Below are 144,179 nucleotides of genomic sequence, written 5' to 3'. Positions count from 1 at the left end.
TGAGCAGTGATTGGTGTGGGATCAAACTGTGGGCGCTGCCCAGTCATTAGCCCTGAGGAAACTTAAGTAACGCCTCAGCTAGTAACCAGTAGTAAACCATTAATCCATTTAGATAGGAAGTCATATAAAGTTTCTTTAATTCATAAGGGGAGTTGGATTGGTCAACAGTAGCATCCAACAAAATATAAGCAGTGCTTCGGTCGTTCTGTACTAAGTAAATTGAATCCCATTGTCTTCACATGATTCCTGGTGACTTCCTATTGTTTCGCATGTATAGCAAAATCTAGGCTTCCAGAGATAATTTCTATACTTCGTAACAGAATATGGTATTTGAGGTCATTTTATCTTGCTTATAGTAGATATTAGCTTAATTCTTCTCTGCATGGGAAGTGAGCAGATTGAATGTAGACTCAGTGATTTACTGAAAATATTTCTGGCTAGTGGGAAAATCGTTTCAAGCAAGAATGAAACTGTGTTAAGTTTCCCAGTGGCCTTTTTGTCTCTACCTGACAAAACATTTATTTCAAACCCAGTTTTTTAGTTTTGTTGAGGGAAAGGTTTTGTTCAAATCTGTGAGGTGCTGATTATTAAGACAGCACAAACATTTCCTCTGTGCAGGTTCTGTCATTGGTTTTCGATCGGGATGACTGAATGAATCCTCCTTGTCTTTTTTTTTTTTTTAAATGGATCTCCAATCTTTTATTATTTTGCAAGCACACCCATATGCACACATGCAGACACATATATACACACATACATACCCACACACAAGCAAGATGCAAGGGGCCCAACCCATGATTATGGGTGATGGGAGGAGGGGGGAGGTCTGGGAGAGGGGAAGATAGGGAATGGACAGATGGCCCTGTTCAGCTCAGTTCAGCTCAGCACCTCCTTCCAAAGGCCAGGATGCTCCCTGAAGCTCAGGAATTTTTGCTCCAGACATAATATCACCTCTGTTCCTCTTCGTGCTTGACAGCAATGCCTAAATTCCATGACTATACCAAACAGAGACGGGAGGTAGGGGAAGGTTGGGAGCCAAATATCCAGAGATTGGGAGAGGGGCAGCTTAGGGATCCAGACAGGGCAGGAGGGCAGAACTACTGCTACTGCTCATTGGGGTTGGGGTTGGCATCTGGGTACTTGGTGAGGTCGAAGGTCAGGACTTTGCTGATCACACAGTCCCCTTGCTCGGGGTAGACGCCAATGAGGCTCTCAGCCTTGGTGTAGAACTCCTCCTTGAGAGAGATGACGATGGCCTGGAAGTTGCAAGTCGACTGCTCCTTGATGTAATTTGCCACCTTGCCAATGTTGGTGTTATCCAGGGCAGCATCGATCTCATCCAGGACGAAGAAGGGGGCTGGCTTGTAGCTGTGGATGGCAAAGAGCAAAGCCAGAGCCACCACTGTTTTCTCCCCCCCTGACAAGTTATCCATAGGTCGGAAGCGTTTGCCAGGAGCCACACAGTTATAGTTGATGCCATCCAGGTAGGGCTCCTCAGGGTTCTCGGGGCCCAGGAATGCCTGGGCACTGCTGTTGCGGGATAGGGCCTTGTAGATCTCATCGATGTTGGTGGCCACAGATTCAAAACAAGCATTGAAGCGGTCAAAGCGCTCCTTCTTGATCTGTTCGAATGCCTGCTTGGCTTTCTTGGCTCGCTTTCGGGCTGCCTCAAACTCATCTGAAGTCTCCTGGAACTTGTCTCGGACACTTTCCAGCTTCTCCATGGCTTTCATGTTGGGGGCAGCAATACGCTGGAGTACACTTTGCTGCTCATTCAGCTTCTGCTGCAGTATATTCATCTCCTGTTTGATCTCCTCCTCATCCTGGGCATCCTTCAGATCTTCACACAGGTCACCGTAGTCAATCTCAATCAGGGCCTCTCGTGCATAGATGCTGGAAGTTCGCTGGGAACCACTTACAGAATCCTCCCCTTGGGAGCTACCCTCCTCCTGACTAATGTCATCCATGGTGCCCTTAGACAGTGGCAACTTGATATCCTGCATCTTGCAAGCCTGCAGCAGGTTGTGGCGGTCACTACGTTTCTGTTCCAGCTTGGTCTCAATGGCTGTTACCTCCTTCTGTAAATGGGTCATTTCCTTGTTGGCGCCCCCCAGTTTCTTACGAATCTCCTCCATCTCATGATTCTTGTCATTCACCTCCGATTTCTTGGCCAGGTGCTGATTCTTCAGGTCTTGTAGCTGGGCCATGGTCTCATCTATGATCTTCATGTGCCTTTGTTCCTCCTTCTTGAGCTTTTCTATCTCATTTTCATCCTTTTTCACTGTCTGCTCCCACATGTGTACTTTATCCTGGTCCTCTTTCAGTTGGTTCTTTTCAAAATCCAACTGGATGCCCAAGCGAGTCTTCTGATTCTCAAATTCCAAACGCTTCTTGGCAATTTCATTCTGCCGCTTCACCTTCTCTTCCTCGAACTCCCGGATGTTGCGCACACCAATCTCCCGACAAAACTCTTCAAACACCTCATCCTCTACCTGGTTCATCTTCTCCTTCAAGTCTTTCATTTCTCTCTCACGACTCTGGATGATCCTCTTGATATCATTAATGCGAGGCCCAAAGTTGGCTAGCTCACTCTCCAGTTTGGACTTCTCCTGTAGATTCAGGGCTAGATGTCGTGTCTTGGTCTGTTCCAGGTCACTCTGCGAGTACTTGAGTCGCATCTGCAGTCCGTGGGCCTGAGACTGCACCTGACGTAACTCTGCCTCTTTCCGCTTTGCCTTTATCTGCTCTTTCAGCTCGTCTGTCAACCGCTCCTTCTTCTCTTTTAATTTATCCACTGCTTTCTCATCCCAGCGCCGAGCCTTGGCCTTCAAGTCACTGGCCCCACCAGAGATCACCCCTGACTTCTGGAATAGGGTCCCATCCAGTGCTACCGTCTTGTGACGCTGGTGGCCTCCAAAGGCAATGCGGCGAGCATCCTCCACATTGTCACAGACGAGGGCATTGCCACAAGCATACTGCAGGGCCTTTTTGATGTGGGGTGGCTCATAACGAATCACATCGATCACCAGCTTGGCCCCCTTCAGTTCCCGGAGCTTCTCATCTGTAGGTTTCACCTCCAGGTAATCAAGAGGCAAGAAGGTCTCAGGCTCCCCACGTTGTTCCTTGATGTACTGAATACAGTCCCGGCCTGTCTTCTCAGAGTCCACAATAATGGCATCCATGTTCTTGCCCAAAACTTTGGTTACAGCAATCTGATACTTCTTTTGTGTGGGTTGACAGAGGTCAATGAGGCGGCCATACACAGAGCCAGGGTACAGGCGCTTGATGCTTTCCATAATCTCTGCCTTTCGCTGTTGGCGGCTGCTCTCCTGTCGGTCAATACGGGCATCCCCCAGCTGTTCCATCACCTGGTTCAGCTCTTTATTGATCTCATCAATACGCTGCTTGGCCATCTCCACCTCCTCTGTCAGCTCCCCCTCTAACTTCTTCTGCTCCTCTAGGGACTGCTTGCTAGTGGTGATGTATTCCTCTAGTTTCTCAATCCGTTTCTGATTCTCTTCAATCTCCCTCAGCTTTTGCTTAATCTTTGCCTCTGTCTCTACTTTCTTCCGCTCTTCCAGATCCAGCCGGTCCTGGTCAGCCTTCTGATCTCTATTGAACTTCTCCAGCTCCTGGGCCAAGGTAGCTGCTCTCTTGCTGGCTTCTTCTTTTAATCGGTGGTATTTCTTCACCTGATTCTCCTCCAAGGTCAAGTCTCTGCCCTGACTCTGACTCTCCTCTTCCATCCGTTCCTCAAACTCCTGCCGGGCTTTCTCTACTGACAGCATCTCCTTTTCCAGCTCATCCATGTCACCTTTACGCTTCTTATAATGCTTCTGAGCATTCTGCAGGGACTTCTTGGCTGCTTCCAGCTTCTTGATTTTGTGGGAGGTATTCTCCTTAGCTTTGATGTACTGAGGCCGCTTCTGGTTCAGCTCTGAGTCCTTCTCCTTGATCTCCTTCTCAATCTGTTGCTGCTCCCGCATCATTTTGCCCAGCTCCTTCTTCTTCTCCTTCAGCTCATCCTCTACCTTGTCCATTCGCTTCTTGTCCTTCTCGATCTCCTTGTTCTTAGAGGCCAATTCCTTATTGAGCTTCTCAATTTCCACTTCATTGTGATAGAGCTTAAAGAGCTGCAGCTGCACCTGAGCTCGCACCACCTCATCCTTCAGGCGCTGGTAGCGGTCAGCCTCTTCTTTCTCCTGTTTGGCCTCCTTGCGTTCAGCCGCAATGTTTTTTTTGCGATGGTAATTAAACTGTGTGTCCTCTTCGGCCTTCACCATTTCCTTCTTTCGCTTATCATATTCCTGGGCCAGCTCCCCAGAGCGACTGATCTCTTCAAATAGAGCTGTCCTCTCTTTGGGGTTCTTCATGGCAATAGATTCCACAGCACCCTGGAAGACAAGGAAGTTACGAGCTTTGATGAGAATGCCCAACTTCTCTAATTCCTCACTGTATTCGTGTAGCTGGACCACTTTGTTGTTGATCTTGTACTCAGAGGAACCCCCAACAATGACACGGGCAAAGGTGCGATCCTCAGCACCCTCCTCAGAGTAGACCATGCTGACAAAGGCCCGGTTGGCAGCTGGCTTGCCCACAGGAGCTCCGTGGATCAGGTCCCTCAGTGTCTTTACTCGCAGGTTGCTTGTTTTCTCACCTAACACAAAGCTGATCGCATCCATGAGATTTGACTTACCAGAGCCATTGGGTCCAATGATGGCGGTGAACCTTTGAAAGGGTCCAATAATCTGCCGACCCTTGTACGACTTAAAGTTCTCGATCTCAATCAGTTTCAGGAAACCCATGACGGCGACGGCGCCGGCGGCGGTACAAAAGGCGGTACAAAAGGCAGCGGTACAAAAGGCGGTACAAAAGGCTCCTCCTTGTCTTTTATAAGAAGCTGTCCAAGTGATTTCCAGCTATTTGAGCAGCATGATTGTAGCTTGACACAGTGGCTGGGAGCAAGACTCTGAAGTCTGTATATTCAACTCTCATCCAGCTTTGCCACTTCCTGTGTGAGCTCTGGCAAATTTGTCGATCTCTCTGTGCCTTGACTTTCTCATCTGTAAAATGCAGTTGTGAATAATAATGTTACCCACCTTGCTGTAAAGTTATCAAGGGGATAAAATGAGTTACTTTGTGCTGGATTTAGACCAGTCCTCCTTTGTACTTAAGCACTTTAACTGTTTTGGAAATATTTACAATTGACTGATGATTTTACTTAGTCACATCAAAGATTCCAGGGTGAATCATTAGAGACTGAGAGAGGTACTATGCCCATTACAGTAGGGGAAAAGGTAGGTCAGTGAACCGATGCTGGATTGTAGAAAAGGGTCTGCAGATACCTAAGTAAAACCGCTTAGATGCTCTTAGGCAAATGTCATGCGAATTAATCAAGCTAATGTCATGAGGCTGTTTCAGAAATAGAGACAGAATTACCACTGCGTACCACTAACTCACTCTGCTCTTAAGTACAAGGCATTTATCTGTTCAACAAAAGGTTCTGAGTCTCCACATAGAAGGCACAGATTCAAATTCATTTCAGATTATTCCGGCTCTTGCTATTATTTAAACAGCTAAGATGGGGCTGGGGCTCAAAACAAGCCCTCATCACTGGCCCTGGATGGAAGCTGTGAACTTGCTGGCAGTTACTTCTGCTACCTCTAGTCCCCTTTTCCTTCAACCATTCCCTCAACCCCCTCCCCTCCCTCTTTCAGGAGCCCACCTATTTATACCTTAATCTTTGTCCTCTGCCAAAGATTGGGAATGTGTCCTATAGTGGTCAATTTCCTTTTTCCTTGCTGCTTGTCTGCCTGACTACAGTGTCGTGTGAGTTAGTTTTAGTCTTGCTCTTATATCAATCAGACATTTTCATTCTAAGCCTTTTATCTGTAACTGTGAAATGAAAGTCTTTGTTCTCTATGAAGGGGATTTAGACGTTCTGGAGCAGATGGGAGATGGTTTGGGGGATATGGATGAAATTACACCATCTATAAAGCCAACCTTGAAAGGTAAACCCAATTTAGGCTTTTCAGACATGTGAGTAAGGTAACAGGAGGAAACTGTCTGGAGGTATGCTCCTCTATTTTTTCTCTTGTCTTTTCTGATGGGGCTCTAGGGAAGGGGCAGCTAGAGGATCATCTGACTGTAACATTGGACATTCCTAGAAGAACTAGCATCTCATGAAGTTTTCATGATGTATCCATACTGTTACCATTCTCCATATTTTTTATATTGTTTCTGGCTCTGGAAAAAAGACACTGATGATTCTTTCCCTGGCTGCTACCCCCCAAAAGTCTAAGGTAAACAACAGATCATGAATAAAAGCTATGGATAAAAGATTTTCTGTTTAGTGGGACTGAAAATAATACTATGGTGGAATTGATGATATCTGAAAAGCTTCTGAGTGTTGAACTTTCAGAAACAAGGCTCATATGTCATAAACTTTTCTTGTGTTTTGGGTTTTATGGTCTTTCTTCTTTTTGAAGAAAAAATCTGTCCTTGTTATGTTCTAGTCACCAAAATGGAGGGTCTTGCTGGGTGTCTTCCTTGGGGGACAAATGGTGCATCTCATACTTGGATATATATCTTAACAAATACTTTAGAAGCCTGGGTCACAAAGGTGATGCCTAGTGTCCTGGGCACACATAATTTTCAGTACATCCAGCTGACTTGGCTCAATGAGATGTTCTTGGACAAAACTACTAACTGGCTGTAAGGTGTCCCAGGCCCACACTCCTGTACCTACTGGGGTTCAAAGAGCTCCTTGAGGTGTGGGTTTGGTCCAGAAGATTAACAACCAACACTGATGTGTTCTAAGTCTACTAGGAGATAGAAAGTATCAGGAATGAGACAGCTTGTTTTGGAATGCCATAGACTAGAGCAATAACCATATTTGTAAGGTATACAGAAATGCTGAGGATAGTGTCTTGGAGTACAGCATGGTCTTTATAAACAAGGCATCTTACATTAGACTGCCCATATTCAATTCCTTAATCCACTGAGCCACCCAGTCGCCCACCCATGTTCAATTCCTAACACAACCACTCTCTTGCTTGATGACCTTGGAAAGTTATTTAATCTCTCTCAGCTTTAGTTCCTCATCTGTGGCATTAATATAATAAAATAGAAATAGTAGTATTGAACTCAAAGGATTCATAAATGTATCAAATCACATAATAAGTGGAAAGCACTCAATTTAGTGCTAACTCTTAGTAAATGTTAGCCTTTTTTAAAATTTTTAAATTTTTTTTAGTGTGTTTGGCAGTTTTGTGTTCTGGTGACACAAATATTTTTGTATTTATTTATCTCCTACTATATTCTTCCATTTGTTAATCAGAAAGAGTCAGCATTTCATAGTTGGAAAGAATTTTAGAATAATATAATTCTATCCTTTCATACATCAAATGAAGAGAATGAAGATTGAAGAGGAACAACTTACACTAAACCATTGCTTCTTGAGGTTTGAGAATCTCTATTTCTATTGCCAATGAGGATAATAAATAATGATTGCAAGGTATGTTCCAACAATATTTTATGATTTTCAAGTTGCTTTCACATTCATTACACATCACTTGGTCCTGTCAACATCCCTGTAAATTATGCAGGATAGGTTTCTTTATCCTTGTTCTGCAGATCTGGAAAAGTGCCCCTTAGTCATAAGGCTAGTTCTTGACTAAGTCAACATTAGAATTCAAATCACAAGAGATTAGACTCCTATACTGAAAAACATCTAATGACATCTTAAATCTTCATTCATCTCAGGTCTCTGGCTTCCAGATACATTCACTGGGTTCATAGGGTGCTAGAATTGAAAGGGACATTAAAAATGCTTTGATTAGCCTCCTCCTTGAAGTCCATACAGGTTAGATGACTTGTCCAACCACATGTGTTTATTGAGTTTACTGAATGAAATGAGCTTCTTCCAGCATGCTCAAGGAAATTACAATTGTATCTTCCATGTGTCATAGTGGCACAGCCCTAAAAGCCTTAATGGCGGAACTCTCACGCAAGTGCATATTCAAATGTCCCTTTATCAAACTCTTCAACTTCATCTTCCCATGTAGAGGAAGGCATGCTACTATATGGGTCTAAGAGGATTTTGAAGCATCTGATAATAAGAAGTCCCAAGAAGATACACAAAATCCCAACAAAAGCAAAGCCAGTTTTTTGCTCCAGGGTCAATGAAAAAGCTGATACGTCGTTGACACTCATCTTAGCTGAAGAGTTGCCACAATAGGTACTACTCATTATTCACTGTCACAGCATTATGGCTCTTCAGAAGTGCTGCTGGAGTCACCTCTGGACCTAGACACAAAATTGGACTCAGTTTAGTGTTATTCACGTATGGTATTGAGCAGGTAACTGTTTTCTAAAATCAGGCAGTTTTCAAACTCTCTTGACTTAGCTCACAAAAGACGTGTGAAAACATCAGATATGGATCAGGATCAAATTGGCACTGGAGATGCTACTTCTCTTGTACTCATTACGGAATTGCCTTTGGGGACACCTGAAACTACCCATATGCACTAAATATAAAATCAGGTATGGAAGTGAATATTCAAATAATTAACCCCAGAAGCTTTTGGTTCAGTGTAAGATGGTTAAGTCATGGCTTCCTTGACCTGAATTGTCATCTAATATTTACTTTGATTTTTGCATGTGTAGATAACACCGTAAATAATCATAGGGTATTGGCTGGTCACACCCTCTAAGGTCCATATTTTAAGGTCTCTCTCCAGTGCCATTTTGTCTGATACAGATTTTGATCCTTTTAAATAGGTGCAATGTCTTCTCTTTTTCATTCTCTTAGCTTTTAGACTTATATACCTGTGTTTTCTTTCCCACTACCACTCCATATGCTAAATATTAATTTCTTAAAGAGATAGTGTTTATAAAATTATTTTAGTAAGAGCAGTATCCACTATAGCATCTTGTAAGTAGTAAGCAGCAGTAGCTGTGGATCATTAACCGTCTCCCCACCAGCCCCATTAGCTTTCAGCACCCTAAATAAACATAAAACCAAGTGAAACAGCATTATTTGCTATAAACATTCAGCTTCAAGATGAGCTCCCCAGTTCTCTTCCCAAACAGATTCCCAGTCCTTAGCTCTTTCTGTACTGAGATTTTAAAACTACAGCGAAAGTATTCACAAAGTATGTGTTGGATTGAAGCAAAACAGATTTTCCCATTTGATGTCTTAATGTTAATTAAATTAATTAACTAAATTAAGATTAGTAATTAAATCAAATGGTTACTAACCCATAGCCACCCTTCTTGAGGGGACTTCTAGCAAGTAACTTGTCATCCAATAACAAAGAATAATAGATTTTTCATGTTTGCATTTTTATTATTGCTTTTTCTAATAATTTTTAAAAATTACTTATTAAAATGGCTGACCTTTCAAATTTTTTTGGATTCGATTTTCAGAAAACAACTGATACAGAAGAGGTATGGGATGTAAAGAGTAAAGAAAGGAAGTAATTAATGAGAACAAACTTGGAGCTTTCATAGTTATTCACTAATGAATAAGCCAGTTAATATTAAGCAATATTTTACTTTATAACAGTTTGGATTACTAAACAGCTTTATCTTCAAACCATAAGTGTCAGGAATATTTAATACATTGTGCAGTATGCTTTAAATGGAAAAATATTGTTTCAAACTTCTCTGTTGCACTTCTTCCCATCAAATCATTTTTTTCTTCCGTAATATGTATAGTATAGTGACTATACTTTAATTTTTTTTTAAGATTTTATTTATTTATTTGACAGAGAGAAATCACAAGAGAGGCAGGCAGAGAGAGAGGAAGGGAAGCAGGCTCTCCGCTGAGCAGAGAGCCCAATGCGGGACTCGATCCCAGGACCCTGAGATCATGACCCGAGCCGAAGGCAGTGGCTCAACCCACTGAGCCACCCAGGCGCCCCTATATTTTAATTTTTTTAAAACTTAGTATCACTTAGATGGATCAGAGTGATTTTTCTGATTGAGGTCTTATACTATTTATCCTGTAGAAGACATGAGACTGGACTGAATATCGAATGACCTTAGGACTTAACAAGAACTTTTTACCCTGAGGAAATCTCCACTTTTATTGCTTTTTTCAGTAAAAGTCTTTTGTTGAGATCCATACATTCTCCGGTTCATTTGTTTAACAAGTGAAAACACCGAAAAGCAGGATGTTTCTACATGGACATGCTGAACCAAACCTTTGTTGTGAACTGACTGATTCAGCCAAGTAGCTAGTTTGAACTATTTTTTTCATTAGAGTCATGACTTTGCTAGGCTATATCACTTGACTATTTCAGAGGACATGCGGATAAGAGGAGGCAATAAACCTGCTTTACTGGTGGATGTGTGTGGCGTGTCTAACAGGCTCCCTTCAATGGAGGACTTCTTGCCCAGAAGCTGGGAGTGCTGCCACTAGATAGTCTTCAGCTGTATGTAGCCCCTTTTGTGGGGAGCTGCCTGCCTCACGCAAGGTCACAGTCTGTTCCCAGGGCAGGCCATTTCTAATGACTGATTGATGCAAGATTAAAAGGCCTGGTCATTTCAACTCAAAAGAGCACAACTCTGAAAGACCATTCTAGATCTAGAGTTGAACATACAGCAAACGAAGACTGCACTGGTTCCACATTATAGATTTACTTCTGCACACTCCTGCCTATTCCCCACTCTTTCACAAGTGTTGGGCCCAAGGGCACCACTTAATAAACGTCCTCACACTGAACTCTGCCTCAGAGACCGGTTTCTGAGGAACACACTTGCAACAATTGCTAGTGCAAAAGTTAAAACATCTGGGCAGTTTTAATAATAATCTGTACATTTTTCAGCTGGTCCATATTGACATTATGTAGAAACAACCTAAACTATGTATAATTATGATATTAGTTCAATTTATTTATGTTTTTAAAAATCATACTGCAGACAGAAACAAAGGGCTGTAGCTAAGCATTAGAAGAGTTAAGTCAGTTAGCTCTTAATGAGTAATCCTCTAGTCTCTGTTATTTATAGTCAGACCCATCAATTAACCAATCAAACAGACAAACAAAAAGAGGCATTTTCTAGCTGTAGCAATAAAACACTCTTCTCATTTGTCACTATTAAAATTAAAACACAGTATCTTCCAAGTTTGAGATACAAAATCCCTTATTAAATTACCTAACACACCAGATAATGCCTAGTCCTGAGAGTCTCAGACAATCTGAATTACTTTCCTTTTTAATGCAAAAATAACTAGTTTTCAAGTACTAATTATAGTTCTCAGCTTCTATCATAGTTATCCAAAAAATATCTGAACTGAATCAAAGTAAATTTATTGAAAAATACAATTTTTGATGAATAACGTTCTGGTTTCTGAAAATCTGATTTTTAGGCATCCAGAAAACATGTCAAAAAATATTTAACATTTAGTTGAAATGAATAAGAAAACTTTTGTTTGATTAAAAAAAATTGGCCCTGGAGATAAATATCAAATTTCAGCAGCTCAGAGTTCAGTGTTTCTTGTTCATTTTTATCAGATTGATTAATGATAGTATTCCTAGAAAGATTCGCATGATTTGTACTCTAGGTGATTCCAACCCGTAAGGATGAGGGTCCATGCTCAAACAGGAAGAAAACAGCATAGATTTCTACAAAGGCAATAGAAGGGAAGAGGGAATAAACTTGTATTTAGTATATACCACCACCAAACATTGCTTTACATCTATTATTTTATTTAATCCCTATAATAACCATACAAAGTTAATATTATTATCTTTAATATCCTGATGACAGAAGAGACGCAAAGCTAACAAATTTAGAGGAAATAGAGATTTCACTCATTTAGGGATCAGGAAAGAGATTGAAAGATATTGTATTTGAGCTTAGTCTTGAAAAACAGAAGATTTATGTATGTGCAGAAGGAAACAGCATGACAATAAACATGAAGGTAGAAAAGTGCTGAATTTGTTCACAGTTTGGCACAAGTAAAGCGGAGTATGGGAAACAGAACATTGGAAAGGTAGGTTGAGCCAAGATGTGAAATTCCTTGACTGTCAGGCTGAGTTTGCAATTTATTTGCCTAAAGGTTGAGTTGCTTGATGAAGAGGCCAAAATGACAAAGATTTCAGGGAAGGAGCATCATGGGAAAGAAATGGTCCAGGTGAGAAGCAATGAGGGCTTGGACTAACAAAATAGATATGTGGGAGAGGAAATGGGTTTTAAAGATATTTATAAAGATATTGGGGAAGTTCTGGCAAATGATGGAAGGTAGAGGGCCATGGAGAGAGAGGTATCAAAGATGACTCCACTCTATTAAGCCTGGACAAGTGTAAAGACAGTGTTTTCATTAGCCAAAATTAAGAAAATATGTACAAAGTGTCAATTTAGAAAGTAAATGAAGAGTTTAGTTCTGTGCTTAGTGAAGTTATGGTGTCCATACCTAGGACATAGTAGATACTCAATAGGCAGTTTTAAAAAATTAACCTAGATCATGTTGTCCAGCATAAAATTACTGGTGGGAAGAATATCTTAAGAATATTACTGACAAATAAAATTTGTGTGGAAGAATATCTCCAGGATGAAGATAGTTTAATACATAGAAGAATTTACAGATCAAAACTTAAGAGAAAGGAAGAGTTGCTGAGTTTTGCAGAAAAGGAAGACCAAGGAGGGTGCCAACTACATTCAGATATTTGAAATGTTACTGTAGGAAGCCAGATATATTGTTCTGGATTGATCCAGAAAGCAATTTTTATGTCATCCCATTGAGGTTCTATTTGCAGTCACCAAAAAGGATTGAAGATGAAAGAAGCCTAGCAATGAATCTCAGAGAATCCTTCTCTTACAAGAATAAAGCAGGATCTGCTAGTGGAGTTGTATTAGGAATGATCAGATCATAAGTGAATCTGTAGTAGGAAGTTCACTTAGAACGAAGGAAGCTAGAGTTTCTACAGGTATTGGTAAACAGTGTCAAATTCTGCAATGGTGATAGAAACTATGTGCTGAAAAACAGGGCCTTGGGTTTGGCCTTCAGACTTTTTTCATCACTGTAAAAATTTTGGTGGAATGTCCAGGAGGGACACTAAATTGAAGAGGGTTTTAAAACCAAATGATAAAAGAAACTTGACAAAAAAGAGGTTTTGCACAAAAATTTAAGTGCAAAAGTTTAGATCTAAAAACCAATTATTTCTAATAATAAGGACATGATTATATATTCAACTTTTAAAAGTAGAACCAAATAAATTCAGTTGCGGTTCAAAGAACTAGGAAATTTCTATTTTTAGCCAAAAATTGGGAAGATAAAGAACAGAGGTTTTATTAATATCTTAAAAGAATTTGGACTTTTAAATTCATTTTAAAATTCTACCTACACTAAAGATGAAAACAAGATACAAGTCAAGGTAAACAATTTAAGGGTAGTATTTAAGATTGGAAAAAAAGCTAACCATTGCTGCAGGCTGTCTCCATAAGCAAATAAATAAAAAGTTAAGCAGTTGTCTAACAATATGTTCAGCAAATAGATGCTCTTGGTAATTTAACCTATTGGTGTAGCAATTGAAATACCAATATTTTCAGGCCTGAGTTTTTCAAACATTTGCCCAAACTTTCCATTCTACTGGCTGTGTGAAATGAACAACTTGTCTCATTTCAACAGCAAGTCTAAAGTTTTTGAGAATATATTGTAAGTACAATGAGCTTTGTACTTTTCTATTGATATAGAGCATAATTTGATGAAAGAAAGTATTGCTAGTAGCAAAATACTGTTAAAAATAAATAGAACTCTCCACTTACAATACTGACTTCTTCATAATCAATAAGATATCTGAAATTACTCAATGAATGTGGATAAAAGATACATTTTCACTTTCTCTAGTCTGTGACAGAGATGGAAAAGCAAAATAAATCATTAGTTTCTGTAAAACAGACATTTTAATGCCTACCTCAGAAGGAAAACATCATCTTAATATCTTGTTTACTGGGAAATAGAAAAATGAGAGACATTTAGACCATGAAGTTATAAAACCAGGATAAATAAACCCTGTTGAGAAAAAAGAAATGAATTTTCAAAAAAAAAGAGTAGATGTAAAATTGTGTAGTAGAAGTTATTTTAAATATTCTACACCACAAAAAATGAACAAGATCAACATACAGGTACTTTAGAAATGAGCAATCGAGTTGAAAGTACATCATTTCCTTCATGACAATTGTCAGGAACTGAGATTTTTAAGTCCTGATGAGTCATAGGATTGGGCCAACAGTATAGCTGTAGATCAAAAGGCCAAAATCTCACTCAATAGCTTTGTAATTAATAACCAATAAACAAAGTCTTTCTATGATCAGTCATACAAATCATACCATTGTGAGTAGTCAAAGATACCAGTATTTTTATACCATATATATGTGTGTGTATATGTATATAATATGTATATACGTATACACACACACACACATATATATATATATATACACATACGACATGGATGTTGTATGTGATTTTTTTCTTCTGTGAATAAGTTTACTGATTAGAAATATAAAATTTCACTTTTCAGAAACCTATAGTTCGTTTGCATGCCACAATGTGCAACTGTAGAAACCAATATTGAAAAGTATATGCCCATTTTAAAAAAAAGAGAGAGAACCTCTTGTATTTTATTTTAATCAACAGGTTTTTTTCCTCTGGTATATTTATCTAGTATTGATAGTCCAAACAGTGTATCTGAAATGACAACTATTATAGTGGAATATGGTATTCTCAGTAAAAAGTATTTTAATACTGGATATCAGATATAGTGATCTTTAATGCTAATAATATGAACACACATGATTTCATAAAATGAGACATGTAAGAAAACCCAGGGTAAAAAAATAATGACTCCTCCCATATCACATATACACATCCCCCACCAAATATCAAGGTTATTAAATCCCATTCAAAGTAAACAGGGAAATGAAGCATTGTTCAGGCCATTTCTGCACAGATTAGTTAATCATTAGGAATGGAATGTGTTGGAATTAAAGAAAAACCTTAAATTACAAACCCAGATGTCGTCATAATAGTGAAGTACATACATTTCAGGCCTTGCCAGAGATCCAAAACCCTGGGATCTGCCAGAACCAATACCCCCCAACCAACCTTTCAGATTTCAACCTTTAGAGAATCTCCGTATGACTCCCCAAGGACTCTGACATTGGATCTTTTCAAATACTGGATATCTGGTCTGAAATTTTTCAAAATGTCTCACTAGAGAAACCCAGACTGTCATTATCATTCTGCTTTGTCTCCAGATCTCTTTGGACATATTAAACTAAAGAAGCGTAGAAACCTCCTACAAAACATGGGAGAAGCATCATAAAGCTAACTGCAAACACAAAACACATTTTATTTTTTCTTTTTGACAGCAGCAGCAGCAGCAGCAGCGGAAACATCAGGGCTCTTTTCTCCTTTAGAATTTGAACTGACCAGACCTGCAGGCTGTATTCCCCACCCCCCTCCCCTTTCCGGCTCCCTAGCTTCAGAAATACCAGAGAATGAGGACAGGCTTCTCCTCTAGACCTTCACTGGAACCCTGTCAGTTAATGCGGAGGGTAGGGGGAGAAAGTTACTTCGCAGGCAGCGATGTCTCACCTTCCATGTTTGTTGCCATGGAGATGAAATCCAGCGAGTAGACTTAAGTGTTGGCAGGTTTGTCTGTGTTCGCTGATCGGTTCAATAACAATGTAAAAGGCGTGTCCTGGGAACCTGCGTGGAGTCACAGGACCGTGGTTAGCGCTCTCCTGGCCTAGGTGTGTAAATGTCTGTATCTGTCAGTGAGAGACAGAGGACGTGGGCGCCCGCGAAGTACGTGTGCGCGCGCTAGTGTATTTGCAGGAAAATGTGCCTGGATTTATTCGATGTGGCAGAGTGTAAATATTTGCGCGCGCTCGTGTGTATGTGAAGGCGTCTGTGTTTGTGAGACAGAGAAGAGTTGGGAAATGAGAGGGGGCGGGGAATGGGCCACCGCAGCAACAGGCTCTATTCCTCAGTTTTTCTAAAAAGAAAAAAAAAAAATGGTGCTCATTTTCACTATCACACTGCAGGTTAGCAATCGGAGTTCATCATTCATCTGTCTTCCTAAGGCAGTGGAGGTTTAATTAATTTATTCTTAAAATCCGTGTTTTCCTCTCCTCTGCATCCGTAGCTGTGCCCCGGGCATTTTGTTGTACTGGTTGACCGTAGTCTCAGCCGGGGAGTTGACGCTAAATACGTCTTCTTTCTCGTCTGATAAGAGGAAGACGAGAGTGAAAGTGTTTTGGTTTAACTGGGGACCGCATGCGTCATTTGGAGTTTATTTTTCCTATTCTTCACCTTTTCTATTCTGCGCAAACCCAACCGGATCCTGCGCTCTTTCCCCGCCCCTGCTTTTTAGGGATTGGCGTCCAGGCGCTGTCCGTAGTGCTGAAAAATTGCGTAGTAAGACCTACCAATGAGCTAGAATACACCAAGACAGGAATGTTCCATAAAAGCCCATATGTGGTTGCATGGCACGTTTTCTAAACAGTGTTCAGTACATAGACTCTAAACTTAAACGGCATTGAAAGCAAAACAAAAACAAAACAAAAGAAAACAACAACAATACAACCTTTTCCTGCATTCTTACTTGGGGGTCTTGTCTAACTCAATTATAAGGGTCCAATTCTATTATGTTTGCACACTATATTCAGAACCTTCAAATTGCAAACACCTGTAGATTCCCTAAAAATTTAATTATTAGTCCTGTAAGTTATTAAGTTGTCAGCAATTGGGGAAAATGTAGATGCAGAATTGGGTCATTGTTAGTGTAAAAAATGCTGAAAGCCCATGATGTAAAGATGAGTTAGAGTTCAATAATAAAGTGAAGACAATGTACTTAGAGTATTCACTAATTTAGGAAATTTCATGGTCTTACAAGAAATGGGTAATGTATAAATGGGAGTTCATACAAGACTATACTGAAAAATACTTACTCTTTTTCATTTAAAACTTTTAAACACCCTGGGGATACACAGGTGGTTCAATCGTTTAAGTGCCCAACTCTTGATTTCTGCTCAGGTCACGATCTCAGGTTGGTGAGATTGAGCCCCACAGTGGGCTCAGCACTTAGCCTGGAGCCTGCTTGGAAATCTCTCTCACCTACTCCCCTCTCTCAAATAAATAAATAAATAAATCTTTAAAAAAAAACAAAAACAAACTATTAAACACTCTATAATATAGGTGCACTGCCCACCAATGAAGAAAGTGGAAGAAGTTCTTCCAGTAACATGTTCCTAGCCATGTCTTTATTGACTCTTTTTAAAACTTACTAAGGGGGGCACCTGGGTGGCTCAGTGGGTTAAAGCCTCTGCCTTCAGCTCAGGTCATGATCCCAGGGTCCTGGGATGGAGCCCCGCATCGGGCTCTCTGCTCAGTGGGGAGCCTGCTTCCTCCTCTCTCTCCCTCTACCTGCCTCTCTGCTTACTTGTGATCTCTCTCTCCGTGTCAAATAAATAAATAAAATCTTAAAAATAAAATAAAATAAAACTTGCTAAGGGCCCCCATCCTATTTTGGTAGTATATGCTAGAGCAGTGCCTCCTGAAATTAGTGTGCATATAAAACCCCTCAGGATCTTGAAAAAATGCAGGTTTTCATTCAGTAAGAATGAGTTTGGGTCTCAGATTCTGCATTTCTTTTTTTTTAAGATTTTATTTATTTATTTGATAGGAAGAGAACACAAGTAGGCAGAGAGGCAGGCAGAGAGAGAGAGAGAGAGAAGCAGGCTCCCTGCTGAGCAGAGAGCCCGATGTGGGACTTGACCCCAGGACCCTGAGATCATGACCTGAGCCAAATGCAGCGGCTTAACCCACTGAGCCACCCAAACACCCCTCAGATTCTGCATTTCTGACAATATCCCACGTGATGCCAGAGGTTGCTGGTTCAGGACCACACTTCAAGCAACAAGTTCCAGAAATATTGTATTTTGGCAATACAGTCACTCATAGAGTATGGGAAAGGAGGTCATTTTCTTCCATCTATTATTCTATGTATGTTTCTAGACTGTTGCAAGAATGTTCTATTCAAATAAGTTCAGAAGTTAACCATTTAATTTACACAATATTAACCAACTGTTTGTACCTCAAACTGCTTTTAAATTTGTTCATTTGGTTTTGATTTTGACACTGTCTAGACACATACTGCAGTTTACATCACCCTATATTTTCATACTATAACTGGCAATTACTCATTCTCTTTGCAATCCAAACTCAAGGAGAAAAAAAACCCAAGTAACATGATTTTACTGTTCATGTATGGGCCCCACACCAAGGATTTGTTGTCATGACTGGAGATTTTGACTTGTCATTTTATGACTTTAAGTATGGCTTCATACTAAATGCTCATTATACTGACTTTACAAATCTGAATGTTACAATCTAATTCTCATCCAACTTAGAAAGTGAGATAGGGCTATTGTTTCATAGATCATTTGAGTAAATGCTGATCTCTCATGTCACTGACATAGAGTATAGTTAGATTTTGAAGATTCTTCTGGATGGTTTCCTCCTCCTCCTTCTCCTTCTTCTTAAATTCATACATATATCAGTTGATACTCTGTTTTTAGTCAATGTTTTTGAATTGATGCGAAAGATAAGTTTTGACTATATATTAAGTTCCTTGGTGTTAGTTTGTGCATGATCTTGACCTTTCTCAAGCCATATGAAAGGTAATGATGTTCTGGAAAGTCTGCAAAGTGGCTCACTTAGGAAAATGTAATGAATTAAAAATCCATATGTTCTACTTCCTTTGCTAGTGGCTGGGATACAAAGATAGATGATCTTTGATCTCTGACCTTGATGAGATACTTTGCAAAACAACATGGCAAGTCTACTAAGTTTTATAGAAGTGCAGAGATTAGTAATTTATATTCTATTCTCCATTGCCAAAGAAGTGATGAAGAATAGCAATATAGACAAAATCCAGAATACCTACATTTCAGGTCCTTGTCAATGCCTGCTGCTCAATTTTTATTTTAAAAAATTATTGACAGATAAACATATAAATGCTTTTCTAAAGCACACATGATTAATCCATACTTCTGGACAGTCTATTATTTATTTTCAGAGCAATACAAATTATTGGAAAGGTAAATATATAGGTAGCATTGTTTAGACCTCCTCCAAACTGAATTGCCTTTCCTATGCTTCCACATTCTACTTTCAGCTTATATGCAAATATTCTGTATAAAACAATCCTCAGTTTACATGCCCTGCTCCATATGTACTATAGGGTTGTTACTACAGACTCGGATTTGCCCAAAACATCACTTACTATTCCTTATATTAAATCTCTTTAAAAACATTTCTTTCATTGACAGTTTCATGAATTGAACTCTCATACTCCTCCTCCTCAGTTAAACCATCCAAAGCTAAGTGGTGTGTTCTCTTATACATAAGTGCATCATAAAATTGATCCCATTTGCTCTTTCTTTTAGTCACTAGGGATGCCCAGGTAAAATTATCTAGAAATTAATAACTGTATAAAATATTAAGGCCTTTATGGTTTTTTCTCTGTTGCCTTGACTACCGCAATTTTGTTTTCTCATGTATTGGTATATTACTTTTTTTTCATTATCTGTTTTAATGTGTGTCCTATATAAATGTCCTCACAAAATCAGAAATGAAGTAAAGAAATTAGAAGTAAGTAAATAAATACATTTATTTTTCTACATTTATTTTTCTACTTTTTGGCCCAAAATGTTGACTACTGTGTGGGTATATATAGTTAGTTGTTCTATAAGTTTATTTTTAATAAGACACTAAAATATAGAAAAAATCATATAGTTAGCTATGAAGCTAAAATATAATTTATTATGACTACATAAATGTTAAGCTGGCGGAAGAAATTTTAACTTATATGACTACAGATCAGGTTTATTTCAAAACACTTTGTTTCCCTGTTTCTCTGTCTATATCCTAAATAGTATCCTTTGTATGAGTAGGAATTTTTTTTATGTCAGAGAACAGAAGTGTTGATTATCCAACTTACTAGAAGATGTGGCAACTATAGAAATTTAAAGAACATGACAGCCCCACTTTTACGAACATATGTTAGAATAATAGTGCAACAAAGGAATTAAAATCAAGAATTTCTTCTAACAATCTGGCTCAGGATACTTTTCAGAGGGAAATTTTCCTTGCTGTGAATTCTTACTACCCTGGCTCCAGCTGAATTCTTGCTCTCATATTTTCCAGGGTGAGATCATCTCTTGAACTTATTAGGCCAACATGTTACCTTCAACTTTTCATGGAAACCTACATCTTGTCTGGCTGAAGTTTGATTACTCTTTCTAAACTAAAATGTCTTAGTATAGCTGGGTCTTTTTATTTGAAAAATTTATTTTTATTTTTATTTAACATATGTTCAATATTTACTCAAATATTGAACTCTAAAAATGTATTAAAGACAAATATAAATTATTTTTGCTATAAACACTAAAAAATTAATCCAATGCTTATTTGGCTTTAGATGGTAGGTGATAATTAGCTATATCCAGAAGTCCCCTTTATCTTTAAAACTACATTCTTACCTTTTCTAGTGTATTTTTATCTAGCCATGCCCTTTTCTCATGTGAGTGGTTTTAATTTTTTTTGAGTGTTAAGATTTATTGAAAATACCATAAGAAATATATGCCCTCTACCTAAAAATACATGTGGGAAATTTTGCTCACAACATAGAGCATTCAGGGGTCTTGGAAGTTCATTTCTATAATCCCAAAGTAATCCAAGGAACTATCTAAAAATCTCAGCAAAAATGAATGGCCCATGGTCTTGTTCTCAGTTTTGCAACTTAGTGTTGACTGGCTTAAAGTCCTGTAATTTTTTTGTTCTAACCACCCTATTAATTTTCTATTTTCTTTCCTTGGAGTTCTTCCTCTAGGTCATTTTACCATCTGATCTCTAGAGAGTAGCCAATGCCGAATATGCTGACATAAGATTAGAGAGTACAATAATAGGATGATTAGATTTGATTAGAAAATGACTGTGGGATTTTTGTCAACAGTGAAGAAATTATCTAAAGTAAGTGGACTCATAAGTGAATTGAGCATGATGACACTTCAGTGTGGATAATGATCTAATGCTGGTCTGTTTGATGAGTACCATTGGAAATGAGATGTTATGTTTTGCTGGTAAACTTTTCTGCAAAGAAAAAAATGTGCTAAATGCTTCAGTTCAGAGTGATCTATTTGAATGAAGTTTCATTTAATTGGCTTTAATTTACCACCCATAAGCTTTAAATTGTTTCATGTAAAGTATACTTGAAGCCCTCTACTATATTTACTGTTGAATCTAATGAGTATGAAAGGATACCTTGGGCACAATCTCCACAAATGTGTGAGCAATAACCATGGTATAATATATTAAATTGGTTTATTTTATTGGGTTAAAGAAACAAAGAAACAGAAGGAGTTTATTTTGCTGCAGTGCATGTGTCAGTACTATGAATCAGTTAATACATAATTGGCAAATAAGTATGTCAATAGCCTGTTGAAATCCACTGGTTTATATACAGTTGTCCTCCAAATGTTAGGGTTTGACTACCAAGTGAAAGCGGCTTAAACTCAAGTCTACGCTAACACAGCTGAATGCAGTGAACTGTGGAGGAAAGCAGTCCTATACACATGCCCATTTCAATCCTTCTTACTCTTGGCTCAGTCTGGCCATGTGCTCTGTCTTGAAAATGCATACTTATCAGTTCTTCCTGGTCTTTGTGCATTTGTCCCTATATTCATAATTCAACTTTTCTTTACACTTTTTCTATCATTCTTTCCTAACTAAAAATTTTCTTGTGAGGTTCTAGTTATACTGTAATGTATATTTTTAACTTGTATTTTTAACTATGTTAGATTTTCATTTTTTGTAAATGTTTTTTGTGGTGTTCTGGCTGTGAAGATGAATGGGTTTTACATTTTCCCCCCAATGTGATTTTTTTTTCTCCTAAATATTTTCAGTTTTTTTTTAATTGAGTGGGCTTTATTTTTATTTATTTATTTATTTATATTTTATTTATTTGACAGAGAGAAATCACAACTAGGCAGAGAGGCAGGCAGAGAGAGAGGAGGAAGCAAGCTCCCCGCGGAGCAGAGAGCCCGATGTGGGGCTCGATCCCAGGACCCTGGGATCATGACCTGAGCCGAAGGCAGAGGCTTTAACCCACTGAGCCACCCAGGTGCCCCTGAGTGGGCTTTATTTTTAATTTTAATTTTTTTATGGGATGGGGGCAGAGGGAAAGAAAGAATCTTAAGCAGGTTCCACACCCAGCACAGCCTGGGTGTGGCTCAGTCTCACGACCCTGAGATCATAACCTGAGCCAAAATCAAGTCCGATGCTTAACTGACTGAGCCACCCAGGCACCCCAAGTGGGCTTTATTTTTTAGAGAAGCTTTAGTATTACAGAAAAATGGATCAGAAAGTACAGCAAGTCCCAAATACCTCTTCTCCCCTTGCCCTACAATTTCATCTACTATTAACATATTGCATTAGTGTGGTGCATTTGGTACAATTAGTAAACCAATATCGATACATTATTATTAACTAAAGTCCATAGTTTAGAGTTCTTCTTCATGTTGTTCAGTTCTATGGGTTTTGACAAATGCTTAATGTTATCCATCCACCATTATAGTATTACAATAGTTTTACTTCTTTAAATATCTGGTGCCCCTCTTACTTATTTTCTCCCCTCCCTTACACCCACCTGCAGCATGAATCCTGGATACTATTGATCTTTTTACTGTTTCTATAGTTTTTCTTTTCCAGAATTGTATATACGGAGTCATAAGGACTGTTACTTTTTCAGGACAGCTTTTTTCACTTAGCAATATGCATTTAAGCTTCCCTAGTGACTTTTCCCTCATTTCTTTCTTTCTTTTTTTTTTTTTTTTAAGATTTTCTTTATTTATCTGACAGAGAGAGAGAGAGATCATGAGTAGGCAGAAAGGCAGGCAGAGAGAGAGGGGGAAGCAGGCTCCCCACTAAGCAAGGAGCCCGATGTGGGTCTTGATCCCAGGACCCCGAGATCATGACCTGAGCCGAAGGCAGAGGCTTAACCCACTGACCCACCCAGGTGCCCCCATTTCTTTTTTTAAAAATATTATTTATTTTAGAGAGAGAGAGAGACAGATTAAGCATGAGAGAGCACAAGCTGGGGGAGAAACAGAAGCAGAGGGAGAAGCAGACTCCCTACTGAGCAAGGAGCCCGATGCAGGACCCCTGGGATCATGACCTGAGCTGAAGGCAGATGCTTAACCACCTGAGCCACCCAGACACCCTCATTTCTTTTTATTGCCCAACAATGTTTCACTGCATGGTTATACCACAGTTTAGCCATTCATTTATTGAAGGACAGCTTGGTTGCTTCCAATTTTTGAAAATTATGAATAAAGATGCTATAAACATTCATGTACAGATTTTTGTGTGAACATAGATGCATTTTGGTAAATAACCTAAGAGTTCAATTGCTGGGTTGAATGCTAAGACTATGTTTAGCTTTGTAAGAAACTGCCATACTGTCCTTCCAAGTGACTATACCATTTTGCATTCTTACCTACAATGAATGAGATTTCCTGTGGCTTTATGTTCATCACCAGCGTTTGGTATTGTCAATGTTTGGATTCTAACCATTTTAATGGTTAATCATGATATCTCATTGTTTTAATTTTCAATTCTCTAATGATAGAAGATTTGGAACATTTTATGCTTATTTTCCACCTTTGTATCTTCTTTGGTGAGGTGTCCAGATCGTTTTCCAGTTTTTAATTGGGTTGTTTGCTTTCTTATCATTGAGTTTTGAATATTTTGGATAAATGTTCTTTATCATATATATGTTTTGCAAAGATCTTATCCCAGTCTGCCTTTTCACTTTTTTAAGTGGCTAGTTATTTTCAGGGGATAATTTTGTAGAACAGGAGTTGTTCCCCCCAACCCCCTCCAGGAATGTGTGCATTATTAAAGGAGAAACACTTGTATACTTGATATCAGATTTCTACAACTAAGCTAGCCAAGTAAAATTCACACTTCTCCTATTCTAAGTAAAACTAAACTGTGTGAGTGTTTAATCACTTTTTGCAACTATAGAAGATAACTAGAAAGGCCTACATAGGGACCCTATCTTTCAATACTACCTAAAAATCAGTAAAATAAGTTGAAGTTAGTGAGTAGTGCATAAAGGAATACTTGAAAGTATGAAAATTCTAAGGAGAAAGTATAAACTTAATGTTCTGAGGAATGATTAATTTTACAATTTTTACATAATCTCTCTATATAGTAGTTCTTATTTAATTGTTCTTAGATGATGCTGAAAGCAATAAACAGTTGGGAAGAATGAGGTTTGATTTTTCAGAAATATTTTTGACACTGGCTTCCAGAAATATTAGGAGTCTAGATGTGGAAATCTAGGTTGAAGTAAATGGAACACCTGAATTTCCTCAGTGACTTTGGGACTATCAGAACAATGACCTTAACAGTACTACCATGCAGTTTCCTTAAAAATCTGAAGGATAGCTCAAAGCACTCACAATTGAGATTTGTTGATGTAGTCAAAAGAGTAACATTGCTGGGGTGCCTGGGTGGTTCAGTGGGTTAAGCCGCTGCCTTCGGCTCAGTTCCCTGGAGGACCCTGGACCCTGGGATGGAGCCCTGCATGGGGTTCTCTGCTCAACAGGGAGTCTGCTGCCGCCCCCTCCCCCCCCCCCCCCCCCCCCCGCCTATCTGCCTGCTTGTGATCTGTGTCTGTCAAATAAATAAATAAAATCTTTAAAAAAAAGTTAAAAAGAGTAACATTGCTATAAGCATTTTTACATATTTAACCTTATTTAGAGGCACAGACATTCCTAAATTTAACAGATACAATGAATGAACTGATGAATGAAAAAATGGACATCGTAATTCTCTCTTTTGTTTTGGGGTACTTCAGAATATATACTAAATGGCTTAGACACTGTGCCAAATATTATCAATTGATACCCAGCCCCATCCTTACCCTTCTCCTTTATGAGACATTTCTCAGATTCTGTAGCCAGCAGTATTCCAACGTAAATTCTACCAGTGAGAGGCACTGGTGTAAAATTTAAGAGGGGGGAAAAGAAAAAGAAATCTTTAATCTCACTAAACTTACAGTTATCAGCAAGTGGCAGGTGAGGTGTTACACCAGCAGTTTTGGGGTGTTAGTAAGCTCTGAGACTTAACTGTCTGCTATAGGCATAGGGATCACTGGTGATAGATTCTCCATGATTCCTGCTCTTCCCAATTTTTCAAATTCTAGCAATAGCTCCTCGACCTTTTTTTTCCACCAGCCCTAATTATTGTGTAAACCTCAGTCTTTCTGCATTAAAACTTACATGAAATATCTACCATGTTTGGTTGGATATTGGTTAATATTTTTAGCATGTTTAGTTTGTGAATGGAAATGTAATGACATGAAATCACTCCAGCCTACCATTCTGTAATACACTATGAAAAAAATGTACCACATTTGTATACTACCGAAAACCATTGCTTCCGATGGACTAGGCTCATAAGCAACCATCAGGAATGATGTGTCCTTTGTTAAAAAGGGTAGTAAGAGGGTAGGATTTTTGAATTCTGTTGAGTTTCATGAAACTGAGGTAACAGAAATCCAACAGCAATGTCTAAGGTAAAGGAAGTTATTTTTCTCCCCAAATAAGAAGTTTGAATATAGGCAGGCTGGGAGTTTTACAATGGCTCTGTAAGATCCTAAGTGTTTCAGTGCCCTGTTTTTCTGGTCTGTCATCCTTAGCTGTGGCTTTTGTTCTCATTCCTATTCTCTCATGGTTTCCAGAGGGATACTCCACCCTCTAGCCTCACAGGAAAGAAAGAAAGCAAAGAACTTGTTAAGAAAGACCCTCTGGAATCCCTAGTGTATTTCTCCTTATAGCTTCTTACAGAGAGTTGTGTTCCAAAGCCACTCCCAGGATTTTAGCTGGGCACATTGCTAGTCTAACCAAAACTGTGGTTCTGTCAGTAACGAAAAAAGGGAGAATGAATACCAGATAGGAAATTTATAGTGTTCTAAACCATAAAGCAAAGGAGCAAACAAAAACCAATGTAAATGATGTCTTCAGAAAAAAACATTTTAAAAGTAGTGTTGTGTGACCACAGTGTAGAAGAAACTATTAAAGTAACTCAGTCATTTCAATAAAAGTACTGATCATCAGGATTAAGTTTAGCTGTATAGAAGAAGACTCCAAATAGTAGCAATTTAATTAGGATAGAAATTTATTTCCTCCTCTTGACAACAGTTTTGGGTGGGAATGTGAAGGTTGTTACTGTGGCTATCTAATGGGCTGATTAATCTATTAGTCTATTTTCTTTTCTTTCTTTTTTTTTTCTTATTAGTCTATTTTTAAGTTCCATCATCCTTAGCTCTTAGTTTCCAATCACAAAATTACTTTACGGTCAAACATGGTTGCTATTGCTACAGACATCATTTCTTCATTTCAAGCCAGCCAGCAGCAGGCAGCAAGGGAGGACAAAAAGGTCCATTCTTCCAGTTAAGTCAGTTCTTTCTAAGGAACCTCCTGTTTGGTCCTCACAACATTTCTGCTTATATTTTCCTAGTCAGAACAGAGTTACTTGGTCATGGAGAGCTATAAGTGAGACTAGGGAATAGGGACTTTTATCAATTTTCATAGTCACCTTAAATAAATTTCTATTATCAAACAAGAAGAGGAATATGGATTATGTTAGTTATTATCTCTATCACCACGATTTATAGGACTATCTTCAAATATGTAGGGAAACATATGGATTGAATCTTATTATTCATCACTGTAAGAAATCTATTTTCTCTTCCAAATGTTGTAGTTGAAAATTGAGAATAATAGTTCCAAAAAAGGTAATTATTTAAATGAAAAACAATATTTGTTATAATCATTTTCATCAGTATTCTTTAGATTAGGACTAAACCTAGAATAATTAATAATATTACCATACGATACCCATTGCCTTGGACAGAGGAAGCCCAGTTCATTGGATTATTAAAGAAGAGGGAGCAACTATGCCTATAGGCAGAAAAGCAGGGCAGAAACCTTAGAAATTGGCTCTTCTGAGCCACCTTTTAATGGAGTTATTAGAGTGAGATTGAGGAAAAATCAGGATGATTTAAGAAATTAGAAAGTGGACAAAAATTGAGACAAGTAAATGTCTAGGAGTTATAGGAGTCTTTAGTCTTCAAGGAAAAAAATGTCCAAATATTGCTTATAAAAATCAAAAGTAAATTTGTTATCGGGTGATTACCCTGGCATTATAAAGTTGAAAAATGAAACAGTTATCTAAGGAATTCAAGCAAAACCCTCTGTATTATCTCAGTTATTTGAATAATTGAAGTGAACGTGGGATTTCTGCCTGGATTATTCAGATAACTGCCTTAATTCCAAGATTCACTTAGTTGGTGGAGACCTTTCCTTAGGATGTATTTTTAGAATGCTAAATGTGAAAAATTAAATTCCTAAATTATGCAGAGCAATAGAATGAGGGAATGTGGGAGGAGAGAGAGAGAGAAATAGTGAGAGAGAGGGGAGAGAAGAGAGAGAGAAATATAACCAGTTCATTGTCAGAATAAACCATGCTTTTCCCCCACACTTTTTCTAATGACAATAACTGGCATCCACTTTTTCATCATACAATGAACTTCCATGATGAAAAAAGGAACTATATATGGATCTCAGATACGACCCATGGTATTTCCTAAAGTTACAAATTCCTTTTTGGGTTTCAATTCTTTAAAAGTGTGGAAACTTAGTGGCTCCAAATTCAGCCATTTAATTTTACAAAGCCAAATAAATTGACTCAAAAATCATACTGTACTGTTTGACTTCATATTGTTGGTATTTGCCTTCAATTCTTAAAAACAAATTAAAAGGATTATCATATCTAAATTGACACTCCATTCTCTTCTTTGGTAACACAACCTTGGGCAATGAGTCCAGCTGGGAAATTATTTGCCCACCTCCCTTATAGCTGAGTGTGTCATATTACTAAGTTTTGACCCATGATGGAAGTGTTGTTTGAGACTTCTAGAAAGGATCCCCTTTTCTGAACTACTTCTGGCCTCCAGTGAGGACAAGATGCCTAGATCTCCAATAGCCATTTTGGGCCATAAAATTGGAAGCCTCACACAAGGATGGTGAAAGATTTAGAAGGAACCTTAGCCCATGATGACCATACCTGCTCTGTGATGCCTACTTCTGCACTGCTTTTACTTAAGAAAGTAGTAACTTCTATTTTTTTGAAGACACAATTATTTCTAGTATTTATTACTAGCAGGTGAACACAATTCCTAAATAACACACACATTAAAGTACTGATTGAAAATATTTTGGAATTTTAGGGTTAAATTTCCAGATATGTATAATGGCCTCTTTCAATCCACCCCTCCCTTCTCACACACACACACACACACACACACACACCCAATTTGTAAGAAAGAAAACTAAGTGGTTATGTGAAGTTGTACCAGTTATACATTTTCTGCAATTGCAAATAATAACATTTGCAGTGGGAATTGTGAGAAGATAGAAACTAAAGCATTACCCAAGAATTTTTCAGTATGTATACATAGACTTAAAAAAAAAAAAACAGTGGAAGGAAAGAAGGAAGGACAATAGAGAAATAGAATGTAGTAATAGAATGTTGATAACAATTTTTTATTTTTTGCAGATTTAGCTAAGGTAAGTATAATATTGATAACATGAGAGGAAGGAAACATCTATAGAACAATCTAATGCAGTAGTATTAATTATTTTCTCTTTAAGAGCTGCCCCAATTCTCTTCATCTTTTGAAGATCCAACTCATCCATGAAATGCTCACCAATCCCTCTTTAGTAATTAGCCTCTCCCCTTTGTTGCATTTATTAGGGCCAGGACTAAGTTACAGTAAGGGAAGTACTTGTCTAAGGCACAACATTTTAAGGGGTGCCAAAAAAAGCTCAGCAATCAAGAAAAATATTTTAATGGAATATTTTCATTAACACACTACACGAAGCAGATCAGTCTCTTGTTTTGGTAAATAAATTTTTTTATAAATAAATTTTTAATTATGCTTTAATTATTTATCTCTGCTATAGCACTCAAATAATACTTTTTATAAATGTTCTCTCCCAACAGTATTATATGCATTTTCATATTCCTCATGTGCTTACTACTCTGTTTTAAGCATAAAGTTCTCTTAAAAAATATTAAATTCCATCTATTGAAAGATTTTGCAAGAATATACTGTATTAGGGACAGCAGCTGGATTATGTTTTCATCATTAAATTCAACTATAGCAAAAGAATAATAGAGGGTGATGAATGTTTGAAATTACTTATAGTTCAGTTCTATGGAAAAATCACCTGACTTGTCTTTCACTAAAACCCTGCTCAGTCTGGAGAGACAGGGAATTCTAATACTACTTTATATTCATATAGCATTTTGCCCTACATAAAGTGCTTTCTTTTAATTCTCACCTTAATCCTGTAAAGTAGGTATTATCATCCTTATTTGTTACAGAAAGATTGAGAAGTTAAGTGACCTGCCAACAGGCAGAAGTGGCAGAGCTGGGGTTCAAACCCAGGTTTTCTGTGTCAGAATCCAATGCCTTTCTGGTATTCCAAATGCTAAGTTTTGGGATTGACTGAAGATAAGGAATTCATGCAGCAACTACAACAGCATGTGTTGTGTTTATGAAATAATGTCAATAGCACCCAAAACAGCAGTATTTTACCAAGTGTATTCCTCAGGACTAAGACTGTTCTGATTTTTTTATGTGTGTATGTTTGATGAAGTAGTTCAACTCTTCTGTTCCAAGGTATTTTTTTGGTTAAGGGCAGAAATCTACATAATTAAAATGCCAAAGAACGGGGAAAAATGAGGTAATTATGTATTTCTTGAATATTAGTTTCTAACTACCACTTTACCACTAATCTGTGTGTGATATTCTGCAAAGCATGTAAACCATGTGTTAGCTTCTTTATTAAAAGAAGCTTTTGGGAAGGTCTTTAAACTTTTCGGCTGACGAAGGTTATTTAAATGTGAAATATTATTACAGTATTCAGGAGTTAGGAGCTGATTAAGTTTAACGGGTTACTTTTTCATATTTAGAGGAAAAATCTATGACTATATTTTAAAACTCCACATGGTAATTAAATTTGTTTGAAAACCTATTAACTGCTTCAAATATAATTTTCATCAGCATAAAATAAACATAACTCCAAACCAAAATGTCCATTATCAGCCAGTCTAGTAGAAGATTTCTTATTAAAATTATAGATTCTCCTCATTGGTTGCTGCCCAGAGAATTCAAAAACTTCAGTCTTCTTTTTGTAAGCCGATAGCTGAGTTGTAAAGGAAAGCCTCCTTCTTAAGAACAACCAGAATTCAAAGAAATTCAAAGCTTTTCATTTTGGTGAATTGCAACCTGTCATCAATAACTATTTATTGAATGTCCACAGGGTGCCTAGGCATTCAAGTGGCAAGTGATTTATTTGCATTATTCAAAGGATTTCTAAGGAGAGTCTGAAGATTTGCAGATGTCTTTAAAGATGCAAAGTGGTATGTGCCTCTTTAATTTAAACTGCCCGCACCAGGAATGAATTGAATAGTCTGGGTTTCAGAGCTCTAGGGATTTCTAGCACTCAGAGCCGACTTCTGTAAGCGAAGACCCCATTGGGTGCCAAGCGACAGGCAGGCTGGTGGTCAGAACATGGCCCCACCGGGGGCTTCTGGACAAGTCAAGACCTCCCCGGGTTCTAGCAGGGCGGACTGCAGCAATGGCGGCCCTGACCCGCCGCCACCCCCTTCCTCCCCCTACCCCTCCACTCCCACCCCCCACATCAAGCTCACACCCTCTCCCAGTCTCCCAGCTCCGATCGGTTCTCGCGAGATCCGGGCAACTGAGCGCTCGGGGCCTTTTCAAATCGGGATCCGTTACCGCTTTCCCGGCCGCCGCCATTGTAGCGCTCGGAGCCCCTCAGCGCAGGCGGCTGAGGCGGAGGCGGACGCAGCGGTAGCGGGATGGCGGACGCCGACAAGCCCGAGGTGCTCCGGGCCGCTGGCGACGACAGTCCGCATCAGCAGCCCGTGGAGCAACCGGGCGAGCCGCGGCGAGAACCGCACCCGCCGGAGCCGGAGAAGCAGCCGCCGCAGCACAGCAGCAGCTCCAATGGCGTTAAAATGTATTGTCTTTTTCTCCGGGGACCGGGGCGAGGTGGGGGGTGGGGAGTCGTCCTGGGGGCGGGGGGTCGAAGCCGGCCTGGGCCTTGGTGAGGGATAACCGCCCCAGGGCCGTGGGCGGCGGGAGGAGCAGGTGCAAACTGGGCCGCTCCCAGGCCTTACCCTCCCGCACCGTGCTTGGGGAGCCGGGTGCGAGCCCGGGGCCGACGCCCCTCCCCTGTTGATCCTCCAGAGACTGCGGGTCACCCCTTCTTCCCAGACTTCAGCTGGAGAACCTTTGAGCAAAGCTCCGCGGCCACCACGGTCTGCAGGAAAATGGTCCCCCTTTTAAAGCCCCGTACTGTAGTTAGTGTTCATCACTAGGGAGTAACTAGGGATGACATCATCGGACATTTCCTCTTAACTACAGAGAACGTATTTAAACGGAATATTGCCCCTTCTCCTGGCCTTTTTCTTAGCTTTATAAGTTCAGTGTTTATTGTCGCTTCCCAAAGCATATATTAATTTCTGAACTGATATATACCAAGAGGAAGTTTAATAGTGTGCTGTTAGACTGAATCCATTGTGTTATTCTTGAATTGGTAAGAGGTTATTCTGAAAGGGAAACGTGCGTGGTGTCTTGCTCCCCTCCCACTCCCGCCCCCGCAAATGTTTGTAAGTCTTACAGGTTCTTTTTTAAGAACGCATCGTGTGATGGTTTATTCTTAATTTTGGTAAGTTGGTAAAATAAGATTTTTTTTTTTAAATGGAAGAAAACCCACTACTTCTAAGATTGCCCCAGTCATCAGGGCTTATAAAGAATTTAGTTAGCTCGAATCCATAATTTCTAGTTATAAGAAAATACCGTGGTTCCCATTGTTCTTGGTATGTAGGGGATATGAATCAGGCATTCCTTTGCATGTGCCCAGCACTTTAAACTTGAAGTTGAAAGTACGCTAATAATTTAGCCAAAACATCCTTTTCCTTCTCTCAGTTATGCTTCAGAGTAGAAGGCAGTGAACATATGTTCACACTAAAATAGGAAAGAGAAACGTTCTTTTCTTTTGTATAAAATGTTTGAAGCAGTAGGTTAAGACCTGGACTAGTTTGTGTAGGGGTTGAGTGCAGATGAGGTAGCTCTTCCAGCTCAGTTACGACACTCTTGTTCTCAGTTGGGTTTGAATAGCACAAGTGGCATCTTCTAGGTAGTATAGAGATGTAGGTATAAGAGATTCAACCTCAGTGGAATTTGTTGCTAGGCACAAAGTGGTGCACCTCAGTAACTGGGCTGCGGGAAAGTGAGCACTTTATACCATGACTGCCAAAATGTTGGCTGTCTGGAATTTGGCATCATAAATTCGAATAAAAAGCATTGGAATGCTAAACTTAAAATATGTGCTTATGTTTCTATCTAAACATGGGCTTGCTACCTTTTCCTCCTGAACAAAAGGTACAGCCTTGAATTACAGAAAGAAGCCCTACTATACTTGGGTATGATTAGTATAATAGTGTCAGTACAGATAAAGCTGGTATCTAAACCTCCCAAGTCTCTAATCCCTTTTAAAGTCTCATTTTGGTTTACCTGGATAGGAGAGGACAGAGGTCGGAAAGAATTTCTTTCACTTCTAACTGAAGATGAGGAGAATATAAAGTGAAGAAATTAGGGAATGTTACTAGTAAATACAAATGAAGATTCTTTCATATTGCTTATAATTCATCTCTCGTCCTTCCTCTTTTCCCAAAAGTTGAGTAAAATGCAAATTTACTCTCAAGGATTTCTTGTACTGTCAATTCCATAAGAACCATATAGTGGTCCAGCATGGGTCACTTGGGTCACTCATACTGAATAACTAGGGACATTTATCTGCATCAACATAAAAAAGTTTTTTGTTTTTTATTTTTTTTTTTACTCTAAGAACCAACTGAAGTAGTTAATAATCCAACACATAATCCTTGAGTTGATTACTGTATGTGTACTTAACAATACAACACACAATCCTTGAGTTGATTACCATACATTTTTAAGGATAAGGATTCACAGAGATTATAAAAATTACCAAATATTGCCTTACGTAGACGTGAACAGAGGGCTACTTACCGAGATTGAAATGACTTCTCTGAGGTTAATCCATAGTCATTGAGGATGGAGACCCCTATGTCTTATTGATCTTTGTATCCCCAAGGGCTTACGCTTTAAAAGGCCTAGTATATTTGTTTAAGAAATGCAGATGTGAACTTTTATGATCATGCAACTTATGCACAGAGGACTTTGTGGGCATATTCACATCTTTTGACAAGAAATTAAAGATGTTTTCCAAGGTTTAGTCTTTTTGTTTATGCCAAAATGGTATACCAGTTCTTTTCTTAAGTGACTAGGAGGAAAAATAGCAGTATTGTTACAACTCTATTATTTCTGTGTGATTAGGTAACACCGCATATAGAAATTGAGAGTTACATTAGGGTATAAAATATTGTATGAAATATTAAGCATTGAAGCAAGGTGAAGTGTTTGAAGTATAGTATCTTTTTTTACTCATATTGGTAGTAAAGAGTGGAACTGTGCTTAATTTTAGATTGCATACCATAGCACTGTTTTTAAAATTAAAACTATTTTCCTTATTTGGTGTTGAATATTGATTTTTCAGATATTTATATTATAATTTGGGTAGGCATAATTCCATTTTAAGAGTAGATAATCTGTTAGTGATTTAAAATAGTCACAGTCTTTCTTTCAAGTACATTAAGAAGAGGGTTTGTTTAAATGAATAGTTTGAGCATTATTACTTCGAATTCAGGATCTAGTGCCAATATTTGATATTATGTAGTGTCGTTTCTCTAAGAGTTTTCACATGTATCTTAATTGTCTATTCCATGGTGTGTTTATGGCATAAAAAGAGTTCAGGAATTGAGTAATTATATCTTAATTTCTTAATAATCAGACCATACCTCTAGCCACTAAACTGATCTGCCTTCCATAGATAATGTATGCATTATAGAGGAACAGTGTAACAGTATCTTTAATATGCTGCCAATTGGAGAAAACTTGAAGAAATTGCTCTGTCTTATCATTGTTGGAATAAATATTTTAGAGAAGGTATCCTCCCCTTCATAATAATTGCCTTTTTTTTTTTTTGTAAGATTTTATTTATTTATTTGAGAGAGAGACAGTGAGAGAGAGCATGAAAGGGGAGAAGGTTAGAGGGAGAAGTAGACTCCCTGTGAGCTGGGAGCCCGATGCAGGACTCGATCCCGGGACTCGGGGATCATGACCTGATGAGCCAAAGGCAGTTGCTTAACCAACTGAGCCACCCAGGCGTCCCCATAATATTGCTTTTTAATGGGATTATCAGGTTGTTGTAAGCAAACACAACATTCATGTAAGAATAGAAGAACATAGTATTTTAGAACTTTGTGCCATTTTCGTAATTGGTTCCATCCAGGAAGAAAATAGGTAGGAGAAGGCACATTGAGCTAGCGACTATATAGATGTCGGGTTACCTGAACAGACTTATTTTAAAGCCATTCACTGAATTCAGCCTACTACGTAAATGGGTTCTTTGGGGAATTAAAAAGAAGAGTTCTTGTATCTGCCATACTCAGAAACCAGAGGAAAGGCCTCTATACATTTTGGCTGCTTCCTGCCATTTTCAGAAGTGCACACTGTTCAGACATAGGTACTTGGTGGAGTTGGACAGTTGTGAAGACCACTTCTAGGATGTGCCATTTCTGGTGAGAGAAAAGGTGCCCCTGTCGAGGTCTGAAAAGGCTGGCAGAGCAAGTTTGGCCCTTAATGTCTCTTCCTTGATTTTAGCAGTTTTTCTGGCAGTCGGCAGCACCATCTGTGCACATATTAGGATGGGTTCTTAATTGTCTGTTCATGCATTCAAAAATTAATATTTATTGAGTGACATATTATGTGTAGTCACAGTGCTAGATACTGCTCATACCAATGCAGATAGTTTTTGTTCTTACAGTTTTACATTATTTATTTATGGCTGTACTCTTACCTGCTCAGGAAAGTAGTACCTAGAAAGTTTAGTATAGTAAGGAACAAATGACCACATTAGGTGTTTGTGGAGCACTACAGTATATAGATTCCCACAGTTACTTGGCTTAGGAGATAAATTAGAGCCTGGATTATGAATCCTGGTTTGCTTTTGGACTAAAGCGAGGAAGCTTTAAAAGATTTGGATTTCTGAATGTCATTCCCAGAAATTTTTATTAGTGTATGTGGGAAATTATTTATTTATTTCTTTGTTTATATTTTTTTAGAGGGGGGAAGAGAGATTCCTAAGCGGGCTCCATGCCCAATACAGAGCCAGATGTGGGGTTTTGAGATCATGACCTGAGCTGAAATCAAGAGCTGGATGCTTAACCAACTGAGCCACCCAGACACCTCATGGAAAATTACTTTAAATTGAAGTTTTAATTAAATAGTTTTAGATTCACTAGAGTAATTAGTGATTTAAAAGAAACCTATTGTTATTCCTTCTGTAAAAAAAAGATTACTTTTGAAAAGTAAATTATATTTTTATAATATATACCCAGACTTTTATCTGTAAGGTTTTCTTTAATCATATATTTACGTGTTATATAGATGGTTGGTGGATAGCATCTTATAGTTGCATTGTGATTGCAGTCATTTTTTCAATTTTTTAATTAACATATAATGTATTATTAGCCCCAGGGGTACAGGTCTGTGAATCGCCAGGTTTACACACTTCACAGCACTCACCATAGCACATACCTTCCCCAATGTCCATAACCCCATCACCCTCTCCCTGCCCCGCAACCCTCAGTTTGTTTTGTGAGATTAAGAGTCTCTTATGGTTTGTCTCCCTTCGGATCCCATCTCGTTTCATTCATTCTTTTCCTACCCCCCAAGGCTCCCCATGTGTGACTGCAGTCTTATAAATTAAATATTTTTCCAGTTAGGGTCTCATTAAAAGGTAGATTTATAAAATTCTGATTGGGGCGCCTGGGTGGCTCAGTGGGTTAAGCCGCTGCCTTCAGCTCAGGTCATGATCTCAGGGTCCTGGGATCGAGTCCCACATCGGGCTCTCTGCTCAGCGGAGAGCCTGCTTCCCTTCCTCTCTCTCTGCCTGCCTCTCTTGTGATTTCTCTCTGTCAAATAAATAAATAAAATCTTAAAAAAAAAAATAAATAAAATTCTGATTGTGTTGCCTCTATGTACTGCTTCCCATCTCCACTCATACTCCATCCCACCTTCTAGGTAACAACTACCAGTAAAAGTTATATGATTCTATGAAGTACCATATCCTAATTTATAGGTTAATACACGAAATACTGAGTATGAAAATGTTAGAATATCTGACCAATTAATTACATCGATCAAAATTGAGAATAGAAAAATTTTACAAGACATGTAGGAGTATATGCATATATAGATAATAAAACTATGTATTTTAGTTATGTTTTTAAACAAGGAAGAGAAAAGTTATGTGAAGAAACTGTTAACCTTGAAGAGATAAACTTTTTTCAGGGTATCCTTTTGCAGGTTAATTCTTTATAGAGTTCTGATTGAAGCTCGGAGAGTTAGGACTTCTTTAAAGAGGGCCGTTACATATATTATAGGAATAAAATCACCCATTTTCCCCACTTGTTAGGTTCTAATAATATTTATTAAGTAGTATAATGGGAGAAGCTGGGAGACTGAGTGTTTAGCTATTTAATATGCAAAAAAAAGAGGATTATTAAATGAGAAGTTTGGTAAGATGCCCAAATCCTTGCTTTGAAATGGCACTGGGTAATTTCAAAGCAAGCAAGCTGACTCTCCAGCTGCTTTGCTAAGGTCTTAGTGGAGAGTTTTGTGAAGTGAAATGATAAATATAAAATATTTGTGTAAAGTAGGCTTCTATTATTAGAAACGTGACTGAGGTTTTCTTCTTGTTTTGTTTTTAATTCATAGGGAGAATGATGAATCAGTCAAAGAAGATAAATCTGAATTAAAAGAAAAATCTTCAGGAAATAAGAAGGCTAATAGATTTCATCCTTATTCAAAAGACAAGAATTCAGGCACTGGAGAAAAGAAGGGTCCAAATCGAAACAGAGTTTTCATTAGCAACATTCCATATGACATGAAATGGCAAGCTATTAAAGATCTAATGAGAGAAAAAGGTAACCATCCCTGATAAACCCACTGTTGGATGATCTTCATATAGAAAGGGGAGGGAACTAAGCAAACGTTTTTTATTCCCCTGAGCCACACAGACTCAAAAAATTGAATTTTGTTTATTTCTTGACATGAATTCTTTTCCTCCTCTTTCACTTGACACGATTTCATTACAAAGTCTTATGGATAAACGAAGTTTTTTTTTTTTTTTTCCCATTTTAGTGGTATAGTAGTGAGCCAGCATATGCATGCCACCAAGAATTTTGTTAAAGTGATTGCTTTGTCTAGTTGAAGTTTTTATAGATTTTTAAAGGACTATTGCATTAGTTAAGCAATACATTTAGCGTGTTAAAGTATGAATAATAAGGTCTGATTATTTTTTTCCAAAAGCTGTTTTGTTATTATCTTGGTGGAGTCTGGAATCTGGCTGTGGAGTTCATTTTGTTTGCATTGTCATGAATGCCATGATGCTGTCTCTGCAGTTCTATATTCAAATTGTGTTACTGCTGTTGCAGTTTTGTTTTTAGAAAAACCTGAAAACCTTCATTTTATATACATGGTTGGTTTTGGGGAAAAATAATTTTAATATTTGATCTTGTAAAAGTTAGCTTTGTTATCTCTTGAAAAATTGAGTTTCAACAGTCCTGCAAATTATGTACTTGGCTTTGAGGCTGATCTCTTCTAATAAATAAAAAAAAATTTGCATTGGTGTATCTGTTGTAAGGTGACAACTATTTGATTGGTTTTATTCATTGACTTTATTTAGAAAGTGTGTGGCTTGCTGTGAAGCATGACTTGTAAATTTAGTTTACTGATGGCAAATATGATTGAAGACATTCAGGTAGAAAGTCACCTTAAAACAGCTGTTGTGTGTAGGCGACCAAAGTTATTTGAAAAGTGTTAATGTTGATGTTTTTAATATGATAGGCTAAGGGACCATTTGTATGTATATGTGCATTTGTTCACCAACTATATCATGCTGGCCAAAATATGATCTGTAGTATGAATTAGGTTAATATGGTTGTTAGCTTTTTTTAGAGAACGTGGATGATGTACATTTCAGAAAATTAGTTAAATTTACATAGCCATTGATAGGAGGTATGTTGGTCTGGTTTTGATTGTTGGTGAATAATAGGTGCTTTTCTGTAGAGTTGTGCACAGGTGTGCAGTAAAGCAAGATATTGGTGTTTAAATGTATTGTTTCTTGGTATCTTCCTTTTGTATGTCTTATGTAGTTGGTGAGGTTACATACGTGGAGCTCTTTAAGGATGCGGAAGGAAAATCAAGGGTAAGTGCTGTGGGCAATAATCTGCTTGAGGTTTAAAAGTTCCTCAGCAGTTTACTTTTTTGTATAATATTTGTACCAGTTTTTGGAAACTTAAGTTTCATTTTGTTTTACTTTATTATGCAAGATTTGAGGCTTTATACTAGCAACTCTGACACTTATCCAGACCAAACTAGCTGCCTGGAAGGGATGGGTTTCATAAAGGGCATTCACTTTTCTAATGCTCTAAGGTAATGCTTTTTCTTAGCCAACAGATTTTAATATAGGATTTTTTTTTGTTGTGTTTTGATGTCTTCAAGGATATTTTAAAAGTTACTGAATTGATAATTTTCCCCAAGAGTTCTATGAGAAGCCCATAGCTTAAAGGTGTTAATTCAGAATGTATGTTTGAAACTTATATTGAAGAACTTAATTTGGTAGCCTGCAAGACTATGTTAATAGGCAGGGCTCTGACCAATTGGTATGAATGACTTTGATGATTAAATTGACATAGAAGGAATTGGTTGATAGTCGTACTATTTTGATTTTTAGCAACAAGAAAGGAATACATTGAAGAATACAATGGAAAGCTTTTAAAAGTGTTAAATTATATTGCAAAAACCAGTTGGTGCATGAGAAAAGCTTTGTCATCACATTCAAATGACACTTCAAACAGTATAATGACAAATAATTATTTTAAAATGATTCTGTGAATTTGTTTCTTTAGCATAGGTGATTTTCTTTTACATACTTAAACTGGATGCTGTTAAATTGTATGCAGCCAGTTTTCTGTAATAGAGAACTTAGTTAAAAATGCAATTATTTCCTATTTTGATTTTAATTGAAAGGTATACATAATATTTGTACATTTTCAAAACATCTTTTGAAAATATTCTTAACAATATAAGAATAGGTATGTTGAAACCTTCAGTTATTTCCTTAAGTTACTTTTGATTGAATTTGTGCAATGACATTACTTAGTTTTAATTTAAAGAAGAGGCCTCTAAAAGTAAATATTTGCTTTAAGATTGTTAAATGCTAGATTTTATTGTCTTAAATATAGATTTAAACATTGACAGGAAATTTGTGGTACTTGCCTATTATGTTCTGGAAGTATAAAAGACAAAATGTAATTATTGATTGCTTTTAATGGACTTGAATATTAGAGTCTGCCATTAACTTCGTCTACTGATCTAAAATTTTTTTTCTTTTGCATATATTGACAAATCTACCTGGATATAGGGTTGTGGGTAAGAATTTTTTTTTAAAGTATCTTAAGTCAAATTTAAACTTCTGATTAGGAAGAAGTAAACTTAATAAATAAACATTTCCTATAAATTTTTCCTCCTTAAGTGTGGTTGAGTTCAAAGATGAAGAATTCGTAAAGAAAGCACTAGAAACTATGAACAAATATGATCTTAGTGGAAGACCCCTGAATATTAAAGAGGTAATATTTCTTATATTTGGAATAATTTAAACTTTTGAATATAAGGACATGTTTTCTTTGATTTTCGTCTTTGGGGATGTATTTCTTCTGGCTACAACTTTTTTTTTTTTTTTAAGCATAGATGTTTATCAAAGCATTATATATTTGATGATAGTTTTGCCTGTACATGGTTTCCTATTTGTCTTTAAGCACTTTTATGTATTTGATTTGTTGTAAGTTATAAGCAGAAGTATATGATAAAAAAACTTTCAGATATTTCAAGATGGCAAACTTTAGGTGCTGACTTTATTTGGTATAGACATTTTCAGTTTTTAGATTGTGTTGCTTAATTTGAGAAATGTTACAGATATTCTTGTAGTTAATAATAAAAGGTTGCTTAATAATGCAAATACCTAATGGCTTTGAGTAAGATTAATACTCACTTTTAATAAAAATTAACCTGAAACTGTGCCAGATTAAAATTTAAGAAAACTTATGAATCTATTAGTGAAATTTGTAGCTGGAACTTGGAAATCCCTAAAGTGGAGGTATTCCCTTTGTACTATAGGAATTGTAGTAGTATGAATCTATTGAAAAAAGAATGATCAGAAGATAGATAAAAAACTATTTACACTTAGGTATAATTGACCTTGGTAATGATTAGCTTGAATAGAAGTCATTCTCATATCTTCCTTTAGTTCATATTGTTACTCTTATCTGAATAGTTTGATCACAGACAAGTATCTATTTACTAAAGTCTGTATTATAAATTATTGAGAATGTACTGTAGGACCCTGAATAGTCTCCACCAGCAAGGTTGCAAGTCATTGGAATAGAGCATTACTGTTGGTCACAGTTTAATTTGGTATAGTAATGATTTGAGTCCCAACTCTATCACTTTCTAACTCTGTGACTAGGCATGTTACTTATACTCTAAACCTCAGTAATTATAATAGCACTACTGATAGTATTCACCTAATAGGGTTTTTATGAGGATTAAATGAGATAACATGGTAAAGAATTCAGGCTCTGGGGGCGCCTGGGTGGCTCAGTGGGTTAAAGCCTCTGCCTTCGGCTCAGGTCATGATCCCGGGTCCTGGGATCGAGCCCCACATCGGGCTCTCTGCTCAGCAGGGAGCCTGCTTCCCCTTCTCTCTCTGCCTGCCTCTCTGCCTACTTGTGATTTCCTTCTCTGTTGAATAAATAAATAAAATCTTAAAAAAAAAAAAAAAGAATTCAGGCTCTGGTGTCAGATAATCTGTGACTCAGGGCAAATTACTTACCTTTAATTACTTAACAAATTCCCCATCTCTAATTACTTTCTATTTCTTTGTTTCCTTATCATTAAAATGGGAATAATATTAGAAGCTATCTGATGATTTTACAAGGACTCAGTTCATATATGTAAAGCATTTGATAAATGTTAGCTACTATGATTGTGATGTTATTATATAAGGCACTTAGCATGGTGGTCAAAATATGAAATAACTACATAATAAACATTAGCTGTAATAATAATTGTTACTCCTGTCTGAGGTGAGAATGTTACTGGTTGTTGATTTCTTGATCCTGAGTATGAGGTGGTAATAGCTTAGAATGGAAGGCTATGCCACCAAAAAATACAGGTATCCCGAATCCTTTTATTAGAGTCAGCTTCAGAATTCTTCTACTTCTGTTTGAGTCTGGGGGTTATTTCATTCTTTATTTTTTTTGTTTATTTTTCTTTTTTATTAAGATTTTATTTATTTGAGAGGGGGAGAGAGAGAGAGAGAGAGAGAACGATAGAGAGCATGAGAAGGGGGAGGGTCAGAGGGAGAAGCAGACTCCCTGATGCGGGACTCCATCCTGGGACTCCAGGATCATGACCTGAGCTGAAGGCAGCCGCCTAACCAACTGAGCCACTCAGGCGCCCTCTTTTTTCTTTTTTAATATTTTGACTGGGAAGTGGAGAATTAGTAGGGAAAGTTTAGACTGTTGTAGTCTATGCCAGCCATTTATGTGGTGATCTTTATGCTAAAGGCCAAGTCCATGTTGTTTGTGTTACCTTTTTAGCACATCGTAGATCCTTGGTAATATTTTAGAGACCCTAGTATAGAGTTAATGTGATCCAAATTGATGTAGGATACTTCCATTTTAAACTTTTTAAGAGAGAAAAATAACCGAGTTTGGCCTAGCTAAGTGAAGAGGTATTCTTCATTCAGTTAGCTTTTTCAGATTAATATCGTTAAGGTCCGTTTCCCAGGAATATCTAATTTACAGATGGGCGGCTGAGCTCAGGAAGGAAAAAATACATTACTGATATTCCTTCCCAGATATTAGAATTGTGTTTTTTTCATTATATTAAATAGGACTTAGTAGCAGTTATAAGCTTATAGGCCCTCTAATAGCAATAGCTGGTAGTGACCGGCAGGCTCTCATCCAAGGGGAAAGAGGAATAAAAACCATGTTATATAGTGGTGAATTTGTTTTAGATAAATTGTATTTTATATATGTTTTATGTATTTTTATGTGTATGTATATATTTTGTGTGTACACATTTATATACATGTTAAATATAAAAAGAAATATAGGAATATGCTTTATTATTGTTAAGATGTTAAGGACAATTAACCTATCTTAATGGTTTATGAAGCACCTCTCCTACCCCTCCTCTTCTCCCCATAAGTAACCACTATCCTAAATTTTGCGTTTGTACAAGTTTTTGAAGCTTTAGTTAGATGTGAAGCCTTATTAACTTAAAAATTTTATAGCATTTTTCAAAACATTTATTTCTTTATACCTTTATACCTGGTATACCTTTATACTTGCATTTACTTTTTCACCTTCTATTCTTTCAGCCTTCCTAGAGAATTTCTTTAGGTTATCCAATTTTCTTTTTATTAGTATCCCCAGGTGAGACCAGCAGAGTAGCATTGATGGTTACATTTATCATTATCATTTGGTATTGGAGATGATAGTCTACAGTGTGTTAACGTGGATTTTTTTGTTTTTTTGCATTCTACCTAGTGAGATATGAGTGAGAAGTACATTGAAACTCACTTTTTTAGTTTTTTTTAAAGGTAGACTATTTCGGGGCGCCTGGGTGGCTCAGTGGGTTAAAGCCTCTGCCTTCAGCTCAGGTCATGATCCCAGGGTCCTGGGATCTAGCCCCGCATACGGCTGTCTGCTCAGTGGGAAGCCTGCTTCCTCCTCTCTCCCTGCCTGCCTCTCTGACTACTTGTGCTCTCTATAAAATAAATAAATAAAATCTTAAAAAAAAAAAAGGTAGACTATTTCTCTTATAAAGTTAATGAACTTATTAATAAAAAACAATGTTTAGCATCATTCTTTACTTGGACACTTAGCCATTCTTTATCACTCCCCGGCCCCCTTCATCTCTGGTAAAATTGTCAGGTCATAAACATTGTTGAGGAAGGGAAAAGGTTGGAAATTGGGTAATTAGATTTTGTTTAGGAATGAAATTTATACATTATAATAGTTCCCCTTTACCCCAATATTCCTGGGTTTTATAGCAGTCTGTTCTGCTGTTGAAAAGCTTTGAATTAGTCTCATTTGGCATTGCCTTGGGCATCTAGTGGTGAAAATTCACCATTACTGCATTTTGGGAAGAAAAGAGTCAACAGTATTTTGTTTCTCTTTGAGTTATGTATATTTGTGTTTTCTGTCATATATTTGTACACTAATATGAGGGCAAAATTAAACTAATTTCAAGTTCTTAAGTGACTTTAGTGATTGGAAAGAGGTATTTAACTGACACCCCTGGAGACTGAAATCTTTTGTCTGTCCACAGGTTTTTATGGGACTGAATTCCCTGGATAAGAAAAACTCACTCTTCAAGAGGGCCAATAATTTGAGCCAGTTGGGATAGCTACTGTAGAATTTGAAGTTGTTATTTTAATGATACAGATTTACTGATGTATCTAGTGGTATTTAACATTCAATGTGTGTTATAGGATCCTGATGGAGAAAATGCTCGTAGGGCATTGCAACGAACAGGAGGATCATTTCCAGGAGGACATGTACCCGATATGGGATCGGGGTTGATGAATTTACCACCTTCCATTCTCAATAATCCAAACATTCCTCCTGAGGTTATCAGTAATTTGCAGGCTGGTAGACTTGGTTCCACAATTTTTGTTGCTAATGTAAGTTTAAGTTTTAGTCTAAAATTTTGTCATTCAGATGTTTAATTCTAATCATGAGATTTTTAAATTAGATGAATGGGTTGTAGGTTTATAGAACATTTTGCTTATTTTTAACTAAAGTAAGCGAAACAGTAATTGTAAACTCGAACCCAATTTGTCTATATACATAAGATTAGGGTGTAAGTATGAGTAGGATTCTTTTAAAAGAGAACTGTGGAATTTATAAATACCTAAGCAGTTCTTGAAAATGTTTACTTGCATTACATTGTGATTTTGTTCATATTGGGAAATGGATTTCTTCCTTTAGATTTGTTATTTGATATTTGTGAATGTGCACGTTGTAGTTGGTTTGTCATTTGTTCGAAGCTTTTGAAAGTCAGTGATATCACCAATACTTTCCAAAGACTGAATTTCTCAGTAAAAATAGATATGCAAGTTTCATATGTATAAAACAGGGTTGGGCAGTTGAGAGACCATTTTGGGAATAAAAAAAAATTAAGGATAAGGAACAATGTGGATGTAGCTTAATTGATTTTAAACAACTTAAGATGTTTTTATTTGAATATTCTTGATGTACTGTTAACAAGAAGTATACTTCTTTATAGTTTTGACAGTTTAGAAAAGATTTGTTTGTATTATTTATAAATGGGAAGAAGGGTTTATTAGGTATGTAACTTTATATAATTTTATGTTAAGCTTGACTTCAAAGTTGGTTGGAAGAAGCTAAAGGAGGTGTTCAGCATAGCTGGAACTGTAAAGCGGGCAGATATTAAAGAAGACAAAGATGGCAAGAGCAGAGGAATGGGCACAGTCACTTTTGAACAAGCAATTGAAGCAGTTCAAGCAATTTGTATCCTGATTTACACTTTAGCATTATTTAATAAGGTTGAAGAAGTTTGATACTATTTTGTGGGGGTCATGGAATTTAAGGTTGCTTGGCTTAGAAATGTGTATTAGACTTTAGTCTCCAGCACATAAAACCTTTACTATGTCCAAGTACTAAAGTCACTCTTAAAACTTGAATTAGCCATATTGTGTAAGCCTGGTAATGAACTTTTTTCTACTTTCTCTTCCTACCACAACTAATTGTATGTATATCTGCTGTTGACAGTTAATGTAATCCATTGTACATTAACGCAGTTGCTTTAAATGAAGCCTTGTTAATTTTCTTTTTTCAGTGGTTGAATTAGATTGTTTTTTATTTATAAAGTAAAACTGTAAAGCAAAGAATTCAAGATTTTTCTTTGAGTATATGGAAGAGTAATACAGAAAAATACAATAGTAAAGATGTTGATTAAAATTTTAGGGTTAGTCTGACTCTTAACTCTAAGATTATTAAAAATGTGTGTTCAAGTATAACTTTATAGTCTTAACTGAGTTTCCTTGACTGAACCAACAGCTATGTTCAATGGGCAGTTTTTGTTTGATAGACCTATGCATGTGAAAATGGTGAGTTCCTGTATATCACTTCAACCCTCCAACCTCTTCAAATCTTTATCTGCTCTCCTCTGCATTATAGATCCTTTCAGTTATGAATTAACCGTATAATAAACTTTTTTTGCAATTAGGATGACAAGTCTGTCCCTCATGAAGACTACCGTTCACATGATAGTAAAACACCACAGTTACCACGTAAGTAAAAGTTATTATTAGAAACAGTGCAGACTATTTTGTTTTTCAATTTTATTATATGCTAAACAAAACTCTTTATACAGACAAAATAAAATTACTCTTGTTGTTATCACAGGTCATATTGTTTTAGATGAGTTTTCTTTAAAGTAAAATTTTACAGATAAAATAGAGATTCCCCCTCTCTCCTGACCACCAGATACCATATCAAGAGGAAACAACTTAAGGAATATAGTGTTTGTCATTTAGGCTTTAGTCAGTTGGCTACGCATTTATACATCCATAAACACTACATGAAATTGTTTTGCTGGATAAAAATTTGGGGTGAGTGATACCATATTGTGTATATTATTCTGAAACTTGCTGTTTTAGGTTTAATACTGTTTTGAGATGAATTTATATTGATAGATGTCGCTCTAATTCCTTCATTTTAACTTGCCAATACCGCATTTTATACGTATTTCTGTTTTTTGGTTATTTGCGTTTTCGGCCATTAGAAACAGTACTAATTTGGGGAGTATTTATTCTTTTCCTGTTAGAATAATCTGCTTTCGCAGTGTTTATGAGAAATTACTTATAAATACTGTCTGGCCTTCCTCTGTTATTTAGGGGAAGACTTGAACTAATGAGTGTTCATATTTCCTATTGCTTCTTGAGTCAGTATTGGTCATTTCTATTTTCCTAAGATTTTTATCATTTTTGTTCATTTTCACATTTACTGGCATAAAATAGTCTCTTAAATTTCTGCTGCATCTATAGTTCTTCGCTCTGATAAATCCCAAAGGTTTGCAATTTCTCTTTTTTCTTGGTCAGTTTTGCTTAGATTTTTCAATTTTATTAGAATAAGTGCTTTCAAAGAAGTGAATTTCATTTTTGTATCTTAATTTCTGCTCTTTAATACTTTCTTCTATCTCTTTGGGTTTAGTCTCTTATTTTGTCCAAATTCCTTAAGTTGAATGTTTACTTCACTAATTTTGCAGCCTCTCTCTTTTTGTAAAAGTAGTTACAACTATTAAATTTAGCTGTTGTATGCAGGTTTTGGTAGGGAGTATTTTTATTGTGATTTAGTTTTTATTAAATTACTATTATGATTTTTTCTTAAGCCATACTTTTTTGAGTTTCTAAATGTATGGGGCTTTTTCTTACTAATTTTTAACTTAACAGTGTGGCCAAAGAAGATACGATTGTGATTCTTGGAATTAATTTGGACTTTGCATTATGGTAGCTTAATATATGGCACTTTTTAATATATATCCCAGGTGTGCTTTGTGAGTGCAGTATTCTGTATATGTCCATTAAACAATTTTATTAATCATTTACATTTTCTTATGTCTCTACTAATAGTAATGTCTGTTTGTGCTGTCAATTACTGAGAATTGTATGTGGTAAAATTTTCCACTAGAATGTTGGGTTTGTCTTCTTTTTTCTTGTTTTTACTTTAAATATTTTGAAACTAAATTAGTAGCAACATCCAAGTTTAGAACTGATACAGTTTCCCAATGAATCAAAATTCTATCATTTTATTTTATTTTATTTTTTAATTTAATTTAATTTTTTTCAGTGTAAAATTTTATCATTTTAAAGTGATTTTTCTTTAGTAGCTAAGTCTTGTCTAGTATTTATGTAGATACAAGAGCTTTGTTTTGTTTATTCACATTTATTGATTTATTTGGATTAATGCCCATTATCTTATTTTGTATTCTGTTTTTCTGTTTTTTTACAAATATTTTTCTCCCATCTTGCTTTCTCATCTAGTGATTATCCTGGATTTTTAATATAGCGATACAAAGTCTGAAGTTAATGTAATTATTCGTTTACTCAATAATAGAGTGCCCTTTGAATGTTTTAGTTCTGATCACTTTTCTGCTGAATTATGTGTTATTATTGCTCATTGTCTTAGTTGTGTATTTTTTTTTTCAGTCCCACAAATTAGACTTACCTTTTTTTTTTTTTTTTTTTTTTTTAACCTTACCTTTCTCTGCTTTCACAGACCCTGGCACTAATTTTTTTTCCCCTGAAAGATATATTTTAAAAACTCTTTCAATGAGGATCTGTTGTTAGTAAATTGTCTTAATTTTGGATACTCTATGAATATCTTCAGAGATAATTTTATTGGTTTGCAGTTTAAGATTGATAGTTATTTTGTCTCAGCACTTTGAAAATATCACAGTCTTTTGGCTTCCATTGTTGTTATTTTAAGCCAGCTATCAGTTGAAATGTCCTTTCTTTATAGGTAATCTTTGTTCTTCATGTAACTGATTTTAAGATATTTGTCTTTGGTATACAGTTTTCTATAGTGTGGGTATGAATTACTTTTTATTGGGCTTTCACAATATGAGAATTCAAGGTTTTTTTTGGTAATTTCTGGAAAATTCTCAGCTCATGTGTCTTTGAATATTGTCTTTTCTCTCTTCATAAGATAAGAGCAGTCTTTTCCTACCTCAACCAAGTTTATCACTTACTACTTTTCGTCTTTCAAGATCCTGCCTGGCTTTCTGCAGGGACTTCTGGTTTACTTTCCACTATTTGTACTCTTCTATTTATTTATATAAAAAAGTATCCTCTGTTGTATTCAGACTTCTTCTCTGTTTTTTTGAGATTTACATTTTTTTATATTCTTCTTTCTTGAGATATAATATGAATTCATAGACTTTATTTTTTTTTAAAGATTTTATTTATTTATTTGACAGACAGATCACAAGTTGGCAGAGAGTCAGGCAGAGCAGGAGGGGGAAGCAGGCTCCCTGCTGAGCAGAGAGCCTGATGCAGGGTTTGATCCCAAGACCATGAGACCATGATGACCTGAGCCGAAGGCAAAAGCTTTAACCCACTGAGCCACCCAGACGCCCTGAATTCATAGACTTTAACAGAATCAGTTTGTTGTTCTAGTTAATCATTATTAATGTCCTCATTTTTCCCTTCTCTTCTTTTGTTCAAATTAATGTAACTCTGTCAGGTGGGAGCCTTCTCATTTCCCGTGCTGCTGATATTCTTGCTTTTGGTAAAAGCATGATATCCCAGATCTGCAAAGGTTTTGTTTTTTTGGTGTTTTTTTTGTTTTTTGGTGTTTTTTTTTTTGGTCCCAGAGACATGGGAATGGCCTAGTTTCAAGGAATCCTGGTTCCTTTTAATGAAGAATGATATCAAAGATGAAAATATGAGTTTTAGGCGTAGACATGAGCATTACTGATAGTCAAATGTGCTATTGCTTTCAGTTAGACCATTTTGGGGAACTGAATTGAAAAATATTTCTCTTACCAGATCACATTAATCTTTCCAACTTAACATGCTTCTGTATGTATTGAAAAATGTATTGAAAAACTATATATGGTATATAATTTTCTCAGCCTCTACCACTTAATTGCTACATTGCTAACAAGAACTTTAAAGCCATACTCAGATTTAGTAGAATAAAATAGTTCCCACTCAAATATTAAGTCTTTAAGGTCATCAAATTAACTTGTTAAGTCTATTTTCAACAAATTTAATTAAGAGAGGTAGTAAAAAGAATACTGGATTTAGAGACAGAAAACTTAAATTCTAGTCCTAGCTTAATTACATAGCTAAAATGGCATTATATAAGTAACTTAAGGTTTTTTTTTGTTTGTTTGTTTGTTTTTTTAGATTTTATTTATTTGACAGACAGAGATCACAAGCAGGCAGAGAGGCAGGCAGAGAGAGAGGGGGAAGCAGGCTCCCTGCTGAGCAGAGAGACCCATGTGGGGCTCGATCCCAGGACCCTGAGATCATGACCTGAGCCGAAGGCAGAGGCTTAACCCACTCACTGAGCCACCCAGGTGCCCCAAGTAACTTAAGGTTTCAAACATTTCCTCCTCTATGGAAAATATATGTGAAAACACTTAAGGTTGCCATATAAATATCAATAAATATGTCATGGACAAAACCAAGTAATGTAATGTTTGTTTTATTCAGTATCATGTTGTCATTTTTGTTGACTTTAGTTTGATTTAAAGCATCTTAAAAGTAATTCTACTTTAAGTGGCTCTACAAATTTGAGCAACGTTCTCACTTTCGGATATGTATACCATTTTTAAGGTATATAATGGTATTCAAAATCTTCTTGGTATTTCATTAGTCCTTTTCAGTATGCTTTAAACCTAGTATATAAGATGGGCCTGCTTCATAAAACACTTCTCGTTAATAAATGGTATTATAGTGAGGCTTCAGTGTGCTGCATTCTGATGAAACGAAGAACCAGTGCTCTTATTTGCAAATTTGCAAAGTTTTGGAAATATTACTACAGGCATCTAGCTTTAAAACATTTACTTAGTACCAGTTAGTTAATTATATATGGGTGAGTAATATTCTTATTTATGTTTTAGGTGGTCTTGGAGGCATTGGAATGGGACTTGGTCCAGGTGGGCAGCCTATTAGTGCCAGCCAGTTGAACATAGGTGGTGTAATGGGAAATTTAGGTCCAAGTGGTGAGTATTCTCACATTCTTATTTCTTTTTAAATGGTACATTTGCTAGATTACAAAGCTTACATTTACTAGTTTGTAATAATGTTCAAAGGACTCTGTTTTATAGTTGAGCATTTAGGATGTCATTCAGTCTGATAAAAGAATGAAACCTTGAGAGCAGAGAACATGAAAAAGGCTGAGCAGAGGTCAGTCAGGTTCCTCTGGGGCCAGTTGTGTTGTAGCTAGCCTTTTAGCACTTTGGATTTTAAAATGTCTGTAAGGCAGAAGGAGAATGTTTAAATGTAGTGCTTTGTGTATCATGGTTATACAATATTTGTATATGACTGAAATGCTACCCTATTATAAGCAGGTTAAATTTATATGTATAGCTGGGACGGTAGCTCTTCAGATAGCTGTTTGGCTCTTCACCTGGACTAATTTATAGTTTGTCTTTGAAGATTAGTTTTTACACTTTGTGGTTTCAGAATTCTTTTACTCAAAATTTGTTGAGGATCTCAAAATGCTTTTGTTTATGTAGTTATGTTTGTCGGTATTTACTGTATTAGAAATTAAAACTTAGAAATTTAAAACTACTTGTGTATTTAAGATAACAGTAATAAACTTGTGTTAACATACAGTTTTTAAGAAACTAAGTTGTATTTTCCAATACAAAAAAATAGAAGAGTGGCATTGTTTTACCTTTTTGTACATCTCTTTAATATTTGGCTTAATGCAAGACAGCCATGTTCTTGTGTCTACTTCTACATTTAGTTTGTTACAGTATCATACATCATGTAGTTTCTGGGAAATTGCATCTTATATTCATGAGAGAATGAGAGTAAAACAGTCAAATAATATCTTAATATGTGATGAATGAAATAATTTTGACTTACTAGACCCAGGCCATACTTAGAGAACTGTGGTAATTGATGGACTAATAAATGCTATCAGATTCCTGTTTTTGCTGAGGTGCTATAGTTAAACTTTTACATTATTAAGGTAGCTACAGAAATCATTCTGACCCAAAGAGATAGAAACTTTGTCCCTTACTCTTAGGCCCTCTGCCCTCCTAAATACGTGCTTTTTTATTCTTGGTTTTTTACTGCTCCCTTAGCTGCCATGTAAGGAGTCCTTACTTTCTAATGTGATCTCTGAATCTGTTGTGGTGATATTTGTGTTTGTGTGTGTGTTGAAAAAAAAGGGAGAGCGATTACCTGGTCCTAGATATTCTCTGCTTGAATATGAGTGTGACCAGTGAATTTTGTTTTCTCATTCAATAAATATTCATAGAGGCCTTTTTGAAGACTCATGATTAGATAGCTGATATGGCATAGCACACATGCCACCTGTGTTCCTCTGCTTCTCTAGCATTCCATCATGACTAGACCAGTGGTATCTTTTGCTGTATTGCGTTATGTCATTCTTTAGTCATAAAAATAAGATTGACTGAACGTACATACTGTGTATTTTATTTGAGGTATGGGAATGGATGGTCCAGGTTTTGGAGGAATGAATAGAATTGGAGGAGGTATGTATAAGCATTTGTTTTTTGTATGTACCCATCACCATTTTTAGTAAATTAGAAGCTATGTTGAGAATTCCAAGGGAAAAAAAGTCATGGTTTATTGTTGGCTCACACCTAAGACTGCTAGCAGAGATTGAGCCTGGTACATACTTAAGGGATATGGAAATGGATGTATTAAGAAACCCCTTGGACAAGGTAGGGTGGATGAAGAGCTTACTGATGAAACTCAATATTTACAAAATGTACCTTTCAGTTCTATAACTGACAGTCGGATCTCAAAATTAATCTTTATTCCATAGGAATTGGGTTTGGTGGTCTGGAAGCAATGAATAGCATGGGAGGATTTGGAGGAGTTGGCCGAATGGGAGGTAGGTAAATGTAGGAATGGGTACTGTAGAGGTCTTCAGAGGGCATATGGGCATAGGGAATAGAGACAGGCATGATGGGACTGGGATATTATATGGCATGTGAGGTGAGTTGGTAAATCACAGACTTTTTTGTATTTGTGACTTCTTCTGTCTTTTCAGTTTAGTTTCAAAATTTTCCTAAATGGATTACCGTGTACTGATGCATTTGAAAAAGGGTTAATTTGTTGCATAATCTTTTCAGAGCTATACCGTGGTGCGATGACTAGTAGCATGGAGAGAGATTTTGGACGTGGTGATATTGGAATAAATCGAGGCTTTGGAGATTCCTTTGGTAGACTTGGTAGGGTTGGCTGCATATTTCTCCTTTTCTTTTTGCAGGTCATATTTTTCAAAGTCTGTTTCCCTTTTTTTGTGAACAGTTGGAAATTTATAATGTTTCATGTAATTTATTACTTGATGAAAAACACTTTAGGTATTTTAATGTACTCGTTCGCTATTTCAGTATGTTATGTATTTGAACCCTATTTCTAGAAGACATAGTTTTTTGGTTACTGTACATCTGAGAGCATAGTACCTTGGGAATTTTAAAATATGATTATTCAAATTAATTAGTATATTATCTTTCCATCCTTGTTTAGGCAGTGCAATGATTGCAGGAAGAATAGGAGCTTCTAACATGGGTCCAGTAGGATCTGGAATAAGTAGGTTTAAATTTTACTAGAATTTATTCAGTAATATTTGAGTGCTTGCAAAAGACTTTGCAAGAGTAGTTATTGTAGTATAGTAGTACTTTGTTCTTATGTGTTAATATGTCTTGTCATAATTTAGAGAAATTTTAATATTTACTGAGCTTTTCTGTTTGATCACTGTTTGAAATTTATAAACTAACTTTGAATTTTACTTCTTTGACATTTCTAAACTAACACCAGAGTATGTGTTAATTGTCAGCTAATCCAAGAAGCTCCATTCCAACTAAGGAATCTGGGGATTTCTATGATCACATGTCAGGAGCAACTTTTGCTTTAGCACCAACTTTGTTTCCTTGCCTGTTGTCTACAGCTGCTGGTTGGTGACTAGCTTATTTCATCTGTGAACATCTTGTGTCTTTTGGTAGATGCAGGTGAATTGCCCTAGTTATAACACCTCTAGAGATTTCCTGAGGTTGAAGGCTTAGGGTTGAAAGAGATGCTTATTTCCTCTCCTCTTAAACTTTTCCTGTGGAGAATCAAGAGTAGTTGCAACACTGGGGAATGCCCCATGTCTTCCATCTGTTTCCACTACTACATTTGAGGCCTTCTCTTAAGTCTTAAGACATTGCTCCGTTGCTTACTGAGCCACGTCTTTGTGAGCTCTCCATACTTAACTGAATTCCTTTAATTGAAATCTCACAAATAAGAAATATAGCCTACTTGAACTTTTGTAAAATCCTGTCAGCTAAAGATATTTACTTCCATTGTACCTTGCTTCTCATTCCCTTTCATCATTTTTTTAGCCTTGGTCATCTTCCCATTAATCATAACTTCCTGCCTTCTTTTTTCACCTCAGTGTTCATACTTCTGTTTCCCTAGCTTTATATTTGTTATTCATAGAAAGTCAATTTGAAGGTGATGCTAATTTTTAGAATTTCTATGTATGGGGATATTAAGTACAAGAAAAAAATATAAATTTTGAGGATGAATAGGATTAGAATTAATTAAAGGGGACTCAGTGCATAAGAATGAATTAGGTATGCACTGTGAGTTAAATTCTCAAGCTCTGGCCAAAGGCATATGATTCCATTTTTTGTTATCTCCTTAAGATCTATATAATATTGAGATTAAAAGTTAGGTTTTCCTGTGATTATTGCAAATTGAATTGATATGAAAGAGAAATTGCATGTAAAACAGAAGATACTGAGGTGAAAAGAATATTATATGGGAGAGTATGATGAGATGAACAGTTAATGCGTTGGAGTTGTATTAATTTGAATTCACTTCATATATCTTTGTTCTTGCATTTATTAAACATGGTATTATTAAAGAAAAATGATAAAACTCACATTCCATTAATGGATCAAATAATTGGCAGAGAATTTATACAACTTATATGATGTATTTTATGATCAGAATATAATTTTATAGAAGTATAGATGTATGATGTATTTGTGTAGTGGCTAGAATGAGATGCACTTAGCTGTTAACAGTCAACTGACTGAATGTACATCAAATTATATTCTGTTTCTTGGAAGATTTTTCTGTTGTGTATATGAAAATGATTTTATGTTTACATATGATCTAATTATATAAATGAATTAATTTTTCTCTCCCTTTCTTTCTCAAAAATGATTCTCTCCCTCCTCATTTTCCTCTTCTTTCTCCTTTTTCTTCTGTTTTTAAAACAAAAACACCCAAATTCCCAAATCCTCCCCTTCCCTTCTTGAAATCTAGGTGGTGGCATGGGTGGCATGAACAGTGTGACTGGAGGAATGGGGATGGGACTGGACCGGATGAGCTCCAGCTTTGATAGAATGGGACCAGGTATAGGAGCCATACTGGAAAGGAGCATCGATATGGATCGAGGATTTCTATCTGGTCCAATGGGAAGCGGAATAAGAGAAAGAATAGGCTCCAAAGGCAACCAGATATTTGTCAGAAATGTAAGCAACTAAGTGTAAAGGATACTTAAAATATTTTTTTTCTTTGTATATCTGTTACTAATACCTTTTTTCATTCTAGCTGCCTTTTGACTTGACTTGGCAGAAACTAAAAGAGAAATTCAGTCAGTGTGGTAAGTATGCTAATGACTGGAGACATGTTAATATTGATTATGGAGGAAAACTGATTTTAAACTTCTTAAGCATTGTATTTAGACCTTACCTGTCTGGATGTTTGTTCCTGGATAGTACGACAGGTCTAATTCTACTTCAAATAAATTACTCTGTCGTTCTCTGACATAGAGCAGGGCAAATGACTACTAAATAATAAGATTCAGAGTAGAGCCTGTCATTGTCTTCTGTGGATAAAGAAAGAGCTTGTTTTATTACCTGATTTTTAAAAGGTTAATATATCATCATTGTTTGCATTTAAAAACCCTTTTTTTTTTCTCTGTGGGAAATATTAATGGTGTATTTCCTTGTTTGTAGTGTAGTGCAGTACATTGTCAATATGACCCTAAAATGCCGACATCCAAATGATGTGGAGTTAATAGATGAGACCTATTCTGCATACTCTGTTACCTATAGGACACAGGAAACTTAGTTGATAGCTAAGGAATTCCTTGGACAGGTACATTCTGGTGGCCCTTCTAGCCCTTTCATAAACTGTTCTTGGCTGTGATGATGCTGTTTATACAACCTTACCGTGTTCATTAGGCCTGTAGGTCTTCTTACTTTAGAAGAGGGCCTTTTTTTTTTTAAGGTTTTATTTATTTATTTTACAGAGAGAGACACAGTGAGAGATAGAACACAAGCAAGGGGTGTGGGAGAGGCCAAAGCAGGCTTCCTGTTGAGCAGGAAGCCCGATGCGGGGCTCGATCCTAAAAACCTGGGATCATAACCAGAGCCAAAGGCAGACACTTAATGACTAAGGCATCTGAGCGCCCCAGGGCCTTTTTTTAAGATGATGGAGAATTAGTTTGAGTGGAACAACATAAACAGATTTTCTGCCAGTATTTTTCTGCTATTGCATTGTATCCCAGAGACTATAATCATAATGGTAAATTATAGAGGTGGCATATAGTGATGAAAAGGGACATTCAGTTTCCGAGAGTTGATGGAAAGTTAGTTGTATTTGGAATATATCTTTAATTTTTTGAGATCATGAGGGGAATAACTTTAGTTGTGATCAAAGTGATTACGTGGCTGTCATCTGCTCTGTTCTCAGAATACTTTATATACCTGACTTTGTGGTAATAATGTACTCACATGTTTTCTTCCCTCCTAGATGGAGGCTCTTGATAGAAGAACTATCATTTTTAGTCTAACATTTTTCACTCCCTTGGTATATGTAGTAAGAGTTTGTTAAGGGTTTATGAGTGAGTTAAGCACTCTGAGCAAATCTTATTCATTTATTCAGTTTTTAATCATTGAATAAATCCACAAATACTATATTTTTGACAGTCGATTGTTGTTAGAATTAGAAATGTGAACAAAGACATTATCCCACTTGCCCTCAAAGAACGTACAGTGTAAATCTGTTTAGGATGTTCGTGGGACTCCTTTTGTTGTTTGTTTGTTGTTGTTTTTTTGTATTTCATTTATATTTTATTCAAAGAAAAGAAACTTGATTTTTTTAATTGTAAAAAAAGTTGTTGAAAATGAGTTAACTACTAAATAGGTACCACTAAGAGAAAGTAGGATTGTAACAGTTTTGCAGAGTTGGAAATATTTGTAGAAGTAAGAAGTTTACTAGAATGAGTAAGTGGCATTTGGCAATGAACCACATAGACTGCAGAGGATTGAATATATTAGGGCCTTGTGAAATACGTCAAAAGAGGAACAGTGGCAGCAGGTATAGATGATCTCTGTGATAGTTGTGGTAGAAAAAAAAATCTCCAAATGAGATGTATGCCATTTTTTTTAACAGTAGAACTGAGACAAATAATGAACAAAGTGGGGCAAACATGACATTAATGAAAATGTGACCAATATTGTGTTGACTTTTGTCATTTGTAGACATATTTCTTTTTCAAGTCAGAAATGAGCAAGGCTTGCAGCAAACCTGAGGTCTTTTGGTGGGCTTATTGATGGAGTAGTGTTGTTTTGATAGAAGGACATGAACAATTCAAAAATATTTTCTGAAACAAAAAAAAAATAGTATCCAAACTATCCATTTTATTTATTTATTTGACAAAGAGAGACACAGTGAGAGAGGGAACACAAGCAGGGGGAGTGAGAGAGGGAGAAGCAGGCTTACCGCTGAGCAGGGAGCCCCATGTGGGCCTCGATCCCAGAACCCTGGGATCATGCCCTGAGCCGAAGGCAGACGCTTAACAACTGAGCCACCCAGACGCCCCTTTTTTTCAATTCTGTTGTAAGAACTTCTGACTTTTAGATTTATATTAAGGTAATACCATATTTAAATAATTCCTTGCCATCTTCCTGTTTTTAACCTTGAACTACATTGATGGGAAAGAAAATAAGTTATGGTAGGGGCGCCTGGGTGGCTCAGTGGGTTAAGCCTCTGCCTTCGGCTCAGGTCATGATCTCAGGGTCCTGGGATCAAGCCTCACATCGGGCTCTCTGCTCGGCAGGTAACCTGCTTCCCCTCCCCCCCTGCCTACTTGTGATCTCTCTCTATCAAATAAATAAATAAAATCTTTAAAAAAAAAAGAAAGAAAAAGAAAGTAAGTTATGGTAATATCGAATTTAGTGGTCAGCTATTGACAGCTATGGAAATTATCTGGCTTGTATGAACTGAACCATCTTTATTTTTCTGCTACATCCTTTTATTTATTTATTTTCAAATCTTGGAAAGTTTTTTCTTTGTTAGTATGGGGAGTTTCTTTTTAACCTGTTGCAGTCAGTAATGATCTCTGTAACAGCAAAAGGCAGGTGTTTGTTGTTTTTTTTTTCTCCCTTGAGCCCAAAGTGAGTAAGTATATATGCTTGGTTGCTTCTTAGTAAGAGTCTTGTGGTAGTCCAAGTAGCTTCCCTAGACAATATCTGCCCATAGGTGGCTCACCAGCAAGCACTTTGCTTATTAAATATCTCTGCAGATCTTCCACGACTTAGGGTGGAACTATGCTTAATCTACTCAGCATCATAGCCTCACCTAGCCTACCTTAAACATGCTCAGAACACTTAATATTAGCCTACAGTTGGGCAAAATCCTCTAACACAAAGCTTATTTTATAATAAGGTGTTGAGTATCTCACGTAATTGATTACATACTTACAGTGAAAGTGAAAAACAGAGTGGTTAGGTGGGTACACAATGGTTATAAATGTATGCATTGTTTATCCTGGTGATCGCCTGGCTTACTGAGGGCTGCTGTTCAGTGTCTTCTGCCCTGTATCATATCATATCATACCACATATCACCAGCTTGGAAAAAGATCAAAATTCAAAGTACAGTTTCTATTGTATATTGCTGTTGCACCATCGTGATGTCAAAACATTGTAAGTCGAACCATTGTGAGTTGGGGCCATCTATATAGTGGTTAAATGTCCTTGATAGAGCAAATACAAAGGCCCTAAAAAAATGCACTTTAGGTTATACTACCTTCAGTACATTTCCTCAGCCTTTATAATTTAGAGGAAAATGTGTTCCGATATCCCAGTATATAACAATATGAGAAGTAAATGACTATAGTAAAAATAGATCCCTTTTTAGCCTATCCTATGTGATTCCTCAGTGACATGCATTTTTAGAAGGCTGAGTATAAATAAATTAACTGACTCATTCAGAATTGGATGCCACATTAGTTTAAGTTGTGCTAATGGAGTCAAACAGATAGTCTTTCAAACTTGCTCTCATATTTACTGTCCACTTTAGCTATACTTTGACCTTCTAGCTCAGTATGATGATGTACCATAACATTTTAGACCTGCAGTGCAAGGAAAGCACATTTAATTATTCTTCCTATAAACCATGTAAACAAATACAGCTTTGTTTCACACATTTCCATTATGGAGTTTTCTAGATCAGTATGCTTGTTAACCGGCTAGAAAGTAGAGACTTGTGGTAGATTTTATTTACTAAAGCATGTGCTGCTTCAAGCATGACTAGTGGACTTTAACTCTGGAATAATTTAATAGTAAAAATAATGTATGGAGAACATTCATTGATAGCATTAAATCTTTGTTTTTTGTCCTTTAAGTCATAATTATGGCTCTTTGTAGAATATCTGATTTTGCTTTTTTTCTCATTTCTATGTTACACTTCACTTTGGTAGTAGATTTTATTGAAACACTTGTTTCTGCTTTTAACTTGGTGTATTTTTAGATATGCTTTTATATCAGCATTTCCCAAATCATACCACAGGATAATATTAATAGGCTGGATTGAATAAAGTGAAAAGTTTTCTTTCACTGCAGGATAAGTCATTTTTATAACTAGTACATGAAACAGCAACATATTTGATTATTCTGTGGTACTGACTTCTCATTGCATACTATTTTGTCCTATCCTGTTAAAATAGCAGTTCTATTTTTGCTTTTTGTGGAATCATACAAGATCAGTAGATATTTAAGTCTTTTAAGAAAATCCTCAAGAGCATGTAAAAATAGCCAAGGAAGTCAGATTTTAATTTTTTGAAACAAATTTTTTTTCTTTTCGATTATTTGTCTCTAGAAAAGTAAGTTATCTCTACCAGTGTTTTTATGGGATTAGGAAGAAACTTAGAAAACACACAGCTCTTTCTGGTTCTGTGCCTAGTGGGGATTTTTGGACAGTCTAACCATGAAACACAAGTATCTATAGGACATTTTCTATAGCATAAGTGTCCAAACTGTAAGCATGTTGAAGCATCTTAGCTGAGAGACCTTTTCAAATTGAAATGCCGTGAGGTCAATGTGAGTTTAGGAATTTAGGGGTCTGAGTGTTGATTCCTAAATTGAGAGAGACAATTCAAGAGAAGAAAAAAGAGAGAGAAGCTTGTCTTCAAAGATTGAGACAGATTTTGCACGAGGTAATTACGTATTTTCCTTTGAAGTTCTGGAGGTTTCTTGCTTGAGTGAACCTTAGTATTATTGCTGATAAATCTATAACGGGATGCTTACTTTAAGAAAAGCCCCAAGTTTTTATAAAAGGTAAAAGTAGAATAAGGAGGAACCTCTAACCTTAAAAGCCCTTGAAAATTCTCCACAGTCTCCTTTGGAATCACTGTACAATGCTGCCATTTACCAAGGTATGCTGCTTTAATTAAACTTCTTTTTTTCAGGTCCCAGCATTCAAGATATTAAGAGGATTCTGGAAATTGCTCTGCATCTATCTTTAAAGCTTTTTAAAGTTTCATTTTATGTTGTTTATTAGAAAATGTGATTTCTGTGTTTTTTGTTTTATTTTGTTTTAACCAGTTGTAGGTTATATATTGTTTGGATCTACTTTAATCATGATAATATAATTTTGGGGGGGCGGAGATTAGTCTGTTTTATAACTTTAGAAACAGTTAAAGGCTGCCCAGCCTGGGTTACAAGATCATGGGTTTGGTTCACTATGACATTTATTAACTTGGACCATTTAATTAGTATTGAGTGGGTGAACAGTTGACCAGCAGTTGGTTTAAAAAAAATGTGGTAATGGTGGGATGGGAAATGATGAAAAAATAAAAGTAGAAAGGTAGTCTAGGATGTTGTACATAAGAAAGCATTCAGATCAAGATTTAAACAGAAAACAAATTTTTCTATTCATGCATTGAGATTAAAATTGATCCTATCACCTGGAAAAGGGCTTAAGCAATTTTTTTGATAAGCCTTTTGCTTTCATGGCCCCCCTCTTCCTTTTTAGTCCCTTTATAGAAATAAAAATAGTTGGCTTTCTATGTTGGTTGCCAGGCTAAAATTAGCCCATGGTAATTTGGCAACTATATAATAATCAAGGAAAAGAAATATTATGGTAAGTAGGCACACAACTTACCTGTTGTGGATCAGGTGATAATATATCCCAGTTTGCCTGGGGCTAGTCTCCCTTTGCATCTGTTATTTAGTGTGTAATTACTAATAACTCTCCATTTAACTCTCTAAAGTGTTCTAGTTTGGATGGTCGATTTTTATGGACATTTACAATTTGATGAATGATACTGTTTTACTCAAATATCAGTCTCTAGAGTCAGCAATGATACTAACTATATATGGAACACTTGGGTCTGGTTTTCTTCCTCCTCTTCGAAGCTTCTCTGAGGTTCTTTTGTTCTGACCATCACTGTTTTTACTTTTATTGATTTAAATCTATGATACCTCTTCCATGCCTATTTCCATAGCCCATTTGGTACCACTCTTAACACTGGAGCTCAAATTGTGATGTTGAATAAATAAATGATTTTGCACTTTGGTTGATAAGCAGAATTATGGGGGCCCTTTGTGGCCTGGTAAAAATTAAAATTCTGGGCAGTTGCTACTATTTGCAGTTATGAAGGAATGAAAAGGAGGTTAAAAGAGAAAGAAGAGAGATTAAGGAGATTGGGCAGAAAGTAACAATTTTTTCTAAAACTAATTTTGTTTAAATTTATGAGTTTGTTGGGCATGGTAACTTGGTGGCATTTTTGTGCTAGTGTGCCATATTGCTATAAAATTCACTTCAGAAACTAATAATTTTTTTTAAAGTCTTTATTCATTTGAGAGAGTATGCGTATTTGCACACGTGCGTGCACAAACTGGGGGGAGGGGCAGAAGAAGAGGGAGAAGCAGGGAGCCTGATCAGGGAGCCTGATACGGGGCTTGATCCCAGGACCCCGGGATCATGACCTGAGCCAAAGGCAGTCACTTAACCAACTGAGCCACCCAGGCACCCCCAGAAGCTAAGAATTTAACATAAGAAATAAATTATTTATTTTTTTATTTTGATAAAATATTAAATACTAAGTAAGTTTAATTCCTATTTTGTATATTTTAATATGTGTATATTTATTACTTTATACGAATTGCCTTATAGTCAGAATATGAAACGATGAGAATAATGTTTATATGATGTGTTATTTAAATCATTAATGTTTCTAGTCAGTTATTTATCATTTCATTGGCTATGAGGAATTTCAGACCTGTGCAGTCAAATGAAACCCATTTAAACTGAGTAATAATTCTGTAATTTTTCTTTTACAGGTCATGTAATGTTTGCGGAAATAAAAATGGAGAACGGAAAGTCAAAAGGCTGTGGAACGGTCAGATTTGACTCCCCAGAATCAGCTGAAAAAGCCTGCAGAATAATGAATGGCATAAAAATCAGTGGCAGAGAAATCGATGTTCGCTTGGATCGTAATGCATAATTTCAAACCACGGTTGGAACATTCTTACATCTGTTTTGCTGAATCTCCTAGTAAAAAGTCATTTTTTTAGTAATACTGTATGCTTACAAAAGCTGTAAAAATGAACTTTTAAAACTCCCACCAGCTTTTAACAGTATAGTGTTAAATATACTGTGATTTTTGTTAATCTCAAGTTTGGGTTTTTAAAGACAGCAAGTCAGTCATTCAGTTTAAATGAATGGTTATACTGTTTTTAATGAAATAAGCCATTTTCTTGTTGTTACTTTCAGTACTATATAGTGGGATTCATTTGCTCAAGTTTCCTCAGCTTTTATCAACTTATTGTAAGGTAAAACATAGATGATTTTTTCAAAACTTCCGTTTTATATATGTAATTGTCCTTGAAAGAAAGGCTCAGACAAATTAGGATGTGATTTTGGTTGGATTTAAATTACTTTTCTTTGGCGATAAAGAATTACTGTAAGTAAGTTTTAGTTCAGGATGTTTTTTATTTCACTTAAATGAAGAATTGGAGTTTTCTTTCTCTTCCCTCTCCCATTATTCACATTTTCCACATAATGCTATTAATATTAACCTCCACAGCCCCTTATTTTATTATTTCCAATGATTCCAAGTTCATATAGAACTGATAATGTGGTAAGTCCCAAGTATAGTAACAGGCAGACTGCTCCCAACTTTCTGTCTAGTTTCCAGCCATTGAAGTGAACTGCTGAAAAAAGAAAAATAACTGAAATGTTGAGAGAGATGGTTATGTAAGTTAGCCCTCTGCTGTTCACTTCTACAGGAGCTGATGCATTTATAAATGCAGTTTTAATAAACCATGGAACACCTAGGCAAAGCATATCAAACACGTTGGATCCCATGATGTTAGACATAGCCATATCGCCTTTGCCTGCAAAAAAAGCATATTGTTAAAATGTGCACACCATTACTGTATTTTATTAATAAGCTTCATAAAAAAAACACTGGAAATTCTTTTTGTTTGTTGGTTTTGGAAAATTGTTATATTAGAGCAAAAGTCTTACTGAATTTGTATTTTTTAATTTGGGGGTTAGTATTTAAAGTCTTAACATTTATTTAATAATAATTATCTTTATTTATTAAATCATTTTTCAATAAGGTCTGTAGATTACTTGTTGCTTTTCATTCTAATTTAATACGGTTAATTACAATTCGACGCACATTTCAGATGAATATTATTTGGGGGATTAGATTTAGTGAAATTACTCTGTTATTAAATAGTAAACCCTTCTATTTGAGTCACTCTTTTTTTTTCTTCAAAGTATGTTAAGTGAGGAAATAAATATTTTTAAAGGTACCTTTGCTCAGTATTTCAGCCAGCCTTGTAGAATGGGCTTGAAGGACCTAGCTCTTACCTTTTCTTGCAACCAATACACTTGCAATTGTGTCTGGCAGACTTGTTCCTGCTGCTAATAAAGTAAGGCCCATTACTGTATCTGGAATTTCTAATGTTTCCCCTGTAATTAACAGAGATATACTACAAGTTGCAAATCTTAAAAATTCAATAATCATTCTCTGCAGTTACTTAAGATATTTCCTTCCTGAACAAAAAGAAAATAGGCACATTTAGATTTCACAACCAATATGTACTTAAATTTTACCTAGCAAAATATTTGAATAAGATTGGTACATTGAGTAGCCCAGGTAGCACAAATTTTAATAGCAGATATCTAAAGATATTTAATAGAATTCTACTAAGGAGTAATTCCCCTACCTGATAAGCTTACAGAAGGTTTAGATGTTCACTGTTATCTCATCAAGGCCATTGCTTAATATATGCTAATGAGATTGGCCATTTTCTGCTTTTCAGACTATTTTCTTAAAGTGATCAGAATTAAACAAATTGTTTATAGCTATTTTTAACCTGTAAATGTGTTACATGGTACACATTTTTAAAGTTGTACGTACTTTGATTATCTACCATAAACAAAGGAAAACAAAATAGGGTTCTACTCAGAGTCTTCCTAACATTATGGTCCTGTTCTGGTAAATTCAGTATAAGTTCAACATTTTTCAGATATGTGTTCATTTTGGGAAGTAATCAGAGGGAAGTTAAAAAGTACATGTAACTGCTCTTCTAATGTTGTGATTGAAAACTTACTTTAGAATCTTTTTTTTTTTCTTAAATTGTCAATTGAAAGAACTTTAGCTGTTTATTGCATGCTTTATATATTGATATTGGAATTGTAATTGGTTGTTAATTTTTGTTACTGGTTTGCCGGAGTTCATATGTACATAAATAACAGTAGTATTTATCATCTTGGGGGCTGTTTTATGATTTACTACTTGATTTTGTTCTTTTCCTGATTTCCTATTGTGAAATATATTCTGGCTGAGAAAATTTGAAGAGATTTAATATGCAAGCTAATTGGACTTTTTGATCTTTCTCATTAAAAAAAATCGTGCTTTCTTGCTAGCATGCTATTCTAAGTCATATATTAATTTGTGAAAAGTCAGAGATCAGCTTTTTTTTTTGTAAAGGGCCACATAGTGTTTACTTTAGGCTATGCAGGCTATATGGTTTCTTTGCAGCTATTCACCTTGGCCACTGTAGTGTGAAAGCATCCGTAGATAACGTATAAATGAATTAAATGAGTGGGCATGATTATGTTTAGTAAAACTTCATTAGCAAAAACAGGAGACCTGGTCATTTGGTCACATAGGCTTTAGTTTGCTCACCTCTGATATGTCCATTCAGGCTAACCTTTTTGGGAGAAATTCTTGATTTTTTTTTTCCATGTTTATATTCAGTTTTTTCTTCTGGAGTCCTATGGGACTAGAATGGATTATGGCCAAGCAGTAATATTTAAATTCTAGTCATGAAGATAGTAGAAACCTAAATTGAAATTTTATTTTATACCCTTTTCACCCATTTCATAGTTTGTTTATATGTCCATATTAAAAAGCAAAATAAAGTGCAGTTCTGTTAAACAGTGAGCATATATCATTTTCTCAAAATGCTGACCCCTTGCTTTATTTTTCATCATGGAATGGAATTCAATATAAAGAGTATATTGTGGACCCCATCTGATGTGCTTTAATTATTAGCACAGTAGAAAGACATCCTGTGTATTTGATTTCATTTATAAGAAGATCCTGTGGCTTGTAACTCTGGGCTGTATAATATTGGGAATATAGTTGATATGTAACATGCGACTTACAAACCCTGAATGATCTTGTTGGTATATTAATATTTAATCTTTTTGTAAGTAGCACATCTCTTTAGTCTTTGCTGAAAGAGAAATTTCCTCTGTAGCTAGACTACTTTTTGTGAATATATGCAGTTTGTTCTTCTATAAAACTGATTATTTTCTTTTTAAACTGTGCTCTTATGCTAAAGATACGTACCAGTTATTGTGACCATCCAAACCAGGATATATGTAAATGCAGATATCCATAGTGCTGACATGAAAAATGTTATTACAAAGTAATTTTTCCAAAACTTTCTTCTACAGTCTGGTATGGTTAGAAAAAGTAAGGTAATAATAGGAAGGGATAGTACCCAAAAAACTCTTTTTAAGTCGGCTTCAGGCATGTTGAAAATACTTGGTGGATCTGTTGAGGGAAAAACAAATGATTTTGAGTTTTTTCAAATGGCCACTTAGGTTGGAAATGTCCATTTAGAAAGCTATATTGAAATAAATTAGCTATATCAGTTTTTAAGAGGCTATTTAAAACATTTGAATACCTCATTACTGGTACTGCTGGCAAAAAGAAACTAACTGAGACTTTAGGGCAGATAGTATAAAATGTGATACTCAGCATTTCTTGATTTGGGGCCTTAAATCCATCAAAATAATCTTGGATCATTCACTAAATATATTAGACATAATGTTTATGAAGTGTCAGTTGGACTTCTCTGGTTTTCTGCAGTGTGGATGGTCTTCAGTAACTTTTTTTTGCTTATGGGATTAACCTGGCTTCTACCTATTATAGCTATTATAGTTGTCTCTATTCCCCAGTATTCTTGATGTCTCTAGCCTACCCTGTGTGTCAGATAATGCATACTTAGGAGGTATAAAATAATTACAGCATAATCTTTTTTATTAAGTTTTGAATATTCCATCCTAATTCTCATTGTAAGTGAGTTTTGGAGGCTTCATTTTTCTTTCTTCCATTAGTTTACCAAATTTGGAATTCACTACCATTCTTAAGAACCTTGAAGAAAATAGGAACTAGCATGGAATCTACAATGTAACTTACAAAACTCGAGTATGTTCCTTTATACAATTTGTTTTATGAAATTAATGGAAGACAATAATTGGATAAAAATAAGCATTCACTTTAAAATTATTTAAAATTTGCATGGCATTTACAAAAGAGTGTACCCATATATTAGATCAAATTACATTACAACTAATGCTGGTAAAATAACTTATGAAAAAAAATTTGCCAAGCCTCAGCCAGTAGGCCACTATGTAAATTTTAGATGTAATCTCAGTGTAATGAAAAAATTTAGAGTGGTTCTTTTCAATTTCTTGTTATAAAATTTAACTTGGGGGACGCCTGGGTGGCTCAGTTGGTTAAGCGGCTGCCTTCGGCTCAGGTCATGATCCCAAGAGTCCTGGGATCGAGTCCCACATCGGGCTCCTTGCTTGGCGGGGAGCCTGCTTTGCCCTCTGACTCTGGCTGCTACTCTGTCTGCCTGTGCCCACTCTCTCTCTCTCTCTGACTAATAAACAAATAAAATCTTAAAAATAAAAAATAAAATTAAAATTTAATTTGGCATTATATACCACTTGCACTTGAAAGGCTAAAAACTGTAATTTATTGTAAAAAAGGGAAAGTCTTGGGTTTTTTTTTTTTTTTTTTGGTAGTGAAAGAATAATTTTCCTTCCTAATGTACTTAGATAAATTTAGAATCTGTTTCATAGAACCGCTTTGTAAAAAACTAACACATAAATTTTTATTTCTGTCTGTGGATGAATTTGACTTCTATTAAATATCTGAATGTGTTGCTGCTGTTTCAGATGGCATGTTTAAAACTCAACTATTTCTTTTTTCCCCACATAAGCCCTTTTTTCTAAATTCCAAGTTTCTATAAGTGGTATTTCTTTTTTCTCAATCATGAACAAAGCCTCAGAATTTTCTTTCCTCCTTTTCTTGTCCCATGTAGTCCTTCCGTTGCCTAGTCTTGGTGATGCTTTCTTTGCATTGTCTTTTTTATTCCTACTTTCCTTTTGTCTAGGCATCTACCAAACATCAGTTCTTTTAGTAGCCTCTTATAGACCTCCATTTTTTTTGTCCTCAAATTTCCCTGCTTCATAAACCTGCAAAGACTTATATACTAGCATTTAAGACTCTTCTTATCCTATTCTTTCTTATCTACCTTTTCTCTGCTTCCTTACTGTGTATATTCTGTGCTCCAGGTATGCTAGTACTTGAATAGGCCTCTTGCTCATATTAATTCCTTGGCATCAATTATAGACTATACTCTTACTTCTACATCATTTACATAATAGACTTCTATAGCTGTTACTATACACACTACATATTTATTTATGTAGCTTTGTTCATAAATCAGGTCATCAGCTAAAATCTGATCAATTCTACAAGGCTCAGTTTAAATATTCCCTTCTCTGTGATAATCTTTTCTATGTAGCCATCAAATTTTATACAGTCTGTCCCATTTAGGAACTTCACTTACACTTTTTTCTTTTATAGTACTTAAACCTTCATATTTTAGCTATTTTCTTTTTTCTGTACAGCGTTGGAAGCTTCTTAAAGATAGGGACCATCTCTTCCTCATTTCTGAATCTCCACAGTATCTTTTACATAAGTATAATATAAGTAGTTGCTGAATTGAAATAAGATTTTTAAGTTTTTTTAGCGAATAGACTCAATACTGGGCATGAGGTGCTTATTACCTTCAGAAACCTGACTAAGATCCTGTAAACTTAAAGGAAGCTGAGAGTAGCCAGACTCTTCATGAAATATCCCACTGTCAGTTCTTGATTGCCGACGGATGAATGGCTGACCCTCATCTTCCCATCCCATCAGTGGCTGTTGTTCACTGCTCTCCTCCATAGCTTGGGCAAGACAGGTGCACCAAGGACTGAATTTCTTTATAATATATTGGTTAATTTTAATGTTAAAACACAGCACCAAAACATATAATCCATATATCAAAAGCAGCAAAGTTCCTTCATACCTATAAATCAGAGAAATTTGTGTGTTTTAAAATTAAAAACACATTTTTAAATTTTTTTAAGTTAATAGATTTTGGGCATATCTGCTTAATAATTTTCCAGCATAGCAATAGACAAGCAAAGAACATTTCTAGGTGTATTTTGGTTTTATAGATGCATCCTCGCTTGGTTACAGAATTACTATAAATTTATTGATAAAAGCTTGACAGTCCTTTCTATATTTCAAATAAAACCAAGAATTATAAACTCATTGTCTTCATTTACAGATTCTTTATAAATGGTAGGCATAAACAATGCTTTGAAAATAATAATTGTAGATTTTCAGAATAAAAGTTAATGAATAGTGATGGGCATTCTCCATCTCAGTTCATTGGCAGCAAACATTCCCCAAAATGTATGTTAATTAGAAAAGAATATAGTATCAGTTCATTTCAACTGAGTCTATTCAAATCTGGTATAAGAATTTTGTGTAAAATATTCAGAATATATGAGTCTTTGACTGGGACTTTTCAGTTTACAGAGTTTTTTTATTTGGATGTAATTAAATTTGGCGTGTATTCACAAGAAAACGAGGACAGTCTTTAAAATAAAATTATACCTTAGGCACTGAGAGCTGTTCCTCTATGCTCTTCTGATTTCCTAAAGAGTTATGATTGGCTAATATCACATTTGCACCTATCATTTACCTTTTATTTGATAGCCAGTGAATTTCTGCTACAGCTGGAAGCACAGAGTTCTTGATTTCCCTAATGGAGGGAGCATAAGCTTGGATACTATCCTTGTCAGTGTCCACTTAGAGATGACTGCTGGGTCCCAGAAGGATCCCTACTATATCCATTGGTCTTTCTTTGGGAAACAGACCAGATTTTAGGATGATTCATTTAGAAATTTTTCTCCCTGCTAGATTTTAAGTTTCTTGTTAGCAGGTATTTTGCAGGATTGCTAAGTTGTAGTATTCCAGAAAGGTGCCATTTACATTGTTTTGTTTTTTCTGGTATCCTTTGGCATTGAGCAATGCACAATCTCTTTGGTTGGGCATTATACATTCTTCTCCATCCCTTATGATTCCTAACATAATGTTAAACACCTACGAAAAACCTGGTTCTTATTGGTTGAAAAAGTTATCAGCTGTCTACTGATTCACTCTTTTTTTTTTTTTTTTTTTTTTTTTTCATTTTCTTGCAATAGCAAGATACGGGGAGGTTATGAAGAAGGCAAACAATTGTTAATACCTAAATATTGTTGATTCTTAGAGGAAGAAGGCTGTAATTCCTCTGCTAAATGAACATCAGAGAGAAAGTTGGAAGAACCTGAAGTTAAAATTTACTTCCTCCATCATTTCTCTCCAGTCTTGTGACCATGACCACTTCTAACCAAGGCAAGGTAAACATTCCCAGTAGATGAAAAACCCAACTGTTGGGGCTTTAATGGACAACAAAGGGGAGACTTTCTGAACAGGTAGTGCGAAGAAGGAAGGTTGGTAATATCCAGTGATTGTGAGATAAGGAAATTGACATGACTGTAGAAACTTTAAAGATGGGAAAGCCCAACCAGCAGCTGTGATGAGGAAGTTAGCTCAGAGGCATATAGGAAAATGGCGCAAAAGTGGCAGATAATTGAGATCTCGGTAAAAAAAAACATTGCTAAAGCATTGGAATTTCATAAAATACTGTCTGTAGTTGTGTTTTACATTAGAGTAACAATTATTTCAAGCTTACCAGTAAACTTGGTTGTCGAATATTATGCCAAGAACTGCGGCTACACTAATTGCATATGCTGCGCAGTCTCTGAATAGGGGCCAACATGATAGCGTTGAGACCTGTAAAATGATAATTTACTATTTCCATTACACTGTAACTTTAAGTACATGCTTAGCGTGATACTGAAATTGATGTTTGTAGCCAAATATTGTTATCTTTTGCATTTTGCTTAGAGAAAAAGGAATTTTAAGAAAAATTTTGTTTTAAAGCCTACTCTGGTTTTCATAAATTTGACCAAGAGCTATTGGTGGGTAAACTTTAATGGAATACATGTTTTTCTACTGATTAATAAATTTGATTAAACACATTACTCGTGCCTTCTTTGTTCTAGATTATAAATAGTTTTAAGAGTTTGTCAAAACAATAAACGTGTTGAGTGATGTTTTCTTACATACCACATTAGATAGCAAGCCACAAGCTGCACAGATGCCCAAAAGGTTATACATTGCAGATCCAAGGATGGTGCTAATGCCGATATCTCCCTTTGTGATAAATACACCTATGGGCAAGGTAATTGCTAAGTAAGTGTTACTAGACTTGAAGATGAGAAAATCACATTGAGTAAGCAGAAAATATAAAAAGCAATATTTACCCAGGAAAGCAGTAACTAATTCAGGAGCTGAACTACCGGCTGCCATAAAAGTTGCACCTGCAACATCCTGAGACAATCCAAGGGCTGAAGACAAATGAAATTATGTTAAAGTGGTAAATGAAAGGGTATATCTCTATACCTAAATATTCAAATCTATAGCTTCATAGAAAAGCACTGACAGTGACTTAAACTGGAAAAATAAAACAGGCAGGTTAAAAAAATAAGAGGAATCCAGTGCCTTGCTTTCTCTGTGAATTCATTACTTAATGGTTCTGTAGGAAGGGAGAGAAGACCAGAGCCTTGTGGAGCTAGGATGAGACTCGGTATTGTGAATGCCAAGATACAGAGTTTTTTAGGACCCAGAAAAGATTATTTTCTAGCTGTATGGCTTATAGGTGTATAGTGACAGCATACATTCTTTAAAATGACACTGTCAACAGTGACAGTGCTCCAGTAGGAGCTGGGAAAGTAAAGTATTTCAGGAGTCTTAATCCAATTTGAAACAGGAGGAAGAAGCAAATATTGGTCGTTCTTAAGATCTGCAAGTGAACCTGAATTAAGGAGCTTATTCACAAATTGGCAATTTCAACCTTGTCATTACAAATGAGAGGAAAATGGTCAACTAGGAACCAAAAAGATTTACTATTGTATAATTAGAACCTATTGATTTAAGACATAAAACCATTAAGACTGCTCTAGAGTAGGAAATATAAGTATATCCCTCAGACCTAACAAGTTTGTGTATATCCCTCAGACCTAACAAGTTTGGAAATCCCTTATCTTTGGTGATTGCTGGGATGAGAGTCTTAAACTTTTGGCTCTTTCAATTTTAGAGTTAAGGGATCTACTATTGGAAGGAAAAGAGAAATCCATGTTGAAAACTTGCTTTGGGGAGGCCAAGACAGGTTGTATCAGAAATGCCCAACTGGGTTTTGCTGGTACACTAAAAAGTAGCCTATAGAAATAGCATGCTTTTTTATTCTTGGTGTGGCAGATTGTATTTTACAAAGGTGGCTACAATATTTGCATCTGTGTGAATTTCCATAAACTTTCCATTTCCTGCCCTCCCCCCAACCAAAAAAAGTAGAGTTTATATGTCCTCCTGTGACTGCTTTGACTAACAGAACATGGCAGGGCCATAATATCTCAGGCTGGGACATAAAATGTGCCAAAACTTTCTCATGATTCTCTCTAGGGATCTTTACTTTAGGGCCCTAAGCCACCACATAAAACTCCGACTTCCACGGAGCTCCTGCACTGGAGATACCTCATGAAGAAACCATACAGAAGCAGAGATGCCTGACGCACCCCTAACTATTTCAGCCCACAAATTTTGAATTTCCCCATCCCAGGCACCAGACATGTGAAAGGCAGGAAGGTTTCAGATAATTCCAGCCTTCTACCATTGCATGAGCGACCTCAAGCTGGAACTGCCATCTGAGCCCAGTAAACCCTCAAAGCTGTGAGTGGTAATATGGTGATTGGTGTTTTAAGCCACTAGTTTTGGGGTGATTGGTTAAGCAGCCATTGATAACTGAACACCTGGCTATTGTTCACTTAATTTGTTACACTTTCTGAGTACCTACTATGCCAGATGCCTTTTTAAGTGCTAGGAATAGGACAGAAAAAAAACAAGTTTCTGCTCTTGTGGAACTTTTATTCTAGTGAGAAGAGGCAAGCAAAATGTGTTTTGTCTTGGGATTTTGATGTTATTATTGGAATTGTTTGGGGTTGCCATGAACCTCACTCATACAAGACAGTGAATTTAGCTGATAAATATTGTATGTGTTCGGACTGCTCTGCCACCTGGCTATTCTGCTATTTCTCACCCTCTCCTCAGGCCTCCCTAGTCCCTGAGTCACAAAAATAATGAAATTAGGCCAGTGAATAACCCTACCCTGGCCTTCAAATGTTCAAGTGAAAGGAAGAATTGCACATCTCTCACTTTAAATCAAAAGCTGGAAATTAAGCTTAGTGAGGAAAGCATGTTGAAAGCAGAGATGCGAAAAGGTAGGCCTCTTGTCAAATAGCCAAGTTGCGAATGCAAAGGAAAGTTCTTGAAGGAAATTACAAGTGCTCCTCTAGTGAACACACAGAAGGTAAGAAAGTGAAAACAGCCTAAATGCTGATATGGAGGAAATTTCATTGGCTAGAAGATCGACCCAGATGCTACATTCCCTTAAGTCAAAACCTAATCCACAAAGTGCTAACTCTCCTTAATTCTGTGAAGGCTGAGAGTGATGAGGAAGCTGTAGAAGAAGAGTTTGAGGCTATCAGAGGTGGTTCATGTGATTTAAGGAAAAGCCATCTCCATGACATAAAAGTGCCAAGGTGAAGCAGCACATGCTGATGTAGAAGCTGCATCAAGGTATCCGGAAGATTGAGCTAAGGTTATTAATGATGGTGGCTACACTAAACAACAGATTTCCAGTGCAGACAAAACTGTTCTGTTGGAGGAAGATGCCATCTAAGACTTTGTTCATAACTAGAGAGGAGAAGTCAAAGCCTGGCTTCAAGGCTTCAAAAACAGGTTGACTCTTGTTAGGAGCTCATGCAGCTGGTGACTTGAAGTTGAAGACAATGCTCATTGACCATTCTGAAAATCTTAGGGGCCTTAAGAATGATGCTAAATCTACTTGGCCTTTGTTCACAGTTTACTGAATATTTTATGCCCACTGTTAAGACCTGCTGCTCAGAAGAAAAGATTCCTTTCAAAAATATAACTGCTCATTGACGATGCACCTGGTCACTCAAAAGCTCTGATGGAGATGTACAAGATGACTGTTGTTTTCATGCTAACACAGCATCTGTTCTGCAGCCCATGGATCAGGAAGTAATTTCAACTCTCAAGTCTTATTATTTAAGAAAACATTTTGTCAGACTATAGCTGCCATAGATAACGATTCCTCTGATGAATTTCAGGAAAGTTAATTGAAAACCTGGAAAAGATTCACCATCAACATTCATGATTCATGGGATGAGATCAAAATATCAACAGAACAGAACAGGAGTTTGGGAGAAGTTGATTCCAACCCTCGTGGATGACTTTGATGATTTCTTCAGTGGAAGAAGTAACTGCACATGTGAGAATAGCAAGAGAGCTAGAACGAGAAGTGGAGCCTGAAGGTGTGATTGAATTGTGACAATCTCATGACAAGACTGTGATGGATGAGGAGTTGCTTCTTACGGATGAGCAAACAAAGTAGTTTCTTGAGATGGCATCTACTCCTGGTGAAGATACTGTGAAGATGGTTAAATGACAACAGAGGATTTAGAATACTGCATACACTTGGTTGATAAAGAAGCAGTAGGGTTTGAGAGTATGGATTCCAATTTTGAAAGAAGTTCTAGTGTGGGTAAACTGCTATCAAACAGCACTGCATGCTACAGAGAAGTTGGTCATGAAACGAAGAGTCCATCATTGTGGCTAAAGTCATTGTTGTCTTACTTTATGAAATTGCCACAGCCACCCAAGCCTTCAGCAATCACCATCCCAATCAGTCAGCAGCCATCAACACTGAGGAAGGACTTTCTATCAATAAAAAGAAGATGATGCTCTGAAAGCTCAGATGATGGTTAATGCTTTTTTAACAAAGTATTTTAAAATGAAGGTATGAACATTTTTGGTCATAATGCTGTTGCACACTTAACGTAAACATAACTTTTATATGCACGGGGAAACCAAAATATTGATTTCACTCACTACTTTACTGTAGTATTTGCTCTGTTGTGGTGGTCTGGAACCAAACCTGTACCATCTGAGGTGTGCCTGTACCTGGGCTAAGAGTGCTCAAGGCAGGAATGAGCGTAAAGATTGGATGCTGGAGGCTAGCCTGTGTGTTCAAAAACAGAAAAAGGCTGGCATGTCTGGAATAAAAAGTGTAAAGGGATAGCAGTAGGAGATAACGTAAGTGGCTAGATCAGGCAAGACTTGTGAATCTTAGCAAGGATTTTGGCTTTCATTTTGAAAGATATGGGAAGTGCTTGGAAAGTCATCCACATGCTGCCTGTCAATGATAAACCAGCCCTGGTCATCTTTTCTCTCATGGGGTTTTTTTGGTCTGACAGACTAGCTGGAGGCTGAGCCATTTTATGAAAAGTCCTCTTAGAAGAGTTGGAATGATTCCACTCTATTTGCCTTTGCTCATGTTGCTTGATGAACATGTTGCAGTGAATGAAGGGAGAGAAGTAATGTTTCATGGAACAGATTTCATAACATTTCTTTTGCTGTTTAGAGTATCTACCTATCCATGGATTGATCGATCTATCCATCCATTCATCCCTGTGATGTGTAGTAAGACCAATTCGCCATAAAATTTAAAATAGGACATGATAAGGCATATTGCTCTGTGATTAAATTTTTTCATTTTAGGAGTGAAGTAAATGTTATCTTACATTCATGCTATACAATTCACTTTCATGTACATAATTTAATCATCACAGTTATCCTCAGATATGAGTGGTGTTATTTCTATTTTACAGATGAAGACACAGGTCCAGGGACCTTAGTTACATGGATAGTAAGGATCTTCAGTGTGAGGAGTTTGGGCATACACCCTGAATCTATTGTTTCTAAATCCAATACTATGTTTATTTTATTGCAGAAACCTAGTATAAAAAGGCACTCAGACAAGCCAATTATAACATGATGGGTAACTGAGTTATTTTCTTCCCTGATTCTTGGCATGGGCATATTACTGTCTCCATTCTAGTCTTTCCTAGGGGAAATAATAGTTACTACGACTCAGGGGTAATTAGGAAGTTTTCCAGAATATTCTAGAAGATGTATCAATTGAGTGATACTGGATATTGGACTATCATAAGTTCTCTATCAAACCAGGGCCTGATAATATGTGGATGAAGTTGAAGGACAAAATGCATTATTTTGAACTAAATGTCCAAACTTGGTACAGCCGAAGAGTGAATGACCAGAAGAATCTTCAGCCGCTTAACACTAGCTGAAGAATGCTTCATTAGAAAATTTCAGTCTGGGGCGCCTGGGTGGCTCAGTGGGTTAAAGTCTCTGCCTTCGGCTCAGGTCATGATCTCAGGGTCCTGGGATCGAGCCCCGCATCGGGTTCTCTGCTCCACAGGGAGCCTGCTTCCTCCTCTCTCTCTCTTCCTGCCTCTCTGCCTGGTTGTGATTTCTCTCTGTCAAATAAATAAAATATTAAAAAAAAAAAAAGAAAATTTCAGTCTCAGGAGGGAAAAGGTGATCTATTGAGCTGTTTGTTGCAAGGTGGAAAAATAAGTAACTCTTCTGAACACTTCCACTATCAAAAGACAGTAACAATAAAGCTGGTTGCTATTTACTGGACTCTAATTGAGTTATGAAAGGAAAGATTCTGTAAAGATGGATATATAAAACTTCAAAGATATTTTAACAAGTTATATCTTAAGGTTCTAAGAATATTTTGTAAAATGGTTTATACCTTTGAACTTTAGAATAGACTGACTTTGTCTTCGCTGACCTTTGGGTAGCATTTCTCTCTGCTATAGTTTATTATTGAAGATAAATTGTTCTGGTTTTTTCTCCCCTAGAGCTATTACTTTTTTCCTCTTTATTACTCTAAAGGAATAATCACATTTCCTTCAGGATATAGGAGAACTGTTCAAGGTGAGTTTTCTTTATAGGTTTAGATATCATTACATTGTTTAAATAAAGTGCAACTTTATGATAATGAGCTGTGGTCCATGGGTATCACAACTTAGACCAAAACTCATCAGACTTTCTCTTAAGCATATTGTCTTCTCTGACGACATGTTGAAAAGCTTATAACAGTTTTTGAAAACTCTCTTCTGGAAATATAATTCAGTAGGAAGAGTTTTAAACTAAAATGAAGACCTGTATTCTGGCCCTGCCCTAATAGACTTCAGACAAGTCATTCAGACAAGCCTTGTGTTTTGCTGTCTGTACAATAGAGGATTGGATGACACGATTTTTGAGGTATCTTCTAATTTTATCAATTTTTATCAAAATGTAGGATATGGATTCTATACTTTTAGACTCTACCACTTTTTATTGTTAAATAGATTTCTTTTAATAAAAAACCCCTACATTATTGAAAATTTAGGAGATAGAGTAGAAATATAGAAGGGGAAGAGTCACATGTTTGCCATTGTGTTTTAACCACTGCTATAATTTTAAGATATATATATTTTTTAAGCTGGAGAACTTTACTTTTTATTCTTACAGTTTTATACTAGGAAGTCAACATTTAATTTAATAATCCATTGTTCACAATTGATTTATAAAAAAAATTAATCCTTAAATTGTACATCAATATCCTATGACTCCAAATTTTATCACTCTCCTTAAATCTGAAGAAAATGATTACGTTCCACAGACAGCACAGTCCCACTGACATGACATTAGTCCAAAGTCCTACACTCATGAGAATTAAGAATAGCCAGTATCAAACTGGCCTGAAACCTGATTGTGTTCCTGGCTCAGGATACCTGTAGTAAATTTGTAAATCCACACTAAGACACAAAAATAAACTAGGGTGTGTATGCCATATAAAAGCTTTTCACAGTAGAGTAAAAATTAACATTAAAATGTTTCCAAAATTTCAACCATATTATGGTGTTTTATTCAATTAGCTTTCAAATGCCTGATTAACTGTGAATCAAATACAAATAATATCATGTAGGATTCTTTTTTTTTTAAAGTTTGCCCAGCATTTCAAAATGGTTACAGAATTAATATAACTTTCAAAATGTCAAAGTATGCTACACATACTGCACTTTTCTGCTAGGCTGGGCTAGTATCTTCCATGGCAAGATACTAAAACTATTGAATAAAATACACTTTTAAATCAATAGGTACTTGATTAATTTCCCTGAAATTATCAACATCATTACCAAAATCTTCCAGGATTTTGTAAGATTTGATTCCTTAAATACAGTTTTAAAGTTTAACTTAAGGAGGGAAAAAAACCCCTCATATATTTCACTTTTTAATGTCCTTTTTTGGTCCTTCAATGACCAAAGAGAATTTTAAACAAATTATGCTTCATGTTTCATGGCTTAATAAAAAGCTACAATTTCTATTATCCAAATTAAGAAAAATTATACTAATCAAAAGCTATTAATTTTGAAATGTTTATGTAAGCCTGTCTGTAGGTCCCCTTCGAAACTTTCATGCTTTTATAATCAAGAGATTTTAATCAATTATGTGCTAGAATCAAATTAGGTAAGGAAAAACTTATTTTGCAAAAATAAAATCACTTCCCAATATGCTTGACAGAAACAAGCTATTCATTTTCATTTGTGTTCCATTGAAAACATAACTGAAATCTGTCCAATGGTTTATTTCCACCTGGTCCACTATGGAATTCTTCGGAATGTTTTAAGATTGGCTGTAGCTAGAGTTCTGACTTCCATTTGGACCCTGCTCTCCTTCACTGTTCGGAGGAGGTTTTGGTTTGGGCATCTTACTAAGAATAGTCACCATCTCTTTTCTCTCATCAAAATTCTTCCACTGCTCATACAGTTTTAAAATAACCCTGATTATTTCCAAAATCATCTCCATATCTGCAGAAAGCTCAGCAAACCACTGTCTGGCATCTTTCTGCTGTACAACACAGGCTACATGTAGACAAGCTAAAGCTATCATGAAAGGAGGATACAGTAGGCAAAGATCTGTTCATTCACTATCCTCCATGCAAGGGGAAGCAGCATGTTTTCTTGGCCCATGTCCTGCACATACTGGAGCAAAGGTCTATAAGGATGATACACTATCAAGCAACAATCCATTAGTTCTAAAAGATAGAATTCACATTCCAATATATGGTTCATCCTATAAGGAAATTCCTTTGGAAAGGCATATGAAAATCTAGTTTTTAATACAGAAGTAGCAGCAGAAATCAATCTTGTATTTGAGACTACTCCAAATTCCTCTACTTTGGATGCCAAAAACACACATGTAGGAGCCATTAATACAGGATCTATACTTTTCAGAGAATACCTGGCATAGAATCTCTTGAAATAGACTGTAGCAGTGGCAATAATTTGTCTTAATTTAAGATGTTCACCTAATGCCTGAAAAACATTTGTAAAAAATATCTGTAATTTCCAATACTCTTCTTCTGAGAGAAACTTTAAGGCCTTCTGGCATATCTTTAACAGATCTTGTTTATCCAAAACCCATTGTAAATAATGGGAGCTTTGCCAAAACTTCCCTGCCGTGGAACACAACTTGCCCTGATAAGAGCACCAGCCCGCGGAGCGGCTGGCGGAGCGACCATAGACCCAGCCTGCCGGGTAACCGAGCTCCTGAATCTGACCTGCTCGGCTCCGCCCCGCGGCGGCTACGTAATTTTAAGATACTTACAGCCGTTTTCATGATGCATATATTTTTAAAAGATTTTATTTATTTATTTATTTATTTGACAGAGATTACAAGTAGGCAGAGAGGCAGGCAGAGAGAGAGGCGGAAGCAGGCTCCCTGCTGAGCAGAGAGCCTGATGAGGGGCTTGATCCCAGGACTCTGGGATCATGACCTGAGCCAAAGGCAGAGGCTTTAACCCACAGAGCCACCCAGGCACTCCCATGATGCATGTTTTGATAGAGTTATAAGCATAAGCTATATATATATATGTAATTTGGCACCCTCTGGCTCAATTTTAGAAGGTCCCCAGTGTTAGCAAATTTTCATGCTTTGTGAATAGATTAGAGTTTGGGAAACAATCAAAGGTCATTCATACCCAAATCTAGTGACTGGGTTGGTAGTCATCCTGTCTAGTTTTATTTTGGGTCCAATATGAAGTGTGACAGCAAGCTGATATATTTTTTTGTCATTTGTAAAACTGCTTCTGACACTAATTTCAAATGTATTTTTAGAAAAATTTTGACTAAAACTTTAGATTTTTGGAATAAATGTCTAGCTTCTCAATGCACTATATGTATGTGTGTATATATATATATATATATATATATATATTCCGTGATTTTTAACAATAAATACAAACATTTTGAGTTCTTTATAGTTACCCATAAATTTTGAAACCCTATATAATATATATTTATATGTAATATATAATATAATATAATATAATATAATATAATATAATATAATATAATGTTTTGAAGGTAATTCCACTTAAGAGGACTCCCACAAACCCCCCAGTCTGAGGCCTATAATATTATAATGAATTTCCAACTTTCCTAAGCCTATCATATAACACATGCACAAGACGTAACCTCACAGTTACCTCAGTTTTGGCTCCATAACTTGCCCAAGGTCACATACATAGTAATTGGAGAGATGGGATGGGCACCTAGCTCTTTTTTACTCCAAGAAGCTACTCTTTTGTTATCCATATAGGTAAAGTGAAGAGATTAAGGCATAGCTTTATTTTTGTTGTTGTTGTTGTTGTTGTTATTGTCTGTTTCTGCTATTTTCTGGGTAATACCCAGATGACTGGTACTTATTTAGATCCATACACCTGGGGTAGATTTAGATACAATCCAGGGGAACCACAACTTAGGTCAGAGGGAAAAGAAAAATAAAGAGGATGGAAATGCTCTTGAGAGAAGGATGAGTGCCCTTGAGTCAGGGAGGAAGCACTATTCTTAGACTCTTTGTTCTTTGGGAAGGCTTTGCCTCTGTAAATTTCATGAGGATTAAGAATCAAACAATCCCATGAAACTGTAGGCTATCCAAATGCCACACTCATGGAATTATTAAACTCCCTTTCAATTTTATCAAGTTAGAACCAATTCTACGTGGAATTAAAACTTACATTTCTTTCTTACTCTTTCTGAGACATAACATTGAAATTGAACATGGACAAACATTAGTTCAAAGCCAAATGAACAAAAATAAGTTTTTAATACAAAATTAAATATTTTATTTAAGTATGTTTCCCCAACACCTTATTAAGATAATTTTCACTTAAGACATGTTATACCTCAAAGGATCAGCACAATGGAGGGATTAGCGTTTCTGAGTAGTGTATTAGTGTAACATTTAAAAAGAAACATGTCTTAGTGAGCTTATGGTAGTCTTTGGGCTGTATCAAGTGACCAATCATAAAGGGTTCTCAGTTTTCTGTGAAGTTAGTTTGGAAAAAGGTAAAGAAAGCTGCTTTAAACAGTGGCTAAATAAGTCCCCATTACCTTTCAAAAGGATACATAAAAAGGATTTATATTGGCTTTATACTAAACTTTTGTTGTTTCTAAAATTGGATTGCTTATAGAGATGAGAGATAATAGTCCTCTTTGGGCTCACAGTTAATATGGTTTGTATTTTTAATTTATATCATATATGAAATATTAATTTATATTTAAATGAAATATACTTTAAAGATATACTTTTTAAACAAGAAAAGATTGCTAAAGATAGAATAAAATCATAGGAATTTTAATGTAAAGGAAGTAAAAGGAACTCTAAACAGAATATTCCAAAGAAGTATCATTTAAGTTGCCACATGGATTATTAGATCAAAGAGTGCGTTTCATAAATTTACTTCCTAGCTTGTGAAGGTAGTACTTGCTTTTATTTACCTTGAACTTGCTGTTCAGGCTCTAGCAGATGCTCCCTAGATTTGGTGTTTGCCCCAAATATATTCATATTGAATTTGATCACTCACCTTCTGCACTTCCATCTTTGCTGAGTAAAGGATTATAGTCTATTCTTATATAATAATGAATAATTTGTGAATGTTTACTATGTTCTAGGTTTTTGTGTAAGCAGTTTAGTTATATTACCTCCTGTACGTGGCACACAGCTCTATGAGCTGTCTCTGTCTCCGTTTTTCTGTCACCCACACACCTCAGTGTGTCCACCAAGTATGGGTCTAGGGTCTAGAGGAGCACAGCTGGCAGGGATGTGGATCTCCCTTAAGTATATTCTTTACCCCGTTACCTCTAGCTTTTTTGATCTCAGATAATATTCCACCTCTGATGATACCTTTTAACCCCTTTCCTGAATCCTCGTCCTATTTCTCAATTCAGAAATTAGATCTTATCTCGAAGGTAAAATGTTCTGGACAGCTAGAGTGTGATTTTTATTCCCTCTATGATGTGGAATTAATTTCACTTTATTCCTCTGTGTTCAAAGAGTCATCATTATCGTTCTTTCCTATAGAACTTAAATGGATGTGAAAGAAGATAGGATTAGAGGAAGAAGGTACAGCAACAGCATTTTCTCATATGAGTGCTACACAGTTAAGATGACAGCAAAATATCTCAGGTTGTCTAATAGAGGTACATATTGATGGTAGGTGGGGAGAGATTCTGTATATCATGACTTCATACCAGACTTCACACAGACTTCTGTTATCATGAGTAGGGCAAGGAGAAAGCAAAGATCCTTGCTGCAGGAAGCCTCGGACGGTGGTGGTTCTAGAAGAAATTGCCAGATCAACATAGATAACGACAGACAGAAAAAGGTCCCAGCCAAGGTATTAGCAAGAGGCTCTGCTCTCTGCCACCTTCTGCTCGTCCTCTCCACGGAGACTCCAGTCCTGAGCCTCTTCTAGTCTTCATCTTGCTGAAGACCCTTCTGCTGACCAAATGAACCACTGCTGTGAATTGAGGAGGGTGTAATGGGGTAATGGGGCTGGGGTGGACCAGGGTCCTGCAAATTCTCCCTTTGTGTTCTAGGCTGGGACTCAGACCATGCGCCTTACAGAAAGTCATTGCATCATACATGATGACTGGGTCCCACAGTACTATACTATGTGTTCAAGGACATCCTAGACAAAATGCTTAGGCCTCAGAGTCTATTATACTGTGGGCAAGTATTTATAACATTAATTTACAACCTCTAACAGGTTGCTGAAAGTCTAAACTGATTTTTTTATTTAAGCAATTCAGCAGATTCTATTTATTTTGTAGTATACTTCCTCCATAGTAACAATGGGTATTTGATGTATTTTTTGTTTTGGTCAAAATTCCATTCCCTTGGGAGGAAAATGCCACTTAAGACTGTTTAAATAGAACTGTACTTCCGAAATAACCATATCATGGCAGTTAACCTCAAACAAGGATGTGTAAAATTGAGAACATGCTTGGATTTTGACATTAGAGAGAACAGTCTCTGCAGGGTCCAAGCTGTGTAGTCTTTTTTTTTTTTTTTTTTTTTTAAAGATTTAGAGAGCACTGGTGGGGTTGGGGGTGGGGGCAGGGGGAATGGCAGAGGGAGAGAATCTTTCAAGCACACCCACCTGCCGGCTAATTGAGGACCCTGACTCAGGGTTCAATCCCACACAATCCATGAAATCATGACCTGACCTGAAACTAAGAGTCTGACACTTAACCAACTGAGCCACTCAGGCGCCCCCAGGCTGTATAGTTTTAAGTAATTAGTTATCATCTGAGCCTCAGTTTTCTCATCAGTAAAACCAGTCTTTAGTCCTGATTTGGTAGGGTTTTTGTGAAGACTAAATGAAACTATTTAGTTTAGAACCATGCTTGGTCTTCTATAATTGTTTTATGATAAATAGCTAAAAAATAAATATATAAATAAAAACCCTCCATCACATTGTGGAATGCTTCAGTAAACTATTTTCAGGATTATATTAATCCTTATTAGTTGACAAAATGGGTGGAATTATTACAACTCAGTGCTCATCAAAGAACTTGGGGAAATATAAAGCATTTTCAGACTTCTCTGATGCCAGTTTCTGTGTCTGTAAATAAATTCCAGGGAAATTGTTTTTTATTGTTGATGTCCTAATTTGGATGAGAGTATGCTAGACCTTGAACAGAGAAATGACAGAATTAATCTATAGGCACTTAAAAAATGAAACTAGCCAGCACTATTTCTATCTCATTTTGTTGCCAGTTATTTTCAGCACTCAAGACCAGGGTCAATTCCTAGTAGCTGAAGAAGATTTAGCAGCAGCGTGGGCATCCATCAGTCATACATGTGATATTGTGATCTATAAGAAATATATATTTGGTCATTCAGATGAAAATACATGAACAAAATGTATTTTTCATATATATTTGGTCTTGAGCCACAGTTACTGACTCAGGCTCCCTAAACCCTTGGAATTTCCTAAGTATTGAGAGTGATGAAGGCGTCTTTCGTTATGTTAACAAGGTGACTTTTGGGCCCCACCTAAGAGCCAACTCTGTAATTAGAGGGTTAGAACTTTCAGCCCCACCCCTGACTTCTAGGAAGGAGAGGAACTGGAAGCTGGATCCAATGTCAATGGTTAATGATTTATTCAATCATGCCTATTTAATGAAGCTTCCATAAAACTCAAAAGAAGTTTTCTGGAGAGCTCCCAGGTTGGTGAACATGTGGAGGTTCAAGGAGGGTGGAAGCTCCATGCCGTTTCCTTATACCTTGCCCCATGTATCTCTTCCATCTGGCTATTATGTCATTTTATAATACCAGCATATAACAAATATATAATTATACATAATTATATATTTATTATATTTATATTTATTTTATATATAATTACATATGTGTATCATTTTTCATAAACCAGTAATCTAGTAAGTAAAATGTTTCTCTGTGTTCTGTGAGCCACTCTAGCAAATTAATTGAACTCAAGAAGGAGGTTGTGGGAATCTGTGATAGATAGCCAGTTGGCCAGAAGTAGGGGTAACAACCTGGGCTTATGACTGGTATCTGAAACCCAGGGAGGGGTCAGTTGGAATCCCCAATCTATAACTAGTTTTCAGAAACACAGGTTTGCAACGGCATCTGAGTTGGGGGGTGGGAGAGAAGTCTTGTAGGCCTGAGCCCTTAACCTGTGAAATGTGATGCTATTTCCAGGCAAATACTGTCAGAATTGAATTGATATCGTGAACACCATGCTAGTGTCTGAGCATTGCTTTTGCTGGTGTGGGAACCCTCCCTCACCCCCCCCACCCCCACACATACATTGGAATTGGGTTCAGAACTTACTTAGTTTGGTGTCAGTGACGTGGGGTTTGCTAGAATGACCCTGGCTCACAGAAGCATCTGGTTTGGGAAGAGAAAAGGTGAAAGGACAGGGAATGAGGAACCTTTGATTTCTGGGTGGCCATGTGGTCACACACAGTACGGAGCCGCAGCTGTGCTGTGGTCAGTTACTAAGAGTAAAAGTTACTAAAGGTAAAATTTACCAGGAATTTAGAGATGGATCCAACTCCTGTGGTTGATTCACTTAATGCATAAGGAAATGTGAAGTATGAGAAAAGGCAAAATATTCTACCCCTTAGTTATTGTTATCTGTAATAGCTAAACTAAAAGAGGATGCCTGACCAGACCTTGATGCTAAATCAAGCTCAGATTTCAGTGAGTCTGAGCATAGGCTACTAGCCTCAGAGCCTCCCAGCAAGGGGAAAATTACGCAGGGGTATCAGAAAGTACTTTTAAGACCTCTGGTTGCCAAGAAAGTGGTCAATAAAGAAAAACAGCAAAAATGAAAAACCGTTGAAACCAGAGGGTATAGTGTGAAGGAACTGTTTTCGTTTTGTGTAGTGGTATCAGTAGCTTCCCGAGGAACCTTTCCTAAGGGCATTGTAAGGGTGGTTTGGGGGCTGTGTCTGGTTTTGGATACTGCAGAGTGAAAGAGCATGTTCGGGCTGTTAATGGGACATAGAGCTAGCTCACTGTGAAAAAATTACAGTGGCTATATGTGATCCATACACATAGGAAGTTATTCCAGCAAGAGAAGCCAGCCTAGAGGACTAGATAAAAGACATGGAAAGGTCTGTTTACCCTGAGAATGCGGACTGCCCAATTTCCCCTATGAATATCAAGTGGGACATCCCAGAAAAAGCTGTTGATAATGCTTTGTATGTAGGCCATGTGGGACTGGCTTTATGAAGATTAGGGTATTACCCACTGAATATGTCCATTACCCATGTCATGACAAATGCTGTGGTTAAGGGAGCCTTCATGAGCACCCCATATCACCTCATTGTTGCAAAATGGAAAAATAGGGAATCTATATCAAATCTGCTGAGCTTCCTCGCCTGGGTCTTACAGATGCTAATGAAAACATTAAGTTAATTAATAAGAAAATGGGAAGAGGCCAAGGGGAGAGTCAAAGGACTGTTTCCAAGAAGGTGAATGAAAATTTCTAGGAGGTTATTAAGAAATACATTAACAAACCAAATATTGAAAGGGACAAAACAAAGGAATCAGAAAGGAGAAAGTGGTAGGACTTCTCCCAGCAGGGTGGAAGTCTTTAGATGATTATTAGTAAATGGGATGAATAGGGATGCCTGGGTGGCTCAGTTGGTTAAGCATCTACCTTCGGCTCAGGTCATGATCCCAGGGTCCTGGGATCAAGTCACAAATCGGATTCCCTCCTCAGCAGGGAGCCTGCTTCTCCCTCTGCCTGTTCTGCCTGCTGCCCCTCCTGCTTGTGCTCGCTCTGACAAATAAATAAATAAAACCTTAAAAAAAAAAAGGAAATGGGATAAATAAAGCAGACATTGATTGGGTTAAAACAAAAGTTTTAATGAGTGTTACCTAAGGTTGGTGGGCCCGTGGGACCCCCTATTGGTCACCCATCATTAAAGGACCCAAACACATGTGTTCTATTTACCCTTGTCTGGAGAAATTATAAAAACTGGAATGTAGCGGTTACTATGAGAAAATGGACCAGCAACTACTTGGGGCAGTGGTTAGGCAGATGAATCAAATTAAGGATTGACGAAGGGGCCAGGGTCCCTTGGGTTGACCCCTCACTGAGGACCTTATGTGCAAGTGTGGATAAATTGGGCAGTGGTGGAGAAGAGTGGTTTCCAAGGCAGTGCCCAATGGCCTGGCCATATTGTCAGATTAGAAAGGCAATAGGAACCTGAGTACTAAATGTATGCCTACATAAGACATAACCCTGTGGAAATCACTATGAAAATTTGAAAGGTGCGTCAAAGTGGGAGCCTATAAGAAGAACGCCCTTCTAAGTCTGGAAGGTGATTGAAATAGATAAGTAGATATCCCTGTGTGCTCCCTTGAGATGGCTGCCTGGGGGTCCATGAAATGACTAGACAGGAGGGTCTACAGCAGTGCAAAGATGGGCTGAATCCAGACACATTTTTCTTGCACCCTCTGAAGCACAAAATGCCAATAAGAGCTGTCCTACCTGCCAACGAGAGAGAGAGAGATGGCTATGTGTCAGATTCCCTGGTGGGAAGGTCCTGAACATAGCTGGCAAGTGAGATTGATGCTGGTAGCCTTCGGGGGCTATAGATGGGTCCTGCCTGACAGGAGTATTTACTGCCTCCAGACTGGGTGTCATTTCCTCGGTATTAGATGCAAATGCTCAAAATACTATAAAACAATAGCAGCAGAAGATAATTGCATGGTTCCTTCAGACCAAGGAACAAATTTTGCAACTCATAACAGCCAACAATGGGCAGAGAGATAAGTTTGATGGAGAATAGGAGCGGGCAACTGAAACACTGGTTATCGAAAACGGGGGAAGAAAAGGGCATGGAGGACTGGCTCACCAGCCATCACCAGTGTGTGCTCACCCTAAAAGTGTGGAGTCCTGAAGGGGTGGCCCTGCTTGATAGCTTCCTGGTTTCTGGTGGGTCTGGGCAAGAGCGGGAAGGGAAGCTGTTGGTATTCTTTCTTCCACATGTTGCCTCAACTTCTGTTTTGTTTGTTTTGTCCCCCTGCACCTAGCAGGGACCCTGGGGGGGGGGGGGTCCCAGGACCAGGGCTGCAGCTACAGGGCTGGAAGTAGGGAGGATGAAAAGCCAGAAACTGTGACCATGTCTTTAACACTTCTGTCATGATTACTGAGAGCCTGGTGGGATAGGGTGTGCCTTCACCCCCTTTGCCAAATTGGGGTTAATAGTGAATTCAGCTTTATTGCTTGTAGTAAAAATAGCTCACTAGTTGTGCACCTGTGTGGCCTTACACTGTGTGATGAGGAATGGGCTGAGGAAGAGGCTCTTGCTAGGGTTGCTGTCCGTGATCTAGACCAGTGGGCTGGGTAGTTACCAATGACAGAATGAGAGTCTGGTAATGGGCCAGTATCTTTGGACTGCCACGATTGTTTTGCCATAAGGAGAATATGTGTGTGAAGAGCAGGAAGTGGGCTGTGATATTGTGATGTGTGTGTGTATATATATATATATATGTATATATATGTATATATATGTATATATATATATATATATATGTTTTCATCCATAGTTCCTGGCTTCCAGCTGGAAATTCTTAAGTGTAGAGAGTGATAAAGGTGCCTTTTGTTATGTTAGCGAAGCATAGTTTGGACACTTATCTAGCATGGCTGTTGGTTGCCAAGGGAGCAAACCACCTGATTAGAGGATGGGAACTTTTAGTCCCAACCCCTGGCCTCCAGAAGAAGGAGGAAGGAGAAGGGCTGGAGGCTGAATCAGTTGTCAGTGGTCAATGTTTATGTGATGGAACATCCCTAAGCAAAAAACAAAGAGATGGGATTTGAAGAGCTGGGGGAATGACATGTCTGGAAAGGACATAGAAGCTCTGCTCCACTTCCTTGTACTTTGCTGCATGATCTTTTCCCTCTGGCTGTTTCTGAGTAAATATCCTTTTACAATAAACTAGTAATCTGGTAAGCACAATGTTTCTCTGACTTCTGTAAGCCACTCTAGCAAATTAATTGAACCTACGGAGGAGGTCATGGGAACCTCTGATTGATAGCGCATTGGTCAGAAGTATAGGTAAGAACCTAGCCTTATGCCTGGTATCCGAAACCCAAGAAGGGGGTTGTTGGAACTCCCAGTCAGTAGCCAGTCAGTCAGAAGCATAGATAGTACTTGGCTTGCAGACGCCATCTGAGGGCAGTGAGGGCCAGGTGTGGGGACATTCTGGAATCAGACTCTATCTTTGGGTAGATAGTGTCAGAACTGCTTGCTGTTGGGGGAACTGCACCCCCCCCACCCTACCTCCCACACATTGGAATTGTGGACGCAGTTCTGGACTGAATACGAATTTACACATTTGTAATATCTACTGTTATCATATTTCAGAGGAAAGAGCGATTCACTTGTCTGCTGATGATGTTTCAGAGTAATTCCACAAGTGGCCTGGTGGAAGTCATTATTATAAATTGTCTGTGAAGTCACTTAATGAAGATTATTTCGAAGTATGCAGTTTCTGCTGCAGGCCTAGTAAAGTTATTTATTTATTTACTGCTCCCAAGACAATTTTTCTATAAACAAAATTCTTGATGAATTTATTCTTTTAGTCAAGTCATTGTTTAGAAATATGAAAAAAAACCACAAGCAAACAAAACACTTTTTAACTTTCTATTTTCCAGGAAGAGAAATTTTCAAGGTGGGACAAAGTATCTTGAATTTAGAATTTCCTAGTTTCTGGTTTTTTTTTTTTTTTTTTTTTTTCTGTTTTGTTTTTAAAGATTTATTTATTTATTTTAGAGAAAGAGAGAGAAAGATAATGTGTGAGCCTGGGGTCAGTGGTGGGGGGATGAGAGGCAGAGGGAGAGGGAGAAAGAAACTTAAGCAGACTCTGTGCTGAGCTTAGAGCTTGATGAGGGGCATGATCTCACCACCCTGAGATCATGACCTGAGGCAAAACCAAGAGTCACACTTAACTGACTGAATCATCCAGGCAGTCCAGGCGCCCAGGTCATGGTCCTCAGGGTCATGAGATTGAGCCTTGAGTCAGGCTCTGAGCTCAACATGGGGTCTTCTTGGGGTTCTCTCTCTCCTTTTCCCTCTGCCCTTCTCCTGCTTGAGCACTTTTTCTCTCTCTACCATAAATAAATAAATCTTTAAAAAAAAGATAAAAATGAAAAAATTCTTATTTTAATATAATTAACATGATCTATGTAGGTTTTCTAACTAAAGGTTTAGTCCTGGCAAAAGGGAGATTATTACAACAGTTAAGAGTATAGAAGTGGATGTACATACATATATATGTAAGAATTTAGTATGTGAAAATTGGTCAACTTTCTGAAGATAAAAGGAGAATCATAAAAGAAAATATTTATAAATTCACTTAAAAATATGTAAACTTCAATGTGAGAAACACACAAAATACAAAAGCAAAGAGCAGAATATGAAAAAGCATATGATATAAAATTATATTAGGAAAAGTGTTAATATCCTTACATAAAAAAAAAGTCTTGGGAATCAATAATAAAAAGACAAATACCCTCCTGTTAGAACATGGTCAAAAAAGCAAAAAGCAAAACCACAAATTTCAATAAACATGAAATGTTCAACCTCACAAATAATAGGATAAATCCAAATTTTATAAAATGAAGTCCCATTTTTGAAACAATTAAAAATATTTATTATGTTATTATTCATGGTTTTCTAGAGTAGAAGCTATCCCACACTCTGGAGGTTTAAGTTGGCATACCCTTTGTGAAGTGTTTTTGGCAATGTATAAAATAAAGCTCAAAATATGCATAGCTCTGTATCTTTATCAAAAAATGATCAGAGAAGTTTGCAAAGGTTTTATACAAGTACAGGCTTTTATAGTTTGGAATTAAAAAAACCTCCAAATGTCCAAAGAAATTAATAATTTTAAAAAGTATACATTTCTACTGGGTACCTACTGTGTATAAAACTCAGTGTTAGATACTTACATCATTTACAAAATCATGTTACCATTAAAAATCATGTTTTTGAACAGTAATAATATAGGAAAGTGTGAGGAATAAAATATGAGGAAAAAGAAAAAAAAAACCCTCAAACTGTATTTATATCAAGACCTAAAAGCCTGAAAGGAAATACATTAGATGCTGACTGTGGGGATCTCTGGGTGATTTTACTTTTTTCCTTGCATTTTATCAGTCTAGGTAAAAATACTATGTTAAAGTAATTTAATCTGTTTTGTAGAAAAATATCAAGGTCATCATAAAATGTAATGTCAATATAAAAATGACGATATTATGACCTACTTGAGTTAAATCATAATAATTATAACAAACTTATGCTGACCCATTCTATGAATTTTTTTTTCTTAAAACAAATATGTGTTGAGAGCCTCTGTTCTTGTCAGGTCCTGTTGTAGGTCTTAAGGATACTGCAATGGTACAGTGAACAGAAGAGAAAATCAGGAGCATTTCAGCAGGGCCAGAGGGCTGGGGCCCTAGGAAAAGGGAGAGTCAATGTTCTAGCTCTCTCTGGGAAGAAATGCTAGCAGAGTGTGTATGGGGGGTGGGGATGGGGGGTTTGGGGAGGATGCTATTTCTGTGCAATCCTGTAAGCACGCAGCTGGACACCTAACCCTTAACTTTGACATTCTCTGAGGTAAGCATGCTCAGTCAACTAAACCAAGCAAGCTGGAGACAGACTGGAAATTTCTGCTGGCACTTCTGTTGCATAGGGCATGACTCATCATTGACATCCTGATTTAAGGGACTAGGATACCAAGGAAAGGTCTCTGCTCAGAATTCTTGTGTGATCTACATGGCTGAGGGGACAAAAGAGAGAGGCTTGGCCTGGCAGATCTTATTTTTAGAAACCAGTGACTGAGCTTAAAGTTTAATAACTGAACTTACAATTATCTGATACCCGAAGTCACTTTACATAAGTTGCAGGACTTATTTATTTATTGGTTCATAAACACCAGTTAGTCTCCTTACTAGCATAAGGCTGAAAAAGGAAGAGGGGGGAGGATAGTCCTTAATGTCATTTGTTTACCACCCATCTACCTTAAAAAAAAATTGAAACAATTTTAGAGTAAAACTGCAGGTTTTTTAAAGTATAAAATGAGCATTAGGAATGCCTTATCTTAAGCGTACACATCAAGGGCATAAATGCGAAAACTTGGAACAGTTTACTAACAAATGGCCAGGAGTATAGGAGACAAAGAGTTTCTGGAGAGACCCATTGTAATAATAATTGCTGGATACTCATTTAAAGATTCCATGCGGCACATGAACTACCAAGAAAAACCACACACAGGCCCGTTCCTTAAGGTAGGACCCCTCAACACAGAAGTTCATGCTCTGTGACCAGCTGAGATGGACAAAATTGTTGCTGAGCTGTTTTAAAGACAGCCACGCACATGTGGCACCACCATTTCGGAAGCTTATAGGGGAGATTTCCAGCCACTTACCTTCACTGATGATTTCCAGGGAGGGTAGGAAGTACTCATCACAGACAATAGACACAGCCATGAACATGTAAAGGATAATTAGGAAGTAGATGACAATGCCTCCATCTTTGCGCTCCTGTTTCGTGAAAAACCCTTCGGGAAAGTCCAGTGATGGAGACGTAACACATTGGGTGCTATTTCCTGGTAAGGAAAAGAAGGTGAAAATTTGAAGTATGCTGGTATCGCTAGTTCCAAGCCCACAAAGAGAGATTTCTTAAGAAAACTAAGTGTGCGGTCACCAGATGGAATTTTAAGAACCCTAGTGAAAAAGTATAAGGCATTTTGAATATGATGTAGAGCTTTTGAAAAAAATAATCATTAGGGCCCAAAAGAGGAGCTTTAATGAAGTAAGCTGATGATAGTGAAAGAATTTAAAAAATCATGAAATCACTCTTCCTTTGTCTGCTTTATTTCTAAAAGGGAATTCTGAACCCTTCCTCCTCCTCAAAGAGAACTGTATCTCCAGTGAGAAAGATTCCTAATATCTGTACAATTTCATTTTCCCATTTCAGAGCCCAAGCTGCCTACGGGTCTGTGAAGAGTCCTCCACCGTTGCAGAGAGAATTTCTAAGATGAAAGAAGATTTTTTTTTCCCATGATGAAGTCTCCAACAATAAAAACTGGAGACTCGCCTGCTTCATGAAGTCTGTGAATTCTTTCTGAGCTATCTTTGAGAACTTATCCGAGGGATCAAAGCGTTTGATATTCTTCCAAATGCTAAAAATCAGAGGAGGAAGCATGAGCCGAAGTAAGTCAAGTGAGTGTTTTCCTCTCTTTGTCCTTCCGTCTGTACATGGCAGCTGCGGCAGGGGCAGCTGACCCCGGTGTCCACCTACCTGTGGCCCTTAGGAGACGCTGGGGCAGGGAGGCACTCGGGGGAGGGAAGGGTGCAGTAGCCCCGAGGATACCGAGGAGCAGAGCCAGTCTTGCCCACCGTGGGCCCCCTTCGGTCGGCATTCCTGCTGTGCTCTTACTGCAGAGTGCTGCTTTGGGAAGAGGGATAGGGTGGAATAAGCTGGGTCATGTGAGGAGTCTCCTTCCTGCTCACTGCCCTGCCCAGGACACATCTCAGCCAGGCCTGTGCAGGAGGGAGGGTGAAAGGAGCCAGGCAGTCTCCTCTGATCAGGAGCCCCAAGCTCCAGCGAGGCTGGAGGAGGTGGGGAGGAGAGCAGATGATTCCTGTGTACAGCTGTAGTCGTCCCTGAGGCAGATCCAGGCGGCTCGTTCTTTTTTTTTTTTTTTTTTTTTTTAAGATTTTATTTATTTATTTGACAGATAGAGATCACAAGTAGGGAGAGAGGCAGGCAGAGAGAGAGAGAGGAGGAAGCAGGCTCCCTGTCAAGCAGAGAGCCCGATGTGGGGCTTCATCCCAGGACCCTGGGATCATGACCTGAGCGAAAGGCAGAGGCTTTAACCCACTGAGCCACCCAGGCGCCCCCAGGCGGCTTGTTCTTTAAGACATGGTTTGATTTACTGATCATAGTGGCTGTGATTTTGACTTTCTCAGGATTTGGAATGAACTGAGTTTGCAATTGCTTCGTCTCCAACCCTCACTTCTAGAAGTTGCTGGGACTGGTGTATGTGAATTCTTTGGCTAGGTACACACGTTTTTATCTTTCTTTTGGGCCTCTCCTCCTCCTCTCCCGTTAGGGCTAGAGACAGGAAGGTAATTTTGGAGGCTGTTGCAATAATCTAGTGGAGAAATTATGGGAGCTTGAACCAGAGCCGTAGCAATGGGGGTGGGGAGAAGCAGACAGCTTCAAGAACTGTATGGAGACATGGTGGATGCTATTTGATCATTGATTAGCTGTGCTCTCTGCCAGAGATTTTGAAATGCAAATTCAACAAGCCAGGGGGTTTCAAACACAAGCTACTATCTCCCCTACCCTAGCATTTATTGCACTTGCCAAGGCATTAAGAACTTGGGGCAACGAAGTAACTTGTGCCTAATAGCACAGACCACATAGTTTGGGTCGTAGCACTGCTACTTCCTAGCTCTGTGTCCTTGGGCATGTTATTTAACTTCTCTGCTTCTCAGTTCTACTCTCTGTAAAAAGGGAATGGTAGGCCACCTCACCTGTGGTGAGGATGACATAAATGAATGCATGTAATCTGCTTAAAACAGCTTCTGCCATGTGGTCAATGTTACCTATTTATCTATCATCTGTCTTTATTATTATTAATGTGTTACTTTTGATTAAAATAAAAACTTCTTGGCCAAAGGATTTCTTTTTTTTTTTAAGTTTTGCAATTCTCGTGGTTCCTTTGATTTGCAGAAAAAGCATAAAAATTGATGTGTTTGCTAAGTTTTAGATTTAGAAACTGGGTTTTTCTGGTGGAAAAGAGTGAGTTGTTTCCAGATGCTTATTATGATTCTGGGTTGGTAAAAATTCTCAAATGTCCTTTTGTTTTGCTGGGAATTGGTAGCCATTATAAACCTCTCTGAAATGGTCATTTCTAGGAACTGTCTATCCAGATGTGTGGTGTGGTTGTGAGGTTGGGACGATGAGTCACCAAAGTGTAGCTCAGAACAGAGCAGATTCTCAGCAAGCAGTGTCTGGGCTGCCGACCCCCACAGAAGGCAGTGCCCTGGACTACGAGACCGTGACCTCAGCGCCAGCAGTGGCTGAGGCCAGGGTAGAGGCCACTTAATTTTGTGCTGAGTGGATGTGTTGCATGAGCCTTTCCTCTCCAAAATGCAGTAGTTCCACCAAGTGATAAAACTAAACATTACACACAAAGTAGCACAAACATTCAAACCATAGTATTTCCAGTGCCCAGTATCAATCTGGGAAATAGTAAATATCTCAAGATACCAGCAAATTATAATGGAATAGAGTGCTTACACATAGTAGGTACTTAAAAAAGTTTGTTGATTGATTACATTGTAATGACTTTTTTTTAATTTAAAAAAAATTTATTTATTTATTTGACAGAGAGATAGAGAGCACAAGTAGGCAGAGCAGCAGGCATAGAGAGAGGGAGAAGTGGGCTCTCTGCTGAGCAGAGAATCTGATGCGGAGCTGGATCCCAGGACTCTGGGATCATGACCTGAGCAGACCCAACCGACTGAGCCACCAAGGCGCCCCCACTGTAACGATTCTTAAAAACACATTTCCCAGAGCACATATGTACTTGCTCTGAACAAATGATAAAATCAAATAGGAGTTTATTGAGGAAAGAGAATTTAGGAGGCTAATTATACCTACCTTATACGTTTATTGCTCTTTTTACAAAAGAATCTTAAAGCATTTTTTTATTGTAAAATAAAGCATAGATAAAGCCCAATGAAATAAATGTGTAGTTTATTGTTATATTATTATTATTTTATAAGATAGAGTCCCTTGTAAACACTGTAGATCAAGAACTAGAACTTTGCCAGCCACCCTAGAAACCCCTTCATGTGCCTCAATCCCACCTCCTCCTTTTCTTGGAAAGTAAACAGCCACCGACTTCCACAGTAATCACTTCAGTGTCTCTGTATTTTTAATTGTTTATCACCCACTCCTAAATGGGAGCATCTTCAGGACACTATAGCTTAGCCCTAGAAAAAAAGACCTTTAAGTTTCTTTTAGTTTACAGATTTCCCCTCCTTCTTTTTCTTTTCTTTGTAATTTATCTATCGGGAAACCCCAGGGCACTTGATCTGTAGAATTTCCTGATTTTGTTGAGTGTGTCCTATGGTATAGCTCAACATATCCCTCCCTTTCTTCTGTTTTTGGTAATTGGCAGCTGGATGGAGAGCAGTGTGGCCTTTCCTTAGAAAGCACACGAGGTCGATTTATCTTTTCTTTTGTGATGTTAGCAGCCTTTCCTTCTCTAGAGGTCACAAAGGGGTCATGTTCTAATTCTATAATTTTTTTTCACTTATTACTTGGAATATTTTATAGTGAGATAATTTCTATCATCTACTCTTTGGGTACCCAGGAGTACCCAGTTTATATGGAAAAGGTAAGATACATGATTGATCCTTTTCCTCTACTGATCACTTCTCAAGTTAATTGGTTTTCGATTTTCTTCCAAAAATAACCAGCTAGATTTTAAAAATGATTATGAATCAATGTATTTAAATATATTTGATGGCTTCCAATTGCCATGATTATCCTTCTTAAATTTCAAATCATCTCATCTTTAGCCTTATCTTTGGGTTGACTTCTGAGAGCCTTTGACATGACCTTAATAGGTTTTAATTGCTTTCTTATTACCCGATATAAAAGAAATATTCCAGGCTCATCCTACACACAAAACCAATCATTTCTTCAAAATGACCCTTTATTGAAGATGTGGTCCATATACACTATGGAGTATTATGCCTCCATCAGAAAGGATGAATACCCAACTTTTGTATCAACATGGACGGGACTGGAAGAGATTATGCTGAGTGAAATAAGTCAAGCAGAGAGAGTCTATTATCATATGGTTTCACTTATTTGTGGAGCATAACAAATAACATGGAGGACATGGGGAGGTGGAGAGGAGAAAGGAGTTGAGGGAAATTGGAAGGGGAGGTGAACCATGAGAGACTACGGTCTCTGAAAAACAACCTGAGGGTCTTGAAGGGGCGGGGGGTGGGAGGTTGGGGGAACAAGGTGGTGGGTATTAGGGAGGGCACGTATTGCATGGAGCACTGGGTGTGGTGCAAAAACAATGAATACTGTTATGCTGAAAAGAAATTTTTAAAAAATGACCCTTTATTTTTTTAAGTGGAAAGTATATCCATATCATGATCTAAGAATCTGGGTTACTAGCAATGCTTATTGCTACTGGATTGCTCATTATTTGTAATCCCCCCTGTCCCACCCCTCCCCATATCTCTTTATAAAATATCTCATGAGTTCATACTCATTCTTCCTATTCAAGGGTCCTGGATGATAGAATTGGCATGTCTAGTATTTCATATTTATTTCCTGGTCCTATGTTAGATATATGAATCTCAAAATGATGACATTGATTCTACCACCACTAATATAATCACTAAGAAAAGTCCAAAATTTTTGCTTATGCTCTTTCCATTCACCTTCTATTCCAAGAGCTATAGCCTATCTGCATTGCTCCCTTTAATCCTCATTTAGTCTTGGTACTATAAGTAACTACATTTTTAATGTTTGCCACTGTTCTAAGGTTGATGTTTCTGTAGACATTTTGATGTCTGAAACGTATTTTCTAATAGATCCCTTGGAAGAACTCATAGGAACTGTGTTCTTTGAGTTCTTTCCTGTCTGTAATGAATTCTTAATGGTCTTTATACTTGAAAGTCAGCTGTGCTGGGTATAAAATCACTGGCTCACCTTTTTTTCCCTTAAGTATCTTCTGTTGCTCTGTTTTCTTATGACATAAAGCATTACTGTTGACAAGCTGATAATTATATATATAATTTTACTCCCCTTAGATGTCGCTTGCTCTTTTTTCCTAGATACCCAGAAGATTTTTATTCTCTTTCTTTAAAGTTCAGTAATTTTATGAGAATATCATAATGTTGGTCACTTTAAGTCGCTATTCTTAGGTATAGAATGGGTTCTCTCAGTGTGTAGTTTCAAATTTCTTTATTTCAGGAAAGTTTTAGAGAATTATAGTTTTCAGTATTTGTTCTGTTCCCTTTCTTTGGATTTATTCTCTGAGGGACTTCCACTATTTTTATGTTGGATAGTCTTTGGGTATCATCAATATTGTTACTTGGTCATGCATCTCTTTTTATCTTTTTCTTCATTTCTTTTTGATTTTAAATTTTTTCATTTCCCCTTTCTATTTCTTTTAAGATATTATCTGTTGTGTTTATTGCTTCTATGTTCTTTCTAGTTTTATACTCATTTTTTCAACAATTTTTCTTTTATATCTAATATTTCCTGATGACTAACACCTCATTTCTGAGTTTTTTCTTTCTAAATCTGATTTGTGTTGTTGTTCTTATCTCGTGTGATTTTCTTCATGTCTTTTAGATTCTAGTTACAGTTTGATCTGTTGTGTGGGCATGTCTTCCTAGCATGCTTCCCGTATCTGAAGCAAGGCTCTTCTCCCCCTTATTCTCTTTTATTCTTGTGGTAATTTTGCATGGGATTTGACCTTCACATCTTTCTTTTCCTCATTTTTATGTGAAACAAATTTTTCCTGAACTTTAAGAAGAAGGTGTTGTTTAGTGTAACTTCTCTCAATTTGCAGAGATGGCTCCTCTATTGTTTTTTTGTAGTGTTCAAAAAAATCATGACTTGCTCTCTGAAATTCACTGGCTCTGTCCTCCATGCCTACTTTTATTGGGACTTCCTCTTTCCTTTCTGACCTACTGTCACTATCCTGGTTAGCTTTTATTCCATGACTAGAAGTTTCAAATCTCTGTGTGTCAGCCCCATCCTGGAAGGGAGTTCTGCTTGATTAGTTTTGAGACTTCATGTTTCAGACCCTATTGTGATCCCTTGTACTCAACCACTGTTAGACTGAGCCAAAACTTTTGTTTGTTTGTTTGTTTTTGACTGGTGTTTGCAAATAGTCCCATTTCATCAATTTTTTGTTGTTATTTTGGGGTGTCCTGTTCTCAATTTGGTCAGATTGCCTGTGCCTTGCCTGTACTTCCTCCCACATAGAAGCTGATACCATGTATATTTGGTGTCATGAGGGTGCTTCATCCCTACTCATTTGTGTTTGGGGCTGCTGGTGGTAGCTCCAAACAGCTTTCTGTTAAATGCTGTTAATGGGTCTTTGCTAACTAGTTGCTTTGTCTGTTTCTATTGGAGATTTGGAAAGATTGAGAAGCCATGCCACTCCTGCCTCCATCATGAAAAACCTTTTCGTCTTTAAGCAAAGGAATCCATCGTTGTATTTTTTTAAACCAGAGCTTTTTTTTAGTCCATTGAACATATGGTTTACTTGACAAAGATTCTATTTACATACAACCAGAAGGAAACTCATCTATTATGTAAAGTCGCATACAGCTAAACTGTTAGTGAGGTTCCTGCTGTGCAAACAAAACAAAACCGTGAAGCTATTGGATGTTTGATCTTGGGATGATGACTTTAATTCCTAGGTCTTCCTTGTGCCCATTTGTAAAATGAAAGGGCTGGGCTAGATATGTTCTTAATTCTTTTTATTAGCATTTGCTAGTAGTCAACATTATCAGACTCTTGAGTGGTGGTTTGTATTGAAGTGGAAATTAAAATAAACAAAAAGTAGAGAATCTCCAGAAGAAGCCATCTCTTGAAGTGGCCAAGGAACTAACCCATTCAGATTGGTATAGAGATGGTTATTGAGCTGTGGTCAAATTAGAGACTGGTAGTCATCCTTTCTTTTAAGGTGTAAAACTCTCAGAATTACCTTCAGCTCTTCCTTCCTTCCTGACCGGCTTCAGTTTAACAGTCTTCTCTGGAATACCTGGGCCTCTGCTGAGTAAGATGTCACCAGCTGTGCTTAGGAATCAAAGCTAACAGTCCGTGCTTACTAAACCTGAGATCTCCTTGTGTGTCATGCAGTATAAATTTCCTACCAGCCCTAAAGAACAGAAGAGGAGTTCTCACTGGTTTCTCAGTAGAAGTACCTGGTGGCTTTTAAAATTACTAATGATCTGGCACTTACTTACCCAGACACATTGAACCAAGATTTCTGGGCATGGCTCAAGCATGGAGATTAAAAAAAAAAAAAATTCCCAGCTGGTACCAGGAGTGTTGAGAACTACCAGGATGGATATTGCTATCCTTGCTTTAAAAAGGATAGATTGAATTGATAGCCTAAGATCTAAGGTTACATAGCATCCACATAAGTGGCAGAGCCAGGATATAGGGAAAGGTCTGTCTAAGGCCAAAGTATGCGGCATCCTCACTTGCAACCTCAGCCAGCTCCTCAGAAAGTGAGTTTCATGAGGGCAAACCCATGCCTACCTAATTTCCTATTGCGTTGCCAGTGTTCAGCCAGTGCCAGGCATATGGTGTGGATACCTAATAAATATTGTGGAAGGCATGAATGAATGAAGTACATAGGGAATTTCACAGTGACTGTTCCTAGACAACATCCCTGGGACCCCACAAGTACAGGGTCTTTTGTCCCATTCCAATGCCATTGGCTGCATTGTCTGAGCATTTGTCTGAATGTCCCCTAACAGAGCAGCTCAGTTAGCTCTCCAGCTCCACCTGCTGATGCTTCAAACATAGTTGGGCTCTCCAACTTCCGCTGGAGGAAATATGGAAAAATCTACTCTAAGAAGCCCTGTGAAATCAGTCATTTGAAAAGACATTTTGATTCTCCTCCATAGAATCAAAGCTAGGGATGTTTGCTACTCCCTGCCTTTGAGTATCTGCTCCCTTAAATGAAAGCTTTCACAGTCTGCGCTCTTCTTAGGGGGACAAAGGAGGAGAAAGAATCACATGACTAAGGCTGTCCCTGTGCTCTAACTCTAGCTTCTTTTTTTTTTTTAAATTTATTTATTTGACAGAGATCACAAGTAGGCAGAGAGGCAGGCAGAGAGAGAGGAAGGGAAGCAGGCTCCCTGCTGAGCAGAGAGCCCAATACGGGGCTCGATCCCAGGACCCTGAGATCATGACCTGAGCTAAGGGCTGAAGCTTTAACCCACTGAGCCACCCAGGCGCCCCCTGACTCTAGTTTCTTGATAAAACTTTTTTATTTTTTAACTTTTTATTGTATATTATGTAATATATGATATATATACACATATTACACATGTATATGACATATATATACAGAAAAGTGTGTGTATTTTGCCATTGCCTTTTGCAGTTTAGACATGCAGAATCAAGCCCCATAGGTGATCCTTAATAAGGTGAGGGATTATGTGTCCCTACGTGTGTTCAGCACAGCCTGGGAAGGGAGTGTTGAGCGGGAATGCATTGTTACAGGGAGGCTTCAGTGTCTCAGTTGCTGCTGTCCTATGAGTGGCTGCTCACTTAGGAGAGTAGCCCGGGAATCCTCAGGACAAGGAAATTTTAGCTCAGTCTACCAAGAACCTTCCTGTTTTGTCTCCAGCCATCACAAGAGCTGCCAGCTTGAGCCATAGCCATGGCTGTGAGCTGAGCGGCATTCTGCATAATGGTTTACATATTCACAAGGTGCCTGCCATCTTTCCCGCACTCTCATCCTCAGGGAGTTTATAAGCCAAAAATCAGGGGTGAGCACTGGTTTAGGATATGACTGAGTATGTTCAATTTTCAACCCAGGACAGGTTGGTCTCATTCACTGATGTGTGTGTCCAACTCCATGAAAATTATTCAAAAACATTTTCAATTCCTAGAAGGCCTTCACAGTTTTCTCAGAATTTCTCCCTTTCCCCCCTTTTTATGGGAGGGCATATTCCAATTCTCTGAGTACTGAAGGAGAGTTCAAGTTTTTCAGATCAAATATTATTTAAAAGACATTTTGGAGTAGAAATAATTTAATTTAATTTTATTTTTTATTAACATATAATTTATTATTTGTTTCCGGGGTAAAGGTCTGTGATTCGTCAGTCTTACACAATTCACAGCACTCACCATAGCATAGAAATACTTTTAGAATTAACTAAACCTCAGTTAAATCTCCCCTTCTTCATTATTTCTGAAACTTAGTAAGTGGGGATAATACCACTTGTTTTTAGGCTGTGTGATTATAGACCTAGAATATAAATACTCGTGCCTCCTCCCTCTGTGTTGCAACTCCATGAGAGCACATTTTATGTTATTAGAACTTGGCAGAGTGCTTAGCTCTCAATGAAATTAAATACATCAGGCAGGCCATCATCTGGGAACAAAACGATAAAGGATTTTTATTAGCTATATTTACAAAAATTGAAATTTTGCTTTTAGCCTGCTTTTTGATACTTGTTACTGCCACTTAATTTGTGGTAGCCTTTCTTTGTCTTTGCTCTCTGAGTGCAAATAAAAGCCTTCCCTGAGTGATTCAGTACCTGGTGGTTGAATGAGTGATCCGGAAAAGGGCCTGCCTTAGCCTGACTTTGCATTTTCTCCTCCAGCTCTATTTCATTGAGGTGCTGCGAAGGGGTGGCAAGTGAGACAAGTGGAGGGCCCCTGACTAAAATATGCTGGAGTGTGGAGATTTATTTTCTTCACTTTAATATAATAAACCCCCTCAGGGTCTGAGTTAGCATCATCATTTTTCCTTAGTCTGCTCTCTGAAGGCTGCCAACCCTACGTGAAGAGATTGATGCCTTCTTTACTATAAATAATCGGGATGAAGGCATTTATCAGGGATTCTTCAAAATTTGCTGGCCTTAGAACTTCTCCCCCCTAGGCTTGGAACTCAAAAGCCCTAGAGCTCATAAAGACTGAATGTAAGAGAATGTGGTCCTGAAGAGAGAAAGACAGTAAGTGCTCTGTACCTTCTCTCTGTGCTGGGATTGGCTGTACAGATTATATTACGTGCTTTGAAGTCCTTGCTTAGCTAACAGAGCAGGGAATTGCTGTGGTGGTGGGGGTATGGAGCTAGAGGAAAAGTAGGAAGTGGATCAAAAAGATGCACCATTGTAATAAGAGCAGCTTAGTACACCATACCCATGTAGTCCAGGATAGCTGTTGGGACTGTGACCATGGTCGGTCTTTGTAAATCAATCTCTCGAGGCATGGACTGCACAAGTCTCTGTGGAAAAGGCCCTCGCCTTCCAGAATGCCGGACTATTTGTACTTCTCTGTCTTTGGCTAGATATTCCCAAAGAACTAGAACAATATTACTCCCCACCCCACTCCACCCCCCTGCCCCGGAACCTAAGGACGCCCGTTCTCCACTGTTTCCTCTTCTCTGCCTCTCTTCTCAGTTCTTCTCCAACTGGAAGGTCACTGTGGGAGACATGAGCTTGTGTTTCCCAGATCCACTTTGAAGGAAGATTGCTTCCCCAGCCCTGAGGGTGCTGTCAGTGGATGGCCTCTACCTCTCTTGAGGATCTGCCTGAGATGCCCAGAGCCGCCTCACCTGCCATCATGCTGTTCCCAGGGCAGCCCACATACAAATAAGTGAGGGCTGTAGAAGCCCAGACATTTTGTCCTGACATAGACAATTCTGATGGGCACTACTCATTTCAGAGCTGCTCACTGGTTTGGCTACAGCTTCGTTCTTCTGCCCCCAAGTTCAAATTCTTCCTCCCCCAAATCCTGCTTCCTCCTTTTCCTCTCACAGATGCTGAGCCCCAGTAAACATCTTATACCCCAACTCCATCTCAGTGACAACTTCAGAGAAGCCCATGTGTGACGGGTTCTAACCTGCCTGATAGTTCTATGCTCAGAACTCCAAACTTTATTCTAGGTGTTTAAACCAGTGAGTTTTTAGATTTTAGAAAATGCTTTTTTTCTTTCAACATATCTTGGGTTTCAAAAATGTTGTCTCTGGACAGAAACAAAACAGGCTGAGCTTGAAACTCAATGTTGAGGAATGACTCCTTTGTTCTAGGCTGCGACTATACTTTCCTTGAAGCCATGAATGCCACTGATTCCATGGATGGGTAGTTGGTCACAGGGCAAGAAGAAATGGGGGAAAAGAAAGAGTTGGAAAGTATTTCTAAAGCGTCTTCCCCATTATATCCCTATTACATGGCTTTGTAAACTATAGAGCACTGGACAAACCTTGATGGTTGTGGCTCTTTTCATGGATGAGGGCTATCCCTTTCACCATGTTGCAGTCCACTGAACAACTGGGCTGGCCTCAGCCAACTTGGTTGTTCTCAGATACTTTGGAAGGTGATTTAGACAGGAGGGAACAGTGGTTATGATGGCAGAAATGGCTTTAATCAAATTAGGATATTTTAATTTCAGCCTCTGTGTCTATTGTCTATCATGCTTTCTACTCTCCTTTTTGCTCATGTGCTTATTTTGTGGCTCTGGTTGATTCTTCTGATCTGGAGATTTTCAGACTTTCCTCGAGATACAAAGGGAGTGAGAGTCTCATTGTTGGAGGGCTGCCTCTCCTGTGCCTTGAGTGCTTTACCTTTTGAATGTGACCTGTGCAGCTGTCCATTTGTCCTGCATGTGGACTCATGTCCGTGGGAGGTTGGGAGAACCCCAAAGACCAGCAGCCTTGGATTCCCTTCACAAGGAATTTCACTGCAACATTTAAGATTCACTCAGCACCCTCTTAGAAGACTTGACTTTCTTTGAGGCAAGGTCACAGAGAGAAACAGAAATAGGACTGCCGTGCAGATAAAGTCTCTTTTCTTGTGCCTGGCAGACTAAAGTAGAGCTCAGAAATTCTAACCAAGTCTCAGGATTCTTCCTTTCTTTCTTTAAGACTCATGGTTTTCTTTAAAAAAAAAAAATCATAAAAGTCATTTGGCTCTTCCTTATGGCCAAGTAGAGATTGTGTTAAAAAAAATTGATGACAATAATAGCTTTTATTGAGCATCTATTATGATCCATGCACTGTTCTAAGCTTTTCTAGTTATTACTATATTCTTCCAATAACTGTAAAAGAAAGTTGATACTAATATTTCCATTTTGTCACGAAGAAAGAGAGACAAAGAAAAAGGCATCCATCCATTCTGGTTCATTTCTTTTTTTTTTTTAAACATTTTATTTATTTATTTGACAGACAGAGATCACAAGTAGGCAGAGAGGCAGGCAGAGAGAGAGAGAGGGAAGCAGGCTCCCTGCTGAGCAGAGAGCCCGATGTGGGACTCGATCCAGGACCTGGGGATCATGACCTGAGCCGAAGGCAGAGGCTTAATCCACTGAGCCACCCAGGTGCCCCCATTCTGGTTCATTTCTTAACTGTTCATAAGAAGTTGCTAGCTATGTTTTCTTTTATTGTTTTATTTTTTTGCGGGGAAGGGGGCAGGTAATCTCCTTATTTTATTCATAACTATGTTTTTTTTCAGTTACTCAGTAACTATTCACTGAGCACCTGTTGTGGGTCAGGTGCAATGCCAGCACTGGCGGGGGGGGGGGGGTTGCTGGATATAAAGCAGACAGGGTCTCTGCACTGCTGGAAGTTAGAGACGGTCAGAACATCTGGTTCTTCAGGGCAATCCCTGCATATCAAGGTTTTTGGCTGGGGAATCCATCTCTAATCCTCTGCTTGCTGTTCAACTTTTCTTAAAGGCTAAGCTGAGAAAAATCAGGTTTCTGGAAAATTTCTAAAGAATGTATTATATGCAGCCCATTTTCTCCCAAATTCCCAGTCTTAGTGAATGAGATCACCCTTTTGGCATCCTTGACTACTTGTCCTACTTTTCCCACACCCTACCATATCTCTCAGTCTCTGGGTCCAGCTATTTCTTTCTCCTGAACATCTTTTGGGTCGACACCCTTCTCTTCATGTCCACTGTAACCATCATTTGTTCCCCAGAATTCTTCTGACAGGGTGTCATGTCTCTTGCCCCCCTAGAGCCCATTGTCCTTATGAGTCAAGTAGACAGTTGAACACAGGAGTATGAACTCGGAGGTGCAGCCTGATAGAAGAGGAGGAGCCAGCAAATGAGTTTCAGCAAGTAGGTCACTGAAGTGGGAGGAAAACCAGAGAGTTGTGGTATTGCTAGACTGGAAGATGGGTGGGTTTCAAGGAGGGACTGGTTAGAGGTTAAGGTGAAATACAGAACAGTCCGTATATTTGGCAGCACAGAGATCAAGGATGACCTTAACAGAAAAGTTTCATTAGTGTCCTGTGGGTAAGTAAAATGGAAGTAACCCTGAGAAAGAAAGAAGTAGGGTTTATTTTTTTAAATCTTATTTATTTATTTATCTATTTACTTATTTATTGTTAATGTATGTGAAACAGAAATTGAGAATATTGGGTAGGGGATTTGGGTTTTTGTTTATTGTTTGGTTTTTACCATGGGAAATTCTACAGCATGCTTATGCATTGATAGGATGATCCAACAACAAGCAAGAGAGTGAAAGTGCAACAAACATAAGGGGATCCTTGAGAAGGTGCTGAGGATCAGGGTCCCAGAGCTCCAGAGGTGGTAGATGGGCCATTGTTGGAGGAGATTTGCTTCCCCCCATGAAACAAGAGAAATGGGGTAGAAACAGGTAGAGATGAGGCAGATTCACAGATTTAGCGGAGAAGAAAAGTAGGAATTCTTACCTGACAGTATCTATCTTTTAATCAGAACATTTAAAAAAACATGTTTAATCCATATTTAAAGAGGGTTTGAGAAAAGAGACTGTAGAAGGTATAAACGAATCATAACAAGATTGGAAAAGCTAATTTACTGAGGAAACGTAAGAGGAGTGTTGAGGGTTTTGTTCAGGTTTCTGGCCATGAATTTAGAGTGAACCTGGTTTGTTGTATTTCATGCATGTGTTTTTCCTCCGGAAGTATTCTGCCTTTTAAGTATAGGTATGGATAAACTGGAGTCCACCAGGCTTGGCTTTATTCCAGGCAAGTGTGACAGAAGAGAGAGGTGTAAAGGAGGAGAGGAAACTTTCAAGGAGGCGATAATAATTATAGAGCCTGTAATCTAAATGATTCAGAAGGATAATAGAAAGAGGGGACTGACTGACTGATGGATAATGGGAAGGTGGCTGATGGTCTGGAGATAGCAGAGAGGTTAAAGAATCATGTTGGTAAGGACAAGCTAGGGGAGGAGGTGTGGGTTAGAGACCGGCTTTCGTGAAACCAAGTTGGAGGTGGTGTGCTGCAGCAGTAACACAGGAGTGGGTGACAGTAAGACTAGCGTAACAGTCATAGGGTGGAGGGAAATGTAATTGGAGATGAGAACATTCAGGAGTTGAAAATTCAGCGGTTTATATTTTATCTCATTTTGAACACATCTTTTTTTTTTTTTAAGATTTTATTTTTATTTATTTGACAGAGAGAAATCACAAGAGAGGCAGGGAGAGAGGGAGAGGAAGGGAAGCAGGCTCTCCGTTGAGCAGAGAGCCCGATGAGGGACTCGATCCCAGGACCCTGAGATCATGACCTGAGCCGAAGACAGCGGCTTAACCCACTGAGCCACCCAGGCGCCCTCATTTTGAACACATCTTAATGTGTTGTGGTGGTTGGTCTGTCTTTCCAACAGGTATGTTGTTCTCTGAAGGAAGAAACTACATTTGTCTTGTCACTGCTTTCTCCCTCATGCCCAGCACAGTACCTGACCCATAAAATACTCAGTAAATATTTACTGAATGGGCAAAGAGGTCTATTCTTTCAAAAATTCTAGAAGTTGCTTCTGAATTGAGAGCCGCACCCTAGGACAATTGTCTTGACTCCTTATGGACCTCTTTCTGTGAGCTGCCTTGTCAGTAATGACCTTTACTGCTCCTATGGAAGCACTCCTGTCTAATTCTCCCTGGTATTTAATATAGGGCTTGCTGAGGAAATAATTCACTCCCTTACACAGTATTCCCTTCATTAGGACCCACAAGGGAAACTTTTCTAAGATTTCATTGCTTGGAAGACCTGTGACTCTCTTAAGTGAACTGACACTTTGTGTGCCTCGTAAGCAAATATGCACTCCCCTTTGCTTTGCCCATTACAGTCAGATTTGTGGCTCAGGCTCAAATTAGCAATTATGCAGAAAAATATGGTATCAATTTCTTAGGAAAAATTTTACCCTTTGCTTTATCTGGTTATCTTTTCCTGGTTTCCTCAAGTCGGTGACTTCTTCTCATGTTTCATTTCTACTCTAGAATATTTCTTAAATATGTAAAGCTAAAGTGTGTTTCCCCAAGGTTCAGCTGGATGGATTTTATCTTTACCACTTCGACTGGTGCATGCTTCTGGTGGTCAGGTTAAAAGTGAGCCTGTTATTTCATAACCTATAATAGTGAAGATTTAACTTATAATGATTTATAAACAATACACGTTTCTCAGAATTTATTGACCTAATCTTTTTGAGTTAAGTTCAGAATTTCTACATAGAATGTTAAACATGTCACCTACTTGGGGCTTAATAACAAGCACAAAATTGCTTACAAAGAATAAACACATTTTTTAGCATTTATCAATTAAATCAAAAGCTCCTATCTGAGACTTTATTAATTTAATTAAAGAATCTTATGAATTTTTTGAGCATATATTTGCTTAATCAAATAATTGAAGAAGTGAAAAAAGAACTAAGTCATGACTAAGGACTTTGGGAACCTTATTAGAAATGCAAATGCAATAATAAGGCAGAGATCAAGATGACAAATACGGACGAAGGCCACTGAAGAACGAGAAGGATGACTGAAAATAAGAGGACGTAAGAAACTCTATAGGACTAGCCACAGAGGAATACTGGACACAAAAATCTACACATGAAAGAAAATGAAAAGGAAAAACAGGAAACGTCACAGCTGTGAGCTTTGCAGTACACAATATTGGACAGTCATTAAATACACTGAGAGAGTACATAAATACTGTCATTATGGGAAAGTTTATTCCAGAACACAAGCTGAGATACCTCCTATATTTTACAAGAGTTGCTTTCTGCAGATGCAAATGCGGAACCCACAGGGTAGAGAAGGATACACAAGTTCAGCTCAGCAGTGGTGCCTACACCAGTGAGGCCAAGACCAGATCACCGTTTGTAATTTGGTTGGAGACGACTGTAACCTTCTTCCTGTAAAGTTTGATCAGTGGTCTCATTAAGTATTGTATCTGAGAAGAATGAGATTGTTGATTGTGTTGGCCATGAAACAGACGCATAGGAAAATAAAATGCATCAATATTTTATCAACAAGTGTAAAAATATTCCAGAATGGTATAAGTTACGTTGGCAAAGCAAGTTTTACGTATTTTTGTAAGCTACCTTGCATCCTTTCTTGGGAGAAGCAGGGCTGTTCATTAAAGAATGTAAAACCAGCCTATATAAAATTATATTTTCAGTGTTGAATTTAAAAAATGACTCTGGGATTGGAATGTTTATTATTAATATTATTAGATCTATTAACTATCATACATGGTGTGCTTCTAATGTGCTAAGCAAAGGCTAAACATTTTTTTTGTCTTACTCATTTAATCCTCATTGTAATCTGATTATAGGAATGATCATGAATCCCATTCATGCATACAGCAAATATTTTTTGAGTTCCTACTATGTGCTGGCAACTTTTCTCATAAGTCAGACAAAAACCTTGCTATCGTGTGTTTCCTTACCAAAGGAGGACAATAAATACAGAATCTAACAGAATACCAATAGTAATAAATGTCTTAATGTTGGGAGAAATGTAAAGCTAGACAAGGAGATGGAGAGGGACAAGGGATACATTTTCGAAGAGTGGTCTGGGAGGGCCCCTCTGCTGAGGTGACATTTGGGAAGAAACCTGCATATGGTGAGAAAGTCGGTCATTTCATAAACCCCAAGTTCTGGGCTAATTCTACCAGAGGCCTCAAGGATAGTTTTGAAAGTAAAATTTCAACTCCTGGAATTCCATCTTCCAAAGTCAGTGTTTCTGCGGCTGCTCGGTGGCAGCCCTGCTGTGGCCAGAGCTGTGGGGCTAGGCTTCAGTTTCATAGCAAAAAGATAAACATATCTTTGATGAAGACAGATTGAAAAACAGCTGGGATCTGTTCTGCCCTGTGAAAATAGTGAGAGGGGAGTGTCTTTGGGAGCTGTGTTGTGTTGCGTCGGCACCTCTAAAGCATTACTTGATGAGGTACCTGCAGAATGTTCACACTGCTTGAGGGTAATTCATGTGTGTCCTGCACCCAAGTCCTACAGGATCAAGTTGATAGAGTGAAAACACATTTGCCTCTTTTAACCTCCTCTCACTAGTTTTCCCTGCCATATTATAGTGGCTGCTGGAAGGGGATGCAAAGACTGTCCTATTTACACTTCACAACCCACATTGGTTCAGCTAGAATTCCTCTCACCAACCCTTCTCTCCCTGATCCCCTCAATATAGAGAATGGACGGTCCCTGGCTGGTCCCATGGTACTGTGTATATGGACTGTGTTTAATCACCTTCTTTCCCAGGGTAGGAATGAGCCCTTGTGGTAGTGTTTGTTCATGAGAAGGAGGGGAGAGCATACTGTTGGTGGGAGCCCGGGCTGAGGTAAGTCCCCAAGGAATGCCTGGTCCCTAAATATCGAAAATAACAGTCTTTGAGTTGATGTAGATTTCAGTAAACCTCTGAAGTTGTTGGAGAGGTCATAGAAGGGCTCAGTAGAATTCTAGACTCTTTGTTCATTTGCTCACGTGTACATTTTCCACGTACTTATTTGGCACCTTCCATAACCACAGCACTGTTCTTATCCTGGAAGGTGGTCTCATGGGACAGACAGATTTGAACAAGACCATTGCATTCAGTATTACAAGTGGTGCAAAAGAGGTACACATGGGGTGATGTCAGAAACACAAAAAGTGACAGCTGGGGAGTTCAGAGTAGCTTTAGAGGATGTATTCTTAGGGGGTGAACCTTAGTGGAGAGGTAGAATTTGCCAGAGAAGGAAAGAATGAAGGCAGTGTTCTAAGATAGAGGGGATAGCATGTCCAAAGGCAGAATTCAGAAGTGGCCTGGCTGACTCAGGAAACAGCAATGGGGCATGCGATGCCTCTGCAGGGAACCAGAGGAGGGATGGCTGGAGGGGAAGCTGGCTGGCCCAGATGCAGGGCCTTCTCTTCCCAGCCTTTTTCTCTCCCTCTGTGGAATGGAACCGTAAGTTTTGGGAACATTTAGTGAATAAAAAACCTAATGCACAGAGGGCTAATGATGTTGAACATCTTTTCATGTGTCTGTCAGCCATTTATATGTCTTCTTTGGAGAAGTGTCTGTTCATGTCTTTTGCACATTTTCAAACCACGTTGAGATAACACCTTACACCAATTAGAATGACAAAAATTAATAAGGCAGGAAAACAAATGTTGGAGAGGATGTAGAGAAAGGGGAACTGGAACTCTCTTACACTGTTGGGAATGCAAGCTGGTGCAGCCACTCTGGAAAACAGTATGGAGTTTCCTCAAAAAGTTAAAAATAGAGCTTCCCTATGACCCTGCAATTGCACGACTGAGTATTTACCCCAAAGATACAGATGTGGTGAAAAGAAGGGGCACTTGCACCCCAGTGTTCATAGCAGCAATGTCCACAATAGCCTAACTGTGGAAGGAGCCAAGATGCCCTTTAACACACTAATGGATAAAGAAGATGTGGTTGATATATACAATAGACTATTATTCAGCCATCAAAAAGGATGATTACCCATGCATCGACATGGACAGAACTGGACGGGATTATGCTACGTGAAATCAGTCAAGCAGAAAAAACAATTATCATATGGTTTCACTCATGTGGTTCCACATATGGTATATGTATATATAATATAAGGAATAGCACGGAGGACATGAGGGGAAAACTGAAATGGGGGAAGTTGGAGAAGGAGACGAACCATGAGAGACTCTGGACTCTGGGAAACAATCTGAGGGTTTCAGAGGGGAGGGGGTTGGTGGGATGGGGTAGCCTGGTGGTGGGTTTTAAGGAGGGCATATGTTGTAATGAGCACTGGGTATTATATGCAAATAATGAATCATGGAACACTACATCAAAAACTAATGATGTACTGTTTGGTGACTAACATAACATTAAAAAAAAAAAAAGAACCTGACACTCAGATGGTGACTTGATTAAACTGGATATTTAAAAATAGAATATGATTTAGGAGTTATTGCTAAATGAGAAATTCCTGAAGATTGTTGTTTTGTTTGTACATGTATGTATCATTTATGTATGATTTTTTTCCCCTTAGCTATGCTTGTGTGCAAGTGATGGACAATGTTTCATAAGGGCTGTGGATTCTTACAGCTGTGAAAAGTTGGTCCTGTCAATGAGTTTACTGCACAGCATGAAGACAGATGCTTTGGATGTTCACCCACACCATGCAGGTGGGAGTATAAATTGGAACAGCATTTCTGAAGGGCAATTTGGCAACGTGCATCAAAACAACCTATGCAATCTACACAGCATTGACTTCAAACTCCTTTTTAAAGAATTTATCCTAGAGGAATGACCAGAGATGCATCTAGAGTATTTATTCTTGGTAGCATTTTTTATGATGTCAAAAAATGAGATCACCTACATTTCCTAATAAAATCATTACAGTATAATGGAGAGCACTGTTGATGTTAAAGGGATTAAACAGAAGTTTATTTGTTTTTATGGAAATGTGTTCCTAACTGAAAAATACAGTTTATAAAATCATATGTACAATGACTCTAATCTTGTAAAAATTAGATGTATAGTCTACTTATGTGTATGTATAAAAAAAGTCCAAAAAATTATATACAAGGATGTTAATAGTGGTAGTAGGATAATAAATAATTCTCAAGTCTTACTACTGGTTTACCTATATGATTTCTAGGGTTTTTTGTTTGTTTAACAATAGACATGTATTACTCTGTAGCTTGTGCAATATAATTAATTTCCCCACGTGTGTGCACACTGGCTGGTTGACTGTTTACCACACCTTTTTAAAATTCTTCTATTATTCCATCCAGGACTGTTTGGCCAACAACTCAGGAACATGAAAAAAAAAAGTCTGGGGACCATATATTATGTTTGGAAAACTTCTGCCTTGTGTAGGCCATGCCTGTGATCAGAAAGATAAGCTAGGCTTATCTCCATTCCTTTCTGGAAAGCACATATCTTTAGATTAAACATTTCTGGCAAAATTCCAGAATTTCCATTTCCTTAGTAAATGAGCAGGGTAATAAATTGGATAAAAGCATCTGCTATTTTTCAAGTCATCTGTGTTGTGCAAAAGTCTCACCCAGACACCTGGATTCTTTTTCAAAAACCATGATTTTTTTTTTCTTTAAATGAACATATAATGTATTATTTGTTTCAGGGGTACAGGTCTGTGATTCATTAGTCTTACACAATTCACAGCACTCACCATAGCACATACCCTCCCCAATGTCCATCTCTCAACCAACCCCTCCCTCCCATCCCCCTCCCTTCCAGCAACCCTGTTTGTTTCCTGAGATTAAGAGTATCTTATGGTTTGTCACCCTGTCTGGTTTCATTTTGTTTCACTTTTCCCTCCTTTCCCCTATGACCCTCTGTCTTGTTTCTCAAATTCCTCATAGCAGTGAGATCTTATGATAATTATCTTTCTCTCATTGACTTATTTCGCTAAGCATAATACCCTCTAGTTCCATCCACATCGTTGCAAATGGCAAGATTTCATTTTTTTGATGGCTGCGTATATTGCATTGTATATATATACCACATCTTTATCCATTCATCTGTTGATGGACATCTAGGTTCTTTCCATAGTTTGGCTATTGTAGACATTGCTGCTATAAACATTCAGGTGCACATGCCCCTTCGGATCACTATGTTTGCATCTTTGGGGTAAATACCCAGTAGTGCAACTGCTGGGTTGTAGGGAAGCTCTATTTTCAACTTTTTGAGGAACCTCTGTACTGTGTTCCAGAGTGGCTGCACCAGCTTGCATTCCCACCTCCAGTGAAACAGGGTTCCCCTTTCTCCGCATCCTTGCCAACATCTGTCATTTCCTGACTTGTTAATTTTAGCCATTCTGACTGGTGTGAGTTGGTATCTCACTGTCGTTTTGATTTGTATTTCCCTGATGCCAAGTGATGTTGAGCACTTTTTTACGTGTCTGTTGGCCATTTGGATGTCTTCTTTGCAGAAGTGTCCATTAATGTCTTCTGCCCATTTCTTGATTGGATTCTTCATTGGGTGTTGAATTGGTAAGTTCTTTATAGATTTTTGATACTATCCCTTTATCTGATACATCATTTGCAAATATCTTTTCCCATTCTGTCGGTTGTCTTTTGGTTTTGTTGACTTTCGTTTGCTGTGCAACAGCTTTTTTTTTTTTAAGATTTTATTTATTTATTTATTTATTTATTTATTTATTTATTTGACAGACAGAGATCACAAGCAGGCAGAGAGAGAGAGAGAGGAGGAAGCAGGCTCCCCGTGGCGCAGAGAGCCCGATGCGGGGCTTGATGCGGGGCTCGATCCCAGGACCCCGGGACCACGACCCGAGCCGAAGGCAGAGGCCTTAACCCACTGAGCCACCCAGGCGCCCCAACAACAGCTTTTGATCTTGATGAAGTCCCAATAGTTCATTTTTGCCCTTGCTTCCTTTACCTTTGGTGATGTTTCTAGGAAGAAGTTGCTGTGGCTGAGATTGAAGAGGTTGCTGCCTGTGTTCTCCTCAGGGATTTTGATGGATTCCTGTCTCACATTGAGGTCCTTTGTCCATTTGAGTCTATTTTGGAGTGTAAGGAAATGGTCCAGTTTTATTCTTCTGCCTGTGGCTGTCCAATTTTCCCAACACCATTTGTTGAAAAGACTGTCTTTTTTTTCATTGGACATTCTTTCCTGCTTTGTCAAAGATTACTTGTCCATAGAATTGGTCCATTCCTGGGCTCTCTGTTCTGTTCCATTGATTTGTGTGTCTGTTTTGTGCCAGGACCATAGTGTCTTGATGATTATAGCTTTATATTAGAGCTTGAAGTCTGGAATTGTAATGCTACCAACTTTGGTTTTCTGTTTTCAACATTCCTCTGGCTTTTGGGGTCTTTTCTGGTTCCATATAAATTTTAGGAGTATTTGTACCATTTCTTTGAAAAAAGTTGATGGTATTTTGACAGGGATTGCATTAAATGTATAGATTGCTCTAGGAAACATAGACATTTTCACAGTATTTGTAAAATATTTGTGAAATATCCATGAACATGGAATATTTTTTCCATTTCTTTGTGTCTTCCTCAATTTCTTTCATGAGTACTCTATAGTTTTCTGAGTATGGATTCTTTGTCTCTTTGGTTAGATTTATTCCTAGGTATCTTATGTTTTTGGGTGCAATTGTAAATGGGATCAACGCCTTAATTTCTCTTCTGTCTTGCTGGTGTATAGCAATGTAACTGCTTTCTGTGCATTGATTTTATATCTGGACACTTTATTGAATTTCTGTTCAAGTTCTAGCAGTTTTGGTATGGAGTATTTTGGGTTTTCCACAAATAGTATCATATCATCTGCAAAGAGTGAGAGTTTGACTCCTTCTTTGTTGATTCAGATGTCTGATTGCTGAGGCTAGGACTTCTAGTACTATGTAGAATAGTAGTGGTGATAGTGAACATCCCTGCCATGTTCCTGACCTTAGGGGAAAAGTTCTCAGTTTTTCCCCATTGAGAATGATATGTGCTGTGGGTTTTTCATAGATGGTTTTGATGATATTGAAGTATGTACCCTCTGTGCCTACCCTGTGAAGAGTTTTGATCAAGAGAGGATGCTGTACTTTATCAAATGCTTTTTCAGCATCTATTGAGAGTATCATATGGTTCTTGTTCTTTTATTAATGCAGTGTATCACCTTGATTGATTTATGGATATTGAACCAAACTTGCAGCCCAGGAATAAATCCCACTTGGTCGTGGTAAATAATCCTTTTAGTGTACCTTGGAATCCTATTGGCTAGAATTTTGGTCAGAATTTGTGCATACATGTTCATCAGGGATATTGGTCTATAATTCTCCTTTTTGATGGTATCTTTGTCTGGTTTTGGGATCAAGGTCATGCTGCCCTCAAAAAATGAGTTTGGAAGTTTTCCTTCCATTTCTATTTTTTGGAACAGATTCAGGAAAATAGGTAAAATCTAATTAGTCTGATACAAGAATTACCACCCCAGCTTTCTTTTGATGTCCATTGACATGGTAAATTGTTCTCTACCCCCTCACTTTAAATCTGGAGGTGTCTTTGGATCTAAAATGAGTTTCTTGCAGACGGCATATCAATGGGTCTTGTTTTGTTTGTTTGTTTGTTTGCTTTTTATCCATTCTGATACCCCGTGTCTTCTGATTGGGGCATTTAGCCCATTTACATTCAGGGTAACTACTGAAAGGTGTGAATTTAGTGTCACTGTATTGCCTATAAGGTGATTGTTATTGTATATTGTCTCTTTTCCTTTCTGGTCTGTTACTTTTAGGATCTCTCTTTGCTTAGAGCACCCTTTTCAATATTTCTTGTTAGGGCTGGTTTGGTGTTTGCAAATTCTTTTAGTTTTTGTTTGTCCTGGAAGCTTTTTATCTCTCCTATTTTCGGTGACAGCCTAACTGGATATAGTATTCTTGGCTGCATTTTTTTCCCTCATTTTGTGCTCTGAATATAACATGCCAGTCCTTTCTGGCCTGCCAGTTCTCTATGGATAGGTCTCCTGCCAGTCTAATATTTCTACCATTGTATGTTACAGACTTCTTGTCCTGAGCTGCTTTCAGGATTTTCTTGTTGTCTCTGAGACTTTTAAGTTTTACTATTAGATTACAGGGTGTTGACCTATTTTTGTTGATTTTAAGGGGGCTTCTCTGTGCCTCCTGGGTTTTGATGCCTGTTTCCTTCCCCAAATTAGAGAAGTTCTCTACTATAATTTGCTCCAGTATACCTTTTGCCCCCGCTTCTTCTCCTGGGATCCCAATTATTCTTAAATTTTTTCATCTTATGGTATCAGTTATCTCTTGAATTCTCCTCTTGTGATCCAGTAGTTGTTTATCTCTCTTTCTCAGCTGCTTTATTCTCCATCATTTGGTCTTATATATCATGAATTCTCTCTTCTCCCTCATTTCTTCTTGCAGTAAGGGCCTCCATTTTTTATTGCATCTCATTAATAGCTTTTTTTTTTTTAAAGATTTTATTTATTTATTTGACAGATAGAGATCACAAGTAGGGAGAGAGGCAGGCAGAGAGAGAGAGAGAGAGAGAGAGAGAGGAGGAAGCAGGCTCCCTGCCAAGCAGAGAGCCTGATGCGGGACTCGATCCCAGGACCCTGAGATCATGACCTGAGCCGAAGGCAGCAGCTTAAACCACTGAGCCACCCAGGCGCCCCTCATTAATAGCTTTTCTGATTTCAACTTAGTTAGATTTTAGTTCTTTTACTTCTCCAGAAAGGGATTTTATTTCTCCAGAAAAGAATTCTCTAGTGTCATCTATGCTTTTTTCAAGTGCAGTTAGCATCATTATAATCATCATTCTGAACTCTAGTTCTGATATCTTATTAATGTCCATATTGATTAGGTCCCAGCAGTCAGTACTGACTCTTGTTCTTTTTCTTGAGGTGAGTTTTTCCGCCTTGTCATTTTGTCCAGAGAAGAATAGATGAATGGGAGAACAAAATGCTAAAAGGGTAACAACGGTTCCAGAAAAATATACACTAATCAAATCAGAAGAGACCTGAAACTGGGGGAAGAAAGGAAAAAAAAAATATGAATAGGCCGGTGAATAGAACAGAGCTACACATTTGATTTTGGGTGTATTTTGGTCTGTTAGAAGAAACTGCCTCCCAAAATTTTAAAGAAAGAAAAACTTATATATATACACAAAAATAAGGGTAAACATGATGAAGGGTTGGACTATGACTGTAAAGATGAAAACTTAAAAAAAATTTAAAAAAGGATAAGAAGTTGGTTGGAAAAAAAACAAAAAAGAAGGAGAGAATGTGATTGGTCTGGAGACTAGAAAAAAACCATATGCTAGGTTTAGTATATATTTTGTTCTGTTAGAAGAAACTGTATCCAAAAATTTTAAAGAAAATCTTGTACGTATGCAAAAAATAAGGTTAAGTAAAATGAAGGGATAAAATATGACTATAAAAATGAAAATTAAAAAAGATTTTCTTTGAAGATTTTATTTATTTACAGACAGAGATGGCAAGTAGGCAGCAAGGCAGGCAGAGAGAGAGAGGGGGAAGCAGGCTCCCCACTGAGCAGAGAGCCTGATATGGGGCTCGATTCCAGGACCCTGAGAGCATGACCTGAGCCGAAGGCAGAGGCTTTAACCCACTGAGCCACCCAGGCACCCCTAAAAAAGGTTTTTAAAAAAATGTATTGATAAGATAAAACAGTTAAAATAGGGAAGAGGAAAGATTAAAAAAAAATAGAAAAAGGAAAAAAAACAACAAAAACTTTGAAAATTTAACTTTGAAAGCCTAAAGAATCATAGGAAAAAGCCATGAATTCTATGTGCTGTATTTCCTTAGAACTGGTGTTTTGTAATGCTCATTCATCAGTAAACTTGGTCATGGCTGGTTGTTCTTGCTGCTCTTCTGCGGAGGGACCTTTGCAGTGATTCTCAAATGTCTTTGCCGGAGGCTGAATTGCACCGCCCTTGCCAGGGGCCAGGTTAATTAATCTGCTCGGGTTCGCTTCGGGGAGCTTTTGTTCTCCATAGGTTCTGGAGGACGGGGATGAAAATGGCAGCGTCCTAATCTCCGGCCCAGAGGAGCCAAGAGCTCGGCCCCGCTCCTCAGTGTACCCTCGGAGAAAAGCTGTCAATCCCTCCCATCTCCCTGGCCTCCGGCTGCCCTCCGAGCTCACCCGGGCCCGTAACTGAGCATTTCTATCTCTGGCGGACTGCCCCATTTGGAGTCTCCAAACCCAGCAGATTCCTGTCACACACTCTCCCACACCATCCTCCCAGGGAGAAAGTGGGAAGTTTCCCCAGATCTGCCACATGTGGGGTCCCTGCTCGAAGACCAGTAGCCAGACTGTTCCGGGAATCACAGTTTATGACAACCCCGAACTGAAAGCCCACTCTTTGGCTCCATCTCTGAAGCCAGCATCCCTGCTCTGATACCTGGAAGCTCTGCCGCATTCAGGCAGTCTTGGTCTTTGTGTCCCCTAGGAACCTGAGACCACACTGTCCCAACGAGGGTTCCACCTTCCCCCTCCCTTAGCCTCTGGGGCGACGTCCCTCACCAGAGCATGCATCTGGAAGTTCTGATTTTGTGCTCTGCTGCTCTACGGCTTGCTGGTAAGTGGCTGACAGAGGTTCCCTCCCCCCACCATCTATCTTCCCAAATGTAGCCTCGGATTCACTTCTCCCCCGTCCTACCTTCCAGAAAGTGGTTGCTTTTCTGTTCGTAGAATTGCTACTATTCTTCTCTTTGATCTCGTGTTGAGTTTGTAGGTGTTCAGAATGGTTTGATAACTAGCTGGATTCCTTGGACCAGATGAAATTTAGGTGGTCTACTCTTCCACCATCTTGCTCCTCCTCCAAAAACCATGATTTTCATCTTGTGAACATACAGATGGAAATGCTGTGGGTTTAACCAGTCCTCATAGGGAGAGCTGCTTATTTGTTTTTTGCCCACTGCCATGACTCTAGTGTTCAAGTGTGCATCACCTAAATCTCGCATCTATTTCTAAAACTTTTAGAAAGGGTTCTGTACCTTGGGCTTTATGAAGATCATAAACACATTATGGAAAATGAATTGAAATGCCATTCATTGTTCTTATGTGTTGACTTCAAGCTGCAAGGAAAGATACACAGCAGATCCTTCCCATTTCTCTTTGCTGTCCTCATTGCTGAACTTGGAGATAACAGTTCACTAGATTAGCTCTGGTCCAAACTAGATTCTTTTCTGCAAGTCTCCTGTTGCTTTTTTCTGAAAAGGTCTTATCTGCCCTAGGGTATCTGCAACCTGCTTGTACCTTTATTACAAAGACTTTATTTATGGCAGAACAAAGGATTGAGATACTAATTGGTGCAAGTTTTCCCTCCTCCTCTCTTGGTTCAGATGGGAAACAAGGGTGTTGTGTTTCTTTGCCCTGGAAACTTGCAGAGCAGTGAGAGGAAGCTTCATGAGGGCAAAAGCCCAGTGTATTATAAAATCTTGAGCTCCTCAGAGAAGGTGTTGGGTATTCTGGAGAAGAGTGGTGTGGAGGGAGAACCTTTGAGGACAAGATGAGAGTAGGAGCATCCCAGGTATTAAGAATGGAGGTGGGGTGGGAACTACACCCTGTTCCCAGCAGTGCTCTGGGAGGACAAAGGCTTTAGGAGGGTAAAGGTTATTGCAGCACCAGCAAGATGGGCAGAGACCCTATGCTTTGGAGCAGTCACACTTCAAGAGACCCTGTGGACCCTTAGAACATGTCAGAAGAAGCTGTTGGGAGAAATGAGGACCTGCCCCTAGTTTACGTTTTTTGTTTTTTGTTTTTTTTTTTTTTTTGATAAATCTTCCAAATAGTGGAGGGGAAGGAGACTAGAGTAAAAGTCTGAGAGGCCATGTATCTCCAGCTCTGAATGACATGAGTTTTGAGGTAGACTTATGTGGATGGAAAGAAAATGCTGTTTCTGGCTCTGATGTCACTGGCTCTGAGTCCATCAGATATACATATCTTTAGAACACCTGTTTCCTTTCAATATTCCTCCAACATGGTGCTGATGGTCATATACATTTCTGTGGTGTGTAGATCTAAAATGAGATTGGATTACTGCATTCCCTTTGCCAGGATAAGTAATGTGGTGGTCAGAAGCTGAATTTTTAAGGACTTCGGTTATTAATGGGATTTGCAACCCCTTTGTGCAGGAAAAGTCACTTCCAGGTTGGAGCTGAGCAGACACAGACCATTTCTGTAGCTTCCTGAGATTTCCTCTGTTATGTTGGTAAGCCTCATCCCTTCCCTCTGTAGCAGCGCCAGCTCTAGTTTTTTCTCTCTGTGTCGGAGCAGGTAATCCATTTTTAGTTGTGCTATTTAAAACGACGCCATTGATTATTCCTTGGTTTATATCATGGTTTCTAAGGCTGTGCAGATATAAAGTCACTGTAAGTTTGGAGCTCTGATAGTTGCTGCTTATGCATTAAATGGGGCTATCAGCGCAGGCTGGAGCAATAAGAATGGCACACCATGAAAATGAGCTTGGATTACAAGCTGTGGCTGAGAAATAAAGATAGCAGCCCTGACCTCAGCTTTCTGACAGGTCAGTGGAAAAGTTAGAACATAGTCCCCAACACCTGTAACACACAACCTTAATATAAGGCAGGTATTAATAAGGACTATAATCAACTTGCAGAGCATTATGGGCATTTAAAAATGGGAGAGTTCATTCCTGGATGGAATGTGTGTGGAATAGTTCTGAATGATGCAGAGGATTTGGGTAGGCAGAAGGCAAAAATTTGGGATGCCTGGGTAGCTCAGTCGGTCAAGACACTGCCTTCGGCTCAGGTCATGGTCCCAGGGTCCTGAGATTGAGTCCCACATCGGGCTCAGTGGGGAGCCTGTTTCTCTCTCTGCCTCTGCCTGCCACTCTGCCTGCTTGTGTGCTCATTCTCTCTCTCTCCCCCCCGACAAGTAAATAAATAAAATCTTTAATAAAAGAAAGAAGGCAAAAAATTTATGTTTCTATTACTCATGAAGTTTTATAATAAAGCCTATGGATTTGGTTCTTAAGATAACCCATAGGCAACCCAAATCACCATATTTTCCCATCACATCTTAAGTCTGAGTTTGAGGCAGGTTGGAGCAAGGAAAGATTGTGTTCCTTTTCTTTTTAGGAGGGCTTTAATTCCATTTCCTTTTTCCTTTCCAACCTTTTTAACTGAAGACTGAGCTGAGCCAGGGGTTGAGTTGAGACATTCTCTATCAGGGATGACTGGGGACAAGGGGCAGTTTAGAGCTCCCTTCTCCTTCAGAGTGCTACCGCACGAGCCCTCACCAGCCTGTCTATGCTTGAAAACCATGTCAGAGCAAACAGGAGGAGAGGACAGAAGAGAGGGAATGTCTCCAGGTTGCTCAGCTAATATAAATTGCCAAATTCCAAACATGGGAAAGGCCTGAGGCAGAATGCAACAATGAAATGTGGGGAACATGGGGACTAATGGAAGCATGCTCTCCCCACACGTTTTGGATCATCAGGGAGACAATGGTGAAATGGAGAAGTACCCAGATAGAAAAATTTCCAGATTTAATAGCACCAAATCTGGCCGTTCTATTATCACATACCCATAAGAGCTCAATTTATTGAGCACTCACTTGCTGCCAGGCTCTTGACATACATAATCTTATTTACTGCACGGAACAACCCCATGCAGGTGATACAACTGTTACCCCTATTTTATAGCTGGGGAAATTTAGGCAGAAGGGTTAAGAAAATTAGCCAAGGTTATTAGCTAGTAGCTAGGAAAGCACTGAAGTCTGGCTCCAGAGCCCCTGAGTGTAATTCTTCCGCCACAGCAACTGTCTGCTTTCAGGAGAGCAGAGCAGAGCACGCCCAGGGAATTTCTGTTAGCACTCCCAGCATTTTGGTTGGTAATGGAGACGTCACTGAGTTTACTTGCATCGGCGGAGATAATTAAATGAACCATTTTAAACAAAAGCAATGGTTGTATTCATATTTCAGATTTCCTCAGATGTTTTCTCTTTTATTCTCTGCCATCAATAGGGTGGTGGCTAGACAGAGGCATTTTAAAAAAGCATCCATAATGAATTAAAATAGCTTTTTTTGATGGAAAAACTATCGATAGCCTATGAAAGAGTAACACTCTGAATAACTCATCCCGACTTGACGGAGGAGAGCAAATGACACATATTTGCAGCCTGGTGTATTTTGCTGGTTTCGTTTCTGAAAAATAAATAAGCCAGTAAACTCTACCACTGAAGATTATGTTGAGTTACAGGATTGTAATATTTATTCACCAATCAGGAAACATGAGCTTGCATCCCTAAATAGGCCTTTGCTTTTCAGACACATATTTGTATAATTCTTCAGCTTCCTGTGGGTGGAGTGATGTTGAACCTCTATCCTATGTTCAGTTGCTATTTACAAGTTCACAGCCAATTCTAGGCTCCAATTCCAATTTTAGAAAAAGAGAACATTTCTAAGAGAACCTTCAAGTTTACATCTCCACGAAAGGAATGGTGCAAATACATTGGAATTAATAGGAATTTTAATTAACTATGTCCCCTCCTGGAGTTGTCATTCACTATTCTCTAGGACTCGAGTGCAAGGGGTTTCTTGAGGGAATACACAATCTTAAAGAAAATTCACTTATATTTTGGTAAAGGTAACACATGCACATGATACAAAATGCAAAAGGTGTTAGTAATTTATACTGAAAAGTGAGGTCCCTGCAACCCTCTCCCCTAGCCACAGCAATTACTGTTTCCTTGCCTTGTGTCACATGATGTTTTGATTCAGATAATTTGAGAGTATTTTGACTGTACTGTAAAACAATCAAACTTTCACCTTGAAAGATGTTATCAAATAACACACATGCATGGAGCATCACTGCACTCCTTCACCCCTTCCCTCAGCTGCTCTGATGCTCACCCCATTAAGGATAAGGGAGAAGGCAGGAGTTAGGGCTTTGATGAAGTCTGGGGACAGGCAAGAATGGTGGGCAGTCAAAGCTAGGTAGGATGAGAGGTGGTGTACAAATTAGAGTTGTGGGCTGTGCAGACTCATTTTTTCAATCCAATTTCACAACTCAAATTGGCTGCTTCATGAGCTCGTGTTTTATGTGATGCAAAGCTTTAGTGACAGCCCTCAGAGAAGCTTGGCATCTGATTAGGTCATTTGGTTGTCTAAGGTAATATAACAGGAGTTTGTGACTAAGCCCTAATGGCGAGTAAGCACCAAAAGCATTATTACGTGTTCCAGCCTTCCTCACCGCAGGACTGAGTAGCAACCCCACTTTAAGCAGTGTGAACAGGGGGAAGGTAGGAGGCTGTTGTAGAATGTGCTTCCAGACTTCTCCAAAGCTCTTCCATGCCCACAGGCTATGAGTATCTTTGTAACACCTGTTCTTACACCCCCATTCTCCCCACCCCCTCAGAAAAGGTTTACCATGGTTTCTAGTTCTGATCGATTCATTGGAATGTACTTTGGTGGAAATATGGAAATTAAAGGATGTGTATATTATTATTATTATTATTATTGTATCTCTCCATATATATGGAAAGAGAGTTGCATTTTCCAGGAGGATGAAAGAAGATGGAAATAAACACAGAGGAATAGCATGACCAAGGCATGGAGGAGGAACAGAGCAGCATGGTCAGGTGTGGGTGAGAAGCATGGAGTGACCCCCGCTCAAGAGGAGGTTTGAGTCTGGATGATGCTTGGCTCTGTATGAAATACAAATGGGCCATTTGAGTCGGTACAGGGGTACGGTCAGAGTCCGGAGTAACATCTTTGGTCACAGCGTAGAGAGGGTAGCTTAGAGAGAGGAGTCAGCATTGCTTGTTTCCATCATGCCTACTGGCTAGCAGTCCTAAATGTCATTGCCAAGAATCCAAGAATATACTTTAAAGAAAATCCTTCATCATCTCTCACCAGAGGCATAAGGAATTTTGATGCCAGTTTTCTTCCTATATCTTGGGCTTCCTAAAAAACTTATCTAGCCATCTGGCTGACTCTTTGGACACTACCTGGTTGCATTACCATCTGCCTAGGGGTGGAACTCAAACACTTTGGGATTCTGCTACATGTCTCAGTTGTTTATGTTTTTTTTAGATCCCTCAGGTAAGAACTTGGCTAATTTTTCCAACTGGACACGTCAGTTTACAGGTAAATTTGCCATATTCCCAAAGAATAGGAATATTCTTGTGCAATAATGTAGGCACAACAGCAATGAGAAGGGCTAAGATGAGGTTTCCAGTATTGGAAACTTGTGGTCTGACTAACTCCTGCCTTCATAGTTGGGCTGGTATGACTCAGACCCACTCAGTAAGGCATGTGAGGAGGGCGGACAATGGGAGCATGTTTGAATGTTTCTTTTATGATGAATACAGGTAGGTAAACAGAGTGGTAAGGAAAAATGCTACAAGGACATATTGAAGATATTTCTTTTAAGGAATTGACTCATGGATTATGGAGGCAGGCAAGCCCTAAATCTTTAGAGATGGCCATCAGGCTGGAAACCCGAAGAACAACGGGTATTTAAGTTCCAGATCTCTTGCTGGTGGAATTCCCTCTTGGGAGGGGGCTAGGGGTGATGGGAGGTCCATCTTTTGTTATATTTAGGCCTTCAACTGATTGAAGGAGGCTCAGCCCTTGATGGAGGGTAATGTGCTTCATTCAAAATCTGCAAATTTAAATGGTACTCTTACCCCAAAATACCCTCACAGAAACATTCAAAATAACATTTGCCCAAATATCTGGGCAATGTGGCTCATCCAAATTGACACACAAAACTGACTCTCACAGAGACTCAGGCACACAGGGCTGAAGATACTGTAAAGACAGAGACAGAGATTGGAGTGATGTGTTTATAAGCCAAGACACACCAAGGACAGCTGGCAACTATGAAAGGCAAGGACAGATGTCTAGGCTGGTTTCTCCTACAGAGCTTCTGGAAGGAATCCATCCTGCCAATACCTTGATTTTGTTGTTGTTGTTGTTATTGTTTTAATAACCTGATTTTGGACTTCTGTCCTCCTGAGCTGTGAAAGGACATATTTATGGTGTTTTAAGCCCCATTGTTTATGGTCGTTTGTTATAGTAGCCCAAGAAAACTAATATGTGGCTAAACTGAACAGTGTCCCAGCCACATTTCCCAGTAGAAGTTAAGGTCTCTTGTCCCACTCTGGGACTCAGTTGGGATGTTCATGGTGCCAGGCACATTGGCAGAGCTTTGGGGAGGACTGTGGAAAGAAAAGAAAGGCTTAGATACAGGGCTCCCAGGGGACATGACCTACGAAGACCAAGAGCAAACACACTGCGTAGAAGTGAAACAGATATGATAGGAAAACGGATTGATTTCCTTATATAGGAAAAGCTGCTACAAAAAAATCAGGACGAAAAGACAAATGTCTTTTAGAAAAGTGAAGAAAATTGAGGAACGATCAATACAGAAAGGAAAAAGCTGATGATTCACCACTGGGATGACCTGGGCTCATTGTGCCTCTTCTCTCCTCTTAAATTTGTACTCAAAATGGGTTAAGTGTATCCTGAAGATGCACATCCAGGACCCAGCTTGTGACGACCAGAGAGAAGGCTTGGAGTGGGCCACATGAAGTAAAGATGGGCACCACGCCACTTGCTTGTTACCCATCAGCAGGCTAGGTTCTGCTACTTGGAGAGGGTTTCCTCGAACCTGGAACAAAGGGTGATGGGGACTATGAAAGCATGATCAGTTGATTACAATCAAGAAATAGCCATTTACTGAAGACCCACTTTGTCTCCAGTACTACCCCGTGCACCAGAGGATGAGAACACCATGTTCCTTGTCCTCCCCCCACCGCTCCACACACAAGAGAAAAGACAGGGACGAGGAATGGTAGAACAACAATCCAAGAGGATAAATCATTTGGACTAGATTGTAACAATGGTTTCCAGTTCTGGATGCATATTAGAATCCCTGGAGAGCTTTTTACAAAATGTGGATGCCTACTAGAATGTTCATAGTGAGACCACTACTTGTAAGTGCTCCAAGCTGGAAAGTCTCCAAAAGCACATCAACAGGAGTTTGAATAAATAATTATGGATTATTCACGTAATGGAGTACCATTCAGCAATGAGATGGAAAGAATGACAGCTACACACATCGATGTGGATACATCTCTTTCGTATAATGTAGAGTGAAAGAAACCAGATAAAAAAAAAAATCACACTTCCATATGCCTTCATAACGTAAGATATTCACCTCCCAGGAACCTTGACACAGAAACTCTCTGCACCATGTACAGATTTTCTGTAAAAGTAAACTCTTCTAAAATTTAAAAATTTATTTAAAAAATATCATACTGTATGGCTCTGTTTATGTCAATACAAAGACAGACAAAATTTGTTTTATGCTGTTAGAAGTCAGGAAAATGTTTACCCTGGGAGGAGTGGTTTCTGGAAGGGCACATGAGGGGATAGTAGGGAATTGGTAACATTCTGTGTCTTGATCTGTATGCTGATTACATGGGCACGTTTCAGTGTGAGAATTGACCAAAATGAACACTCTTACACACTTTCTGTAAGTAATATTTTATTTCAATCAAAAGGTAAAAGCTGTTCTGATGTCTAATCCTACCTAGACTGACTAAATCAGGTTTCTTGGACGAGGGCCTGGGTGTTAGTAATTTTAAAAGCTTCCTAGATTATTCTAATGTGCACCCAGGATGGAGAGAGCAACTGTTATTTGTCCCATAGGCAGCGAGAGAAGCCCACAATCGGTGCAGACTTGAGCTGTGAATTCAAGCTTCCCAGAGAGGGCAGGCTACGCATGGGTCCTCAAAGGCTAGGAGGGATTGATGAGGGCAATAGGGCTGCACAATAAATGAGTGTTTTGAGCCCAGGAAACATTCAATTTCCAATTCTCATTTTCCTGTTTTTCTGGTGGTAGCTACATTTTCGCTTAGAAACTTGATTCCTGGGCACCTGGGTGGCTCAGTGGGTTAGGCCGCTGCCTTCGGCTCAGGTTGTGATCTCAGGGTCCTGGGATCGAGTCCCGCATCCGGCTCTCTGCTCAGCAGGGAGCCTGCTTCCCTCTCTCTATCTCTGCCTGCCTCTCTATCTACTTGTGATCTCTCTATGTCAAATAAATAAATAAATCTTTAAAAAAAAGAAACTTGATTCCTTAGAAACGTGATCTTAACTGCTCTTAGGTTCAAGAGCTTGCAAACAGGGGCTCGCCAGAATTCATGCAAGTAGAATTAAAAAGCAGTTAGTCTTGTGTCCCCCAAATGCTGTATTTTATCTAATTCGTTCCCTTTTTTGTATTTCTACTCAAGCCCCAGTAAGCCCTCCAGAAAGCATGTTTGAAATAAATGACTGGTAAAACAAGCCCCAGCATTTAGGTTGGATCAACAGAAGCACTCCCTCTAGTATCAGTGATCAACTGCTAAGACATAACACAAACGTTTAAGTGGACAAAACCACGGAAGGGAAACTAGGTTGGGGCAAAGTCTGATGGATCCTGGTTTACAGAGGAACTGCTGTCTGAATGCCTATCATTGCTTAGGATTAGCAGTCGTCCGGACAGGCCAGCTGACTCACAGATAGGTTTCTTAGAAGGAAGGAAGAGCTATAGAACATCCACAAGAGCATCTGTGAACCGAGAGCTGACATTTTCATTCTGCTAGCCTTTCTTTCCTTGGGCTCATTCTAGGTAAAAATGGTTAGAACAGCCAGCTTTTACTGAGTGTTCACATCACACCAAGGACATGGTCATGCCCTTTCTGTTAATGATCTAACGGAATCCTCACTTCAATCTTGTGAGTCCACACTTGACGGATGAGAAACCTGATGCCCGGGACTCACAATTTATCCACGTTCCCACCACCTTGCAGAAGCTTGGCCAGTGACATCGATGCTGTTGACTTCCAGACTATGTTCTCAACCTCCGTGTGAAAATGGATACTGCTTCCAGTCATCCTGGGAAAAGCTGGGATGGTAGAATCCTGTGACAACATCCCTTAAAGCTGCCCTTCTCCTTCCTCCCCCCGCCCCCAAGCTCAGCTTGTCACCTCCTCCTTTCTCCTCCCTCTTTTTTTTTCATCTCCAGATATATTTATTCTGGAGAGTTGCTTCTCCGTCCTCCATTTCTCATCTCTAGAAGCACAGATGGTGAATTAAATCATGCTAAGACACTTGAGATTTGCTGAGTGATTTCTCTCGAGAGTGATGACCCTTGACGAGAAACTCCTCTGGGAGGACAGCTCTTACCACCATGAGTGCTTATGGAGGGTGACGTAAGCCAGCCCAGGGGTCAGCAAACTACAGCCAGCTGACCAAATCCTGTGTTAGTAAATAAAGTTATGTGGGAACACAGCTGCGCCCTTCTGTGCACTGACCATCTATGGCTGCTTTGATGCTGCAAGGGCAGCCTAAAACTTGCACTACCTAGGGCTTATGGAGAATGTTTGTCCATCCCCGAGCTAAGCCATGCAGGTGCTCTGTGCAGAGCTGGTGTGTAGGCACTTGATAAATGCCAATTTCCTTTCCTGCAGGTTCCAGGTGAGTTCTGGCAGGGAGAGCATTCTGCAGTCACAGCACAGGGCTCTTGGCTGCGCCTGCCCCTTCATGGCAGGCAGCGGGGTCTGCAGTCCTCGCTGGGTATTCGCTTACACTGTGGCAGGTGAAAATGTGACAGGCATCCTTGCAGAAACAAAGCAATGTGTTTTTCATTTGGCAGAGAGGGTTTTCCGGTGTGCAGGCAGCAGGGACTTGGAGTATGTGGTGAGCAGGACCGCAGGGACAGTTGCCTCAGTGCCACAGACACAGGACAGTGATGGGTCCTGACAGCTGTCTCCTGCACCAGCTTAGAGAAGGGACTTAACTTCTCCTTCAACATACGTTTAAAACATCAAAATCTGAAACTAGTCTTGAAATATTTGAAGTTACTGTGAAGTTAACTACAGCATCTGCTTCTTTGTTGTACTTTTGTTAAGGACATTTTTCCATCATGCGATCCTGCTTCCCACTGGTTAACTGCAGGAATAGCTGGGGGTTGTTGAGGGCAAAAACTGAATGGCTTCGATGCAGCCATTCCAAGAAGTCACTAAATGCAACCCCTCAATTACGCCAGTGATTTTACTTTTTCCAAAATGGGGGAATGGGCACCTAAATTTTGTGGACCGTTCTCTTCAGGAACTGTATCTCCCTTCCGAGGGACATACAGGGATCTACTCTTTCCTCCTGGATGACTTAGAAGGTCTTAAACCTTCTTAATAGGACACATGTGGCTTGAGGTCCCACATTACATCTCTAAACACCTTCATTAAGATCTAGTTTCTGTGAGGTTGGTACAGTGGTGGAGGTTGGAATTAGTAAGAAAGTAGTCCTGCTGGGGCACCTGGGTGGCACAGTCTGTTAAACATCCGACTCTTGATTTTGTCTTAGGTCATGATCTCAGGGTTGTGAGATGGAGCCCCGTGTTGGGCTCCATGCTGGGTGTGGAACCTGCTTAAGATTCTCTCTCTCTTTCTCCCTCTACCCCTTCCACCTTGCTTGCTCACACTCTCTCTTTCTCTTTCTCCCCCTCTCTATGGGAAAAAAGAGAGAGAGAGAGAGAGAGAGAGAGTGAAGGTAACCCCATTGTCCTAGCCTGGCTTGCCTAGAGGCCAAGGCTTACTGAAACAACTTAGTTCCAGGGAATAGGAATGAGGGCTGAGGAAAATGAGGCAGGAAGGAGGAGGGGTGAGTGAAGATTGGCTGTGGAACTAGCCTCTTGTAAGTGAGATAGGTTCCCCATCTCATGAGACCATTTTCCAAGAAGATGTATAAACTGGGTCTCAGGAAGTCAACCCTGAGGGGATCCAGGAGGAAGAACTGATCTGCCAGCCCTTGTCTTCCCACCATCTCCTAAAAGATTTATCCACAGGTTCTTAGTTTCCCTCTGCAGCCTGGCTGCATATGTAGGTGCCGAGTGGAGTCCTGAGAAGTGCCAGGGCTGCTAGTCAGAGATGTGGCCACTTTGCGACCTGGTGTCCTTCAGCACCCCCAATTTTGCAGCTCTCTGCTTGGGGCTCTCTGGTTGTAGGAGCACGTCCGGTCCACCTACCCAGGAGTTCACACTGCTGGGAACAGAGAGTTGGTGCTCACTACTCTGGACTCCTCCTCCTTGGGGTGTGGCCACTGTAAAGCTGGTGCTGGGCATCCTCCCAGAGGCTTCCAGGGGCACAGAAGCCCAGGTACCCACCCAGGTACAGCACCTCCCACAGACACTGGCTTTCCTCCCATCCCTTATCAGTATCCTAGGATCCACTCTACATTTTCATCTCAGAGCCTGCTTCTAGGAGAACTTACCTGAAGCCAGGAGAGAGGTCCTCAGGGAGGTGAAGGGTGCATGGCACAGGCACGCGGTGGGCGTGGCCATCCCTGTGCAGCCGCTCCAGCTGCAATGACATCAGAAGTGGGGGGAGGTTGAGAGGACCCGAGGTGACACATACAGGTGTCTGATGGTGTCCGCTGGATCTGGCAAGAAGGGGGACAGTTCACTGATTTTAAACTGCCCCCAAATAAGTATTTACCCGGCGCAGAGGCTATGTTGAGCGTTACGTGGGAATCGATGCAGTTGTAAGTCTCACCGTTGTGACTCAGGCACTATTAATGTGGTCCACATTTTACAAATGAAAAAACAGAAGCACATAAGGATGAAATAAGCTGCCTCAAGTAATAGAATAACAAAAGGCCAGAGGCAGGACCTGGATCCAAGGCAATCTGCATCCAGATTCTGCGTCTGTAAGTTAATGGTTGAAGATGATTCAGCTTAATCATTGCTGTTTGCAGATTTACCATGACCTGATTTAATTTTAGGGGACAGATCCATTCAACCCCCCTGTTTCATTGACCACCTCCAGACCCAGCTTCTTAGTTGAGTGTGTGTGTGTGTGTGTGTGTGTGAGCACTGGGTGTTGGGAGCATGGGAGCTGGGGGTGAAAACACGGTGACCCCCTTTCCCTGCCGTGTTGTTCCCTCAAAGAAATAACTTCCGACCCTGTGTAATCAAAGCAGAATCTGGATCTGAGTCTCTCATCTGGGTTTGGGTCTTTTTCCAGGACCAGAGGCTGTTTCTAAATTAGACTCTAACTTACTGGCCATCAAATAGCACAAGGCAAACAACTTTTTGATGAGTTAAGTGTAAATGAGTCAGAGGCAGAGAGATTAAATTCTCCCTCAAATACACATGGGTTAAAACAATTATAGTCTCTAGAGAGCCTGGCTCCTTGAGGACAGAGTTTTTGCCAAGTCAGCACTCTGGAGAAAGAGTCTGTGACTCTGCCAAACCCCAAGCGCCACTGGCTTCCTTGCCTTAGCTTCTTGCTGAACCCAGGAGGAATCTGTCTTCCTAAATCCTCGCTGTCTGTCGGAGCCGAGAGCCCATTTCTGTGCAAATGATTCATTGTTATAATTTGTGCCACCTCCTCACAGACTCAGGGACTTCTCATTTTTTACATCAGTTCCTATGTAGTATTTCAACAAGTCTTTTTTTCCTCCCCTGTCTCACTCCTGCCCTTCCGTCGTCTCTGCCAACAGATTCAAAACAGGAGTCCGCAACAGGGCTCTCTTTGTCTAGCCCTGAATCTCACTCTCTCTGCCTCTGGCAGTCTATTTCTGACAGGTGCAGAGCAAGCAGGAGGAATGACAGCATCATGCAAAATGCAAGCAAATATAGTAGTGTGCCTCATCACTTCTCCTGCTGGTGTCCCTTTGGGTTACAGTGAAGTTACCTTTGGGGACGACTTTGTTCTTTTACTTAAACAAAGAAGTCACTGTGGATATCATTCACCACCCCCGATCCTACTGTTAAGAGTGTAACAATGAGAAAAGGGTTAGAATGATTTTGAGTATCTTAGATACTTCCCATTTCAGGGTTTGGGGTAAAAATGTGTCCCTCATCGCAAGTGGCTAGATGGATGCGAGGGCAGGAGGACCACTGAGGTGTCCCTGAATATTGGTGGCAGAGGGCCAGTTTGCTCAATTACAGGCAATTCTACTTCTGAGGTGGGTGACATAAACAACCCAGAGCCAGGAAAACAAATCTCTTCTCTTTGTATTTTAATACCAATAAATATGGCTCCGAAAATTGAGCCAGCGGCACTTGCCAATTCCTTTGTGTTCGGAGTGGATTTTAATGAGCACCCAGAGGGTAGTTGTCTCTCCCAAGATTTTTGCAGCGTGTCCAGATGACATCTCAGGAGAACTCCACCTCTAGAACCTATGACATCCACACCTGTGACATCCCGGAGGACTGGTCCACTCAGACACTTTCTGCCTGTGGCTCCTGGACGGTAGTTGGATCCGAATCCAGAACGAATTCCAGGGAACACGCACATCAACTTGTCAAACGTTCTGCTGGGCTGGTGACATATGTTGGCACAGGATCGTGCCCGGAGAACAGGCTGCGTGTGGCTCATGGAAGGATGCTGGAGTGCAGCCTGCTTGACACCGAGCCGTACATGTGCAAGCCATGGTGAAGTTGAACAGCAGATGGGAGACTCTACCAAACCTTTTATTGGCCATATGTCACTTTTGAGTGTTGGCCAACAAACTAAAATTTCAGCTAATATATAATGATTTAAACAGCAAAAAGAGCAGCTGCACTTTGATTTTTGATTTCTTTCCTCCCAACTTTCCCAGCTCTCTGGAGTTTCTTGAGCTCTTTTCTTAAACCCTAACTCTCTCTGAATCTCCGCCAGGTGGCTTCATCTTCAGAACTACACTGCTAGTTACATCCAGCTTAGCTGGTCACTCTCCCTATTCTTTCTTCCCTCGAGGGCTGAGTTTTCTAACTTCTTCGTGGTTATAATTACTTTTTAATTTGTTAAGAAAATGGTACAAAGCACAGAGTTGAATATTTTTATACTTTTCCCGGCTTAGCTGTCTCTCTCTCTCTCTTTTTTGTCCTAAATCCTTCTTGGGTTAGGTCCCCATGCATTCTTTTCGGGGCACCTGGGTTGGCCTTCGAAAGAGCTAGTCCTTGGAGTAGACTGTGGGAGGGCAGCTTGCTCTGATTTATGAGGACATGACCTGAGATGGAGCTCCTCTGGAAAAATTCAGCTGTTTTACTGTCAGAATCATCTAGAAGGAAATGATTGATGTCAGGAATAAGGAAAGCAGGCCACCTCTTGGCTCTTTAGTCTCTGCTGGCTCTTCTATCCCACACACTTGAAGTGCCAAGTTTCTACTCCCAGTGGCCTTGGACATGCTAGCCGGTTTAGTGCTTGAAGCCTCATGGAAGAAGAGGCTTCTTGTTAAACACTGAGGGCTGTACAGTTGTTTCTGGGGTCAGTGTGCTGGAAAAGGGAAAGGAGTGGGAGAACAATATGAATTTAAACTTGCACGCTTGCCAGCCACTAACCCAATAACTCAATTTAGGAATACATGATTGCTGAAGTTATACCATCATAAAAGGGCTCTATAGTTGTCACTCTATGAAACTCCAACTCAGGTTTCTACGTATTAATTCCGGTAAAACTCAGCCACCTCCCTAATGATACTCAAAAAATTTCAAATGGCATTGTGAATAAAAATTATAGCGGAGTACATCAAACTCAATGATTTCTCTAACATCTGGAGAAAAGCACATTAAATGGGGAGTAAAATGCACATTCATCATGTGTGTTTGGGTTTGTTTTCTGTTTTTACGAAGAGAGGAAGTAAGAACTATTTTTCCTGTAGGGATTTTTAGTTATCTGTTCCTGTGCTAAACTGGACACCTCACAGAAGAATTATGTTTCTGTATTTATAGGGTTGATTCTCTTTGTAAGTCTGATTAAGGTTTTGTCCTGTAGCAACTTTGCTTTGGGGAATTTATCCAGAGATAGAACTGCTGTGTGAAGCAACATGTGGACACAGTTAACTGGTTCAGCATTATTTATGAAAGCAGGAGATTGGAAACAACCCAAGTATTCATCAGTGGAGAACAAACTACATTATAATATATCCACACACTGAGTGCAACCTCAAAGAGAGAAGACGGTCTCTATATCCAGAGACAGAAAAAGCTCCAGGACACTTGTTAGTAAAATTCAGGCATAGAACACCATATGCAGGGCACTACATTTTGATCCAGGTAATAGGCGTATACACACAAAGAAACTTTAGAAGGATACATTAAAAAGTAGGCTCATAGGAGAGCAAGAACAGAGACCACAGGAGAGAATAAGCCATTTGCTTCTTTTTTAAAAAAATTGAATGTAGGGGCGCCTGGGTGGCTCAGTGGGGTAAAGCCTCTGCCTTCAGCTCAGGTCATGATCCCAGGATGCTGGGATCGAGCCCCACATTGGGCTCTCTGCTCCGCGGGGAGCCTGCTTCCTCCTCTCTCTCTCTGCCTGCCTCTCTGCCTACTTGTGATCTCTGTCTGTTAAATTAAATACATAAAATCTTAAAAAAACAAACAAACCCTGAAGACTTAAAAAAAAATTGAATGTATTTGATATACAACATTGTATACATTTAAGGTATAAAATGTGTTACTTTAATATAGTTATATATTGTGATATGATTGCCATTGTATTGTTATCACATTACATAATTATAGTACAATGTTGCCTATATTCATTTTTCTGTGCATTATATCACTATGGCTTATTTATTATTCATTGCAAGTTTATAACCTTAAATAACACCACTTTATCCTCCCATCTACTAATTCCTGTTAACTACCATTTTACTCTTTTTTTTTTTTTTACGAGTTAGGCTTTTTCCTATTCGGCATGTAAGTGAGATCATGTGGTATTTGTTTTTCTCTGTCTGACTTATCTCACTTAGCATAATGTGCTCAAGGTCCATCCATGTTGTTGCAAATGGCAGAATATCCTCCTTTCCTGTGGTTGAATAATATCCCATTGTATATATATGCACACGTACCTCACCTTTTTTAATCCATTCACCCACTGATGGGCATTTAGGTTGTTTCCATATCTTGGCTATTGTGAATAATGCTTCAGGTCACATGGGAATGCAGATATCTGTTTGAAATACTGTTTTCCTTTCCTCTGGGTTTGTACCCTGTTGCCACTCACTTCTTAATCTCTTGGAATCTGGCTTTTGTACCCACTGTTCTGAGGAAAATTTTCCCTACTGGCTCACCTATCATGAATGTTCGAAATGCCAAACTCTCAATGTTTTGCTGCTCACTAACTGTGTGTGCTTGGGAATGCTGTTTAGCCTCAGCAGATAGAGGGAAGGAGGGAGCTAGCGTTTCTGAGTGCCTGCTATTATTGTATAAGTATCTCTTTTAATCATTACAGTGGCCTGTGAAAGAGGTGCTATTATTATCTCCATTTCACAGATGAGGGAATTGAAGCTTGGTGAACTTAACTGACTTGCTTCAAGCCATATAACTCCTCAGTTATGGGGTTAAGACATGAACGTCAGATGGCTAGTCTCTAAGGCTAGCATATGAGGACGTTGTGTGAAGGACAAATACAGCAGTGTCTTCATTCACCATTGTCGCCTGGCTCTCCACTGCACTATTCCTTCCACAACTCCAGCTGCTCGTTTCCTAACTCTTCTGTTGGCTCTTCTTCCTTCCCTTCACAGGACATTGTCTCCAAGGCCCTGTCCTTGTCCTCCTGTCTCTAGCTAACTCCCTTCCTCCAGAAGAGCTTTGATCTTCCCTGTGGGGGTTTCCTTTCCAAGTCTGTGTCTATACCTTCAGACATTTATTTCCATTTGCTTGATGGACATTGTCACGCAGACATCTAGCTGGAACCTGAGCACCAGTATTTCCCGAGTCAGATATATTATCTTTATGCTTATAATCTGGTTCTTCTCCTTGCTTTCTTTTTCTGATAATACTACCTCCCCAACTCCACATTTCTTAGGCTCAAAACCTTAGAGAAGACTTTGATTTTTGTTTTCTCCTTTGCTACTAGTTTCCTGTCAGTAGAAAAATTTGCTGTTTTGACTTTGACTAAATTCATGTAGCTTTCTTATGCATTACATCTTGCCTGGGGAGTTCTCTCTTCACTGACCAACTCACCTCCAGCTTTGTTCCTCTGCTGAGTATTTAAGTATCTGACAAATAATCTTCACAAAGAGTGGTGCTCTTAAGATCTATGTGAGGAAAAGTTTAAAATGTTAATGAGGAACACACACAGAAAAAGTCTTCATAAATGGAAAGGCCAGGAGCATAAATTATTATAAAGTTGCCAATTCTCCCTAAATTAATCTATAAATTTAGTAAGGCTTCAATAAAAATATCAAAAGGGTTTTTTTTTTTTTTTTGTATTTTTCTGTAACCAGATGAGCTGATCTGGGAGTTTTTATAGAAAAATAGTATGATAAAATATTGCAGGACATTCTGAAAGGGATAACTAAAAAGGGGGGGATGAATCCTAAGAGATAATAAAATTGTTAAAATGTGACAATATTTAACATAGCTTAACTATACATAATAAATGAGAACAATTAATAGAATAGAATCAGAAATTGATCCTAATACTTTTATGAAAAGTTAGTGCTTGAAAAAGATTGCATATCTAAATTGGTGGGGAAAGATTTACAATTTAACAAATGGTATTGGGACAATTGGGCAGCCATCTGGAAAATAATAAAGTTGTATTCTCCTAACTCTTTAATCCAAAATAAGTGCCAGATGGACTCTCAACATGAAAATTAAACTATCAAGGTTCTAGGAAAAAAATAAAAAAAATTTTATTAATGATCTTGGAGTGGAGAATAACTTTCTAAGCATGATAAAATTCAGGATACATAAAAGAGAAGATGGATACATTTGGCTCTAAAAATCAAGTTTCTGCATGGTCAGAAATACCGTAAGTAAAGTCAAAAGACAAATCATAATCAAGAAAAATATTTGTAACAAACTTGTCAGACAAAATGCTAAACATGTTAAAATATAAAGAACTTATACAAATGAATAAGAAAAAGATCAACAATCTTACTAGAAAAGCTGGCAAAGGCATGAGCAAATAACTCACAAAAAGAAATACAAATGGTACTAAGATAGTTGAACAGAAACCTAGGTCCCTCCACAATAAGTAAATGTAAACCAAAACTGCATTTTCAGCTAATATCCAAGGTTTCTTAAAATGTATTTTTGACAAGGATATAGAAAAACAGACATTTGTACATTTTTAAGGTATGTAAATTGATACAACCTCTAAAGAGAGAATTTCAGAATATTTATCAACACTTAAAGTGTGCATACCCTTCCAATCATCAGTTCCATGTTTAAAATTGTCTCCTACAATTCTGCTTCAGCTTGTGCCTGAAGAAATGTATAAGGATATTAACTAGAGCACTAAGTACAATAGCATATTTTACTATCTCAGAAAAAAAAAAAAAAAAGGAAATAGTAAAGCATGGAACCTGCCATGTTTAGCCTCTACTCAAGCCCCCTGATTGTTTCTCATCAGGTATGGAAAGTTTTGTAATCTGGCCCCAGCCTGCCTTTTCTGTCTTGCATCTTGCCTCTCTCTACACTTCTTATACTCGGTCAAAGGAGCGCATTGCTGCTCTGCACATTTCTATCTTCATACCTCTCTTTGTCCCGAACCTCCTGCTGACATGTCCTTTTCCTCCTCTTCTTCTTCTATGAGAGTCCCAACTCTCCTTTATAACTGGACTCACGTGCTACCTCTTCTGAAGACATCCTTGAACCCTTGACAATTCCCCATCCCTACTTGAAAATCTCTACTGGGAGTTATACGCAAACAATGGATCTTGAAACCCTACATCAAAAACTAATGATGTACTGTATGGTGACTAACATAACATAATTAAAAAAATAAGTAAGATAAAATTGATTATGGTGATGGTGCACCAACCACTCTGTGAATATACTAAAAACCATTGAATTGTACACTTTTACTAGAAAACAAAAACAAAAACAAAAGAAAATCTCTATCTGTTATGACTTTTGCCACAGCATTCTAAGGTTGTCTCTGGAATGACAGTGATATTTTGATGTCCAATCTTTGATGTAACTGTTTTTTTAAAAATTTTATTTATTTATTTGACAGGGAGAGAGATCACAAGTAGGCAGAGAGGCAGACACAGAGAGGGAGAAGCAGGCTCCCTGCTGAGCAGAGAGCCCGATGTGGGGCTCTATCCCAGGACCCTGGGATCATGACCTGAGCTGAAGGCAGAGGCTTAACCCACTGAGCCACCCAGACGCCCCTGCTGTAACTGTTTTAACCTGGGGACACTTTGATACAACCTACAGAAGACAGTATTAACTTATCTTTCCCCCAAGAATGAAGATATCTTCATTGCTTGTTTCTGATTATCTAAGTAATATGCATATACTTAAAAAAGTGGAAAATCTGAAGACTCACTCCCATATGCATGTGTGTGCATATGTGTGTGTATGCGTGCGTGTATATATGTGTGTGTGTGTGATAGAATAAAGGAAAAATAAATTTCCTGAAACAGATCCCTGGGTCAAAGAATACACGTATTTAAAATTTTGACATATGCTGCCAAACTGATCTTTAGGAACATTTGTAATTCATTCAAGAGTAGTCATTGGGATCCGAATGTGTGCCAGGTACTGGGTGCTGGGTATTTGGGATACAATGGCGAGTAACAGCAGGTGTGGAGTCTGGTGTGAGTGTTACTGAGGAGAAACAGAGAGTCCTGGTAGGAAGGACAGTTGAGAGGATTTGGCGTAGGAGGAGTTCAAGGGTAGCTTGGTGGAGAAAGAGACGTTTTAGATAAGGTTGAAAGCTCAGCCACAGCCTGTGCAAATGTGGCCACAGGGGCTTGTAGAAGGTGTGCGTGGCTGGTGTGGGAAGGGAGAATAGCTCCGTGCAAGCTCAGGCTGGAGGTATGGGAAGGGAGCAGGACACAGACGCATTTGTAGGTCTCGTGAAGGATCTTATTGTTCCAACAGCAAGGGGAGATAAACAGGGTTTAGAGAGTGTGTTTGTGTAAAAGCATAAATTTGGCTGAGTGGAGAACTGATGAACAGGCAAGAATGAACAGGGTTGACATGTTAGGAGGCTATTGTAGTTGTCCAAGTGACATGTGACCCTAGCTTAAACTAGTCTGACTTTCAGACAATAATAAGGTAATCAAGAGAGAAATATAGGAAAGTGGATGATTTTATAGTTTTACCAATGAATACCAGTATCAGAGTGGTGTTGCTGATCTTTTCGATCTTTGCCAAACCAACGTGTGTGAGGGATATATTATACGTAATATGGGTCACATGTGTAACTTAAATAATTTTCCTTTGATTATTAGTGAGGTTGAACATTTTTTTCCTATTTTATTGACTGCTTCTTCTCTTGAATTATCTGTACCTATCCTTTGTCCATTTTCCTTTTCTTTTTTTCTTTTTTAACATTTTATTTATTTATTTGACAGAGAGAGATAGTGAGAGAGGGAACACAAGCAGGGAGAATGGCACAGAGAGGGGGAAGCAGGCTCCCCTTTGAGCAGGGAGCCCAATTCAGGGCTTGTTCCCAGGACCCTGAGATCATGACCTGAGCTGAAGGCAGAGGTTTAATGACAGACCCACCCAGGCACCCCTCCTTTGTCCATTTTCTTATTGGTATACTTGCCTTTCTTCTGTTTCAGGATCCAGTCCAGGATCCCACATTGCATTTAGTTTTCATTTCTCCATTGTCTTCTCAGGTCAATGAACGTTTCTCTAGTGTGTACACTTTTATTAATGAGTTGAATAAACCATTGTGATATTGACACAAGGCAGAGTGTGATAAGAATCCAAGTGTGAAATTAAGGTAAACTTAAACCAATTAAAAAATAAAGCAAATGACAATGTGTGATACATGTTGCAAATATTTATCCAGTCTTTTTATTTTTTTTTTAAACTTGGGTGTTTGTGTATGTATGTTTATGCTGAATGCCACTGTCGTGTTACCATCTTTTCCTTTATTATTGCTGGCTTTCATATAGTGCTTAGAAATCCCTCCAACCCAACAGACAGAACTATCTATGTGGATTGTCTTTTACAACCATATATTTTCAGGTTATGTCAAGTAAGATGCAAAACAGACGTCTTTCCCCTGTTGCTTATTCTTGTCTGCCCTCCACTTCACCAGATGGGGCGATAAAAATCAGTGCTGAGGTGGTGCTTATGATATAAAATCAGCAAAGTCAAAATGACTTTGACTCCCAATTGATTTGAATTTGCACTGAACCTGTGTCCTCAGTATTCTTTAATTGTCTTATCAATTGTACCAGATCACGAGTTCCTTGAGACCACATCCGTCTCCTTCTGCATAATACCCATGTAGCTGGGTCCTCCTTTGAAATCTCTGCCAACAGATCATTTCAGTGCATGTATTCCATGAAGAAAACTCTAACTCTAAACATTGATGAAAATGTAGATTTTCTCGAAAGTTTTGTGAGGTTTTTCTTGGAAAGGAGAATCCCTTCAAGAGAACCAAGAGAATTTCTTTGAAGGGAGAATCCACCAAATCCACAGCATGACAATCAAATGTCTGTATCAGGAAGTACGCTTGTCCACTTCCTCTTCCCCTCTCTTCGGCAGCCACTCTCCAGTGAGAGTAAAAGTCTAATCTGCAAAATAAAACACACCATAGCAGCCTAATGAGGGTCCCATGAGTTTTTTTAAACTTCCTTTAAGGGTTTCAGTTTATCTATGAAGGTTGTCTCCCTTGGTGTTTTTATCAGAGAACTTTGTGCATGACAGACAATATGTGCTTGGGGAAACCAATGAGGTAGGCAACAACGCTGTTCTGATGCTGGACTGAGGCAGAGACTTAGTTGGTATCTAGGAGGTAAAAAGGGCTTTCCTTTTCTCATTCCTTCTTGTCTCTACTTCATGGAGAGAATTAGGACTCTTTTGGAAACCCACCATACTTTTATGGGCTATCAGATTAAGTTAATTGTAATAAGGATCTATTTTAAATTCTCACCAAAGGGCTTAGTTCCTAAAGAAGCATTTTCGTAAATGGTCCCTTAGCACAGACAAGAGGACAGTGTTATTGCAAAGTGAGCAGATGGTCTGGGTGTATGGATAACATCTCTCTGTCTTGGGTGGCCAGCCAGATGCAAATCCATTTGGGATAAAGTCTTCAGGCTAGAAGCCAATGGCCCCCAAATGGGAAGTTTTATTGTTTCCCTGAGGAGTACGAAGAAAAGAGCTGAGACACTGTGCACCTCTGGTCAAAGTGGATGGAAACATTCTTGGTTCTGAGGAGCAAGCCAAGTGCACACATGTGAGCAAACCAGATTACAGGGGGTTGGAGGGTAGCTGCTTGGTGCCTCATCCAGGCCTGGGCTAGGAGCAGAAACATAGGACTTTTGAGTTATCACCTGAGCACTGGGTCACAAGATGGGTTCAAGTTCAAGTTCAAGTTCTCAGAAGACGCATGCACTGGCACCAAAATTCTGGCCCAATGGCAACTGCAGTCATTTTTCTTGTTTTCCTCCCCTCTTTCACTTTCTAATGGCCTCATCCTGCTTCCTGGGCCTCATCCCCCTTCATTTACCTATAACAAGTTTGCCTTGTGTGAACTTCACTCTTGTTAGTGATATGACATCATTTTCTGTTCACTCTAGTTTCCTCATCTGAAGACAATGGAAGGAAAATCACGAGAGAGCCTGTGGAGAGAGTGACCAATGCAGTACCGGGCACCCTGCAGGTGTTCCTATGGCCCATTTTAGGAGACCCTAAGGCTGATTGCAGCTCTCAAGACACCCAACGCTTCCTCAGTTCCCAGACCATTGGCAAGGGTGTTCCTTGAGCAGAGCAGTGGGGATGGTGGGAGCCTTGTCCTTTCCTGATTCTTTGCCATGTCAGAGTCCTCAGCGTTTAAATATCTTGTTATGTTGAAGACCGAGATGATGGCTCCCTGGCACTTCTTCATATGCAATAGCCCACAAGCCCTTGCTGCTGCTCACCTCTCTGCATAGTAGGACAATGCGCTGGGGATAGCTGCAGGAACCCTGGGAATGAGCCAGAAGATTCAAAGCTGTAACTGACTTAATGACCCCGAGGAGCTGGGGGTGGCTGTCTTGAGAACTATAAAAGAAAGAAAGAAAAAAAAGAAAAACAAGAAAAAAAAAATCCCAGGCCCCAAAACAAAGACAGATGTTTTGACCTAGGAAAAAAGCATAAGGAACAGTTTAGCCATTTGTTGTCCTAACAGCAAATAGATACTTAATTGGCCTAAAATAAATTCAAAGATATTTTATATCTACCTAAAAGTTGACCCAAAAAGGAAGATAAATGAAAATCGAATCCTCTGGACTTCTCTATTTTCCCTCCTGTCTGTCTTTCTTTTTTTCTTCTCCTCCTCCAATACAGTATATTGCATATACAAGTGTAGATTGCATATACAATAAGTCTTCTTAAGTATTTCACAGGGCTGAGGCTCAGGCTCAGGTAAGCTGGAACCAGCACTATGGTAGATGTCATCCATGAGTGGGAATCTTGGCAATTCCACCCCACATCTTGTGCTGCCCCTCCTGTCCGTGAATCTCTGTGAATTTAGTTTGCAGTGTCGTGTGTTAATGACGTCGGGGGAAAAGCATCTGAGGAATCGTGCAAGGAGCCCATGCCTGGGGTTCAGGACACATAGGCTAGAGTTCCAGTTGGCTCCTAACGGACGTGTAACTTGGAGAGTGTAACTCAAGCTCCTGCAGATTCCCCTTGCTAGGGTCTCTTCCTTGTCTACTAGTTGAAGTGTATGCCTTGGGCAGAGCGGCTTTTTACAGTCATGAAGGTTAAGGAGCCTGCTCTGGGGGCAAGTTGGGATTGAAATCTGCCCTTTGCTGCCTTTACCAAGACTCTGCCTCGCCCGAGGGGAAACTTCCTGAGACCCTGATAATGAGCCTGGGCAAAGGGCCTCCCTTAATGTAGGGCAGAGATAAAGAGAAGGGACAGCATTTTTGAGGGCTTGGGACCTGAAAGCCCAATGATGTCACTGTTTGCAGGATGCTCAAGAGGGACCAAAGATCAGAGAAGTCTGGGGGAGACAATGTGGAGTTTAGGAGAAGGAGGAGGAGACTGAGAGTCGGTGGGGAGAGGAGTCCTGGGAGAAATCTGCGGGAGGCAGATATCTCTGATGTCTCTGAATGTCAGGGTGACTTGGAGAGAAGCCTAGCCTCAATTCAGTGATAAGGCACAGAGGAACCAGACAGGGAGGAGGGTTTGTGCACACAGGCCAACACCATTCTGGCAGATGCTCCGTTCTGCTGGGGTGTTGAGGGAGGCTGGGCATGGCAGGCTGGGGCACAAGCTGGGGGCAGCTGGGGATGAGAGGAGAACGAGAGGATGAAACAGACCCCATGTCTCCATGCTGAGGTAATGCGTGGCCGTGATTTATCCACTTTTTATAGTTGAAGAGAGTGTGTCCCTTAGAGAGTTTACACCGTACCAAAGTGGATCACTTTGTGCCTAACTGAGCCTGACTGACTGGCTTCAGGCTGTGTTTGGAGGTTCTGAGATGGGGAGATGCTGAAGAGAAGTGACAGGGAAGATGGAAGGTGGTGTTGAAGGGAGGGAGGCCCTGTACTTGGGATCCCCTAAACCTGACCTGTCTCAGAGAGTGACATGGTTATGATCCTGGGGAAGGACATGTGAATACACTGAAGACACGACTGCAGAGCTGGGTTAACCCCAGACTTCTGTGGGGAGTCTTTGGAAGGGGCAAAGCCTGGCTCCGTTTGGAAAATCCAAGGGAGTGAATCGGTACCTGAGGGTGAAAGTCTGTGGAGAGGGCATTTGTGACCCAGAGCTGGGTTGGGAAAGAGTGTTGTCTGTGCTCAGCTGGAAGGTCTGGTTTATTAGATGGGATGGCAGAGGCAGGCAATACAAGTAAGGTGCCACTACAAACTGCCTCCGGTGCAGGGCTGGGCCGAGCTCACTGTGGGAGGTGGTGAAACCCTGTACTCTGGGTGACACCACTGAGCTCGCACCCTGGACTCTCCCAAAATGTGCTGAAGAGGTCTGCCTGTAAGCCACGGGAGCTGAGGGCCCATAATCGGCACGGTGACCGTGAAAATCTCAGAGAAGAGCAAAGGGCTGAGAGCAATTCTGTTTTACCACCCACTTTGGAGGCTGAGGATGACAAGGGGAGTGGAAAGGAGGCCATTTTGTTATGGAGGGAGGACAGGACTGGGTTAGGTAACTTAGAAGACAGTTGCTGGCCCTCCCTCAGGCAGCTGACCTTATTACCAAATGGGCCCCTTAGTCTAGAAGGTTCTCTTCAGTTCTCTGAGACTGAGAAAAACGTCACGCCCTGGGCTCAGTACCCTCAGCTCTGACTCCAGAACTCCGGGGGATTGTCTACATCAGCATCACCATGGCAGACGTAACCATCACCCTAGGTGCAAAGCCGACATTTCGACAGCAAGGCCTGACACACCAGCCCCGAACAAAGCCCGGGCGTGTGGGTCCTACATGCCCCTCCACTTCATTGTGATGAAGTGCTGTTCATTCATAGCTGGACCCCAGTACCTGCATACACTATCCAGGGTCTTGACATCATTTTCTTATTTAGTGGATGAGAAATTCAGAGCTCAGGAAGGGTAGGTTGGCCCGCCCAGTGCCATGGAGATAGCAGTCACACCAGACTGAGTTTTTCCTGCTCTACTTGAGTTCCCCGAATTAAGTCCATCTCCATAGTCACTTAGTCACTCCTCGAATTGCTCTAATTTCCTCAAA

The 144,179-nt window shown here is 38.7% G+C and overlaps 5 protein-coding genes across 7 annotated transcripts; 1 reads left to right on the top strand and 4 right to left on the bottom strand.

Moving 5' to 3' along the window:
• Positions 1 to 689: 689 nt before the first annotated feature.
• On the bottom strand, positions 690 to 4,855 carry LOC123944909 (structural maintenance of chromosomes protein 1A-like). Its single transcript, XM_046010346.1, has one exon. The coding sequence runs from the start codon at positions 4,803 to 4,805 to the stop codon at positions 1,104 to 1,106; it is 3,702 nt and encodes a 1,233-aa protein (XP_045866302.1). The 5' UTR covers positions 4,806 to 4,855; the 3' UTR covers positions 690 to 1,103.
• A 2,727-nt stretch (positions 4,856 to 7,582) lies between these two features.
• CTXN2 (cortexin 2) lies at positions 7,583 to 15,740 on the bottom strand. The gene is made up of 2 exons (XM_046010007.1): positions 15,608 to 15,740; positions 7,583 to 8,307 (listed from the first exon to the last, which is right to left on the bottom strand). The coding sequence occupies exon 2, from the start codon at positions 8,248 to 8,250 to the stop codon at positions 8,005 to 8,007; it is 246 nt and encodes an 81-aa protein (XP_045865963.1). The 5' UTR covers positions 8,251 to 8,307; positions 15,608 to 15,740; the 3' UTR covers positions 7,583 to 8,004.
• A 15,180-nt stretch (positions 15,741 to 30,920) lies between these two features.
• Positions 30,921 to 65,304, top strand: MYEF2 (myelin expression factor 2). Of its 3 annotated transcripts, XM_046008720.1 has the most exons (17): positions 30,922 to 31,200; positions 37,107 to 37,315; positions 38,546 to 38,598; positions 39,817 to 39,824; positions 39,928 to 40,021; positions 43,954 to 44,145; positions 44,842 to 44,995; positions 45,545 to 45,594; positions 45,714 to 45,777; positions 50,118 to 50,219; positions 51,675 to 51,725; positions 52,022 to 52,090; positions 52,332 to 52,430; positions 52,729 to 52,791; positions 54,517 to 54,725; positions 54,805 to 54,856; positions 61,826 to 65,304. In XM_046008720.1, exons 1-17 carry the CDS (start codon positions 31,040 to 31,042, stop codon positions 61,987 to 61,989), a joined length of 1,794 nt encoding a protein of 597 aa, XP_045864676.1. In that variant the 5' UTR covers positions 30,922 to 31,039; the 3' UTR covers positions 61,990 to 65,304. The 3 variants fall into 3 exon arrangements, with proteins under 3 accessions (XP_045864678.1, XP_045864676.1, XP_045864677.1); XM_046008722.1 differs by lacking the exon at positions 54,805 to 54,856 and having other exon boundaries at positions 30,921 to 31,200; positions 61,826 to 61,967; XM_046008721.1 differs by lacking the exon at positions 52,729 to 52,791.
• SLC24A5 (solute carrier family 24 member 5) lies at positions 62,559 to 92,496 on the bottom strand. Its single transcript, XM_046008723.1, has 9 exons — positions 92,376 to 92,496; positions 91,501 to 91,680; positions 70,512 to 70,595; positions 70,315 to 70,418; positions 69,878 to 69,978; positions 67,878 to 68,161; positions 65,359 to 65,565; positions 63,366 to 63,467; positions 62,559 to 62,881 (listed from the first exon to the last, which is right to left on the bottom strand). The coding sequence occupies exons 1-9, from the start codon at positions 92,494 to 92,496 to the stop codon at positions 62,559 to 62,561; spliced, it is 1,506 nt and encodes a 501-aa protein (XP_045864679.1).
• LOC123944752 (cyclin-C-like) lies at positions 77,783 to 81,087 on the bottom strand. Its single transcript, XM_046010094.1, is given in 3 exon segments — positions 77,783 to 78,161; positions 78,164 to 78,823; positions 81,021 to 81,087. Coding segments are annotated over 3 exon segments (1,026 nt in total). The 3' UTR covers positions 77,783 to 77,862.
• Positions 92,497 to 144,179: the final 51,683 nt, after the last annotated feature.

This window comes from Meles meles, chromosome 6, assembly GCF_922984935.1.
Source record: "Meles meles chromosome 6, mMelMel3.1 paternal haplotype, whole genome shotgun sequence".
In the NCBI taxonomy this organism is placed as follows: Eukaryota; Metazoa; Chordata; class Mammalia; order Carnivora; family Mustelidae; genus Meles; species Meles meles.
Note: the sequence above shows the minus strand (reverse complement) of the source record. Positions and strands in the feature narration are given on the sequence as shown.

What these genes read in the sequence shown, in the direction of transcription:
- MYEF2 (XM_046008720.1), top strand. Translation starts at nt 31,040, where the DNA reads ATGGCGGACGCCGACAAGCCCGAGGTGCTCCGGGCCGCTGGCGACGAC. An exon ending in AGCTCCAATGGCGTTAAAAT is followed by an intron (nt 31,201 to 37,106) that starts GTATTGTCTTTT and finishes TTTAATTCATAG; the next exon opens with GGAGAATGATGAATCAGTCA. An exon ending in AATGAATAGAATTGGAGGAG is followed by an intron (nt 51,726 to 52,021) that starts GTATGTATAAGC and finishes TTTATTCCATAG; the next exon opens with GAATTGGGTTTGGTGGTCTG.
- LOC123944909 (XM_046010346.1), bottom strand. Translation starts at nt 4,805, where the DNA reads ATGGGTTTCCTGAAACTGATTGAGATCGAGAACTTTAAGTCGTACAAG.
- CTXN2 (XM_046010007.1), bottom strand. Translation starts at nt 8,250, where the DNA reads ATGAGTAGTACCTATTGTGGCAACTCTTCAGCTAAGATGAGTGTCAAC.
- SLC24A5 (XM_046008723.1), bottom strand. Translation starts at nt 92,496, where the DNA reads ATGCCGACCGAAGGGGGCCCACGGTGGGCAAGACTGGCTCTGCTCCTC. An exon ending in ATTAGTTACTGCTTTCCTGG is followed by an intron (nt 70,419 to 70,511) that starts GTAAATATTGCT and finishes CCTTGCCCATAG; the next exon opens with GTGTATTTATCACAAAGGGA. An exon ending in TTCGACAACCAAGTTTACTG is followed by an intron (nt 68,162 to 69,877) that starts GTAAGCTTGAAA and finishes TCTGATTTATAG; the next exon opens with GTATGAAGGAACTTTGCTGC.